This window comes from Gobio gobio (assembly GCF_949357685.1).
Source record: "Gobio gobio genome assembly, chromosome: 14".
Taxonomy (NCBI): domain Eukaryota; kingdom Metazoa; phylum Chordata; class Actinopteri; order Cypriniformes; family Gobionidae; genus Gobio; species Gobio gobio.
The window spans coordinates 2,258,653-2,402,831 of NC_137107.1; the positions used below are offsets into that span (position 1 = coordinate 2,258,653).

The 144,179-nt window shown below is 40.7% G+C and overlaps 4 protein-coding genes across 7 annotated transcripts in view; 1 reads left to right on the forward strand and 3 right to left on the reverse strand.

Annotated features, from left to right (window-relative positions):
- Window positions 1–4,333: 4,333 nt before the first annotated feature.
- On the forward strand, window positions 4,334–24,251 carry faxdc2 (fatty acid hydroxylase domain containing 2). The gene is made up of 10 exons (XM_079834223.1): window positions 4,334–4,434; window positions 5,975–6,072; window positions 6,146–6,249; window positions 6,461–6,582; window positions 11,477–11,682; window positions 15,561–15,666; window positions 15,778–15,944; window positions 21,450–22,174; window positions 22,740–23,303; window positions 24,113–24,251. Exons 1-8 carry the CDS (start codon window positions 4,426–4,428, stop codon window positions 21,607–21,609), a joined length of 972 nt encoding a protein of 323 aa, XP_079690349.1. The 5' UTR covers window positions 4,334–4,425; the 3' UTR covers window positions 21,610–22,174; window positions 22,740–23,303; window positions 24,113–24,251.
- Window positions 24,252–31,349: 7,098 nt separating this feature from the next.
- larp1 (La ribonucleoprotein 1, translational regulator) lies at window positions 31,350–75,947 on the reverse strand. 3 transcript variants are annotated; one of them, XM_079834201.1, is made up of 19 exons: window positions 75,421–75,947; window positions 62,976–63,037; window positions 60,748–60,813; window positions 59,027–59,174; window positions 58,819–58,953; window positions 54,693–54,845; window positions 52,984–53,143; window positions 51,981–52,125; window positions 49,862–50,036; window positions 49,629–49,786; window positions 48,186–48,593; window positions 45,756–45,879; window positions 42,629–42,834; window positions 41,323–41,429; window positions 39,386–39,543; window positions 39,166–39,310; window positions 37,421–37,530; window positions 37,213–37,340; window positions 31,350–32,955 (listed from the first exon to the last, which is right to left on the reverse strand). In XM_079834201.1, the coding sequence occupies exons 1-19, from the start codon at window positions 75,686–75,688 to the stop codon at window positions 32,767–32,769; spliced, it is 3,045 nt and encodes a 1,014-aa protein (XP_079690327.1). In that variant the 5' UTR covers window positions 75,689–75,947; the 3' UTR covers window positions 31,350–32,766. The 3 variants fall into 3 exon arrangements, with proteins under 3 accessions (XP_079690327.1, XP_079690328.1, XP_079690326.1); XM_079834202.1 differs by having other exon boundaries at window positions 48,186–48,554; window positions 75,421–75,945; XM_079834200.1 differs by having other exon boundaries at window positions 31,351–32,955; window positions 48,186–48,554; window positions 49,629–50,036; window positions 75,421–75,927.
- A 31,352-nt stretch (window positions 75,948–107,299) lies between these two features.
- sap30l (sap30-like) lies at window positions 107,300–124,259 on the reverse strand. The gene is made up of 4 exons (XM_079834233.1): window positions 122,756–124,259; window positions 119,089–119,211; window positions 114,611–114,709; window positions 107,300–108,124 (listed from the first exon to the last, which is right to left on the reverse strand). The coding sequence occupies exons 1-4, from the start codon at window positions 122,939–122,941 to the stop codon at window positions 107,996–107,998; spliced, it is 537 nt and encodes a 178-aa protein (XP_079690359.1). The 5' UTR covers window positions 122,942–124,259; the 3' UTR covers window positions 107,300–107,995.
- galnt10 (UDP-N-acetyl-alpha-D-galactosamine:polypeptide N-acetylgalactosaminyltransferase 10 (GalNAc-T10)) overlaps window positions 123,587–144,179 on the reverse strand; it is a 44,005-nt gene continuing 23,412 nt past the window's right edge. The window contains exons 5-12 of one of the 2 annotated variants that reach the window (XM_079834212.1): window positions 141,916–142,101; window positions 139,848–140,031; window positions 139,622–139,739; window positions 135,795–135,902; window positions 133,614–133,835; window positions 133,259–133,375; window positions 133,038–133,187; window positions 123,587–126,961 (exon numbers count right to left, since the gene is read on the reverse strand). In XM_079834212.1, coding sequence (XP_079690338.1) covers window positions 126,803–126,961; window positions 133,038–133,187; window positions 133,259–133,375; window positions 133,614–133,835; window positions 135,795–135,902; window positions 139,622–139,739; window positions 139,848–140,031; window positions 141,916–142,101 — 1,244 coding nt within the window. In that variant the 3' untranslated portion in view covers window positions 123,587–126,802. The remainder of the gene's footprint in view (window positions 126,962–133,037; window positions 133,188–133,258; window positions 133,376–133,613; window positions 133,836–135,794; window positions 135,903–139,621; window positions 139,740–139,847; window positions 140,032–141,915; window positions 142,102–144,179) is intronic. The other variant, XM_079834213.1, reaches the window with a different exon arrangement.

Consider the following 144,179-nt stretch of genomic DNA (forward strand, 5'->3'; position numbering starts at 1 on the left):
TCCAAATGAGCCAATAGTCACCATATTACTGTATGTCATATCTCTCAGAATCATGGGGTCGTAACTCAATAATGCTACAGTAAAATCGCTGATAATGTTGCATGGTGACAGTCAAGTGCACTAGAAATAGGGCTCCAGTTAAAATGTTAACGTACCCTCAAAGGCAATTTTACTGTAGCATTATGAAGTTATGGATCTATGAATTTGACAAATGTGACGGAACAGTTACATTAGAAAATGGCCCAATTTAAAAATAAAAATAAATGTAACTCACGGGAATATTATTATCATTATATGTTATTTTGTTCATCACTAGTACCTGTTGTATTGGGGGGGGTGTTAAAGTGCTGTTGTAATGTTGTCTGGGCGCTACTCTGAGACACTTGTTCACACTGCAGTGAGCGAGATCATATGAGGCGGTAAATCTGCTGTTGTTGATTTACCACACAAAGACTAACTGTGTTGAGCTGTAGAACAATGAGGAGTTTCTGTCCATCATCCAAACAGTGTCTAATAAAACACATCAGATATTAAAGCGCCGCTAGTGTTGCCATGGTTACCGCACAATAACACGGAGGGCGATGATGTCACTGATAGACGAAGCACACACACGGTTAAAGTCGCATGAAACGGAGGTTGAGATGGTCTTTTTCTCCTTATTGTGACGTATATCCGAGTGAAACGGCTTCTGAAATTTTAAATTACGTAGGGCGGGGCTTGATTTCGTTCTTCGGGAATTGATTGGATCGTTGGAAGTTGGTCATTGCTCACAAAATGGAGGCAGATTTGAAGTTTGCACTCAGCTGTGGAGAAAAACTCGATCTATCTCTTAAAGGTCCCATGGCATGAAATTTTCATTTTATGAGGTTTTTCAACATTAATATGAGTTCCCCTAGCCTGAATATTGTCCCCAAGTGGATAGAAATGTTGATCGGTGTAAACCTGAGTTGTGGCTGTCTCTCTCTGCCTTTGAGAAAATGACAGGCCAGACGAGCCAATCCTGAAGTCTCCTGTTATGACATCAGAGCAGGAGCGGTTTCCTCCCTTTCCTCCGCCCAGAGAATCTGGCACACCCATGCAAACACTCCAGAGATCATTACTTGTGAACGAGTGAACGCTGGCAGTTTCTCAGTGTTTGGATGTACAAATGAAAACAGAAGTCTTTCTTCAGTTCCTTCTGATCTGTGATCAGTGATTTCTTATGTGCAGCTAATTATTTATTATTCCTGCACACGCAGCGGCTTCTCTCTCTCCCGACAGAACGGTGTTTTCGTGTTTTCTATCTTGTGAGTCAGTGTTTTTGTACGTCCTCGTCGCGTCTATCGGTTCTAAAATGTGCATACAGTCATGAGTTTCTGCTCAACATCTTTAGAGATAAACCTCACACACGCCGAAGCTCGGCCTTCAACATCCCCGACCCCCAGTACTGCATCTGCCCACAGCGGAGGCACCAAACGCGGGTGAGATTAAGCAGAAGGGGGGTAAGCGTGAGCATATCCGGGCTAGCCAGCCTAGCCCCACAATAAACTGGATTACACTCGATTACTGCTGTTGTGTCTTTGTTTGCGCTGTGTACTCAACGCGCGTCACTGACGCTTTTCATATGATAGGAACATAATAATGCTATTATCAACACTTACTCGTAACTCGTTCATCTCGACAGCTGTAATGGTACATTGCATGTGTAACAAAGTTGGTAATAATGATGAAGACGGACTCGGCGTGACTGGGACTCGTGTTTATTCAGAACTCTCAGATACAAACACAATAAACTCGCGCTGACTGACAGCACAGCTCTCATAACTCAGTAGTTACTATAATAAATAACGTTGTTAGCAATCGCTCAGTCTCTGGTACATTAGTGATGTCCGGTTCGCGAACGATCTTTCTTTTGAACCAGTTCTTTTTAGTGAACCGAATCAGTTCACCAAATCGGACTGAATCGTTCTAAATGGTTCGCGTCTCCAGTCAGCGCTGATCCATAATTTACTAAAGTTACTAACTTTCTGACATGAGTGACAGTCCCTCCGACTAGAAATAGACTAATAACCTGAAGTATATGCTGTAACTACAACAGTCCAGACATGCTGAGAACTGATGAGAAGTGAACTCAGGTCCATCCGTCTCTCTGGCAGCAGCTCGTGCCTCGTAGACCTCGTTAAACCACGCCCCCTCCGCTCATTTAAAATGCAGAGATGTCAGCCAATCACAACAGTGGGTGTTTTTACTGAAGTCTCACAGCAGACACGCCTCTTGAAGCAGGGCATTCAGCCACAGGGCAAACGGCAGTATAGACAAAATGCCTTTTATTTCTAAATTATGACATTTTATGATGTAAAAATCATACTAACAATATAAGTACAGCTCAGGAAACATTATAAAATAATAGAAAAATGCCATGCCATGGGACCTTTGAATAAATGTATAATCTCTCTAAATCTTTTCTACATAATTTACTGAGCATATTTCCCCACTTTTCGCTGGTTTATGCTACAGATTTCACTTATTTAAGACTTTTATGGCTTTTTCTCAGCTCTCCCTTATAAGGTGTGTGCGTTCACACACGTGCGAGCCGTCACGATAAGCTGTTCGTCCGACTATATTGAGTCATTTTTACATAAAAAAAAGCTTTTATTTCTCATATATTCCTCTCTTTTTGCCTCAAGTCCTTCCTGAAGAAGGTATTGTGTACACCTAACCACAATATTGCTACGATCAGTGACAGGTTTCTGAGAGGCGGGGCAGAAATGAGACAGGGGGCGATAACCCCGCCCTCACACCATAACCCCGCCCTCGCTCCATAGCCCCGCCCTCACGCCACAGCCCGGCCCTCGCGCCATAGCCCCGCCCTCACGCCATAACCCCGCCCTCGCGCCATAACCCCGCCCTCACACCATAACCCCGCCCTCCCGCCATAACCCCGCCCTCACACCATAACCCCGCCCTCACGCCATAACCCCGCCCTCACACCATAACCCTGCCCTCACACCATAACCCCGCCCTCACACCATAACCCCGCCCTCACACCATAACCCTGCCCTCACACCATAACCCTGCCCTCACACCATAACCCTGCCCTCACGCCATAACCCTGCCCTCACACCATAACCCCGCCCTCACACCATAACCCCGCCCTCACGCCATAGCCCCGCCCTCACGCCATAACCCCGCCCTCACACCATAACCCCGCCCTCACGCCATAACCCCGCCCTCACACCATAACCCTGCCCTCACACCATAACCCCGCCCTCACGCCATAACCCCGCCCTCACACCATAACCCTGCCCTCACACCATAACCCCGCCCTCACGCCATAACCCCGCCCTCACACCATAACCCTGCCCTCACACCATAACCCCGCCCTCACGCCATAACCCTGCCCTCACACCATAACCCCGCCCTCACACCATAACCCTGCCCTCACACCATAACCCTGCCCTCACACCATAACCCCGCCCTCACACCATAACCCCGCCCTCACGCCATAACCCCGCCCTCACACCATAACCCCGCCCTCACACCATAACCCCGCCCTCACGCCATAACCCCGCCCTCACGCCATAACCCCGCCCTCACACCATAACCCTGCCCTCACACCATAACCCCGCCCTCACGCCATAACCCTGCCCTCACACCATAACCCCGCCCTCACACCATAACCCCGCCCTCACGCCATAACCCCGCCCTCACACCATAACCCCGCCCTCACACCATAACCCCGCCCTCACGCCATAACCCCGCCCTCACGCCATAGCCCCGCCCTCACACCATAACCCCGCCCTCACGCCACAGCACATGACCAGGAGAGAAGAGAAGTCGTTTCGATGGGGGAGGAAAAGTTAACGTATTTGATTAAAGATTATAAGGGTAAATAAATTTTTCATTTAAAAAAATTAATGAAGTGCACAGATAAATCAGTTATAGTAAACACTACAATATTAAATATAAAAATATGAATTGTAAAATTTGATTTCATGCCACCTTTAAAATCACTGATTTCTCTGGATTTAAACATTCTGGGAAACATTTGGGATAATGTACACGAGTCAACACAATATATAACTCTGATCTAGTGGTTTTTGGATATTTTAATACAAAAATCTTACATATTGCACCTTTACGGCACCAATAAATGTATTATATTGCTCACAAATAAACATCTCAATTGTCTATGACAAGCTAATTAGGTATTGTTTTTATATTCAAATACATTTTTATATATTATTATTATAAGTATTTCCTGCAAGAAAGGAGCGACAGTATTTCCTTCTCAATCATTTTGCATGGATTGTCAGCTGATCATCGCTTGACCAATCACAGACCAGCTGATGACGCAGACGAGGCTGTAAACAAGTACAGTATAAACAGACACGCGCTCGGAGCGCCTGTGTGAACACACTCACACACACACACACACACACCGCCATGGACAGAGTGAGTCTCTCTCTTTCTTCTTCTTCTTCTTCTTCTTCAGTGTTTATGTTTGTTCAGTCTCTCTGGACCCTTACTGTAGTGTGTGTGTGTGTGTGTGTGTTCTTACATCATCGCTAGTGATGTAACAAAACACACATCGCGCAAATCATAACCTGTAACTGCACTTCGAAAAGAAATATATAATAAAAGCTGAATTATTTCTGCACCATTAACTGTTAATTCTGTCAGAAACAGTGACCCTGGAGCACAAAACCAGTCATAAGGGTCGATTTTCACAAATCTGAAAGCTGAATAATAATCTTTCATTGATGTTTGATTTGTTAGGGCAATATTTAGCCGAACTGTTTGTAAATCTGGAATCTGAGGGTGTAAAAAAATCTAAATATTGAGAAAATCTCCTTGTCCAGATGAAGTCTTTAGCAAAGCATATCACTACTAATAATACATTTATGATATTTTACAGAATATCTTCATGGAACATGATCTTAATATCCTAATGATTTATGGCATAAAAGAAAATGTCCACATGAAAAAATACTATAGTGTTTTTGAACCATACTATAGTAAAGATACTACAGTAAATTGTAGTATATTATAGTAAAATTACTCTAGTAAATACTATAGTGTTTTTGAACCATACTATAGTAAAGATACTGCAGTAAATTGTAGAATATTATAGTAAAATTACTGTAGTAAATACTATAGTGTTTTTGAACCATACTATAGTAAAGATACTACAGTAAATTGTAGAATATTATAGTAAAATTACTGTAGTAAATACTATAGTGTTTTTGAACCATACTATAGTAAAGATACTACAGTAAATTGTAGAATATTATAGTAAAATTACTCTAGTAAATACTATAGTGTTTTTGAACCATACTATAGTAAAGATACTGCAGTAAATTGTAGTATATTATAGTAAAATTACTGTAGTAAATACTATAGTGTTTTTGAACCATACTATAGTAAAGATACTACAGTAAATTGTAGTATATTATAGTAAAATTACTGTAGTTAATACTATAGTGTTTTTGAACCATACTATAGTAAAGATACTACAGTAAATTGTAGTATATTATAGTAAAATTACTGTAGTAAATACTATAGTGTTTTTGAACCATACTATAGTAAAGATACTACAGTAAATTAACAAAGTGTAGTAAATACTATAATATTCTACAATTTACTGTAGTATCTTTACTATAGTATGGTTCAAAAAAACTATAGCATTTACTACAGTAATTTTACTATAATATTCTACAATTTACTGTAGTATCTTTACTATAGTATGGTTCAAAAAAACTATAGCATTTACTACAGTAATTTTACTATAATATACTATAGTATTTTTGATGTGTTGTTGGCTATTGCCTCAGGTATACTCGTGAGATCAGGACTCCAGGGCCACAGATTGTGTTATTTCTTAGTTTTGATGACTTTATTATGTGGAAAATAGAGAATGTGTATGTCTGGTCAACACAGGCTCACATTAGTTGTATGTAATCAATATGATGTGGCATCTCATCTCTAAAATCAGGAAAACACTGGAGGACTTTGGGACTCGGTGAAGAAAGCAGCTTTTGTCATTGGATCTGGGCTTTTCTTCCTGATCGGGTTTAGAAACTCTGTGACATGGTGAGCAGTTTTGCCTTCTTCTACCGTGTGTTTGCCCTGTCCTTCCATCGTTCATGATCTGCTTGTGTTCCAGGCATTTGCAGAGGTTTTGGGGAGCGTCTGGAGATTTCTGGCAGACTCAGTGGACCAAACTTCACTTCGCCTTGGGTGGAAATGAGGCGGCCTTGTTTTTTATCGGTCAGAGAAGTCGTAAACCTTGTTTTTAACCTTTATGCGGCGTCCCCTCTGGATATTGATTATGAAATGTTCATGCCTCTGTTGTTCTAGACAGAAGCATATCGATCTGTGTTAGTCTCAGTCTGGACCTGATTCATTAAATTACCCACGAGTTGAAGTGTTTTCTGCCCTAATAGGAATAGTGAGTGATGTTCTCTGTGGTGTTGAACAGGGACCATGCTGGTGCCAACGCTGTCCTTCTGGTTGTTTAATGCCCTGCTGATGGTGGTGGACTCCACTGGAAAGCCAAGCTTCATCACACGCTACAGGATTCAGCCTGACAAAAACAACCCGGTACCCATTCATTCATTAAATAAGGGATTTAACCCCTGAACTGCCCCCCCCCCCCCCCCCCCCCCTTTGAGAATACACATGAAAATGCACTATCCAAACTCAAAGGGCTGTAATTCAAGAATGCGTAGACCTAAGTTTGGTCTTGATTTACAGAAGACACTCGACAGATTAACGCTGAAGTGAAAGCATTTCAAAATATGAAAGTGTGAAAAAGTTATGGACGTTTAAACTTACTGTAAATAAAAAATACTGTACTAAATATTTTTTATTTTATATAAAATAAATATCTTAATCTAAAATTACTATAAAATCAAAGCCATATGTCTAATCAAGTTGTGTTCCAAATTTGAAGTTGATATCACAAAAATTAAAGTCCCCATGAGATGTTGTTTAGGGCGCTGTACCAAAAACAGCCACCGGGTGTCATTCACATTCCATTGATTGTTTTTTTTAATGCAGTTTCCTGTAAATTTCTGTCCAAATGTCACTTCCATCACAAAACAGTCACCAAATATGGACCCTTGAGACTCAGACCTTTCCGACGATATGTGTTTTGTCAAGATTAGAAAATATTTTGATTATAAAGTCGTTAAAATAAATGTTGTAATACGAAACATGACGCCGCCCACTAGGGAGAGGAGCCCGCTAGAAGAATTTAGAGTACCGGTTCCATGGTAACACAACGTCTGATTTCAAAACGGTTATCACAGGATGAATTTTGAGTTCATAAGCTTTCAAATGATACATAATTTATGATAATTACTCAAATATATGATACGAAAAAAAGGCGATTAAAAAAAGAGCGGCAGTGGGACGGTGACAGTTAAGGAATAAATTGTAAATAAGAACGGTAACAGAAGTTCTAGGTCTAATTATAGCCTATATAGTTGTGAAGTAATCCATTTAAACTCTTTGCAAATAATATTTTTGAAAATATGCACATTCACTCTTGTTTGTTCAGTATGTCTAAAATGTCAAAAATGTCAAAAATTTTCTTGTCTCGTCACATTTAAATGCCGCCTCATCTGTCATCAAGTTATACATGATTGCATATTTTCAATTCTAAATGGTGAAATTACACTAAAAAGTTTGCGTCACTGTGGGCCATTAAACATATCCATGGTAAAACAGTTATCAAATATGAAATGTTTTGCTACGTATATCTTACCACGCTAAAACTAAAAGCGTCACACTCATCTTCATTGAACATTAACATGGGGTTTGGGGGGGTATTGTAAAAATCCTCCAAAAAACGTACCCGTGTTGAGTAATCAGTAAAATGAAAGAAAATGAAAATGAAAGTATACATAGTGTATGTTAATTTTTTTATGTTATCACTATCAGCCCTATAAGAAAATTTGGCCGATAAATAATGTATTATTTCCTTCAGATGCACTCGTCACTGTGATGGTGTTGAATTGCTCTTAAATATTATATAAAAATGTGGATTTATCGGCCGATATATCGGTTATCGGCTTTCAAATGCAAATAATTATCGTTATCGGCCAAAATGTTCATATCGGTGCATCTCTAGTATGTTTACAGTGTTGTTCAATAAAACCATAAGGTTAATTACTTTTGAGACTGTATAGATCCAATTATTAATAACTACAAATATCCGATTGCTCGAGTAATCATCACATTAATTAGCAGTTACTCCCAGTATAACGGAGACCCAGATCTTGCTGAGGCTGGGAAATATATTTCATATTCACACAATTATTTAGCTGCCAAATGAAAGATAAAGCAACATTAATGAATATTGCACTGATACTATTTGACCAGTGCGTTTCTTAAGATCCTTACTCATAAGTAATAATGCAGTTTCAATAGCATCTCTGATTTAAACGTGAAAAGGCGACGATTTAAAAATAAAAATGATGTTAGAGTTGGTGTTTCAGTGAAAACTCTTTAGTGATTAGTTTCCAGCATCGCACAAAGATTTGTAGGGTTTATTAGTAAATATCTGCAAATATCAGTGTGTATTGATATATGAGTGTAAATGTTCTTTGGGTGTAAAACACGGCTCAGTCTGTACTGTAGCTCAGTCCTGTTTTTAATGAACACACTGGCCTGTACAGTGATAACTCTCTCTGATAACCGGCAGCACTGATTATCATTTCAGCACGCATGGCATGAATTTAGATGAACAGCATATGTTATCAGACAGTCATAAACTCTTCCATGTTTAGATTATGCAGTGTGTCTGGCTGTTAAAGCAGAGAGACGCTCAATAATGGCCATAAAGTTCAGAGTTCACTGACAGTGTCAGTCATTATATGAAGCAACATGTTTTTAAAAGTCTGATAATATTAATCTGTAAAAGGTTTTCCATTCAGATTATGTTTACCCTAGAGTTACCTTTACCTTAGACACTCTACTAACTAGAAGTGATGTCAGCTAACTCTCTGAATTTACGATTTATAAAAATACTTTTAACCACTATTTTTAAGATTGGCCCTCGAGACACTTGCCAACAATAATATCTTAGTCTAAACCTAAAGTAATATTGACCAGCTATATAGCATTTTAAAGCTTTCAGACTCTAATTTTCATATTTGGTGACTGATTTTCAAAAGAGATGACAGATTAATAGCGATAGATTCGTCATTAGTGATGCGAGGCCAAACTATAACGCGCGCTCTGACTCTTTCCATATCATTTTTTATATGCATTTTAGAGATTGAATTCAAATCAATTATTAACATTACTGCCCAAACTACTTCTGAGTAGGATGTCTACTTCATAGATATTTTGAAAAGTATGAAATATAACGTTCAGATCACTCAAACCATATGGAAATGGAAGAGTCTACATGTCATCTAGTGGAAAACGTTGGTACTGCGCACAAAAACATCTTTTTTTGAGATATCAACCTAAAATTTGGCACAGAATTTGTTCAGATATTTAGCTTTGATTTTCTTGAAGTTTTAGAATTGAACATGTTTTGTAAAATGTATATTTTATATAAAATATTTAAAAAAAATTATGTTTTACATGTTCATAAACTATAACTTATTTTAAACTTTACTTTTACGATTGGAAAACACTGCTTGATGAAGTTGTTGATCTCAGCACTTCAGGACTAGAGTTGAAGTGTTGTGTATTTTGTGTCTGTAGAGTTGCTTTTGATTATCTGTCCTATACGGGGCAAACTGACCCACAAACAGCAAGAGTGTATAATATTTTGATATGCACATTTCACAACGCATCAGCATGTTGAAACTTTGCATGCATGTTAATGACCCTAAATGAGAAAAAGTTACACAATTTCAAGAAAAACAATGTAGGTTAGATAGTATTTCAGATAGATTGAAAAAAGAAATTATAGCTCATTTTTACCATTTGTGGCATACAAAAAAAAATGGGGAAAAGCAAATTTTTTTTAGCTTCATAGGTTAGTAAAAAATTAAAATAACAAAATATAACCCAGAAACTGTATTATTTTGGGTCTCTACAATTGCCTTAGAACATTCAAATATGCGGGTCAGATTGACCCGTGAACATCACGAACGTAACAGTAAATGTGTGTGTATATGTCAAAACTAGGGCTGGGCAAATTAACGCGTTAACGCGGGCGATTCATTTTTTCAGCTTAATGCAATAAAAATATTTAACGCAAATAACGCAGCGTCCGTTTTTATATCCATTTTTGCTTAGCGTTACATGATCATCACGCTCTTATTCATGTAAATGCTTCCAAGCGCAACAAGACACAAGAGAACACGCTGTATGCCAATGTCCTGTGTGTGTGTGTGTGTGTGTGTGTGTGTGAGTGTGTGTGTGTGTGTGTGTGTGTGTGTGTGTGAGTGTCATTGTCCTGTCTGTGTGGCTGCGTCTCATGTCAGCTAATCAAGGGACACACACACACACACACACACACACACACACACACACACACACACACACACACACACACACACACACACACACACACACACACACACACACACACACACACACACACACACACACACACACACACACACACACACACTCACACACACACACACACACACACACTCGACGCACAGACTTGCGTCAGTCTCCTGCCCACATCGAGTTCTCTTTTGCTCTTGAACAAACAATAACAATAACACAGAGAATTTAGAGTATTCTCATATTAGGGTCTTAAATGAGTTCAATAACGTCTTAAATTAACTTAAAGAGTTGTGAGATAATGAGATGTGCGGACGCTCTTAAAGTGACAGTAGCACTGATGATGATGTCATTAATGTTCATTAATGAACAACGGGAACAGAGGAAAGTGATGATTCATCTATATTTCAGTTATTATTTATGCAGTTAAGAAAGGTGTTTGATAACTATTACATTTCTGTATATGTCTGACAGGGAAGACCATGGGTAAATATAACATATTATAATGGGTTTATGTAAAGATTGATTTTAAGTTTACTTAAATTAAAAGTAGTTTTTTTAAAGCCTAATAAATGTTGAGATTGTCATCTTTCAGTTATACTGTAATGTAGTCATTAATGTTTCATAGAGACATCAGTGATTCTGGCCTTCATTGATAAAAACATGACAATACAACACATATTTAACATATGCTGTCTTTAAATTGTTTCTACATTAATTTGTAGTTTAACTGAAATTATTACAATATCAAAATATTAAAAAAAAAAATATTAAAAACGTGCAATTAATCGCGATTAATTACAGAAAAAATGTGATTTAGTAAATTTTTTTTAATCGATGCCCAGCACTAGTCAAAACACATCAGTGTGTTGAAACGTTGTATGCATGTTCATGACCCTAAATGAGAAAAACTCACAACATTTTAAGAAAAAAAACACCGGTTTACTGATATTTCTGACAACTTAAAAATCTACATGGGTTAAGTTGCCCCTTAAGATGAGTGTTTGTCGGGCAGGTGGATGCGGGCCGGCTGCGGCACGCGGTGAAGACGGTGCTGTTTAACCAGGTGTGTCTCTCGGGGCCCGTGGTGGTTCTGACCTTCATGCTGATGCAGTGGCGCGGGGACCCGTGCGGCCCCGAGCTGCCCAGCTTCCACTGGGTTCTGCTGGAGCTGGCGGTCTGCGGCCTGATGGAGGAGATCCTCTTCTACTACACACACAGGTCAGCGGCTCACTGCCTTCACACCTGCTGACAATAGACATGCCTTAACCAATCAGGAGCTTGCTCTAGTAGTGACAAACATAGATATCCACAGGGCTCGACATTAAGCCTTTGAACACGCAAGTAAATCTGTCATTCACGTGTCCAAGAAAAAAATTAGCTTGTCCGGATTTTATTATTTTTGTAAATATAATCTATTCTGAAGCAATATTCTCACCAGTGTTCAGTCAGCTTTGACATATTTAAATATGCATATTTGTGATATTTTTACCTTATTAAAAAGGGCATTTTTCCATAATCGTATTAAATATAGGGTATGCTTCAGCTTTCCTTTTATATTTTCAAATTTGATCAATTAATTAAATTAGAATAAGACACTATAGGCTGTTACCAATCAAATTAAATTATTTAGACTGAAAAATTACAACTGCATTAAATAAATGTTATGAGATTATTTTAAATATTTTTGAATATACAAATAAGAAATGTTGGAAAGATGAAACTAAACCACCATTAGGGGGCGCTGTGACCGTCTGAATGAGTGATTCATTGAGTCGATTCAGTTAAACAGATGATTCATTCAAGAATGAGGCGTTGTTTACGAACAGGTCAGTGAATCTTTGATTCAACCGATTCATTCAAACGCTGAATCATTCACTAACACACACACACTGATGCTGTGAGATGTGTTACGGTTCTGCTGTGATCTTTGTTTGGAACTATTTTTCGCTGCTGATATAGAACAAAAACCGTCAATAATGCATCTAAAATGTAAGCGACTTAATGTTAAATTGTTTATGGAGCTGGCGTATGAAATCAGTCATTTTCAGTCGTGATGTATTCAGGAAAACACACTCTTGTTAGTGTAATGTTGTTTAACTGTATCATATGTTATAAATATAAAAACTACACAATTTTAACCGTGTAACGATATGTTAACTAACGTTAGTTTCTCTTTATGAGCGGCACTCATTTGTTTTGGATTTTCTCCTCGAGGCTGCGAGAGCCTTAACAGCTCAAGCTTGTTAACGTCAGTTCTTTTTATATTATTCACTATCGTATCGATCTCCACTTACACTGATGCAGAATCATTATTGCACTGGTGATTCCCTAGTTATTTTTTGTTTTTTGTTTTAACCAGGACACTTGTCCGCTGGGCAAGTAAAATTACTTTTCACTTGCCCCTTCAAAATATCCACTTGTCCCGGACAAGCGTTAATGTCGAGCCCTGATCCATAATAAAGGCTAGATGTCTCGTCCGCTGCTGGCCAATGGAGGTCGACGTCTGTTCCTGGCGGCCATCTTGTCACAGTCAGCTCGCTCACTCATTGTGTTTTAATGGTGCGTGTACTTTTTAAATAACCATAACTTGCTACATTTTCAAACTGTTTGTTTTTTTATAAGCGTCAGAGATGTAGTTATGACACTGCATACTTATGAATAATTATTCATAATTTGTTCAAGCATCCAGAATTATAGCCACGTTAATAACGTTTGTAAGAAACCAAACCATTTGTAAATCCGTCCAGATTTGAGCGAGATAAGAGTATTTGTGTTCAGATCACTCGCCTTACATCAGGAGCCGCCAGAAAGCTGGCCTGTGACAAGATGGCCGCCAGAAAGCTGGCCTGTGACAAGATGGCCGCCAGAAAGCTGGCCTGTGACAAGATGGCCGCCAGAAAGTTGGCCTGTGACAAGATGGCCACCAGTGATGACGTTAGAGACTCCGCCGTAACACATTTAGCCTTTATTATGGTGATTATTTATCTATGGTGACAACAATGAGGACACAATCATATGTGGATACCCGGAGCTGTCGACACATCTTCATACTTTATAGAAACAGGAATAAAAGGATCTTGCTTGGAATAAAGTGAGTGAGGAGGTGGGTCAGTCTGGAGAGCTGCTCTTTACTCAGTTTGAGCTCTACATAGAGTGAGTTCAGGGGGATTGGGACACATTTAGCCATTGAGACGACTTGGAGAAAGTGTCCCAATCCCCCTGAATACACACTATTGAGACTACAAGCTAGCTAAAGCCGGCACATTGAGCTTATTCGCCGTATTTTAAAACAATCCATGTCAGCCATTTCACAACGAGACGAGCCGCTGGCAGAAGCCCCGCCCATGAGGAGAACTCACGTCTGTTGTGAAGCGAATGAAGCGAGGAAACTCAACATGTTCACGCGTCGCGCAAGTCCTGTGAACGCACAGTCAGACGAGAGGACCGCGAGGTCATTCAATGATAACTGTGATTACATCAACATGCAATATCGTTGAAGAAAAAAGACTCTTGAAAATCTTGTACATATTGGAGACAAAAATTGAGCTTTCACGCTTTGCCAGATTGCAATCATTTAAATCTCCCAATAACAGCTTTTCTGTTAAACGAACACGTTTTCTACCTGCTATTTTCCTTGATGTTTGCTGTCTGGCAACCATGCTTATGCGTTCTCTACACTGCAGAAGTGCGGAGTAAGCTGGAGCTTCTGCTTCACTGAAAGTGTGATTCAGTCGCTCGTGTTCCTTCACGAGCCGCTTCTGCTGTTTTCTCTGAGTAAATCTGCCATCAGACTCTCAGTGATGTAATAAATCCAAACATCAATCTCAACTATTTGCGATTTGCTGATGCTGAATATCTGCACTTATACCATGTTCTGTCTGAACACTCGATTCTGATTGGCTGGAAGGTGAATCACTGTTCTATATTAATGCTCTGTTTTCATTGAAGTGCACACACATATACGTACAGATATACGTGGAGATCACGCTGAGCACACACACACACACACACACACACACACACACACACACACACACTAAATGAATAGAGTTTGTACAGCGCTTCATGCGGTGCTGATGGTTTCAGAACACCAGTGTTGGGGAAAGTTACTTTGAAAAGTAATGCATTACAATATTGCGTTACTCCCTTAAAAAGTAACTAATTGAGTTACTTAGTTACTTTTTAAGAAAAGTAATGCGTTACGTTACTTTTTCTCACCTGGGTTGGGCTTGTTTTTGTTTTTGTTTATAACAAAAAGTTATATTTTTGTGCTACGGTAAAGACCTCTTCATACCCAAATGTAAATAATGCGCCCCAGGCTGAGGTAAAGATGCAGATTCCCTCATGAACACTAGAGGGCGCAGCTCTGGATAATGGAGAATAGATGCAGGAGAAAAAAGTTTTACCAATAAAAACAAAAAATCTAGTAATTTTCATCATCAAAGGTCAGCAGCAAGACATTGGTCAATTAAATATAAAGGTAGATTATGCATAAAAATAGTTGTTTTATTTAACATTTCATTATTGGAGGTTTGCATATACTCTGATTTAGCATTTGACTGATTTTATTCATTTTGAGGAGGACAGAATCTTTACTGTGCAAGTGAGATAAATAAATGCTCACATTTAGTCTAGAACTACAATAACCCTCATGTTCACACACACACACACACACACACACACACACACACACACACACACACACACACACACACACACACACACCTCTGCACTAACTCAACATGAGGGCAGGAGAGCTGTCAGTCAAATTAATGTGAAAAAGTAACTCAGATATTTTGTTGTAAATTTGAAAAGTAATGCGTTACTTTACTAGTTACTTGGAAAAAGTGATATTACATAACTCAAGTTAGTTGTAATGCGTTCCCCAACACTGCAGAGCAGGATAACAGAATCAATGACGCAAACTTCATCAGATATCAGACGCATTCAGCTGTAAAGCATCTGTAGTGTCAGTGTTGATTCAGTGTAAAGTTCATTAATAATGAACCCGGTTCAGCTTTATCTGTTGGCCAACTGTTCTCGTGCTCATCAGAGTTTCAGTGATATAGTTGCCTGTCCCTCATCTGCTCCTCCAGGCTGGTTCACCATCCCTCGCTCTACAAGAGCATCCACAAGATCCATCACGAGTGGACGGCTCCAGTGGGAGTGGTGGCGCTCTACGCTCATCCGGTGGAGCACGTGGTAAGACCCGCTCCGATGTGAAGCCGTATGTGTGTGTTGAACGCTTCATGTGTGTGTGTGTGTGTGTGTGTGTTGAACGCTTCATGTGTGTGTGTGTGTGTGTGTGTGCAGCTGTCCAACATGCTGCCGGCTCTGGCGGGGCCGGTTCTGCTCGGCTCACATGTGGCCACCACCAGCCTCTGGTTCACCATCGCTCTACTGGTGACCAGCATCTCCCACTGCGGATACCACCTGCCCCTGCTGCCCTCGCCAGAGTTCCACGACTTCCACCATCTCAAGTAGGTCCACTTCGCCAATCAGGGCCTTACATTATAGGCCAACCCCAAATAATACAAAACAGTCCCTTTTACAGTGGTGTCAAATAGGGCTGGGTAAAAAAAAATATCGATTTCTCGATTTTAATCGATTCTCACTTTTACAAAACAATATCGATTCTTAAAGCGTTAGTTCACCCAAAGATGTAAATAGTGTCATTAATGGCTGAGCCTCATGTGGTTGGACACCCGTCAGACCTCCGTTCATCTTCAGACACAAATGAAGATATTTTAGTGTAAATCTGATGCTCTGAAAGGCCTCCATTGGCTCAACTTTACACTCTCAAGACCCTTAAAAGACACTAAAGACTAAAGTTACAAAGTCCATCTCACTACAGCGGCTCTACAATAACTTTATGAAGACGAGAATAGTTTCTGTGCGCAAAAAAACCCTAAATAACGACTTATATAGTGATGACGATTTCAAAACACAGCATCATGAAGCTTGAGAGCATTATGAATCAGTGAGTCGATTCAGCGGTTCAGAGCGTTATGAATCAGTGAGTCGAATCAGCGGTTCAGAGCGTTATGAATCAGTGAGTCGATTCAGCGGTTCAGAGCGTTATGAATCAGTGAGTCGATTCAGCGGTTCAGAGCGTTATGAATCAGTGAGTCGATTCAGCGGTTCAGAGCGTTATGAATCAGTGAGTCGATTCTGCGGTTCAGAGCGTTATGAATCAGTGAGTCGATTCAGCGGTTCAGAGCGTTATGAATCAGTGAGTCGATTCAGCGGTTCAGAGCGTTATGAATCAGTGAGTCGATTCAGCGGTTCAGAGCGTTATGAATCAGTGAGTCGATTCAGCGGTTCAGAGCGTTATGAATCAGTGAGTCGATTCTGCGGTTCAGAGCGTTATGAATCAGTGAGTCGATTCAGCGGTTCAGAGCGTTATGAATCAGTGAGTCGATTCAGCGGTTCAGAGCGTTATGAATCAGTGAGTCGATTCAGAGCGTAATGAATCAGTGAGTCGATTCAGCGGTTCGAATCGCCAAATTTCAGCAGTTTGGCTGTTTGACACACGATCTGAATCATGAATCGACTCACTGACTCATAACGCTCTGAAGCTTCATGAGGCCGTGTTTTGAAACTCTAGAGCGGAGCATTTTGCTAATTATATGCACCATTACAGAGGATATTCATATTCAATGTTCTTCAATATTTAATAAATCTGGCAAGTTTTTATGACAGCCACCCTTTAAATGTTTATATTTAACAAAAATGTAAAATAATCATAATTCCATTCCAATTATTTTTTTTTATGTAATTGTAAAGTTAATATTTTAACTTTATTATTATATGAAAAAAACAATTTAATGTCATTTAAGTGTTTGTATACAAATCAGTTAATTTGTACCTTCAATATTAGTCGGCTAATGTAGTATCAACTGACTCCCATAGTTTACAACATTAGTTCAGAAATGAGTTTTCCTTGAGAAAATGTTCCATGTATTATACCTGATACATATCCAAAATAATCCATATTAAATCGAAAAGAATCACAAATCGAATCGAAAGCTTGTGAATCGAAATTGAATTGTGAAATTTCTGTCAATACCCAGCCCTAGTGTCAAATGTTGACTTTTGTCACTATTATTTTGTTTATACACTATATAGTCAGTAGTGTTGAGCCGCTCCTCCACATCTCTGAGTTCAGGTGTTCAACACTTCATGACCACAGGTGTGTAACTCCAGCTCTAGTGCAGACGCTTCTACACACACTAGAGAGAGAATGGGCCGCTCTCAGGAGTGTGTGTGTGTGTGTGTGTGTGTTCGCTTCTACACACACTAGAGAGAGAATGGGCCGCTCTCAGGAGTGTGTGTGTGTGTGTTCGCTTCTACACACACTAGAGAGAGAATGGGCCGCTCTCAGGAGTGTGTGTGTGTGTGTGTGTGTGTGTGTGTTCGCTTCTACACACACTAGAGAGAGAATGGGCCGCTCTCAGGAGTGTGTGTGTTCGCTTCTACACACATTAGTGAGAGAATGGGCCGCTCTCAGGAGTGTGTGTGTGTGTGTGTGTTCGCTTCTACACACATTAGTGAGAGAATGGGCCGCTCTCAGGAGTGTGTGTGTGTGTGTGTGTGTGCTTCTACACACATTAGTGAGAGAATGGGCCGCTCTCAGGAACTCTTAATGCTTCACCAAGACATTTTGGACAATTTCATGCTCCCAACTTTATGGGATCAGTTTGGGGACGGCCCCTTCCTGTCCCAGCATGCACCAGTGCTCAAAGCGTCTCCATAAAGACATGGATGAGGAGTTTGGTGGAGGAACTGGAGTCCTGACCTCAACCCGATAGAACAGCTTTGGGATGAATTAGAGCGGAGACTGAGAGCCAGGCCTTCTCGTCTAACATCACAAATGAAGAATCCCCATAAACACACTCCTAAACCTGGAGGAAAGAAGAGCTGGAGAGCTGAAGCTGGTAGAGCGACTCCATATTAAACCCTATGGAGTGAGAATGGGACGGCATTAAAGCCTATGTGTGTGTGTGAAGGGGCGGCACAACACTTTTGGCGATATAGTGTATTTACAAGTTAAATTCCAGAAGTGAAATGTTAGTTTTTGTACCTCACTTTTTTTTCTAAATACTGTATATTTGTTCACAGAAACGACCTAATGTCCACCTCTAAGGGTTAAAAGTAATGCACCAATCATGATTTTTCATGGCCAAATCCAAGCAAATTGAGATATTCCAGTTTTACGATTTTAACATTTTTTCTTTAAGCAAATTTATTTAATTATATATTTGTCTTTGTTTAATCAAATTGAATGGTTCTTTAAACAAAAAAAAGTAGCCATTTGAAATTAGAGGGCATTTTAATCACGATCCGAACAAAGATGCCACACACACACACACACACACACACACACACACACACTAACATGAGCAGGTGCTTTTGTGTATAATTTCAAGACCTAAAATCATCAGACGGACTGAATGCAAAGGCGGCGCTGTACAGACGTCTACACACTTCATAATATTCCCACACAAGTTACATTTCAGAAAATCACTGCAATGCAGTTTGGTTACACAAGGCTAAAACATGAGGGAAGAACTGGCTGTGATTTATGGCATCTGGTGCTTATAGTGCAGTGAGACGAGGCTTGCGGCTGTGAGGTAGAGTTGATCTGTGCTGTTGCTAATCAATGAGCCTCACCTGTGCTCCACATTCAGCTCGTCACCTTTGACCTCGAGATAATGGCAAACTCTGTTCCACTGAGAGCTCTCCGTGTGAGGACACGTACAGGAAAACTGGCAATCATGTAACCGAGTCAAAACTAATGTCCAGGCCATTTTCAGTGAGTTCCACTGATGTGCAAATACCATCTCCTCCGTTTACAGTTGCTATGTGCCACCAGTTTAGTAGTAAATGATCGCCTCTTCATTTTGTATGTGCTTTCTTTCATCAGTCAGGAAGAGTGAGTCTACACTAAAACGGCCACCATTTTGTAGTCCATTACCACAGAGCACGACTTGCTTGGGTGATCGCATATATCCTGAATATAGATTATGACAATGTAAACATGCAATTTCTATTGGAAAAAGCTTTTTTTAGGAGGAAAATCAAAGGCAGCACTTTGAACAGGATGATGGTGGCATCCCGAACTTATCACGAAGAGATCAACTATACAGTACAACCTTGGCTGAATCCGAAATCGCCCCCTAAACCCTCAATCACTGTTCCTTATGTTAGTCCACCCACATGAACAAATACTATAGTATATTACAGTAAAATTACTCTAGTAAATACTATAGTGTTTTTGAACCATACTATAGTAAAGATACTACAGTAAATTGTAGTATATTATAGTAAAATTACTCTAGTACATACTATAGTGTTTTTGAACCATACTATAGTAAAGATACTACAGTAAATTGTAGAGTATTATAGTAAAATTACTCTAGTAAATACTATAGTGTTTTTGAACCGTACTATAGTAAAGATACTACAGTAAATTGTAGTATATTATAGTAAAATTACTCTAGTACATACTATAGTGTTTTTGAACCATACTATAGTAAAGATACTACAGTAAATTGTAGTATATTATAGTAAAATTACTCTAGTAAATACTATAGTGTTTTTGAACCATACTATAGTAAAGATACTACAGTAAATTGTAGAATATTATAGTAAAATTACTGTAGTAAATACTATAGTGTTTTTGAACCATACTATAGTAAAGATACTACAGTAAATTGTAGAGTATTATAGTAAAATTACTGTAGTAAATACTATAGTGTTTTTGAACCATACTATAGTAAAGATACTACAGTAAATTGTAGTATATTATAGTAAAATTACTGTAGTAAATACTATAGTGTTTTTGAACCGTACTATAGTAAAGATACTACAGTAAATTGTAGTATATTATAGTAAAATTACTCTAGTACATACTATAGTGTTTTTGAACCATACTATAGTAAAGATACTACAGTAAATTGTAGAATATTATAGTAAAATTACTCTAGTACATACTATAGTGTTTTTGAACCATACTATAGTAAAGATACTACAGTAAATTGTAGAGTATTATAGTAAAATTACTCTAGTAAATACTATAGTGTTTTTGAACCGTACTATAGTAAAGATACTACAGTAAATTGTAGTATATTATAGTAAAATTACTCTAGTACATACTATAGTGTTTTTGAACCATACTATAGTAAAGATACTACAGTAAATTGTAGTATATTATAGTAAAATTACTCTAGTAAATACTATAGTGTTTTTGAACCATACTATAGTAAAGATACTACAGTAAATTGTAGAATATTATAGTAAAATTACTCTAGTAAATACTATAGTGTTTTTGAACCATACTATAGTAAAGATACTACAGTAAATTGTAGTATATTATAGTAAAATTACTCTAGTAAATACTATAGTGTTTTTGAACCATACTATAGTAAAGATACTACAGTAAATTGTAGAATATTATAGTAAAATTACTCTAGTAAATACTATAGTGTTTTTGAACCGTACTATAGTAAAGATACTACAGTAAATTGTAGAATATTATAGTAAAATTACTGTAGTAAATACTATAGTGTTTTTAAACCATACTATAGTAAAGATACTACAGTAAATTGTAGAATATTATAGTAAAATTACTCTAGTAAATACTATAGTGTTTTTCAACCGTACTATAGTAAAGATACTACAGTAAATTGTAGTATATTATAGTATGTACTACACTTTGTTAATTTACTGTAGTATCTTTACTATAGTACGTTTCAAAAACACTAGAGTAATTTTACATTACATTTACTATAATATACTGGAGTATTTTTTCATGTGGGCACTAATATAGTTCACTTGAAGGAGTGAATCGGGACAGCCGTTGAGTGAACATCAGCTGTACTAGATAATGTCCACTATGGTTTCTGACACCACTAACGCCCGATGTGAGAGTAATGGGGTGATTTCTGATTGATTGCTTGACCTCTGACTCTGTTGGCCTGCAGGTTTAACCAGTGCTATGGTGTACTGGGAGTGCTGGACCGGCTTCATGGGACAGATGAGAAGTTCCGCAGCTCTAAAGCGTACGAGCGGCACACCGTCCTGCTGAGCCTGACCCCGCTGAGCCAGAGCATCCCTGAAAACCACAAGAAAGCGCAAGATTAACACTGTGAACTCTGCATCACTTACACAAGAGTCCCTGCCAACATCAGCAGGTGTAATCGATCTGGAGTATGGACACACACTCCTGCGTTCAGCTTCAGGTCATTCAACCTAAAGCTCTCGACTGATATAAGCAGATCATTTACTGCATTACTGAAGCTGCTCTCTCTCTCTGTGCTGGTCTGGGACTCCGCCACAGTCTTGTTTATGGCTCTTAATCTGTGTGAGAACAGCACTTATACAGCTGATCAATTATTTAATACTTCTGATCAATGTTTTAACACTAGTGATGGTGTCTTGAAATGAGCGGTTCGTGACTGATTAAAACTGACCTGACGCACTGGGTGTGTTTGCATTATTGATAATCAGAGTAAAATAACAACAGAACCAGAGTGTGTATGAAGGAATGCATAAGGCCCACACAATTTAACCAGTCATTATTTCTCAAATGTACGTACTTGTGATTCAGCCCACATGAAAAAATACTGTAGTATATTATAGTAAAATTACTGTAGTAAATACTATAGTGTTTTTGAACCGTACTATAGTAAAGATACTACAGTAAATTGTAGTATATTATAGTAAAATTACTGTAGTAAATACTATAGTGTTTTTGAACCATACTATTGTAAAGATACTACAGTAAATTGTAGAATATTATAGTAAAATTACTGTAGTAAATACTATAGTGTTTTTGAACTATACTATAGTAAAGATACTACAGTACATTAACAAAGTGTAGTAAATACTATAATATTCTACAATTTACTGTAGTATCTTTACTATAGTATGGTTCAAAAACACTATAGTATTTACTACAGTAATTTTACTATAATATTCTACAATTTACTGAAGTATCTTTACTATAGTATGGTTCAAAAACACTATAGTATTTACTACAGTAATTTTACTATAATATTCTACAATTTACTGAAGTATCTTTACTATAGTATGGTTCAAAAACACTATAGTATTTACTACAGTAATTTTACTATAATATTCTACAATTTACTGTAGTATCTTTACTATAGTACGGTTCAAAAACACTATAGTATTTACTACAGTAATTTTACTATAATATTCTACAATTTACTGCAGTATCTTTACTATAGTATGGTTCAAAAACACTATAGTATTTACTAGAGTAATTTTACTATAATATACTACAATTTACTGTAGTATCTTTACTATAGTATAGTTCAAAAACACTATAGTATTTACTACAGTAATTTTACTATAATATTCTACAATTTACTGTAGTATCTTTACTATAGTATAGTTCAAAAACACTATAGTATTTACTACAGTAATTTTACTATAATATACTACAATTTACTGTAGTATCTTTACTATAGTATGGTTCAAAAACACTATAGTATTTATACAGTAATTTTACTATAATATTCTACAATTTACTGTAGTATCTTTACTATAGTATAGTTCAAAAACACTATAGTATTTATACAGTAATTTTACTATAATATTCTACAATTTACTGAAGTATCTTTACTATAGTATGGTTCAAAAACACTATAGTATTTACTACAGTAATTTTACTATAATACTCTACAATTTACTGTAGTATCTTTACTATAGTATGGTTCAAAAACACTATAGTATTTACTAGAGTAATTTTACTATAATATTCTACAATTTACTGTAGTATCTTTACTATAGTATGGTTCAAAAACACTATAGTATTTATACAGTAATTTTACTATAATATTCTACAATTTACTGTAGTATCTTTACTATAGTATTGTTCAAAAACACTTTAGTATTTACTACAGTAATTTTACTATAATATTCTACAATTTACTGTAGTATCTTTACTATAGTACGGTTCAAAAACACTATAGTATTTACTACAGTAATTTTACTATAATATACTACAATTTACTGTAGTATCTTTACTATAGTATAGTTCAAAAACACTATAGTATTTACTACAGTAATTTTACTATAATATACTACAATTTACTGTAGTATCTTTTCTATAGTACGGTTCAAAAACACTATAGTATTTACTAGAGTAATTTTACTATAATATACTACAATTTACTGTAGTATCTTTACTATAGTATGGTTCAAAAACACTATAGTATTTATACAGTAATTTTACTATAATATTCTACAATTTACTGTAGTATCTTTACTATAGTATAGTTCAAAAACACTATAGTATTTACTACAGTAATTTTACTATAATATTCTACAATTTACTGTAGTATCTTTACTATAGTACGGTTCAAAAACACTATAGTATTTACTAGAGTAATTTTACTATAATATTCTACAATTTACTGTAGTATATTTACTATAGTATGGTTCAAAAACACTATAGTATTTACTAGAGTAATTGTACTATAATATTCTACAATTTACTGTAGTATCTTTACTATAGTACGGTTCAAAAACACTATAGTATTTACTAGAGTAATTGTACTATAATATTCTACAATTTACTGTAGTATCTTTACTATAGTACGGTTCAAAAACACTATAGTATTTACTAGAGTAATTTTACTATAATCTACTACAGTATTTTTTCATGTGGGAGAGAATGAATTCATGAACAAAATCCTGCATACGCCTCTTCCAGATGTGAAATGGAGCTATAAATCTATAAAGTGATTGTAAATTGTGCAGTTGAATGGAGTTTACCAGGTTTACCAGACTAAAATGCATGTTTGAGCTGTTTTAACCGAAAGCGTATCTTAAAATATGTCCGTGTCAAGATGCACACCAGCCATATTTTTTCTAAGGCACATTTATGTGTATTGTTCAAATTCACGAGCCTTTCGTCGTGTTCGGGATTAAATCCACTAAGTTTAACTACTGTAAATAAAAGTATCAGAGAAAAATTCTCTCACATCTTATAATGTGTTAATCAACCTCAGTCCTGATCAAAAAATCCAGGATTTTTACTCTTTAATTGCCAAGTTCATAAATGATGTCACTGATTTGGGGAAAAACACACAAAATGACTTATTTTCAATATAAAAAGTGGTTGTGGAGTGGATTTTTTTGTACCTTTTATCACAGTCTGGAGTATGTGAAGGATTAGGAACAACACTAGCTTTGATGCGTTGTTAGTTTAGGTGCAGCATCAGATTTGAATGTTTTCTCACTCATTTATATGCGGTTATACTCCATATAAAGCCAGAAACTAAGTTTTGCACAGGCTCTAAAGGGTTAATGGTGCCACCTGGTGATCAACTGTAAAAATTACACATTTTAGCTCTTCCAAACAGGGTAAAAACCATCAACAATCAGAAATGCATGGGTATATGGTGTCATGGCTTTGCAAACAAGAACTGATGTTATAATGGTGCAAAAACAGCCACGGACAGTAAGTGAGCGAGAAAACATTCAAATCTGATCAAAAACTAACAATGCATCAAAGACAGTGTTGTTTCTAATCTTTCACATGTCCAAGACTGAGATAATAAGTACAAAAACTCCAGTCCACAACACTTTTTATATTGAAAATAAGTCATTTTGTGTTTTTTCCCCAAATCAGTGACATCATTTATGAACTTGGCATTTAAAAGGGTAAAAATCCTGGATTTTTTAAAAAACATTTAGTATTTTTAATCAGGACTGAGGTTGATTAACAGATTTATGCGAAAGAAAGAAAGAAAAAAAGAAAAAAAAAAAGTATCTGATCATTTTTGCAGCGGTTTAATTTAGTGGATGTTTTCTAGTGAATTTGCCCAGAGTGTATCGTTGAGTTTGTGAACATTTTCAAAGCATTTCCCCAAATGTGTGTCAAAAAATAAGATTCGTCACCAAAAATCATTCCATTTGCTGAAACACAGAGAAAGTTGTGGCCGAATTAAGACTCAAAAACACCCCATAGTGGACGAAAACATCCCAACAGCACACAAGGGCTAATGTCCTAACTGAACTAAAGCCTAATCCTGAGCCCTGTCCGTGAAACCAGACCTCACTGTACTTAATATATTTCTTATTTCCAAAATAAATCATTTAGACTTATTTAGGTGTATTTCGGGCATGTTCTTGTTTGTGGCTGTCAGACCGGCTGTCAACCTCAGTTCCTGGAGAGCCAGACTGTGTTCAAAATCGCCCCCTATACCCTCAATCCCTACATTACTCCACTAACACAGTCCACTTGAGTGAGAGAATGAACACTAGCGAGTGAATTCAGACAAGAATAATCATCTGAAACTTAGCTAACTGTAGTACCAGTAGTAGTGAAAAGATTTATCTTGAAGTCTATTATGGAAAGTAGCATGTATAAACCATTTTAATCAACTGACAATAATTTACACCGGTATGATATTACGCTGTAGCCACATTGGACCACATCAGGAGAATCCAATGGGAGCTTTGGGATGAAGTCAGGGGTTCATGAAATCGTGGGAGGAATGGCTGGAAGGCAAACTAAACAGCCGAAGCATCCGCAGATGTATATAGCTGATACCTGACACTTGTAGACACTGAAAGTGTTACTTGAGGTCCATTTACTGAACCCATTCACTCATGTTCCTAATCTTCAGACCAAGTCTGCAAAACTACAAGCACATTACATGTTTGAAAACAGTTTGCTATTGTAAAACAAACTTTTTGCAAAACTCTAAACAGTTCTCTAGATTAGACATCACTCAAAACTAACAGCCCTTGCGTTTCATTTAGAAAATACAGCCAATTAAATGCCACTCATTAACTGATTACCTGTCCTACACCAATGTGTGAAAACACATACACTGGGGCAAACAAGTATTTAGCCAGCCATCAATTGTGCAAGTTCTCCCACTTAAAAAGATGAGAGAGGCCTGTCATTTTCATCATAGGTAGACAGAATGAGAGAGAAAAAAAATCCAGAAAATCACATCATCTGATTTTTAAAGAATTTATTTGCAAATTATGGTGGAAAATAAGTATCTGGTCACCTACAAAAAAGCAAGATTTGTGTCTCTCTCAGACCTGTAACTTCTTCTTTAAGAGGCTCCTCTGTCCTCCACTGGTTACCTGTATTAATGGCCCCAGTTTGAACTGGTTATCAGTATAAAAGACACCTGTCCACAACCTCAAACAGTTAGACTCCAAACTCCACTATGGCCAAGACCAAAGAGCTGTCAAAGGACACCAGAAACTGCACCAGACTGGGAAGACTGAATCTGCAATAGGTCATCAGCTCGGTGTGAAGAGATCAACTGTGGGGCAATTAAAGACATACAAGAGCACTGATAATCTCCCTCGATCTGGGGCTCCACGCAAGATCTCACCCCGTGGGGTCAAAATGAGCACAAGAACGTGAGCAGAAATCCCAGAACCCCACTGGGGGACCTAGTGAATGACCTGCAGAGAACTGGGACCACAGTAACAAAGGCCACCATCAGTAACTCGAATCCTGTCCCCCTGCTTAAGCCAGGATATGTCCGGCCCGTCTGAAGTTTGCTAGAGAGCATCTGGATGATCCAGAAGAGGATTGGGAGAATGTCATATGGTCAGATGAAACCAAAATATAACTTTTTGGTAAAAACTCAACTTGTCGTGTTTGGAGGAAAAAGAATGCAGAGTTGCATCTAGTCTAGATTAATCTGTCGATTATTTTTTTGATTAATTGGGTTAAAAAAAAAAAAGCATTAATTTCCAATCCTTTATTCAAAAACAGAACTGACAGTGCAAATTCACAGTGCAAAAAAATCTTCAGAAAGTGCACAGGTTGCTACAATAAATCTATAAATCTTTAATAAAGAAAAATACTAATCAGAAAGTTAGAATTTGTTCTCTACACTACACTCAGACGCACACACTTACAAACTAAATTTAATAGGTTTAGTTAAATTGTAATGCATTAAGAATTTCTCTAAAATGTCCAAACCCATTATATCCTCCTGGAGAAAACATCTACTGTATTAACCTATTAATATGAATGATATTAAAGTTTAAACATGCAATCCAGACACAGATTTAACTGCAGTGACATATAAACTAATATTATGTAACAATTAAATAAAACTCCTCCCCCTAAAGAAGAACACTGTCTTATTTTCAATGAATGATATGCATTCTTTATAACAACTTTCATACAACATTCCTTATAGATTAAATACGTATTAAATAATTAATGTATAATAAATATAATGAATCCTTATTAAAACTAAAGAGGGGATTTTCTTTTGTTGTTTGATTAATATTAAGAGCACAAATGTTAGCAGGTTAATGGACTGCTGTCACTTTAAGACTGAATGCTGACTGAAAATGACAATAGATATTAGTCATAGTTTGTGTCATGCAAAGATGGTTTTGATTTTTGTCTGTGAAAAATGTTGTTGATTAAAATATATACATATTTGTCAACGAAATTAACATAGCAACAGATTGAAAAATGAATGGGCCAAAAAAGGCAAGTGAATAAAAACATGTCTTTAGTCTTTAAACTATACCACCTCTGCTTTGCTACTGTTATTAGCAAGCTAATGCTAACTCGTCACGCTGGTCAAGCTGGATAACGAGTAAACACCAGAAGAGCGACTGGAGCGACGGCACACTCCTCACTTCCAAGCGGAACAAAAGTGGGATTTTGTAGTGAATCAAAATCTAAATGAATCAAAAGTGCCCCTCTCAGACAAATATCAATGATAATATCGCGGTCAATAAAGCTAAATAAATGTGATTATTATAACATGACAATGTTTACAATAGTATAACGAACGGCTCAAAAGTCGGACAATTTCTGTTGAGGCGTTGCCATGACGCGTTGCTATGGGTTGACAGCTGATTTTCCACTGTTCGGAAGCGGCTCTCGAGCCAAATATGGTCCTTTCAGAGAGTGTGTGGACTTACGGGAAAAAATAAACCAATTTTTTTTTTTAATCCATAATCAGAGCTAATGTGTTGATTTAATTACAAATCTATATATGATATATTTTAAAGTATTACACAATTCACCAATGCCCGTTTGTCATGTATATACACCAACCAATCGTGATCTGGCAAAGCAAGGTCAAATTCCATTGGGCGATGTGAAGCGGTAATTTTCTGTTCTTATTCATAAATCTTTTGAAAATTACATGGACAGACGAACTAACGTTTGTGGAACAATTTCCTGCGGTTTGGCTCATTTTATAAATTGCATCACTGACAAAATGGATTTTAACTGACAACAAACAAAACCACAGCAGCAGCAAACGTGGCATTAATGGTAAGTAGAGTTAAATTCACTTGTATTTATGTATATTGATACACCGTTTACTATTTCATGAAACTATCAAAGTTAACAAAACCCAAGTGCCAGCGGCTCCTACAGGCCTGTTATGTGAAGTGTAGACTGGAGAAATGGTGACGTGAAAGGACTTTATTATACTATATTTGAATATTATGCAGCATTATGAAAGAAGTCTCTTATGTTCATCAAGCCTGCATTTATTTGATAAAAAACAGCAATATTGCGAAATATATTAAAATAATAGTTTTCTATTTTAAAATGATTTAAAATATAATTTATTCCTGTGATCACAGCTGGATTTTCAGCATCATTACTCCACTCTTCAGTGTCACATGATCATTCAGAAATCATTCTAATATGAGGATTTAATGTCAATGATGGAAACTGTGATACTCTTTCAAGATTCTTTGATAAATAAAAAGTTAAAAAGAATATAATGTAATAATATTTCACAATATTAGGCTACTGTTTTTTTCTGTATTTTTGATTAAATAAATGCATGCTTGATGAGCATATATATATATATATATATATCGTTTTTTTTTTTTTTGCCCCTTTACATTTGAGCCCCTGCCCCTGAAGAGCTCTCAGCACGGCCCTGCAGAGATGTTTTGGTTTCAGGTGCTGAAGCATCACTGTGGTGCTGCCGTGCCATGTCGCGTCGCTTTTGCTGCAATTAACACACTTTTTCGATTTATTAAATGGCGCTTTTCGACTGGTCTGGCTTAATCTGCTTTTCCGCTGCGTGGTATGACGGGTACAGCACGGCTCGGTTTGAAGCATTATGAATCAGTGGTTCAGAGCGTTATGAATCAGTGAGTCGAATCAGTGGTTCAGAGCGTTATGAATCAGTGAGTCGATTCAGCAGTTTGGATCGCCAAATTTCAGCAGTTTGACACGCGATCCGAATCATGATTCGACTCACTGATTCATAACGCTCTGAACCGCTGAATCGACTCACTGATTCATAACGCTCTGAACCGCTGAATCGACTCACTGATTCATAACGCTCTGAACTGCTGAATCGACTCACTGATTCATAACGCTATGAACTGCTGAATCGATTCACTGATTCATAACGCTCTGAACCGCTGAATCGACTCACTGATTCATAACGCTCTGAACCGCTGAATCGACTCACTGATTCATAACGCTCTGAACCGCTGAATCGACTCACTGATTCATAACGCTCTGAACTGCTGAATCGACTCACTGATTCATAACGCTCTGAACCGCTGAATCGACTCACTGATTCATAACGCTCTGAACTGCTGAATCGACTCACTGATTCATAACGCTCTGAACTGCTGAATCGACTCACTGATTCATAACGCTCTGAACTGCTGAATCGATTCACTGATTCATAACGCTCTGAACCGCTGAATCGACTCACTGATTCATAACGCTCTGAACCGCTGAATCGACTCACTGATTCATAACGCTCTGAACCGCTGAATCGACTCACTGATTCATAACGCTCTGAACTGCTGAATCGACTCACTGATTCATAACGCTCTGAACCGCTGAATCGACTCACTGATTCATAACGCTCTGAACCGCTGAATCGATTCACTGATTCATAACGCTCTGAACCACTGAATCGATTCACTGATTCATAACGCTCTGAACCGCTGAATCGACTCACTGATTCATAACGCTCTGAAGCTTCATGAGGCCGTGTTTTGAAATCGTCATCACTATACAAGTCGTTATTTAGGGTTTTTTGTGCACAAAAACTATTCTCGTCTTCATAAAGTTATTGTAGAGCCGCTGTAGTGAGATGGACTTTGTAACTTTAGTCTTTAGTGTCTTTTAAGGGTCTTGAGAGTGTAAAGTTGAGCCAATGGAGGCCTTTCAGAGCATCAGATTTACACTAAAATATCTTCATTTGTGTCTGAAGATGAACGGAGGTCTGACGGGTGTCCAACCACATGAGGCTCAGTCATTAATCACACAATTTACAGTTTTGGGTGAACTAACCCTTTAAGAAAAGGAAGATGTGTTCTGAGTTTTGCCGACCGGATATGGCTTAAGTTTAATCTCTCCACTAGCTCTGCTTCAGCTCGGCTGCTCTGGTTGGTTGTAGCTCTGAAAGACAAGCGTTTGTCCCGCCCCTCAGATTGAGCCCTGCCAATGGTGTTCCCAGAACCAACATCTTGATGTACGTCAGGCTAAGGCTAACACAAACCTGGAATTGCGAATTAAGGCACATTTCTGACTTAGTTTCCATTATATCTTGCACATTTGTCTTGGCCGTAATTTTATAACTCGCTACTCTGACCTTTTTATCCCTCAGAAATAAACTTGAATTTGTGAGGGGGAGAAAAACAGAATAGATATATACCTGCAATTCTTGTGACTTTATTGGTGTGTAAAGGAAGTGTGATTGTAGTGGTGTTTGGAGAGCGTCCACTGGTCCTGGAGCTGTTTCCCAGTGTTCCCACTGAAGGAAGTCCCTCGTGTGTGTGACCTGTGGAGAAGAATCCACGCTCACTGCACTCAGAAACACACGCTAACGGCTCATAGAAAAGCTCAACAGCTGATTTAAGGTTTTTGGGCATTTTAAACTTTTTTTGTTTGTTTATTAAAAGCAAAATTACAAATCACACTAATAGCAAATCACATCTGCCTGTAATTCAGATGAAGTGTTATGATACAAGATTTGGTTCAAGTATTTTACAGTTTCCATTGTTCTTCTGTCAATAAGCCGAATATACACGAGTCGTGGTGATAAAGTATTAACAGTTTTAATGGATCACGTACAGTTAATCATATGGCTTTATGAATGATTTCGCCTGTAATCCGAGCACGTCATGAACTCGCACACTGGGCCGTTTAGTTGAATAAAAGCTTTAATTATAATCAAGCTACTCTGGATGAAGGGGAAAACTGCTAAATGTTAATTACGAAATCAAATTTAAATCCAAATATTACCAGCGAGAGCAAGACATTTTAGCAAACAAATGGGTATGTGGCAGCCAAATTGGAAGTGAAATCCCATAAATTAGATATTGCTTATGATCCAAATGCGTCTCTCATAATCAAAAGGTTTGCCTTTCTTCACATGATTCCAGTTGAAACCCTGAGGTCAGTTTCCCTTTAGGTCAGACCGACATTCCGTGTGGATGAAGAAAAGCAAGGGGTGATACTAAAACATACCCATAACAACTGAAAACGCATTAGGGCGAGCATAAAAAAGGTCAACACGTAAGGCAAATATATCTCTATAAACAATAAATGACACGTACAGCCAGGCGGTGTAATGTCTCTTAATTTCTTGAATTCATATGTACACTAGGATTAACACTCTGGGGATGACTCCCGATCCGCAGGAGCGATGGGCGGCACAGGTCTCAGATCAGAGCGGAGGAATGATTCGTCCATGTGACCGCTGAAGGTAGAGAGTCGTCTTCTGTAACAGAAAGCAAGCGAGAGGATTTGGCAGCGGGACATTAGTGTCACAGTGATGGCCAAGCTAACGGTGCGACCCTCCCCAAAGTTATTTGCTATAGAGTTTAGCATCCACCCCGGAAACACAGGAAATCATCATCATCATCATCATCATCATCTCGCTCAAACAACTGCAGATCTACGGTATTCGCATCATCTCATCCAGTACCTAGTCTAGTCAAGAGCAATCTTATCATCGTTCAACACAATCGTTACGCTCTACAAGGAAAGAAAAAAAAAAAAGGTGGAATCACGCGTCGCTCAACCTGGCGAGTCCACGGAGGATATAAAGCAGAAAGATTCAACTAAAGCCTTGTGTACCCCAATGATACAACAGGAATAAAACCTCAAAGTCTTGAATAAAACAAAGAATGGAAGATTCTCGTGCCCTCTGCTGTCCTGATGCACAGATGTTGTGAACGAGGGGAAGATGGAAGAGCCGTGATTGGACGATCGTGAGCCAGTGGTTGGCCAGCTGTTGTTGTCATGCGTGTGTGGGCGCTCTGAGCCGCTCATTTCGGGGGCTTGCCGTCCGCCGCTCGCTGGCCGGGGTTTTTGGCATCATCTCTGGTGGGCGGAGCTCCGGCGGGGAGGGCGGGGCCTGGAGCGGCCTGGGTTCGGCTGGACTGCTGGGAGGGATGGCGACGACGGCCATCGCCGCTGGAAGAGTGTCTCTTACGCCCACCTTCCTCCATGGGCGGCTGAGGGGCAGAAATAACATGATTTAGCACTTCACCTTCATTTATGGGTCACACTCAGGACCATCAGGTCAAAAATGACCCGGAGGGCGGGATTAAGATAAAAAAGATTTGAGCAAAATCAATTAAATATATTTTTGTTCAATAATATTTTGTCTTTTCTTTTTTGTTGTTTTGAGATCATTTTATGATTTAAAATGAATATTTATCAAGCGGCTCCTCCCGCAGTTTCTCTTGAAGCCAATACGGAAGTGCCTCAAACTGCAGTTCATCGACTGGCCGCTAGGGACAGGATCCAGAAGGGAGCAGAATCTCATTGAGCCCCATGTTAAAATGGCCAACATTAGAGCAGAATAAAACATGTTTACAGCCTGGTACAAATTGTGCTTTTGGTCTATACGGCTCATTTTGCCCTTCATGACGACTGTGAGGGGGGTGAATTTTTTTACAACTCATTCGTTTACATTATATAAAGCCTTAAAATTCTGCATAATTAAGGGTGTGGCCATTTTGAGTGACAGGTGGATAGCCATTTATCTGCTGTCTGTTAGTCATCGTGTCACTTAAGCTCCGCCCACGTCCCGCCCTTTTGCCCATTTTCCAAGATGGCTCGTCCCTACTTTGCGCTTCAGAACAGCTCATCAGAATCCTATGGGTGACGTCACGGACACTACGTCCATATTTTTTTACAGTCTATGATATTTATGCAATAATTATGACCCATTTTTTCCCATTGAATATAATACAAAATGTATATATATATATAAAATTGTTTTTTTATTTTTATTAAAGTCAAGTCAACTTTATTTATATAGCGCTTTTAACAATGTAGATTGTTTCAAAGCAGCTTTACAGTGTTAAACAGGAAAATAATGCAGCATAATTTTATTCAGCTGTATAGCCATTCTGGAAAAAACGCTGATGTCATCAATAAAGCTGGATTTCATTTTAGAGTCAAGCCTAGGCCTCATGAAAGCAATTTTTAAATGAGATGGTGCCATCCGGTGGACACACGGAGCATTTTTACCACACAATAGCACATTTTTACCACTATAGTGGATCTTGCGTTTTATAAACAAAAATTAAAAATCGTAGCTTCATTGGAATGGTCTGAAACTTTCAAGAGTGCAAAACAGACCAAAAAAAAAAACACACACACAAACTTATACACACAAAAACACACACACACACAAATGAACACGTGCCATTCCAAAAGCTAATTGTGTTTTTGTGTGTATAAGTGTGTGTGTGTGTGTGTGTGTGTGTGTGTGTTTTTTTTTGGTCTGTTTTGCACTCTTGATGTTTTAGAGATCTTCACTGTTGAGTTTTTTTTTCTGCATTCTGGCTGATTTGCAGATTGTATGCACAAAAAAACTCTGTATTTTCATATTTTTGCCAATTTCCCATTAATTTCCTATGGGGATCATTTTGTGAATATTTGTTTTTTTACGACCACTTAGACTTTTCAAATCCTGTCCCCAATTTTTTGGGGTGTTCATATACCAAGTACCAATAAAGTCACCGATGAATCTACGATTTTTTTATTTTTTATTATAAAACGCATTTTTGACCCGAAGTACGAGGGTTAATAAAGAGAAAGAAAGTAGCTTAGCAGGGCTTGTTTTTGTTCACGTCTCTCAGGCCGTTCTCAGCTGGTGTTCAGAAGCGCTTCGGTGGATCAGATCAGAAGTGGACGACACTAAATACAGCTGAAACGGGTCTGAGCTCGTCCTCTTCCAGAGCTGGTCAAACACATGAGCGAATTGCTTTCCTAGTGTAGACGCTAGGGGTGTAACGATACTAAACTCAATATTTTAAGCCAAAATAAAAGAGGAGACGATTTATTACCAAGTGAAAGTGATATATTTACACAGTTCTTGTGTAAACAGTAATTAGATGCAGTTTATATATATCTTGGCAGACACACACTATTTTCACCTCAGTGTTGCTGTACATTAACAGGATGCAATAATAACAGTGTAAATTATTATATTTATTAATATTATTAAATTGATGCAGCCATTACAATAAATGCCCTCCCTACACAGACCCTACCAAATCAATGCTTTAATTATTATTAAACATTTCGTTAGGCACTTTATTTCCACTTTTAGAATATTGTATTCATTTTTATTGAAAGTAAAAGCCTTTGTGATGTGATATGTGATGGGAAAAAGGAGAAGAGCGAGCTCCGCAAAAGGCGGATTCAAACCCGAGTCGATCACATCAAAAACCCAGATCTTTAAGCCTAATGGTGCGCTCACACCAGACGGGAATGAAGCATTGCATTGATTTAACATGTAAATCACTCACTCAAAGACGCAAATAGACATTCTGCGGCGCGATTCATGCGAATGAGGTGAGTTGAAAAATATGAACTTTGGTGGATATTCGCGTTAACCAATCAGGAGCTTGTTCTACTAGTGACAACAATGAGGACACAATCATATGTGGATACCCGGAGCTGTCGACACATCTTCATACTTTATAGAAACAGGAATAAAAGGATCTTGCCTGGAATAAAGTGAGTGAGGAGGTGGGTCAGTCTGGAGAGCTGCTCTTTACTCAGTTTGAGCTCTACATAGAGTGAGTTCAGGGGGATTGGGACACATTTAGCCATTGAGATGACTTGGAGAAAGTGTCCCAATCCCCCTGAATACACACTATTGAGACTACAAGCTAGCTAAAGCCGGCACATTGAGCTTATTCGCCGTATTTTAAAACAATCATGTCAGCCATTTCACAACGAGACGAGCCGCTGGCAGAAGCCCCGCCCATGAGGCGAACTCACGTCTGTTGTGAAGCGAATGAAGCGAGGAAACTCAACATTTTTGTAAATCTTGTTTGGCCCCAGGCACTGTTAGGCGGAGCTAGTGGCACACTATTTGCACAGTGTAAATAGACACTAGCTATGTTTCCAGCCACCAATTTATGCGCATTTTGGGATATCACACAAAAAAATGCTGAATGGAAACGCCAAGATGCGTATAAATTCTATAAATGCGCATAAAAAACGTATGCAATCGTTTGAGTCGGATACATTTTCTATCCGATACGAAAACATACGCATAAATTACGATGGAAACGCATTACCGAATAAATTCCTTGACGCGCATAAAGAAAATCATGTGACTTTCGCGCTGTAGCAGCATAACTGCACTAACCAGCGACAAATCTAGTTTGCACAGCATCTGAAATGTGTTTTGGTCTTTCAGAAGTCAAAGATGATCGGTATATTTCCCTCTTACACGACTGCGTTCCCAAACCGCACATCTGCCTCTGAAAGCATGACAACACGTTTATTGAGACGCAAATCATTTATTATATATGAAAATGATTATATCTGGAGGCTTCTCCTATGTTTTAGTGGTAGTTTATCAGGAAGTGACTATGATTATGTTCTCTTCGACTCACTGCATGGAAACGGTGCTTTATTCGCAAATGTTTTATGCGATATTGCATTTTTGCGCATAAATTATATTCGCAACTTGGGATGGAAACATAGTTATATTACTATCAGGACACACAGATAATCCCCATTGCATTATATACAGTCGTGTATGCCATGGTCTGTCTGAATACTCGATTCTGATTGGCTGGAAGGTGTGCAATAAAATCGTTTAATGCACTTGTAGTCGTGGATTATCCCTTACTTAATGTAGTAATGTCACTAAAACTCCTTAAAAGGTTCATTGTTTTCCTCATGCTCACACACACTCTCCTGCTATTAATGCACCATAGAATAAACCATCTGAAACCTTTGAATTATCACACTACTAAAACTACATGTGATCTGGCGATTGAAATGTTTGCTTCCACCTTGAGGAGTGTGTGTGTGCTTCAGACGATCAATGCAATCAGTCACAGATCTAATCGCAGGAGAGTGTGTCAACATGACCGTTCCCAAACTGTAAATGTTTAATTCTGCATTTACTCATGTGTTTCCGCACCTCATGTTCAAGCATCTGAACGTCTGTGTTTACCACAGTAAACCTGTTCATCATATAAAGCCATGTCTCTTCAGAACACTTGGGTTTGGATTAGACACTCGATTAGTTATTTTTATGATGCCTTTATGACATTTATTGGATCGTTTAAGTTTGAGAGGAATGGACTTTAAAATTGAGGGACAGAAATCTCTTGAAAAATATCTTCACATAGGTTTGAAGCGACATGATGACAATGATGCAATGTGCATTATGACATAAACCATGTAGATCTCATGCTTGAAAAGGACACCTGAAAGAGGAAAGCACTCACATCCACTCTGAAGTCTTCCAGACGCTTGAACTTGCTTAAATGCACCTGCAGCTTGGGGTCGATCTCCATGTTCTTTGTTTTCGAGTATTTAAGAAAAGCCCAGAACTTCTCGAGTCCATACAGCTGGCCTGTCAGGGCGCATCAAGGGGAATTAAACAAGAGCTCCACACAGATTTCAGAAATGCATCTGCTGTTAGCAAAGACAGACCTGCTTCATAGTCTTTAACGGTCTCCTCTTGAAAATCTTTAAATATGTCCGGCCTGAACTTCCTCTCAAGTCCATAGCTGTAGAACCTGAAGAGACACTCCAGACCATACCTGAGAAACACAACACAGTCAATTCAGAACATCCATGACCACGTGTGAAAACAAAAGACCACATTAAGAATGATTAATCACGCCCTCTTTGTGTCATTAACTGCGATGAATCACAGCCTCTTTGTGCAATTAATTGCGATTATTCATACCCACCTTTATGCAATTAATTGCGGTTAAATTACACCCCACTCTGTTTAATTATTTGTGGTTAAATGACACCCCCTTCTGTGCAATTAATTGCAATTATCACGCCCACCTGTGCAATTAATTGCGATTAATCACACCCCCCTGTGCAATTAATTGCAATTATCACGCCCACCTGTGCAATTAATTGCAATTATCACGCCCACCTGTGCAATTAATTGCAATTATCACGCCCACCTGTGCAATTAATTGCGATTAATCACACCCCCCTGTGCAATTAATTGCAATTATCACGCCCACCTGTGCAATTAATTGCAATTATCACGCCCACCTGTGCAATTAATTGCAATTATCACGCCCACCTGTGCAATTAATTGCGATTAAATTACACCCCCTTCTTTGCGATTAATCATACCACCTCTGTGCAATTAATTGCGATTAATCACGCCCACCTGTGCAATTGATTGAGATTAATCACGCCCACTTGTGCAATTGATTGCGATTAATCACGCCCGCCTGTGCAATTGATTGGGATTAATCACGCCCGCCTGTGCAATTGATTGCAATTAATCACGCCCACCTGTGCAATTAATTGCGATTAATCACACCCCCCTGTGCAATTAATTGCAATTATCACGCCCACCTGTGCAATTGATTGCGATTAATCACGCCCACTTGTGCAATTGATTGGGATTAATCACGCCCACCTGTGCAATTGATTGCGATTAATCACGCCCACTTGTGCAATTGATTGCGATTAATCACGCCCGCCTGTGCAATTGATTGCGATTAATCATACCACCTCTGTGCAATTAATTGCGATTAGTCACACCCACCTTTGTGCAATTAATTGCGGTTAAATTACCCCCCTCTTCTGTGCAATTAATTTAATTTATTAATCTGCTTAATTAGGTTTAAATAGCACCCTCTTTGTGTGGTTAATTGTGATTCATCACCTTGCAATTAAAATCGCACCCTCTTTTGGTGTAAAGGTAAATTTAGGGGTCCATATAGTTCATACATTTATGCACACACACACAAAAAAAACCTTAAAGAACAAAACCTTTCCAAATTCACTGTTTATAGTATGTGTAGAGTGCAACAGCAAATAGCTTGTTTACATTTTAGACGAGTCAAGTTGCGATACCAAACAGGAGCTCCTAAAAACATCCGCCCTGACCTGACAGCACACACCTACTACAGTATGTCCATTCAGAATTACTAAACATGACAAAATCAAAACATCCGGAATATGTGTGGAAATGACGTGAATGCACTGAAGTGTGTGCATTGAGAACGCACATAACCTAGTTTGTTTGCGCATCAACACAGACTCGCGCGTGCTTACTGTACGACTCCTGTACGTCAATATCCTTGATTACAATTACTTGACTAGAGAGATGCTGGGCTGCTTTACCCAGCTGAGAAGAGCAGTTTGTGCATCATCTGGCCACACAGATAATAACTCCTGTTCAAAGAATCTTTTCATACCTGTATCCTTCCTTCCCATCCTCCACCACCAGCTGTCGGAATTCCTCGTACATCTTTCTGTTGAAGTGATCCCGCAGGAAGAAGGACCAGAAGCGAAACAACGTGTTCATTTCCTGAGACTGGCCGATGCCCAGCCGCTTCCGCTCTGCAGGGAGAGAGAGGCAGGTGATTAGGAGGGGTCAGAGGTCACAGGACGGCCTGCGGCTGCTGGGGAACCCACCGTTGAGGCAGCGTCGCCGGTACTTGTGGTAGACGTGTTGCGTGAAGCCGTTCTCCTTCAGTAACTCGTGCGAGGGATGCTGGAACTTGGGAAGAGACTGAGGTGTGCAGCCGAAGTTCCCCATCGCTGTGGTGCCTTCAGACGGACTGGCGGTCGAGCTAAGAGAAGAAGACAGAAGTGATCATCCTCCACTCGAAAGGTGAAGACGCACACATAGGGGTCAGCTTACATGCAGGAACACACTTCCGTTCAACGGCTCGGTCCTGCGCATCACAAATACTGCAAATATTGCTAAATATTATTACCATTTCTATGTGAATATAGTTAAGTGTGATAAAAGCTGAATTCTTCAGTGTCCAATTACACCCCCTTCTGTGCAATTAATTGCGATTAATCACGGCCACCTTTGTGCAATCAATTGCGGTTAATCACACCCCCTTCTGTGCAATTAATTGCGATTAATCACAGCCTCTTTGTGCAATTAATCACAGTCTCTGTGCAATTAATTGCGATTAATCACGGCCACCTTTGTGCAATCAATTGCGGTTAATCACACCCCCTTCTGTGCAATTAATTGCGATTAATCACAGCCTCTTTGTGCAATTAATCACAGTCTCTGTGCAATTAATTGCGATTAATCAGCCTCTTTGTGCAATTAATTGCGATTAATCACGCCCACCTTTGTGCTATCAATTGTGGTTAATCACAGCCTCTTTGTGCAATTAATTGCGCTTAATCACAGCCTCTTTGTGCAATTACTTGCGATTAATCTACCCACCTTTGTACTATCAATTGTGGTTAATCACACCCCCTTCTGTGCAATTAATCACAGCCTCTTTGTGCAATTAGTTGCGATTAATCACAGTCTCTGTGCAATTAAATCACAGCCATGCCATTGTGATTAATCACAGCCTCTGTGCAATTAGTTGCGATTAATCAGTCTCTTCGTGCAATTAAATCACACCTGTGTCATTAATTGCAATTAATCACGGCCTCTGTAATTGATTGCGATTAATCACGGCCACCGTTGTGCAATTAATTGCGATTAATCGCGTCCACCTTTGTGCGGTTAATTGCGATTAAACACGGCCACCTTTTTTGATTAATTGCGATTAATCACAGTCTCTGCGTGCAATTAAATCAAAGCTGTGCCATTATTTGTGATTAATCACAGCCTCTGTGCAATTAATTACAGTCTCTTTGGGCAATTAAATCACACCCGTGCCATTAATTGCAATTAATCACGGCCACCTTTGTGCAATTGCTTGCGATTAATCACGCCCCCTTCTGTGCAATTAATCACAGCCTCTTTGGGCAATTAAATCACCCTGTGCCATTAATTGCAATTAATACGGCCTCTGTGCAATTAATTGCGATTATTCACGACCACCTTTGTGCAATTAATTGCGGTTAAATCGTACCCCCTCTGTGCCATTAACTGTGATTAATCACGGCCTCTGTGCAAATAGTTGCGATTAATCACGCCCACTTTTGTGCAGTAAATAAAAGCTGAAGTCTTCAGTGTCACATGACCCTTCACTAATCATTCTCATATGATTTATGATTATCAAAACAGTCGTGCAATACATTTTTTCAGAATACTTTAATGAATAGAACGTTCATTTATTTGAAATATAATCTTTTGTAACATTATAAATGAAATTATAAAATGGGATAAGGGATGTAACGATCAAGCTTTTTTTATTTTTTACCTCGATCCAATCCCAGTCATTGAATATTGAGTATCTGCCGATATCGAGTCCCGATCCGATACGTGTATTTTCCTAGCGCTTGACGCACACTTCAAGTACAATAAAGTTATAAAAAAATCAATATAATGCCTAGAGGGATGTGCAGAGTTTCTCAGGGGGTCAAATGTAAAGCAGGGGCATCTAGTGATTTAAACTACTGTATTCAGCTGGGCTCCGGACGCTCACCTGACCGAGGCGGTGCGGGAGCGGTGCTCTCTGGAGTCCATCACCCAGCCCACATGACACTCCATGGGCGGATTGGAGCTGTGCCGCGTCTTCCTCTTGCGAGGGGTCTGAAAGAGGACACAAGTGTGATTGAGACTGAAGTCCAGAGGCCATCTGCAGTGCTGGACCTGGGGCCGGTTCCATGATGGTAGTTTAACAAACTCAGGGTTACAGGATTAGTTTACAGTTGACAAAACCAAACCAATCTATTCAGGCTTTGTTGGTCCCATGAAGCTTTCTCTGTCAACTCAGGCTTTGATCCTGAGTTTAGCTGTGACATCAGTAGAATATTACATGATTGAAAATATTAAATTTACACAGGAAGAAGAAAAGAGCTGTCTATGAAAGTGGACAACTTTAAGAAAAATCTTACTTAGTCAGTGCAAGTTGTGAAGTTAGTTTAGTTGATATATAGAGAGAATTGAACATTTAAACTCATAGTCATTTGTATAGCTTAATTTATTGATTTTAAAGCTTGACCTTTATATAGGCTATTTATATAAATTAACTATGTGCCGATTAATGATTGATTAACTAAAATGATACATGTGTAATTGATTACAGGTATGATAATTACTTAAATTATATCTAAGTCATTCAAAATTATTATTATAATAAATAAGCATTGTTAAAAGCCAGACACTTTAGTCTTTAAAAACCATTTGCTATAGTGACCTTTTGGAGTAGAAACAGGGGGAGTGGCTTTATTGCATCAGAGGCGTGTCACTTTGCTCACAGCTGATTGGTCTAATTTCAGTTTGAGATCTCTTATCCAGAACATAACCTGCCCTGAAGCAGGTTAGCCGGAGCATAAGTTACTATGGAGATGAACACAGCTAAAAGCCAAACCACTTTAATGGCACCTAAAACCCAGGATTAGCACAAACTAAGCTTAAAGGGTTAGTTCACCTAAAAATGTAAATTGTGTCGTAATTTAGGGTTTTTTGCGCACAGAAACTATTCTCATCTTCATAAAGTTATTGTAGAGCCGCTGTAGTGAGATGGACTCTGTAACTTTAGTCTTTAGTGTCTTTTAAGGGTCTTGAGAGTGTAAAGTTGAGCCAATGGAGGCCTTTCAGAGCATCAGATTTACACTAAAATATCTTCATTTGTGTCTGAAGATGAACGGAGGTCTGACGGGTGTCCAACCACATGAGGCTCAGTCATTAATGACACAATTTACAGTTTTGGGTGAACTAACGCTTTAATCATATCTGGCTAGCAGCTAAACCGGCTTCACGGTATCGGCCCCAGAGCTCATACTGACTTTGGCATCGAGGGGCCGGCCCTCCTTCACCACGGGGTAGAAGCGGGGCGTCTGCGCGGGGTCCTTCAGCCGCGGGGTGCGCGGCGTGCGGGGCGTGCGGGCACTGCGGTAGCTGGGCGAGTCAGGCACTGTCGTTGGAAGAGAACGAGCGATGGCCGACGGCTCAGGGGCGCCGAACAGTTTGTTGGCCAAGGCTTCAGTGGGAACTGTGGGAGAGAAAACACTCATGTCATGCAGGAAGCCTTTGATTACTGGATTTATCAATTCTCTATCGTATTGAGGTCACCATCAGCTTAACTTTATGTGTTAGGAACACCAAGACTAACATGTTTATGGGTCAATGGCATGGCATGTATTTGTGTCCGAATTCATTATTTTACTAAAAGAATAAAATACATGTCATATAAAATTGATCTATAATATTTCCTTTATAAGATAATCTTTGAATTTTTTTTTAATCAATTGACTTTGAGTTTCAAAGACCTAAAATGTCAGCAAATTTACATTTAAAAGTATCAATTCCCACTGCAATTGCAAAATTAAGTAAGAAATATAAATGTAAACCAGTATATAATGTATAAAAATAATAAAAATAAGCATAAGTCCTTATGGAAAATTGTGTTCTGAACACATAGAAAAGTGTAAAAAGGCAATACATAGAAAAGAGAAAGGGAATATACTATGTGATATACAATACACATGAATAATTGTAAAATGCATATGTATATTATTTTAAATTAATATATAGTCGCACCACCTGACACATTTTCTGGGTGGTAAAATCAGAAAACTTGTTTAATAATGAATTAATGCGGTCTTAAAAGCTGTAAAACCAATATGAATCAACACCATACCTTTTTAGGACATAATGCATTTTAAAACTCTTTTGCTTAAAATTATTATTTTTCTTATTTGTCATTGACCCTTATATATTATATAATGTTTAAGTGTGTTTGTGTGTGTGTCATGTGCAAATAAATCAGTCATTAAATGGTCAGAATAAAATAAATAAATAAAAAAGTTGCTTATTTGTGTTAACTTATTCGGAAGCAATTTTCAATCAGTTCTATCATATTTAAATCTGCGTGTGATATTTTACTTTTCTAAAGGGCATTTTTATCTTATTAAATGTATGCTTCATCCATCATCTTAAATTTGATCAATAATTTCAATTAGAATAAGACACTATAGGGCTGTTAGCAGTCAAATTAAACCATTTACACCGGAAAATTACAACTGCATTGAATAATCAGGGTTCTCACTCTTTTCCAGCATCATTTTCAATTTTCAGGACTTTTTCAATTTTACTACAGCAAGAATAAAAAGACAGTTTATTGCCATGACTTGACTATAAAATCGGCTTTTAACCTCTTAAACTCAGGGGCCGGATCATGCATATACTTTCAATGTTAAATGTATGTGGCGCTCATATGTGGGTCATTTTGAAAGCTTAGAGTCTCTTCTTTCTGGAGATGTGCATCACTTTGGCTTTTGTTTTACACAAAGTAACTTTTTTTTAATCACTAAATTACTCTGGGACCATTTATGCCTGGATTTGTCCGACCCAAATGTAAAAGCTTCCCATACACACAAACAGTGTCTCTAAACACACAATACTGGTGTCATTTTACAGGAAACCCTCTGAGGTTTCATAAACCACTGCTAAAAGTGATAAACATGCGAGTATATGTTGTCTGAGCTGTAATAACCCCAATCAAAAGCGCTCCTTGATTGTTTGGTTATAAATGCATTGTTGAAAGTGTATATCTCAGGCCCTGTGTGTCATTTTCCAGGACTTTCAATTTTACTTCAGCGAGAATAAAAGACAAGCATCAGTAATATATTGTGCTCTAAGTCTTTAACAGGCAGTTTATTGCCATGACTTAACTATAAAATCCGCTTTTAACCTCAAGCGCTTCTTGATTATTTTGGTTATGAATTCAGTTTTGAAAGGCCCTGTGTTCTAGCACCCTGCAGACAGTTTGGGCTGTTTCCAGGATATCTCCGCAAACACTGGAAAGGAGAATGGGATATTGCATTTATACCACTGTATATGGGGAGACTTGGAGATTTGGGTAGGCGGAAATTACCAAAAAAAAGTTATATTCCTCCCTTCAGATCCATTTGAATAAATCTTGCGCACATGATACAGACTAAACTCTTTTTTCGAGGGAACAGGGTTTCCTGTAAAATGACACCAGTATTGTGTAGTTAGACAGGGTTCCCGCTCTTTTTCAGCAGCCATTTTCCAGTACTTTTTCAATTTTACTACGGCGGGAATAAAAGACAAGGATCATGCCAAATATTGCTTTCTAAATCATGCCAAATATTGCTTTCTAAGTCTTTAAAAGCCGTCCAGTTTATTGCCATTACTTAACAATCCAGCATTTTTCAACATGAGCTCTTCATCACACATTATGACTATGGAAGCTTGTTTACGCCACACAATAGAAAGAAAAGGTCATTGTGACTTTATCTCGCAATTGCGAGTTTATATATTTGTGATATAAACACGAAAATTGTCGCAATTCTTTTTTCCTCAGAATTGGACTTTATAACTTGCAATTGCAGTTTAGATCTCACAATTCTGAGAAAAGAAGTCAGAAGTGCAGGATATAAACTCACAACTGCGCAAAACAGTCAATTGTGAAGAAAAGGTCAGAATTGCGAGTTTATATCACACAATTCTGACTATATCTTGCAATTCTGACTTTATAACACACAAATGTGACTTTATATCGAAATGATGTGATTAGTTAGCAGCTCACGAGTTAACATTCACTGCATACATTTGAGCAGTTATAGCATTAGCTATTAAACGTCATTATTCAAAAATACTACTCACACGCATCAAACTCAGCATTCCTGAACATGTGCTTTCTGCAGCTAGCGCTAATTGTTTGGGCCAGTGATAAACTCTTTATACTCGGCTAAAGTAATAACTATTTTTTAAAGAATTTTCCCAGATTTTCCAGGACATTTTACATTTTCTCTTATTTTCCATGTGTTTTCCAGGACGAGTGGGAGCCCTGCTAGAGAACCCAATCCTAGTAACTGGGGTATTGTTTTTCCCAGTAACCCACTCTCTGGCTAAGTGTGTGTCCTGTGGTGTGGAGGTCAAACTCACTCTGCTGGGGTCGGGGTGGGCCTGGAGGAACCTCCTGGTTGGGGTCAACGGGCGGCTCAGGGGTCAGGCAGTCGAACTGCTCTCTGCTGATCAGGTGCACTTTCTTGAAGTTCTCCACCTCTTGCTGTTGTGACAACAAGACAACATTTACAACATTTACAACATTTACAAGCACATGCCATCAAAACAATCCCTCCCTCAAGCAGGACAGCACAAATCACCAATGCTACGACTGACCTGCGAGCCGTGAAGATCCATGAGCCCCGGCGCTGCCGCTCAAACAGCACTCAAGCTAACGCTAGCTGGCTTTAACTGGACGCCGCACAAAGAGCGCCACACAAAAGACCACAACAAACACTCCTGCCATGTCCAGAAACACACACTCTCACCGCCCATGAGAAGAAAAGCAGAGCGGGAGAATGGACACACACCCAGAATCTGGCAGAATTAAACTCATGACAGCCAACACAATGAACACACACACACACACACACACACACACATCAGTCCAGCGACTCAAAACCGCTCAAAACTCATCAATGGACACATTTCTGCCACGTCACATGACTAAGATATTTCAGAAACACTGAAGGAATGCTCTCAATGCATTTTTAATTATAGATTTGGCAGCGTTTCAACCAATTCACTCTTCTAACAACGTCCCCGTGAAACAAAACTGACTGTGTTTATCATTATAGTGTTAATAATCATGAATCAGAGATGACGAGGGCGGGGCCATCTGTCACTCACACGAGATCCACCAATAGCAAACCACCACCATCCAATCAGTCCCCCACAGACACACTCAAGCCCCGCCTACATTTGTTCTTGTTTGAGAGGCGATTCACTCGATATACGGCACAATTGATCGGTAAGCCCCTCCCCTTGAACGCAGATGAGCCAATGGCAGTTGAGTATCAGTTGCGCTGTGACCGGAACTCGGACATCTTTAGAGAAACACTGGAAAATCCGGTTTGATGGTGTTTATGCTACAAAAATGCTCAAATGTCTTCCCTGAGGTCCTGTAACACTGACTCCAGGGATCCTGAGAGGATTTTCTGTTTGTCAAACTCTCGTTAAGTTACGATTAAAGTCCCTGCTAACATACAAACCGAAATAACGAACTGTTCTCACGTCATGTGACGGTGTAGGTCAAAAACACATTTCAGTGCCTCTCCAGATTAAACTGGTTATATGCAAATTATTTTAATTTGAGATATGTTTACGGTCTACATTATCTGTCCTACTAAGGAGGACTCCTATTGTGATGGGTATTATAGTCCCAAAGGAAGAGCTCGCACGCAGTTTATCGGAGTTGTTTACCAGTTATTAAAGGGATAGTTCAGCCAGAAATGAAGATTAGCCCATGATTTCCTCTCCCTCAGCTCATCTGAGGTGTGTGTGACATTCTTCTCTGAGACGAATAAAATCTGATTATATTACAGCAGTCCAGGCTAATCCAAGCATTAGAATAGCAGTAATAGTTGCTCTGTTTTTGAAGTCCATAAAAAGTGCATCTGTGCGTCATATAACTGCTCCAGCGGCTCTGGGGTGTTAATAAAGACCTTCTGAAGCCAATCAATGCGTTTGTGAAAGAAAAATATCCATATTTAAAACTTTATCAAGTAAACTTTCGACCGATCGTCTTCCCTGTTCAGTTTATGGAGACAATCCAACGCTCTCCATTGACTTTGCATTGCGTGAGGCGCATCCTTGTCATTTCGGACTTATAACAAAAAACAGAACAATGTCTAAAAGCTGATATGTGACAAAGTGTACAGCAAACAAGCTAAACAACACAGAAATAAGTTTTTATAAGCTGTCGACCCAAAAAAACTAAAAAAAATAAAATAAAAAAAAAGAGTTTAAGGAGACAAAAGTGGATAAAGGCAGTAAAACGTGACGCTTCAGCTGAAGAATGGGTAAGTTTTGGGGATCCTGACACTCAGTGTGTGTGTGTGTGTGTGTGTGTGTGTGTGTGTGTGTGTGTGTGTGTGTGTGTGTGTGTGTGTGTGTGCAGTAAATATGTTGTCACTGTTAAGTCAAATATCCAAATGTCAGTTTTATATATGATATTTCCTGTCTCTGATGACGTTCTCCTCTAGTGTGTGTAGTTCTCAGTGTAATATAACGTGTCTCAATGGCCTGAATCCACTTTTTTGTCCTTAAACGCTCGTTTTTTGGGTCAATAGCTTATAAAAACGTCTGGGTTTTTGGTTGTGGGTTTTGTTTAGCTTGTTTGCTGTACACTTTGTCACATATCAGCTTTTAGACATTGCTCTGTTTTTTTGATAAGTCTGAAATGACAATGATGCGCCTCACGCAATGCAGAGTCAATGGAGAGCGCTGGATTGGTTCCCCCCGGTGGGCGTGGCCTAAACACGCTCTGTCTCTATAGAGGAGAAAGCCCAGCTATCGTGAGCCGCTCACCTTGATCATGGCGTACTCCGGCTCGTAGGTGTCGTCCCACAGGTCCTGCTCGTAGTAATAGAGCCCGTCGTTGATGACCTTGACCAGTTCGCTGGTGAGTTTGGAGCGGGAGGTGTGGTTCCCAGTGCGGTCTCCTCCAGGGTGCTTGCGCAGGTATGGCGGCGTCTGGGTGACGATGAGGATCTTGTTGACGTCTCGATCGTCGATCTCACAGTCCGAGTCTTCATCCGACCAGTCGGTGAAGGTGTTGCGGCGGCCGTCGATCTGCTCCATCTCCTCATCGAACATGAAGTCCAGCTCCTCCGGCTCCTCCGGCTCCTCTCCGGACCCAGGGGCGGTTTGAGCGGGCGTCCGCACCGCCTCCGCTTTCTGCAAAAGAGCCCGCAGGTCACCAGAGGGGTCATTATGCTACACACATAAGAAGAAGAACAGTTAACACTCAGCAGGACATCAACATACTAAAGTATAAAGTCTAGCGTCGATAGTAGGGATGCCACAATTCTCAATATAATATTAGGGCCCTATGATTTCCACGATCACGGAATCGGCATATTAAAGGGTTAGTTCACCCAAAACTGTAAATTGTGTGATTAATGACTGAGCCTCATGTGGTTGGACACCCGTCAGACCTCCGTTCATCTTCAGACACAAATGAAGATATTTTAGTGTAAATCTGATGCTCTGAAAGGCCTCCATTGGCTCAACTTTACACTCTCAAGACCCTTAAAAGACACTAAAGACTAAAGTTACAAAGTCCATCTCACTACAGCGGCTCTACAATAACTTTATGAAGACGAGAATAGTTTTTGTGCGCAAAAAAAACCCTAAATAACGACTTATATAGTGATGACATTATTTACTCACTCTAATATTGTTCCAAACCTGTGTTCATTTCTCGATGACAGAATTTTCATTTTTGAGTGAACTATCCCTTTAATGTTAATACAACAACAAAAGACAAAGAGAAAATCACTCACTGCTCTTGACTGAAGAACTAATACAGCAGCTTTAATAAGAATAATGTATATTTTATAGTGAAGTCTGTGTAGTGTTTTATTTTTACATTTATTCATTAAATCTCATACTTAAATGCTGCTGTACAGCTCTGAGCTGCCAGTGTAAATCTTTATATATATTTATTTTATATTATACAAATACACTAGGAATGTGTACAAGGGTTTTTTAAAGTAAAGTTTTAAGTTTAAGTAAGGCTTTTCAATTCTTTTAAGTAAAATAAAGAAAGAGTATTGCAATTAAACTAGTCTTTTTTTCTCTTTAACCTAAGAATAGAATAGCAAAAAACTGATGTGACAAGCCATCAGAACCGAACCGAACCGAACCGAAAACCGTGGTTAAAAACCGAGGTGTGTATTGAACCGTGGACTAACTGTATTGTTGCATCCCTAGTGATGGACTAGAAGCAGAAGGCGATGGTCTTCTCACCTTGGGTCGAGCTGGTGAAGGCCTAGGCCTCTTCTTGACCTCGATCCATGACTCTGAGTCCAGATCCGGCAGGCTGGCCGACAGCCCCTTGGGCATCAGCTTCAGGTTGCTCACCTCGTCTGACTTGTGGTGCACAGGTGTGGACGACCTCTGAGAGCCTGTGGAGGTCAAACACTCAGTCAGAAGGGCCCTCTGCACCCGCTCAGGGCTCTTTACCTGGAGTCCGCGCTCACCTGTGTGTTTGTCCACTATGTTCCTGGGGATGAACTCTGGGCAGTTGATGAACTGAGAGAAATCCGTCTGCGACTGGTCGGGCAAAGCCAGGCCGGGCAGGGGCCATTTATCCGGCTCTTCCTTGCAGCGGATCTTCATATCAATGATATCCACCACTTTACTGTCCTTCAGGGCCTGAGAGAAGAGCAGACATGAGTTAGCACTAGTGTTAGACCGATATATCGGCCGGTATTTTTACGTGTATCGGCCGATATAAGGCTGCTGCGTTCGCCGATATTTGTGATTTTTACGTGTATCGGCCGATATAAGGCTGCTGCGTTCGCCGATATTTGTGATTTTTACGTGTATCGGCCGATATAAGGCTGCTGCGTTCGCCGATATTTGTGATTTTTACGTGTGTCGGCCGATATAAGGCTGCTGCGTTTGCCAATATTTTTTCCCAGCATTATTTCCAGACAGGCGTCCACAGGGCAGCTCTCACCGTCTTCAAACTCTCTCGCTCTCCCTCGCGCATATTAATCAAAATCAGTTGAGAATTGACACGATGGTAAAGGTGGAAAGACTGAAGTTTCACGTGGAGCATTGGGAGATTTTCTCCTGAATTACCGCTGGTGTTGCTCTACAAGAGATTCAGTGAAGTGCACCTACACTCTAAACAATGCTGGGTTAAAAATAACCCAAGTTGGGTTGAAAATGGACTAACCCATCAATTGGGTTGTTTTAAGCAAACATTTAACCCAACCACTGGGTCAAAACTACCCAATTGCTGGGTTAGTCCATATTCAACCCAACTTGGGTTATTTTTAACCCAGCATTTTTTAGAGTGTAGCCATTAAATGACTAGGTTGTGAATAGTTGTAAATGAAGTATAGTGCAGTCAGTGTGCACTTTATTATGCTGCTCGCTTGTTGATACTGTGCGCAATAGTGTCATTATTTTATTTATTCTTAAATGTTTATTTTCAGAATTTATTTTCACCACTGAACTCTTTTTTCTTGTTCTACCTCACCTGTTTTTACGATTTGTTAAATATAGTTTTTTTTTTAGTTCAATAAATGTTCCTTCTTTAAATTGTAAGTTTTAAATTATCATCATCAGTGTTGGGGGTAACGCATTACAAGCAACTTGTAATTTTGTAACTTGTAAATAGTTATGTAATATCACTTTTTCCAAGTAACTAGTAAAGTAACGCATTACTTTTCAAAATTACAATAAAATATCTGAGTTACTTTTTCACATTAATTTGACTGACAGCTCATGTTGAGTTAGTGCAGAGGTGTGTGTGTGTGTGTGTGTGTGTGTGTGTGTGTGTGTGTGTGTGTGTGTGTGTGTGTGTGTGTGTGTGTGTGTGTGTGTGTGTGTGTGTGTGTGTGTGAACATGAGGGTTATTGTAGTTCTAGACTAAATGTGAGCATTTATTTATCTCACTTGCACAGTAAAGATTCTGTCCTCCTCAAAATGAATAAAATCAGTCAAATGCTAAATCAGATAATATAAGCAAACCTCCAATAATTAAATGTTAAATAAAACAACTATTTTTATGCATAATCTACCTTTATATTTAATTGACCAATGTCTTGCTGCTGACCTTTGATGATGAAAATTACTAGATTTATTGTTTTTATTGGTGTAACTTTTTTCTCCTGCATCTATTCTCCATTATCCAGAGCTGCGCCCTCTAGTGTTCATGAGGGAATCTGCATCTTTACCTCAGCCTGGGGCGCATTATTTACATTTGGGTATGAAGAGGTCTTTACCATTACACAAAAATATAACTTTATTGTTATAAACAAAAACAAAAACAAGCCCAGGTGAGAAAAAGTAGCGCAAAAGTAACGTAACGCATTACTTTTCTTAAAAAGTAACTCAATTAGTTACTTTTTAAGGGAGTAACGCAATATTGTAAAGCATTACTTTTCAAAGTAACTTTCCCCAACACTGATCATCATGTAATTTTTATGTTGTAAATTGAGGGAGCAAAAGCAGTATCGGCTCCAAATATCAGCTCAAGAAAATCGGCAGCTCGTATCGCTCATCGGCTAAAGCTGAGGAAAAAAAAAAAACGGTATTGGCACTAAAAAAACTCGATATGTGCCGACCCCTAGCAGAGGAACGGACCTCGAGGATGAGGCTGACGTCTGTGGTGAGGGCCTGAACGCGGTGGAAGCTGGCGATCAGAGCCACCGGCAGGAAGCCCTCCTGATCCATCTTCCTGCGCAGGAAGAAGTCCCGCTCCAGATTATCAATGCTGAAGTAGTACTCACTGCGGGAACACAACACATCAACACCACAGATGTTTAAAGTACTAGACACACAGACTTGAGGAAAAGTACAAGTTCCTTATCAAAAAAGTGACTTGAGTAGAAGTTGCTCTTTAAGCACCACACTTAAGTAGAAGTACTAAAGTATTCAACATTTTTTGTACTTAAGTATTGCAAGTAGTTTATTTTAAAATGTACTACTCAAGTACTGAAAGTAAAAGTACAAGTGTTATGTAGTTATTAAAGAAAGTAGTCAAAAGTTTGAACATCATATTGTTTTTATTATTTCAAATGATTAACCTAAAGGACAATCACAATGTTGGTAGGTAATTTTTCTACATATTGTCATATAAATAACCTGAAAATACTGTAGTTCATTAAGATTAAATCTTACTATAACCACTCTTACTAAAAAAAATATGGTAAGCACACTTATATTCTCATTTCAAGAGGAGTTCTGAGTAAATCATTTGTTTGTAACACTTTACAATATGGTTTGAGTTGTTAACATTACATTAGTTAATGTATTAGACTAATAACTAACATGACCTAACCATGATCAATACATTTGTTACTGTATTTATTAATCTTAGTTAATAAAAATACAGCTGTTCATTGTTTGTATATGTTACTTCACAGTTCGTGTTGTTTTAGAGACAGTGAATCGCTCTCTCAAAAGATATCGGAGTAAAAGTATTAAACTCATCGAAAATATGTACTGAAGTAAAAGTGGAAAAAATAATAAAATTAAAGACCTGTTTAAAATGATTTAGAACCTAAAACAGAATACTTCAGCAAATGTAAGAGTTTTTAAGGCCTAAAATGTAGATGTTAAAGTCATAACTCCAGGTGTTACTCACATCTGCCTCTTGATGTAGTCCTTGAGCAGGTCATGGTCCACAGTGTAGAGGTCATTACTGCTCATGTTGTCGTAATAGTAGGTCACCGTGCTGTTGAACTTCTGACCGCAGGCTCCATCCTTCCCTTCGAAGCCTTTATAACCGTAGTAATCATAATGACCTGATGACACAAGCAAAACATCACACTCCTCTCCCAAAGAGACCATCCATTCTGAACTGAAACCAGCTGTCAGTCACACTTCCTGCTGAACCGGTGTAACTATGCAGCTCATTAGCATAATTCCCGCCTCTGGTTGTGATTGGCTGAGCAGCGTCTCTTAGCCCCGCCCTCACTCACTGTAGTCGTTTGGTTGGTGTTGCTCATGTGGAGAAGACGCTGTTTTCTGCTGAGATGGAGACGGTCAAACCCACACCATCAGGGGCCGGTTGCAGAAACTGCTTACACTAGTCTTAAAAGTTAGTCGTCTATTTTTTCCTTCAAGACTGTTCCTAACTTTTTAAAGTCAGTTACATAAAAAGTTAGATTGGTCTAATTTGAATCAGAAAAGTAAGACGGATTACCTCTTGACTAATTGCTAGTGTTTCAAATTAGTTCTTAAGACACAGTCTAAACATAATGGCTAAGTTTATGCAACTGGCCCCAGTACTGTTCGCATCACTAATGAGCGCTTGCTTTCGGACCAATCACAGCAGAGCAGCTCTCAGAGAGGCGGGGCTTAGAGAGACTGAAGCGTTTCAGACACTGAGAGAAGAGCGCTTTTAAAGGGTTAGTTCACCCAAAAATGTAAATTGTGTCATTAATGACTGAGCCTCATGTGGTTGGACACCCGTCAGACCTCCGTTCATCTTCAGACACAAATGAAGATATTTTAGTGTAAATCTGATGCTCTGAAAGGCCTCCATTGGCTCAACTTTACACTCTCAAGACCCTTAAAAGACACTAAAGACTAAAGTTACAAAGTCCATCTCACTACAGCGGCTCTACAATAACTTTATGAAGACGAGAATAGTTTCTGTGCGCAAAAAACCCCTAAATAACGACTTATATAGTGATGACGATTTCAAAACACGGCATCTGAAGCTTCGAAGCGTTATGAATCAGTGAGTCGATTCAGCGGTTCAGAGCGTAATGAATCAGTGAGTTGATTCATGATTCGGATCGCGTGTCAAACCGCTGAATCAACTCACTGATTCATAACGCTCTGAAGCTTCATGAGGCCGTGTTTTGAAATCGTCATCTCTATATAAGTCGTTAGTTAGGGTTTTTTTGTCTTCATAAAGTTATTGTAGAGCCGCTTTAGTGAGATGGACTTTGTAACTTTAGCCTTTAGTGTCTTTTAAGGGTCTTGAGAGTGTAAAGTTGAGCCAATGGAGGCCTTTCAGAGCATCAGATTTACACTAAAATATCTTCATTTGTGTCTGAAGATGAACGGAGGTCTGACGGTTTACAGTTTTGGGTGAACTAACGCTTTAAAGTGTGTGTGAACTTTGATGCATGTTGGAGGAGACTTTGCATAATAGGGGCACTTTTTCAAATTGCATCAATTTTTAATGGGTTTTATCTCTCTATATATAAATGGTGTAATATCATATATATTGGCCCCACTGGCCCCATACTGGTCCCAATGGCAGGCTGACTCCCTGAAGCACTGCTGTTTGTGTGATCAGTGTGTGTGTGTGTGAGATCGCTGTCAGCCTAAGGCCTGTACCTCCTCTGCCTCCTCTTCCTCGGCCCCGGCCCCGTCCCCGTCCTCGGCCCCGGCCCCTGACAGCCGCTCTGTAGGGCGCGCCCTCGCTCTTCACACTCGACACCTCATCATGGTCATCTCTCAGCTCCTGCTCGAACTTCCCACTGTGCCAATCTGCACACACACACACACACACACACACGTGTCAAGAGTGCAAGTAGTTTGATAATGTTGTGATCTTCCCCGTGTCCTATTCTTTGAAGACTGATTCTCAATGATCAGGGTTCTTGCAGGTTTCAGCAAGTCACATTTAAGACCTTTTTAAAGGTCCTGTTCTTCGTGATCCCATTGTTCAAACTTTAGTTAGTGTGTAATGTTGCTGTTAGAGCATAAATAATACCTGTAAAATTATAAAGCTCAAAGTTCAATGCCAAGCGAGATATTTTATTTGACAGAAGTTCCCTTTCAGAGCCTACAGTGAACGGCTGGTTTGTTCTACATCCTGTATATCCTGCTTTAATGACGTCAGTAGAGCAGTTTGATGACTAAACTCCGCCCACAAGCGTACGCGAAAAAGGGGGCGTGGTCTTGTTGCTCCCGCGTGGGGAAGAGGAAGTGATGCGTTTGTATAGTGTGTCGCCATGTCGTCGAGACGCTGTTATTTTCATCCCGGAGTCAAGTCACCTTTGTTTGGCTTTCCCAGGGCCGCTGTAATTAGAGATCATTGAGCGCATGCATCCCCGTTATGGTGAGAGGCGCGACCTTTCCGGTAACGTGTGCTAAGCTGCTGTCGAATCACAACACGGGAACCGCTGGCCCAATCAGAACTCGTTACGTGTTTCTGAAGGAGGGACTTCATAGAACAGGGAAATCTTTCAAGCCGTTTTGAGGGCAGTGAAAACAGCGGTACACAGATCAGTAAATTGTGTGAAAAATACTGTGTTTTTTTACACGCGAAACATGAACACATGTTATATTGCACACTGTAAACACAATCAAAGCTTCAAAAAAACACGAAGAACGGGACCTTTAAGACATTAAGACCATATAGATTGATATTTAAGACCTATACGACGCACAGGGGCGCAACTACCCAGTGCCAGAGGGGTCTGCAGCAACAACTTTGGCGCCTGTTTTTTACCTGTTAATATGCAGACAGCCTATGACTAAAAATCATTAGAAGGTCTAAAGATTAAAAAATCTGTGCTTTTTATCTGTGATATCAATTTCTTAAAGTCTATGTATTTAATATGAAATATGAGTCTCAAATGCATCCACTGTAGGGGAAAAAATACATTGGAGAAAAACATAAGGATTGTCATATAAATTTATTTAGAGAGAAGTATTATTTTTCATATTTGTTACCCAAACTTTCATTCATACTGAAGCCAGAGGGCGCCCTCGAGCAGAAACTCCACATTAGCCTCAGAGAAGTCATCGTTAGCCCTAATGTGAAGCTAGCGATGAAGGATAAACTGAAGATAGAAACGCTTTGACTGATGAAACGACTGCATCAAGATCTGGTGTATTTGAGTTCTTCAAGCCTTCACTATCTTCATAATAATAAGATGTGCAGTGCTGATTGAGTTTATCACTGTAGAGAATAATAGAAAACAATGCTTGTCTGCCTCATTCTGTCCAACAAAATACAACATTATTAAACGTAGACGTATTTAGCGCGCAGGTATTTGCCTTTATCATGGGATTTGTAGTTTTATCAGCGCGTACAACACCAATATCCCCCAGAAAGAACTACAACACACGCCTAATAAAAGTCTCGAGCTCCATTTTGTCGTCTACGATTCGATACTTTTTTGCTACTGTGTAACGTTAATAACTTTCTGTGGCCAGCGTTTCTGGAAATGAACGAGGATAAAACCTTTTTTTTTTTTAGAGCTAACTAAATGAAATTTAAGACCTCGGATGAAAATCTGGCCGTTTTTAAGACGTTTTAATGCCTTAAATTATTTTTTTTTAATTTTAGACATTTTAAGACCCCGTTGGGAACCCTGAATAATAGATGCAGTTCATTTCATGTTGATCAAACACACAAACACGATTGATTTGCAAATATATATCAGTGTTTCCCTCAGATTAGAAACCAATTTGTGGTGGGTATCGTTCTCGATCTTGATTCAATATCATTTCATAAGTGTATAGCCTACTGTACATATAGAGCAAAATAAGTTTGACTTTTTAGCACTATTTTAATCTTTTCTTGGGTTAAATTATATTTGCTCACATTCATTAATATTCACTTGTGCGCTTATAAAGTATCATTAAAAATATTAGGATATAAGTTAACTATTTTAAAATGTCACATTTAAAGAAATCTAGGGTTTGATCATGTCTAAATATTTATTAAAATGCAAAAGCTAAAAATAAGTCAGCAGTTATGATCTGCAATTCTTTGAGCAACCAGACTAGACACATGTATATTTATTAAAGAGCCATGCAAGCACCTGGTGGATAACAAATGAACATTATTATTTTTCCAGCCACAGAATGTCTCTAATTTGCCGCTTTGCATTGGAATTCTCCATTTTAACCTTAATTACTACACTAATTGTAATAAATAATAAAAAATATTTTAACCTTTAATCGTCCCTCAAGTAGGGTTTACGTTTGAGGCCCTTGTGCTCAGATAGACCCCAAACCTTTTACAGAGCGATTGCATAAGGAAATATAATTTTTTTACATGGAAAACTATATATCATTTTTATTTACTTCTCAACTGTACATTTATGCTGTGTTTTTGTGGGTATTTGGTAGTTTTTTTACCTATTTACTGCACCAATACTTAACTATGTCCTAAATTGACTCATTAAAAATTATTTTTTTATGAAAAAAATCACTTGAATGATGATCTTAAATAAATATAAATAGTTTTTGGACATTGCTCAGTGTGTTAGGGATAGAATACCGCCATCTGTAGGTTTGTGGAAAAACTTTAGGAATTATAGTTAAAGAGAGAGAGAGAGAGAGAGAGAGAGTGAGAGTGAGAGTGAGAGTGAGAGTGAGAGTGAGAGTGAGAGAGAGAGAGAGAGAGAGAGAGAGAGAGAGAGAGAGAGAGAGAGAGCGAGAGCGAGAGCGAGAGCGAGAGCGAGAGCGAGAGAGAGACAGAGAGAGAGAGAGAGAGAGAGAGAGAGAGAGAGCGAGAGCGAGAGCGAGAGCGAGAGCGAGAGCGAGAGCGAGAGAGAGACAGAGAGAGAGAGAGAGAGAGAGAGAGAGAGAGAGAGAGAGAGAGCGAGAGCGAGAGCGAGAGCGAGAGAGAGAGAGAGAGAGAGAGAGTGCAATGAGCACATTATCCACTAGAGGTCCAGAGGGAAGTTATGCAGAAGTTAAGCTTTCATCTTTCTTTTATTTGCCCTTTTCCCCCTCTTTCTCATGATTGTTCATGTTGCATTTGTGCTCTAGTATTTGTCCTTCATTTATGTATGGAATTTTTTCAGATTTATGCCAGTTTTGTTGATTTTATTTGCCAGTTTCTATAAAAATGCTCTCTGTTGCAGTCACACACGTGTGTGTGTGTGTGTGTGTGTGTGTGTGTGTGTGTGTGTGTGTGTGTGTGTGTGTGTGTGTGTGTGTGTGTGTGTGTGTGTGTGTGTGCGAGACAGAAAGTTCGTTCTACTTTGTGTTTATGCTCTAGGACCAGATCTTGATATAAATGTGGACATTTTCAGATTTATACTGGATTTAGTTGATTTTTTTGGACAAAAAAAGTGAAAAAAATATTTTTTACACTTTCCCATTCATTTTCAATGTGGGGTCAATCTGACCATGAGGGACTTAAACAGTAAAACAATTTTACACACCTTTAGAACAACCAAATCAAGCCCAGATTGTTTGTGCATGTTTAGATAGATTATTTAGGAAAAGTCACAGAGTCTCATGGCCCTGAGATGAAGGGAACACTTTTAAAAATGGTTGCAGCTGGACCCCAAGGGATGATTAAGGGTTAAGTGGACCATAATTATTGCACAAATAGGCCTTTTTAGTACCAAAAGATATCCTCGAAATATTCAATAAATATTATTAAACTAAAATACAGAACATTTATTTAATTGAAAAATAGTTAAGGTGTATAGTCACATTAATGCACACATATAAAGGTTAAAAAGGAGATAATGAGTGTGTTTATGAATACCTCTGAGGTCATTCCTGTTGCCGGGCGGGATCCGGTGAGCATCAAACTGCCGTGTGTTATTCCGGGAGGCCGAGCGCTCGCGCGGACCTTCAGACTTCACCTCGATCATAAGAGGAACCCACTTGTGCTTATTTCCTACAACACATCATCATTAGTGCCTTCACACACACACTAAAAGAGCGCAGGAGAGGAATGAAGGGTTACACACCTCTCTTTTTGTTCCCGTTTTTCTGTGACTCCTCATCAGTGTTTTTCTCTTCTCCGGAGTCGTCTGATTTGGCTTTGAGGTTCTCTTTGCTCTCTTCATTTTCCCTCTTTCCCTTCGACTCGCGTTTGACCACGGGCTTCTTCACAACCTGACAGAAAAACACAAATCATGAACAGTGCGCGCGTTTCACTCACATCTGTGCCTAACAATAGATGTGCAGTGTGTTCAGATGATTAAAGGGTTAGTTCAGCCAAAAATGTAAATTGTGTCATTAATGACTGAGCCTCATGTGGTTGGACACCCGTCAGACCTCCGTTCATCTTCAGACACAAATGAAGATATTTTAGTGTAAATCTGATGCTCTGAAAGGCCTCCATTGGCTCAACTTTACACTCTCAAGACCCTTAAAAGACACTAAAGACTAAAGTTACAAAGTCCATCTCACTACAGCGGCTCTACAATAACTTTATGAAGACGAGAATAGTTTCTGTGTGCAAAAAAACCCTAAATAACGACTTATATAGTGATGACGATTTCAAAACACGGCATCATGAAGCTTCGAAGCGTTATGAATCAGTGAGTCGATTCAGCGGTTCAGAGCGTTATGAATCAGTGAGTCGATTCAGCAGTTCAGAGCGTTATGAATCAGTGAGTCGATTCAGCGGTTCAGAGTGTTATGAATCAGTGAGTCGATTCAGCGGTTCAGAGCGTTATGAATCAGTGAGTCGATTCAGCAGTTCAGAGCGTTATGGATCAGTGAGTCGATTCAGCAGTTCAGAGCGTTATGAATCAGTGAGTCGATTCAGTGGTTCAGAGCGTTATGAATCAGTGAGTCGAATGATGATTCGGATTGCGTGTCAAACTGCTGAATCGACTCACTGATTCATAACGCTCTGAACCGCTGAATCGACTCACTGATTCATAACGCTTCAAAGCTTCATGATGCCGTGTTTTGAAATCGTCATCACTATATAAGTCGTTATTTAGGGTGTTTTTGCGCACAGAAACTATTCTCGTCTTCATAAAGTTATTGTAGAGCCGCTGTAGTGAGATGGACTTTGTAACTTTAGTCTTTAGTGTCTTTTAAGGGTCTTGAGAGTGTAAAGTTGAGCCAATGGAGGCCTTTCAGAGCATCAGATTTACACTAAAATATCTTCATTTGTGTCTGAAGATGAACGGAGGTCTGACGGGTGTCCAACCACATGAGGCTCAGTCATTAATCACACAATTTACAGTTTTGGGTGAACTAACCCTTTAAATGGTGTAACAAGCGCTTGAGGTCTCAGAGCCTGAAGGTGGCGCTGTTGTGCGTTCCACATTTATGCCAGTTGTGAGTGTTTTCTGTACGGTGTTTATACTGTAATGTGTTGTGTCTGAATCTGAATGAGCTCCTGCACACACATTTCAAAATAAAAGTCCTGTGTGTTTCAGGCTCGTTTATTATACAAGTTATTATTATTTGGCTACACAAACTGTGAACTCTCGTATCTTCTGTCAGGTTGGGAAAAAAGTCTTTATAAAGACAATTTTAAAGACTACAGATGAACTGAAAATCTAACCCTACCCCCCTAAAGGACATTTTGCACATGTCGTAAAACAAGCGCAAACAGGCAAGCATGACCGGCGTGGATAGAGGTGTGTAAATGTGTGCATGTCCGAGTGATCTGGCACAGATGAGAAACACATTCACTTAGACTGGACATGGTTTACCGCTCTCTTACCTGAACTTCCTTCGTCGCAATCTCTCCAGGCGTCGGCCAGTTGTTAGCATCTCCAAAATCCCCCACCTTCAAAAACATGTGCGTGTTAAACCCGTTTGACCACAACAGCAGACTCGCCATCACACTCAGAGCCCAGAAGACCAGTAATCAATAGGGGTGCACGAATACAATCTTTAACAGTTAACAGCTTGTGTTTCTGACAGCCAATCAGAATCCCGAGACGGACGCCAGAACTGCAGTGTTTATAATAAGCGAGTGATATCGTGTGGAGGCTGATATAGTTATCGTGAACGGACCTTAAGGGATTTTCTTCAGTGAATGTTAGTGTTAAGGCCTGTACACACCGGGACGAATATCGCGCGCGCTTATCGCCAGCGTTTTTCGTGCCGTTTTTCGGCGCGTCTTGAGTGTTCACACCCAAGCGATTTCCACTGGCGCTGCGCCGAGTGAACGTGCACATTCAGTCGATGCGCTCCCGGTACACAAGATGGCGCTGCGGCACTTTAAGCCTCTGACACTCGCTTGTCACACAGAAGAAGAAGAGAGACAGTATTTACGTGCTTGCCAAAACCATAGACATATTATGTATATGGACAAAACCATTCACACACTTTTTGCTAACTGGCAAGCAGCATTAGCAGTTCATCTTCTTCTTTGTCTACTTACTACTTCTTCGTCGTATCAGTGTGTGCTCGGCAAGAGCGTTTTGTGCTTGAGCGCCACCAAGTCGTGTTTTACTGTCACTTCAGCAGCTCCAGGCACGTGAACAAAAGCGCGGATCTCATTGGTCGGACAGTTTTTTACGCGCCGCGTCAAAATAAAAAAACGAACCCGAGGCGTTTTTTTTAAAAATGACGCTTTTACGCCTGGCGTTTTGCGCGTCGGTGTGAACACTCACATTGGCGCCCATTGTTTAGTCCCGAGGCGTTAAACGTCGGCAATAAACGCGTGCGAAAATCGTCCCGGTGTGAACAGACCTTTAGGCCGATATAAGGCTGCTGCGTTCGCCGATATTTGTGATTTTTACGTGTATCAGCTGATATAAGGCTGCTGTGTTCGCCGATATTTGTGATTTTTACGTGTATCGGCCGATATAAGGCTGCTGCGTTCGCCGATATTTGTGATTTTTACGTGTATCGGCCGATATAAGGCTGCTGCGTTCACCAATATTTGTGATTTTTACGTGTGTCGGCCGATATAAGGTTGCTGCGTTCGCCGATATTTGTGATTTTTACGTGTGTCGGCTGATATAAGGCTGCTGCGTTCGCCGATATTTGTGATTTTTACGTGTATCGGCCGATATAAGGCTGCTGCGTTCGCCGATATTTGTGATTTTTACGTGTATCGGCCGATATAAGGCTGCTGCGTTCGCCGATATTTTTTCCCTGCATTATTTCCAGACAGGCGTCCACAGGGCAGCTCTCACCGTCTTCAAACTCTCTCGCTCTCCCTCGCGCATATTAATCAAAATCAGTTGAGAATTGACACGATGGTAAAGGTGGAAAGACTGAAGTTTCACGTGGAGCATTGGGAGATTTTCTCCTGAATTACCGCTGGTGTTGCTCTACAAGAGATTCAGTGAAGAGCACCTACACTCTAAAAAATGCTGGGTTAAAAATAACCCAAGTTGGGGTGAAAATGGACTAACTCATCAATTGGGTTGTTTTAAGCAAACATTTAACCCAACCGCTGGGTCAAAACAACCTAATTGCTGGGTTAGTCCATATTCAACCCAACTTGGGTTATTTTTAACCCAGCATTTTTTAGAGTGTAGCCATTAAATGACTAGGTTGTGAATAGTTGTTAAATGAAGTATAGTGCAGTCAGTGTGCACTTTATTATGCTGCTCGCTTGTTGATACTGTGTGCAATAGTGTCATTATTTTATTTATGCTTAAATATTTATTTTCACCACTGAACTCTTTTGTTCTTGTTCTACCTCTCCTGTTTTTACTATTTGTTAAATATAGTTTTTTTTAGTTCATTAAATGTTCCCTTTTTAAATTGTAAATTTTAAATTGTTATCATCATGATCATTGTGTCATTTTTATGATGTAAATTGAGGGAGCAAAAGCAGCATCGGCTCCAAATATCGGCTCCAAATATCGGCAGCTCGTATCGTCATCGGCTAAAGCTGAGGAAAAAAATCGGTATCGGCACTAAAAAACCCATATGGGTCGACCCCTAGTGAATGTCCAGCTCCAGGTAAACTAGTGTAGAGCCACTCACCTTTCCTCCGCGTCTCGTTCGTGTGTTTCCCGCCTTCACAACCTTTGTGGGCCCAGAATGCTCTAGAGAAGCAACAAAAAGAGCACCACAATTAACACATTGGGTCAAAATTATCCATTTTTCTTCAATGCCAAACACCATCAGGATATTAAAGGTCCCATTCCGCATGATCCCATTGTTCAAACTTTAGTTAGTGTGTAATGTTGCTGTTAGAGCATAAATAATACCTGTAAAATTATAAAGCTCAAAGTTCAATGCCAAGCGAGATATTTTATTTAACAGAAGTTCCCTTTCAGAGCCTACAGCGAACGGCTGGCTTGGACTACATCCTGGTACTTCCTTCTTTAATTACGTCAGTAGAGCAGTAGAACAGACTAACCTCCGCCCACAAAGAAACGCGAAAAAGGGGGCGCGGTCTTGTTGCTGTCCCACGTGGAGAAGCGGACGTGTCGCGTGGAGAAAAGGAACTGTTGCGTTGAGTGTGTTTATCGCCATGTCGTCGAGACGCTGTTATTTTCATCCAGGAGTCAAATCACCTTTGTTTGGCTTTCCCAGGGACGCTGTAGAGATTATTGAACGCATACATCTCTCCGTTAAGAGGCGTGACCTTTCCAACGTGCGCTAAGCTGCTGTCGAATCATAACACAGGAACTGCTGGCACGTGCGCTAAGCTGCGGTCGAATTACAACACGGTAAGCGCTGGCACAATCAGAACTCGTTACGTATTTCTGAAGGAGGGACTTCATAGAAAGAGGAAATCACCAGCCGTTTTTAGGACAGTGGAAACAGCGGTATACAGATAAGTACATTGTGTGAAAAATACTGTGTTTTTTTACACGCGAAACATGAACACATGTTATATTGCACACTGTAAACACAATCAAAGCTTCAAAAAAACACGAAGAACGGGACCTTTAAAGGATTAGTTCACTTTCAAATAAACTTTCTCTCTTATAGTTTACTCAGCCCCTTGTCATCAAGATGTCCATGTCTTTCTGTCTTCAGTCGAAAAGAAATGAAGATTTTTGATGAAAAGATTTCAGGATATTTCTCCAAATAATGGAAGTCAATAGACCCCAAACGGTTCACGGTCCAGATGAGCGGTTCAGTACAGCTTCAAAAGGGCTTTAAACCACATCAGACGATCAATAAGGGTCTTATCTAGCCAAACCATTGGCCATTTAAAAACAAAAAATAAAGTTTAAGTTTTATAAGCACAAATGCTCGCCTTGCTCTGTTCAGTGATGTGCACTTTTGTTTTTAAATGGCCAATGGTTTGGCTAGATAAGAGCCTTATTGATCATCTGATGTGGTTTAAAGCCCTTTTGAAGCTGTACTGAACCGCTCATCTGGACCGTGAACCGTTTGGGGTCTATTGACTTCCATTATTTGGAGAAATATCCTGAAATCTTTTCATCAAAAATCTTCATTTCTTTTCGACTGAAGACAGAAAGACATGGACATCTTGATGACAAGGGGCTGAGTAAACTATAAGAGAGAAAGTTGATTTGAAAGTGAACTAATCCTTTAAGATCATGCTCCATGAAGAGATTCTGTAAATATATCATACATGTATTATTAGTAGTGATATGCATTGGTTAAGACTTCATTTGGACAACTTTAAAAGGAGATTCTCAATATTTAGATTTTTTTGCACCCTCAGATTCTTCTTCTTCACGGCGTGTGATGTCATCACGTCAGAAAGGTCACATGACGCAGGTGGAAGTGCCGCCCCAGTGTTAAAACGAACGTGCAAAGACTAAAAACAACGATGACGGACGATTTTAAAGTTGGAGGTATTATTATATCGGCACTTCCACCTGCGTCATGTGACCTTTCTGACATGATGACATCACACGCCGCGAAGAAGAAGAACAGCACTGAAGTCGAGCGTCTGAGGTTAAAGTGTATAAGTGTGTGTGGTAAATGTGGCGATGGTTTGTATAGTCATCCAGAAACAAACACGGGTACAATATAAGTTTGGGTCATGTGTTGAGTGAACTCGGACAGCATTACTGCTAACATGATCTGTCTCTGTTCCAGCTGTAAGAACACACACACACACACACACATCACCCAGAGTCCGGCCTCTCATAATGCACACGTCACATAATAACACTAAAGGTCTTTAGCACCAGTGCTTTGGCAGAGTTGATCTTAAATCTAAATCATAAAACGGATAGTTGCGGTCCTTGATTCTGATTGGTTGAGCCACGTTAGAAGCCACAGTAAGCTCATTACATCAGTGTTACTGCTCCACTGCGTGTGTGTGTGTGTGTGTATTGCTGCGCTTCTGTGTGTTATTAATAATGAAAGTCACTATTATTCATGCACCAGAATGTGTGTGAGAGTAAGTGAGGTGAGTGTGTGTAAGTGAGTGCGCGTGTGTGTGTGTGTGTGTGTGTGTGTGTGTGTGTGTGTGAAAGAGTGAGTGAGTGTGTGAGGTGTGTGAGTGTGTGAGAAGTGTGTAAGTGAGTGAGTGCGTGTGTGTGTGTGTGTGTGTGTGTGTGTGTGTGTGTGTGTGTGTGTGAAAGAGTGAGTGAGTGTGTGAGGTGTGTGTGTGTGTCTGACGAGTGTGAGAGTGAGTGTGTATGAGAGGAGTGTGTGAGAAGTGTGTAAGTGAGTGAGTGCGCGCGTGTGAGTGTGTGAGGTGAGTGTATGTGAGTGAGTGAGTGAGTGTGTGTATGTGTGAGTTAGGGCTGTGCAATTAATCGAATTTCGATTTCGATTTTGCCTCCCAACGATCACCAAAATAGTACAATCGAGAAAAAACGATTATTTTGCCTTGCGTTCTGAATGAAACGCGCACGCGCACATCCGCCCCTCCCGAACCCACAAATCTCTCTCAGGTCGTCTTAGCTCAGTCTAGTGACTCGTGTGCATATCATCCGCTGGAATTTAAAAACTCGGCGCGAGTAAAGATGGCAGAAGGAGGGCAGTTACAGCAGCGTTTGGTGAGCAAAAAAGGCAAAACCAACTCCGTTGTCTGGGAACAGTTTGGCTTTGAGGAATCAGACGACGAGCAGAAACATGCTAAGATTTGCTACATGGTAGTGGCTGTAACGCAAGCGAACATCACGAATTAGTTTAACCACTTGAAAATTAAACAGAGTGACCTATGACAATCTAATAAAGAAACAAAAACTGACGAGAGCAGGGGTGCCGTGTAAACGTCCTTTTTTTCCTTCATATTTTTCAAATAATTCTCTCTTTGTAAACTTTGTTCAATGCATGCGAGATTGCGAGTGCTGCCATATGTTCGAATATGACCAGTCGTTTTCACCGTCATCACCCGGGTTTAGTGCTTTAGGGTTTAGGTTTAGAATGAGAAGCCGCACGCGCTGTGAGGAAATGTGTCTCTGTGTCATCCGAGAGCGCGCACACGTCTCTCAGCGCGCAAATATTGAGTTCTCTTTCAAGTCTTGCTCTTAAACGGACAAACTCACACAAAACGTATGTCAACATGTCCATCTTGATGAGTATCTTAGCAGACATAGTCTGTATATGCCTTAAGTGAACTTTATACACTCGATAAAGAAGACGCGAGGTCTTAAAGGGGCAGTAGCCTTTACTGCTGTCTGTTTAATGTCAAACAACAAAAGACAAGGGCATCACTCACCGCTCTTGATTGAATAGCTTTTGTAAGTTTAATAGGATTAATCTTTAATTTATGCACTCAAATATGCAATGTTATTTTACATTTGATACATTTCTGTACCTGAAAACTAATGTTTGACGTACATGAAAAGCATAGCCGAACCATATTGTTGATCTTATTTATTTGTGGTTATCATTTTTACGTGAATACTTTTATACTTTGATTCGAATATATGTTATATTATTTATTTTAATAGTTCAAAAAGTACAACAAATGTTACAATTTCAATTGAATTGTTGAAAAGTGTATTTTTAATAAATACAACACATTCCCAAAGTCATGTGAAATAATTGTGTTACATAATCGTGATTTCAATATTGACTAAAATAATCGTGATTATGATTTTTTCCATAATCGAGCAGCCCTAGTGTGAGTGTGTGAAAGTGAGTGTGTATGTGTGAGCGTGTGTATGTGTGAGACGAGTGTGAGAGAGAGTGTGTGAGAAGTGTGTAAGTGAGTGAGTGCACACGTGTGAGAGTGTGTGAGGTGTGTGTGTGTATGTATGTGTGAGTGTGTGAAAGTGAATGTGTATGTGTGAGCGTGTGTATGTGTGAGACGAGTGTGAGAGTGAGTGTGTGTGAGAAGTGTGTAAGTGAGTGAGTGCATGCGTGTGAGAGTGTGTGAGGTGTGTGTGTGTGTGTGTGTGTATGTGTGAGTGTGTATGTGACGAGTGTAATGCTGCGTTCACACCAAGCATGAATAGAGCGTCTGGCGCGAGTGATTTCAATGTTAAGTCAATGGAAAGGCGTGTTGACGCGTGTCTGGAGGTCTCGCGAGGCGAATTGAGCGTCTTGTGCATTACACGCGCGTGGTGCTTTTGTGCATTCACGTGTTTGAAGCGAATTCGCGTCTGACGCTCGAGTTGAAAAATTTTAACTTTGGTGTCAATTCGCGGCGCGTTACCCAATCAGGAGCCTGCTCGCTGCGGTCATGTGGTAAAGTGACGTGATGAGAAACCCTGCATAATTTAAAAATAGAACTATTGTGTCACAAAATGTAGTTAAGACTTTTTCAGGTGGATGTAGTTGTTTAAAGCTCAAATCCAGGGCTCCAGAGTGCGACTAAATGGTCGCATTTTGCAACTAAAATTTGAGAGTGTGCGACTGAATTTTACATCCAGTCTCACATGTGTGACCAGTAAATTTTCCTGCTGTCGGTACTGGAGAAATTAAGAAAATACACTTACTAATTATAATTGATAGACATTATGTCTGGGAAATTCTATCTTTGCCAGCCGTTTCTATTTGAGATAATATTAAACCATTTGTCCGTGATGCATTTTTGCCATTCGCAATCCAGAAGAGAGAGAAAGCGAGCGCTCTCATGTGGAGCTGCAGCGCACACACACCACAGTCAGCTTAATGAGGGAGGACTAACAGAACTACACTCCAAGAGAACTACACAAACGTTTAGTCTGCTTAAACTGTAGGGATGTGCTGTGATATTAATCTAATTTTATTTTATTTCCGATTTTGGCTTCCAAGAATTATAAAAAGATGGTATGAGGTAAAACTCTTCCAATAGCCGTGTTCGTCGAGCTCATCCTTCACAGCCGCTGTCATTTCTCCTTAAACCTAAACTTATCGTCAGATTCAGTGATTGTTGTAAACTGCAGTCTCTACTGTTGCTAAACTGCAGGATGTGTTTGATAATAAAGAGATATTAAATGCACAATAATCCGCGCAAGAGACGCTGTTTCCAACTTCAAGACGGCTTATGCGTGTGTGCTGCGAAATGGACCGACTTGCACTTAATATTTTAGGCTTCGTGTGCGTCTAAACCATCAAATAAACAACAAATAGCCGGTGTCAAAATGACCAGATTGGAGAGTAGTTATTTTAACAGTTTATATCTTAAATGGGCGTAAATAGTTTGGAGAAATAGGAGAATATGATATTATTAGTTCTACATTCGATCGGTCTTAAAGGGGCAGCGTCTAATAAACCTGCTGACGATTGAGCCATTCATTCGAATCAAACAAAAGCCAAATAGAAAATATTCACATCTCTTGAATTCATAACTTTAGCTTTTATAAGCATTAATCTATCAATTTATACAGTGAAAACTATGCAGTGTTATTTTACATTTCATTACTTTATCAGATTTCTTTGTAGGTTTGATCTTTACTGTAATATTAATGTTAGCACACCTTCCAAATGCCTGCACACTGGTCCATTTACACATAGATGTTTTATATTTTTGTTCAAACATTGCTGTTTCTTTTGCTATAGATATTTTACTTTTCAGATTATAAAGCCATGTTAATTATGTTCTTAATTATGTTTTTTTTTTTTATAAAAAAAAAATATATATAAAGTATAATAAAAAGAACCGGTAAGAATACTGTTAAAGTACCGGATCGATAAGCAGTATCGGTAAGAGTAGTAACAATATTAAAACCTTAACGATACCGATACCTATCAGTAATACAGTGGACATTAGCAGATTTGGTTAGCATGTTGATTTACGGTGTGCCCCTACATTTTTCAGTTGGGGGCCACTGTGCTCCTAGAGAAAAAAGTTAGTCTGGAGCCCTGAAATCTGTGGTTTATTTATAAAGAGAGCGCCTATTTAAAAAAAAATAATCTTGTGTTTGTGGAGTTGTGCGATCCAGGCGATCAGCGGGCGCTCAGCGCTCATTAACCCCAGCGAGAGCAGCCTTTCCTCAGCCAGTCCTTCTGCATCTGCTGCTGCTCTGATGGCCTGTAGTGGATCGTCTTGTGCTGATCTAACGGCCGATCTTTGCTCTCATGAATCTATCATTTGTTGTCTGCCAAATCGTTTTGACTGAGGGCAAAGAGAAGTTTCATAACTTTATATTTTAAGGATATTTAAAGGTCCCATGGCATGGCATTTTTCTATTATTTTATAATGTTTCCTGAGGTGTACTTATATTGTTAGTATGATTTTTACATCATAAAATGTCATAATTTAGAAATAAAAGGCATTTTTTCTATACTGCTGTTTGCCCTGTGGCTGAATGCCCTGCTTCAAGAGGCGTGTCTGCTGTGAGACTTCAGTAAAAACGCCCACTGTTGTGATTGGCTGACATCTCTGCATTTTAAATGAGCGGAGGGGGCGTGGTTTAACGAGGTCTACGAGGCACGAGCTGCTGCCAGAGAGACGGATGGACCTGAGTTCACTTCACATCAGCTCTCAGCATGTCTGAACTGTTGTAGTTACAGCATATACTTCAGGTTATTAGTTTATTTCTAGTCGGAGGGGCTGTCACTCATGTCAGAAAGTTAGTAACTTTAGTAAATTATGGATCAGCGCTGACTCGAGACGCGAACCATTTAGAACGATTCAGTCCGAAACGCGGTGTGAGATTAAGCAGAAGGGGGGTAAGCGTGAGCATATCCGGGCTAGCCAGCTTTCACCACAATAAACTGGATTACATTCGATTACTGCTGTTGTGTCTTTGTTTGCGCTGTGTACTCAACGCGCGTCACTGACGCTTTTATTTTATTTTAAAAATAATGCTATTATCAACACTTACTCATAACTCGTTCATCTCGACAGCTGTAATGATACTTTGCATGTGTTACAAAGTTGTTAATAATGATGAAGACGGACTCGGCGTGACTGGGACTCGTGTTTATTCAGAACTCTCAGATACAAACACAAACTCGCGCTGACTGACAGCGCTCTCATAACTCAGTAGTTACTATAAATAACTTTGTTAGCGATCGCTGAGCTCCGTCTCTGGTACGTTAGTGATGTCCGGTTCACGAACGATCTTTCTTTTGAACCAGTTCTTTTTAGTGAACCGAATCAGTTCACCAAATCGGACTGAATCGTTCTAAATGGTTCGCGTCTCGAGTCAGCGCTGATCCATAATTTACTAAAGTTACTAACTTTCTGACATGAGTGACAGTCCCTCCGACTAGAAATAGACTAATAACCTGAAGTATATGCTGTAACTACAACAGTTCAGACATGCTGAGAGCTGATGTGAAGTGAACTCAGGTCCATCCGTCTCTCTGGCAGCAGCTCCTGCCTCGTAGACCTTGTTAAACCACGCCCCCTCTGCTCATTTCAAATGCAAAGATGTCAGCCAATCACAACAGTGGGTGTTTTTACTGAAGTCTCACAGCAGACACGCCTCTTGAAGCAGGGCATTCAGCCACAGGGCAAACAGCAGTATAGAAAAAATGCCTTTTATTTCTAAATTATGACATTTTATGATGTAAAAGTCATACTAACAATATAAGTACACCTCAGGAAACACTATAAAATAATAGAAAAATGCCATGCCATGGGACCTTTAAATAAAGGCCTGAAGCGAATCGACGCATTTGAGTATGAAAAATATCCATATTTAAAACTTTATCAAGTAAACTTTCGGCCTCCGCCTTCTGTGTTCAGTTTCTGGAGAAAGTGTGTAAAGTTCTCCTGCGGATGGAAAGACTAACGCGCAGGTCATGACGTCACACACACATCTGGAGTTTCACTTTCAGCATTCAACACTTTTACACAGAAGGCGGAGGCCGAAAGTTTACTTGATAAAGTTTTAAATATGGAGATTTTTTCTTACACAAACGTGTCGATTCCAATCACTATGTTTTTCTTAAATATATACATGCTTGTGTGTGTATTTATATACAAATAATAATTAACAGAGTACACACACATATATTATGTCAACACAAACTTTTATTTGGGATGCGATTAATCTTTTGACAGCCCTAGATTATATACCAAAACAATTATCTGTAAATAGTGTAAAAAATTAGGAACAAAAACAAAGATCAAGGGATCAAAATAAGATGAGCAAACAATACAAACTGTTTCTTTGAATTTATTGTCAGTATTGCGCTCGCAGATCACGTGTGTGTGTGTGTGTGTGTGTGTGTGTGTATGAGCCTTTTCACCAACAGTCAAGCATATTTACAGCATTGTCAGTGAATTAAGCAATAATCGTTCATTAATCATAATCACGCTAAAGTGATATTCTCGCAGATATCCTGTGGGTCATGAGGCCAAACCCTCATGTTCATGTCCACTTAAGGCACAACCGACGGTTTACGAAGATACTCCACAAGACGGGCATTTTGGCGTAATGTGTGTGAATATTCGCACGCTCTGAGATGCATGGACATGCTTGGGCGCTAGACCAGTTCACACTGAATATCAGGTTATGATATGAATTTTGATAATACGGTATGTGTCGTTTGACCAACGTTGCGTCCCTGTTCGCGGGGTCCGTTTCACTGTTGCACTGTAGTGAGGACGCAGCGGAGATCCCACCACAGCCTATGGGAAGTCCCGAATCACCCCCTAAAGCCTCGGTCACTATCCCCTACGTTATCCACTAATATAGTTCACTTGATGAGTGGATGAAAACGAGTGAGTGAAGTCGGACAGCTGTTGTGTGTACTTCACCTGTACACTCGTTATAGCGGTGCATTGTGGGATTGAATGAGTGCACTCAATAACGTCCACTATGATTTCGGACACCACTACAAAGCGCTGTCCCTTCAGATAATGCCCTATATGAGCTTATAGGGGGAGATTTCAGATTCAGCCCCCCCTAAAAAAATGTGTGATTACTCTTTATAACATATGAAACTGGCGGGAGCTTCGGCTTCGTCCCGCCTTTAATCAGTGTGTTCTTCAATCCGTCAGAAGCAGAGGTGTGTGTGTGTGTGTGTGTGTGTGTGTGTGTGTTGATCTGAGCTCTCATTGGTCTGTCACCGCTCGTCAATGTCAACATATTTGAGAAAACCAATCAGATCAGAGTAGGCGGGCTTTATGTTCACAGAAGCTGATGAGGCTGAGCGCGACTTTTAGCAGCGACTCGACATCAAGTGAGAGATATGAAGCTAAACTAAACATTTCATAATTGACAGCTGCGGCTTAAACTCGAACGACAAAAACATTCAGCCAATTGAATAAACTTTTGCGCCGTTTTGATTTGAAATAGGCCTATGTAATGCCATTGATAATATAATTAACACACAAGAAATATTAACAAAGCCGTTTTCTTCAGATTAGGCGTAAGATTAGTAATGAATGTGTGCATATCGTGAATTAATTTAATACATTTAGTTACCTAGCTTTCGAAAATTATCAATAAAACATGAAATATCAGTTAAACATATGTTTACCGTCTTCACTGACAAAAAAGGAAAAACTTTATCAGTCATGTCTGCCCACTGATTTGGTTTTCAGGCTATTGTTATCTAATTTTTGGGCGTTCAGAACATCTTAAAATGCCCATGTGTAGATCATAGAAATCTAAATGTTCTCGAGGGGCCATGCCCACGAAACTAAATAATAAACAGCCAATATCCTAATAATATGCATACTAATAAGCTACTATTTAATAGTGAGAATTGGACCCTAAACTAAAGTCTAACCAATTTTTTTTCATCCCCCCTAAAATGAAAATCCTAGAATCGCCCCTGCTCCAACTATAAACCGGCAGTGTGTGTGTGTGTGTGCGCACATATTTCATCACGTCTTCTTCAAATTAAACGTAACGTTATGCAAAGGACACGGAGCCGTACATCTGATCATGATCGCGATGACACAATCTGACACACAGAAGACGATGTTCAGACTGTAGTGCTCTTAAAGATACTTAAGATATCATTAGACCTTTTAAACGCGTTTCTCGCTCGTTTTGTCAGTTTGTTGTTATATCGGGTTAGATTTTTTAAATGCTTACGGTGCCCTCAACTCATTTTTTCTCTCTCCGTGGTCATATTAATATCCATGTGTCTGTAATGAGTGTGTGTTATTGGTTGTTGTCTCTGCACAGAATTATTTTGTGGGGCTTTGTAAACCTGTATTAACTCTAGTGTGGAGTTTTTCTACAATATTCACTCGTTACAGTGAAACAAGGCATTCTGGTCAATCTCCTGCAGTATTTACTCTTAATCAGTAGAAAATGTGGTTAACACTGGGAAAAAAATACCATCATATACAGCAAAACCGATATAATTTTGAAAAATACCGTCATATAAATTTGTGGTCAAACCGCATTCATATCAGCCGATAAAATCAGCAGAACGATAAATCGCTCGGCCGGAGTCTGAGAGAAGAAGGTCACACACAGCTGGGAATTATGGGGTGGTTTTGTGGATGAACAATCCCTTTAATTCTTACACATTATGTAATAATTAACACATTACAACACTAATATAATGCTATTAAAGATAATTCAGCTCCATACGTGACCCTGGAGGGCATTGTGGGTATTGGGGCAATAGCCAACACATCGTACGGATCAAAATTACACCATTTTCTTTTAAGCCAGAAATCATTAGGATATAAAAATCATGTTCCATGAAGATATTCTGTACATTTTCATATCATAAATGTATTATTAGTAGTGATATGCATTGCTAAGGACTTCACCTGGACAACTTTAAAGCAGATTTTCTCAATATTTAGATGTTTTTGCACCCTCAGATTCCAGATTTTCAAACAGCTCGGCTAAATATTGTCCTGACAAACCACACATTAAGGAAAATATGATTTATTCAGCTCTCAGGTGATACATCTGACCATTAAACATTGACCCTTACGCCTGGTTTTGTGCTCCAGGGACACAATAACACACACACTGCATGCAAATATACAAAATCCCCCAAACACTCATCCAACATGGCGGAGGATCGATCATCTCCAAGCCAATAATAGCCAGCTGTCATGACGTCACGACACACATTATCACGGAAAGCGCATGAAAGCAGCGCAGCCGCACGTGATCGCATGGCACACACACACACACACACACACACACACACCACGTTGCCTTAACACAGTGGAACTCTGGGATTGATAGCCTTCATTACAACACTTTCCGCTGCTGAGATAAAGCAGCGCGCGCACGCTCGCGAAAACTACCCGTGTGTCAATCAAACCGATGCACATTAAGCAGATGCTAATGCTAACGGCTAGCTGCGGCACCAGCACGCGCATGTGCTTTAAACAGCGCGAGGGGGACAAACTGTCACGAGCGCCGTTCATAAAAACCCCACTTTGAGCAGATGTGCGATTAAACACGCGTTTAACCGAATCCGAGCGGGTTCGCGACTAACACGTGGATCTCACACGTGTCGCCCCACAACAAAACGGCGCATAATCGCGTGATTGCAGTGCAAAACCGCGAACTAGTGCGTTTAATCTCGTCTGGTGGCGTGTAAAACGATTAACAACCGGGGTTTTATTTGTTAGAGTGAACCCGCGTTAGCCCCGGCCTGTCAGACGAGCTCCAGCACCACAGGCCGCTAATGCTAATGCTAACCCGATAGCCATTTGTTCACAAAAGCGATGAAGGTGAAGAACAACAAGACACCCGTCGCCTCATCCGCGACTGTATTTCGCCTGATATGTCTCGTTTTAGCCTCGTGTGTGTGTGTTGGACGCACGAGCCCTGAAACAGAGCTAGCGAGGCCTAGCGGTGCTCACAATCCGCTGTCATGTGTGTGTGTGTGTGTGTGAGAAACCAGATAAACACCATCTGACATCCCAGCGAACACACACACACACGATCGCCTTGCGAACATTCCCATCAAACGGCCGTTATTTTTTAAATGCTCTGAGGGAACATTCCATGTATGGCAGTTTAAATGTTCAGAAACCGTTGCAGCATTTAAAAAAAACCGTTAAAGTGCCGTCCAAATGAAACGTTTTTAACGGTCACGTGAGGTTGTATAAACATGCTAACGTTTCGAGAACGTTATTAAACACTAGATAACTTAAGGAACGTTGTGGTAACGTTACACGCTCGTTTGTTGTGTTAAATCTGAAGCACACACACACACTGGTACAGACCGTGCAGGGTTTGTCCGTTGACGCCGCTCATCTTCTTCGTCCACGGGTTCACCTTGGGCGGCGGTGCCTCAGTAAACTCCTTCTTAACGGCGTCCTCTTCGCTCTCCTGGCTTAAGTTCTCCTTCGCCTGACTGTTGCTCTCGTCTTTCGCCCGTTTAAGGCTCTGCTCCTTCACCACGAACCCTCCTTCCTTCCCGTCCTGGCACTCGTGCTCCTCCGGCTTGAGCAGCGGGTTGTTCGGCAGGAGAGTCTCCACCTCAGTGGCCATTTCTCTTCCAACAAACACCCCTCAAATCCGCCGCAATGTGCTGCCAAAAAAACGCTCGGTTGACTTCCAGCGGGAGCCTCTCGACACTCTCCACTCCACCCCTAGACCAAAAAGGCTTCAGTCTAAGACGCAGAGTGGCTTATTGCAATTAAAACATGTAAAAGAACGCTTGGAACCTTTAAAACGACGGACTAGCCTTCCCTACTTACGGCAATGTGAAAGAACCACGCGTTGTACGTGAGCGCGCACGTACGCTCGCGTAGCGGGGCGTGGCGACGCCAGGGCCGCGACACCACGTGACTGTCTTGCTTATAAAAGGAGCGCAGTACAATTAAATGTGACTTTTTTTAAGATTATATCAAAGTCGTGAGGAAAAAAAGAGCACGTTCCTCTTACGTTTCATATTTTTAGCTTCTTCAGAAAATATTTTACACAATAAGGGACACTTTGATGTGATGTGTATCTATCTTGGCGATCACGTTCTGCAATAAATGCTGATAATACTCCTCATTTTGAAAACTGCGATTTTATTTTACTTAAAGTACCCATAAATGTGTGTAGTATCTGACAAATTCGGACATACTAATCTTTTTACATACATATTATGTGTAAAGTATGGAAGTAGCCTTGTTCTCTGATGACGTGGGCGGGGCCACCTGTCACTCACATGAGATCCACCAATAGCAAACCACAACCATCCAATCAAGCCCCGCCCTACATTTGTTCTTGTTCCTGAAGCGCTTCACTCGATATACGGCGCACTAGAGAAGAAAACACCAGCGAAACCTCCCTTTCATGCAAGCATTGAGGGTTTTGTCGCCACTTATTCCCCTTTTTACCAGATGTAATATAAGTCTCCGCTATCCCGGAATGTTTCTGTGAAGCTTCGGCTCAAAATACCCCACAGATCATGTATTATAGCATGTTGTAAATGCCCATTTTTGAGTGGAAGGAAAAACATGCTGTTTTCGTGCATTTATCTTTAAATGCAAATGAGCTGCTGCTCCGCCCCCTATCCAGAAGAGGGCGGAGTCTGTACAGCTCATGCCTCAGATACTCTGCTAAAAACTAAAACATCTGTTTGGTATTGATGATCATCTCCATCTGTCAGCAGTCATGGGCGGGGTCTATGATAATAGGGCGGAGTCTGTCAGCCGTCATGGGCGGGGTCTATGATAATAGGGCGGAGTCTGTCAGCAGTCATGGGTGGGGTCTATGATAATAGGGCGGAGTCTGTCAGCCGTCATGGGCGGGGTCTATGATAATAGGGTGGAGTCTGTCAGCAGTCATGGGCGGGGTCTATGATAATAGGGTGGAGTCTGTCAGCCGTTATGGGTGGGGTCTATCATAATAGGGCGGAGTCTGTCAGCAGTCATGGGCGGGGTCTATGATAATAGGGCGGAGTCTGTCAGCCGTCATGGGCGGGGTCTATGATAATAGGGTGGAGTCTGTCAGCCGTCATGGGCGGGGTCTATGATAATAGGGTGGAGTCTGTCAGCCGTCATGGGCGGGGTCTATGATAATAGGGTGGAGTCTGTCAGCCGTCATGGGCGGGGTCTATGATAATAGGGTGGAGTCTGTCAGCCGTCATGGGCGGGGTCTATGATAATAGGGCGGAGTCTGTCAGCCGTCATAGCTTGGGTTTATGCTAATATGGTGGAGTATGTCAGCAGCCGTGGGCGGGGCCTATATCATATGTAATGCCACAGGGAGTGTCTATGCTAATTGGCAGAAGTACATCAGCAGCTGTGGGCGGGGCCTATAGCATATGTAATACCCCAGGACGGGTCTATGCTAATGGGGCAGAGTCCGTTGGCAGCCGTGGGCGGGGCTTAAGCATATGTAATGCCACAGGGAATGTCTATGCTAATAGGCAGGAGTACGTCAGCAGCCGTGGGCGGGGCTTAAACATATGTAATGCCACAGGGAGGGTCTATGCTAATAGGCAGGAGTACGTCAGCAGCCGTGGGCGGGGCTTAAGCATATGTAATGCCATAGGGAGGGTCTATGCTAATAGGCAGGAGTACGTTAGCAGCCGTGGGCGGGGCTTAAGCATATGTAATGCCACAGGGCGGGTCTATGCTAATAGGGCAAAGTCCATTGGCAGCTGTGGGCGGGGCCTAAGCATATGTAATACCTCAAGGCGGGTCTATGCTAATAGCCCAAAGTACATCAGCAGCCGTGGGCGGGGCTTAAGCATATGTAATGCCACAGGGCGGGTCTATGCTAATAGGGCAAAGTCCATTGGCAGCTGTGGGCGGGGCCTAAGCATATGTAATACCTCAAGGCGGGTCTATGCTAATAGGGCAGAGTCCGTTGGCAGCCGTGGGCGGGGCCTAAGCATATGTAATACCCCAGGGCGGGTCTATGCTAATAGCCCAAAGTACATCAGCAGCCGTGGGCGGGGCTTAAGCATATGTAATGTCACAGGGCGGGTCTATGCTAATAGGGCAGAGTCTGTTGGCAGCTGTGGGCGGGGCCTGAGTGTGACGCCACAGAGTATGCTAATAGACTGAAGTCTGTCAACGCCTTGTTCTGAGACACTGCTTATGATTGTGTGGATTTTTATCATTATACAATGATTGTATACACACATTCATGTTCAAACACCATGTACAAGTGAATTTTGCACAATAGGTGCTCTTTAAGGAATATATTCATGTGAACGCAGGAGAGTAGTAACGCTAGCTCATGCTAAGACCTTTATTTGAAACATACATTCAGCAAATAAATAGAATATATACAAAATGTACAAATATACAGCCTGTTAGACATTTAAGTGACTTAGCAAATGATACACAGGCTCAGAAGTATAAAACGTCTTATATTGGGTAGGGTTGCTTCCCGTCCCGTAAAATACGGAATCGTCCCGTATTTACAAGCAAAATGACGTGTTCCGTATCAAACCAATACGGGACGCGATTTGTCCCGTATTTTACACAGGTCCACACATAGTTCAATAAACACATACGGATTGTGCAGTGTGGAGAATACTGATAGCAAATATAAAGAAATCAATTTCACAATAAGTAGTACAGGAGCTCATTTGTGCGTGATTGCGGGCTTTGTTGCCATAGCGGCGGAGTCTCGAGAACATGCGCTGTGCCTGAAAACTTGCGCGTTTTTTTAAAAAACATGTCGAGCTCGCGTCGCGTCCACCGTTTGAACGCAAGAGGATCTCCAGACAGGGCCGCCGCTAGCAATTTTGGGCCCTATGAAAGAATTTGATGTCGGGCCTCTACCACACCAACCTAGCTATCCAAAATCTTTGTCTGCAATTTAATAATTCTGACCAATTAAAGGTCCCGTTCTTCGTGTTTTTTTGAAGCTTTGATTGTGTTTACAGTGTGCAATATAACATGTGTTCATGTTTCGCGTGTAAAAAAACACAGTATTTTTCACACAATTTACTGATCTGTATACCGCTGTTTCCACTGTCCTAAAAACGGCTGGTGATTTCCTCGTGCTATGAAGTCCCTCCTTCAGAAATACGTACCGAGTTCTGATTGTGCCAGCGGTTCCTGTGCTGTGATTCGACCACAGCTTAGCGCACGTGAAAGCGGTTCCTGTGCTGTGATTCGACAGCAGCTTAGCTCACGTTGGAAAGGTCACGCCTCTTAACGGAGAGATGTATGCGTTCAATAATCTCTACAGCGTCCCTGGGAAAGCCAAACAAAGGTGATTTGACTCCTGGATGAAAATAACAGCGTCTCGACGACATGGCCATAAACACACTCAACGCAACAGTTCCTTTTCTCCACGCGACCGTCCGCTTCTCCACGTGGGACAGCAACAAGACCGCGCCCCCTTTTTCGCGTTTCTTTGTGGGCGGAGGTTAGTCTGTTCCAGAGCCTGTTCTACTGCTCTACTGACGTAATTAAAGAAGGAAGTACCAGGATGTAGTCCAAGCCAGCCGTTCGCTGTAGGCTTTGAAAGGGAACTTCTGTTAAATAAAATATCTCGCTTGGCAATGAACTTTGAGCTTTATAATTTTACATGTATTATTTATGCTCTAACAGCAACATTACACACTAACTAAAGTTTGAACAATGGAATCGTGAAGAAGGGGACCTTTAAGCTCCGCTCGCACAACCCAGAATGCCCCAATTGGCTGATGAAACAATGATTAAAATTAAGATACAATTTATACAAAACAAAACTTAATGAAGTGGTCACAATCATGTCTGATCAACTCCATTCATCTTATGATGTGTCCTATCTCATGCTGTTCACTTTTCATAATCGACATAGATTGACAACATAGACATAAAAAAACAACATTATAATATTTAAACATAAATATAAAAATAAATACCTTAATGGCTGCAACAATTATAGCACAGAGAATTGTCATGTCGGAGTGAGATTTGAGTGAACGTAGTTTTACCAGTGAGTATAGTTTTTTTTAATGGATAATATATTAATATAATATTCCAATACATTATCAGAGCTTGGCAGACAGAATTATTATTTTTTAGACAGGTTAATTAATAGATTATAGCCTAATAAATGTTATTATTAATTTATAATTTAAGCTAGGCTATATCATACATAATAAATAATCCTGTCATATAAAGTTTATGACATTTAAAAAATATTTAGATAAAAATGGGACAAGTTGACGTGTCTGGAATGGGTGTCCCTTATTCTGCCACACTGAAGGTGGCAACCCTATGAGTTCTGATGGAGATCCTCTGATGGCAGCGAGAGCAGCTGCTCATCTGTGATGCCCATTCTCTGAAAGCACTGGCTTTCGGGACACGTGAGCTGGGCCGTATTGTTCTGCGTCTCTCCTGCCTCTTTAGTAGTGTAATCAGCGGTGAAACGGCCCCTGGCTCCCGGCATAAAAACTCAACTCAGCAGCTGGTCAGCAAATCACAGCCCACAGCTTTAAAACATGCTCAATAAGCAGTGCATGCTGGGGCATTTCAGACCAAGGGCACTTCAAGTCCACAAACAGGACCAGCTCTGACTTCACTGCTCACAACTAAAGTGTGTTAGGGTTAAAAACATTGGAACAAACAAACGCTAAACTAAAGTTTCTCAGATTTAACGCTGCATGATGTATAAATAATGTGTTTGTACTGACATTTTGAGAACATTATTAAAGAGCAGATAACATTGAATGAGTGTTATATTAACATTACAGACAGAACATTTGTTTTTTAAGAGCTTGACAGAATTTTCCCTGTTAGTTGGTTAAGTCATATCATAATATTTTCTCGTCATTTTTGTTTTAACTACATATATTTTCTGCTGAATCTAAGACTAATTAAATTGTCTAAATATGAGTTCCACAAGACTAAGAAGAAAACATTCAAATGTCCAGTTCTCTTGTTGTGATTACAGCGTTGTTTAAAATGTTACGAACCTAACCTTATTTTTACTCGCAATATAACATTTTTTGAACATTCTTTTGTGGTAAAACTATAGTAAGTGTTGTGTTACTGAGGTAAAACTATTGTAAGTGTTGTGTTACTGTGGTAAAACTATAGTAAGTGTTGTGTTACTGTGGTAAAACTATGGTAAGTGTTGTGTTACTGAGGTAAAACTATGGTAAGTGTTGTGTTACTGTGGTAAAACTATAGTAAGTGTTGTGTTACTGTGGTAAAACTATTGTAAGTGTTGTGTTACTGTGGTAAAACTATTGTAAGTGTTGTGTTACTGTGGTAAAACTATAGTAAGTGTTGTGTTACTGTGGTAAAACTATGGTAAGTGTTGTGTTACTGAGGTAAAACTATTGTAAGTGTTGTGTTACTGTGGTAAAACTATAGTAAGTGTTGTGTTACTGTGGTAAAACTATGGTAAGTGTTGTGTTACTGAGGTAAAACTATTGTAAGTGTTGTGTTACTGTGGTAAAACTATTGTAAGTGTTGTGTTACTGTGGTAAAACTATAGTAAGTGTTGTGTTACTGAGGTAAAACTATTGTAAGTGTTGTGTTTCTGTGGTAAAACTATAGTAAGTGTTGTGTTACTGTGGTAAAACTATGGTAAGTGTTGTGTTACTGAGGTAAAACTATAGTAAGTGTTGTGTTACTGTGGTAAAACTATTGTAAGTGTTGTGTTACTGAGGTAAAACTATTGTAAGTGTTGTGTTACTGTGGTAAAACTATTGTAAGTGTTGTGTTACTGTGGTAAAACTATGGTAAGTGTTGTGTTACTGTGGTAAAACGATACTCGGTTACTTAACGTAACCTCGGTTCTCTCTAGAAGAGGGAACGAGTATTGCGTAAGTTCCTTACGCTACGGGAAAGTATTCTTTCTTCGAGATTTCTGAAAAACCCAAAATTATCCTTAATTTTGTAACATTGTCAACGCAGTGCGGCAGCCTGGCAGACCATAGCAGGCTATTCCAGCGTGCTATTGGCTGCTCTGCTGGCAACTGCAGCAGCCTATCGGTGAGCCCGCGTGACGTGGCGACCAATGAGGGCGCTTCGCGCCCACCTGGCTTCATTTGCCTACAGGTGGGGCGTGGCCACGTGTATATAAGCAGGGCTCACGGGCTGCATATTCGGTTTTCGTAGTTCTGAAGCGTAAAAGCCAGCGGGGCGCACGGCAAGGAACGCAATACTCGTTCCCTCTTCTAGAGAGAACCGAGGTTACGTTAAGTAACCGAGTATCGTTCTCTTACGAGAGGTTCTCTCGTATTGCGTAAGTTCCTTACGCTACGGGAACATATTGTCAACGCCGTGCGCGCCTCGCATACAGCATATGTATCCCAGGGAACCGGGGACCATAACACTGCTCGGGCAGGGTGGCCGGTAAAGAAAAAACGGGCCACCACATATACAGACACTTCATTCGAACTGACGGGTGGTTTACGACGGGTGGTTACAACACCTTGTCCCATGAATGAGGGAACGGCACCTGCCGGTCTCCTTCAAATTCACCACACCTTGTCTCATGAATGAGGGAGCGGCAACGCCGGTCGCCTTCAAATTCACAATATCTTGTTATATGAGTGAGGTAACGGCACCGCCGGTCACCTTCAAACTCACAACAGCTCGTCTCGTAAATGAGGGAACGGCACCGCCGGTCTCCTTCAAATTCACATGAGCCTAGTACCGAACTTACTACCAGTATGTGAGCTATGTCTGCGCAGAATCACTGGGCAGAACCAACGGCCCTATTGAACTGATAACACTTTCGCCTGTAAGGCAGGAACTTCCAGATTGTAAAATCTCACGAACGTAGACGGGGAGGCCCAGCCTGCCGCCATACAGATATCGTGGATGGAAATCCCTCTGGCCCAAGCCCACGAAGAGGCCATGCCTCTGGTGGAGTGTGCTCTGACACCTAGCGGGCACTGCAGGTGTTTGGAAGCGTATGCAGTTGCAATCGCGTCCACTATCCACCTGGACAGGGTCTGTTTCGAGGAGGCGAGACCTTTAGTGCGCCCACCAAACGAAACAAATAGCTGCTCAGAACGCCTGAAGGCGGCGGAGCGTGTGACATAAACCCTCAATGCCCTGACAGGGCAGAGGATATTGCCACCGTCCCCCTCATCGGATGCTGGCAGAGCCGAGAGGGAGATAATCTGCGCCCTGAAGGGAGTGCCGATCGCTTTGGGGACATAACCATGCCTCGGTCTGAGAATGACCTTAGAGTCATTAGGACCGAACTCCATACACGTCGGGCTCACTGAGAGCGCGTGTAGATCCCCCACGCGTTTCACTGAAACCAGAGCTATCAGAAACGTGGTTTTCAGCGAAAGGAACCTTGGTTCCACAGTCTCGAGCGGTTCAAAGGGATGAGCCTTCAGGGCCTCTAGGACCAAGGCCAGATCCCATATAGGAACCGACGGGGGCCGCGGGGGATTCATCCGTCTGGCTCCTCTGAGGAAACGGACGATGAGCTCGTTCCTTCCTAGCGTGCTACCTAGCGTCGTCTGAGCGAACGCTGCTATAGCCGCCACATACACTTTGAGCGTGGAAGGGGACCTGCCCAATTCCAAAAGCTCTTGGAGGAAGGAGAGCACCCGCTGGACCCCACATTGCTGTGGGTCCAATCCCTTGGAAACACACCACTCAGTGAACACCGACCACTTAGAACTATATAACCGCCTCGTCGAGGGGGCTCTAGAGTGTGAAATCGTGTTCATAACCCCTTCGGGCAGGTCAACGGGTATCCGTTGGTCACCCATACATGCAGAGACCATCGCTCTGGATGGGGATGCCAAACTGAGCCTCCTGCTTGAGAGAGAAGGTCTGCTCTCAGCGGAACTGGCCAGGGGGGTGAGTGCGACAGCTTCACCAGCTCTGGGTACCAAATCTGGTTCTCCCAGCGCGGTGCTATAAGGAGCACCGGACGGCGCGTTTCCCTGATTTTCGCTATGACCTGGGGCAATAGGGAGATCGGCGGGAAAGCATACAGCGGGAGGCTGGGGCAAGTTTGGGACAGCGCATCCTCGCTTTTGGACAGAAACGTCGGGCAGCGGGCGTTCTCTTTTGTTGCAAAGAGGTCGAGCTCCGCTCTGCCGAACAGGCGCCATACCAGCTGGACTGTCTGGGGGTGCAGGGACCATTCTCCTGGGAGAATGAGGCCCCTGGACAGCTTGTCCGGGCCCACATTGAGGTGGCCCGGCACGTGTGCAGCTCTCAACGAGCGCAGCGAGCTGTGTGCCCACACGAGCAGGCGTTCTGTCAGTTTGCCCAGACCTCTGGACCTGACACCGCCCTGCCGGTTCACGTAGGACACCACTGTGGTGTTGTCCGACCGGACTAACACATGGTGTCCTCGTATAAGCGGGAGAAACTGCTTGAGCGCGTTCTCTACCGCTATCATCTCCAAACAGTTTATGTGTAGGAGTTTTTCCTCGCTCGACCAAAGGCCCGAGGCTGATCTGCCCTCGAAAACGGCGCCCCAACCCGTGGTGGAGGCGTCCGTCGAGATGACCTTGCGGTGTGAGATGGCTCCCATCGTCACTCCCCTCTGGTACCAGTCGGCTACTAACCAGGGCTCTAGGGCTGACACGCAGCCCTGAGTCACTCTGATCCTGAAGCCACCGGACGCCCAGGCCCTGTGAGGCACTCGGGCGTTTAACCAGCATTGCAGCGGGCGCATGCGCATTAAGCCCAGCTGGAGCACAGCTGCAGCTGAGGCCATACGTCCCAGCATCCTCTGAAACAGCTTGAGAGGTGCGATTTTGCCTGGCCGGAAGTACTCAGCCATGCGCCGAACTTGGCGCGCGCGATGGGGTGACAGGCGGGCTGACATTGCCACAGTGTCCAGATTCAAACCCAGAAATGAGGTTGATTGCGTGGGCACTAATGAGCTCTTGGTCCAATTGACCGTGAGCCCTAGGCTGTCCAGATGGCTGAGCAGCATTGCCCTGTGGGCGAGGAGCTCGGCCTCCGACTGCGCCAGGATGAGCCAATCGTCCAGATAGTTCAATACTCGCATCCCTCGATTTCTCAGAGGAGCGAGGGCCGCGTCCATGCACTTCGTAAATGTACGGGGTGCTAGTGACAGGCCGAACGGAAGGACGGTGTATTGATAAGCCTGGCCGTCGAAGGCGAATCGTAAGAATGGCCTGTGACGCGGCGTTATCTTGATTTGAAAATATGCATCTTTCAAATCTAGGGAGATTAGCCAGTCTCTCGGGCGAATATGCGCGAGGATCTGCTTGGTCGTGAGCATCTTGAACGATCTTTTCATAAGAGCTTTGTTCAGACGCCTCAGATCCAGAATCGGTCTGAGCGACCCATCCCTTTTTGGCACGAGAAAATACCGGCTGTAAAAGCCTGACTCGCTCATAGAGTGGGGAACCGGTTCTATAGCCCCTTTGCACAGCAGCGTGGCTATTTCTGCTCGAAGTAGATGTGCTACTTCCTCGCTCACTCTCGTCTCTGTACGCGCACAGAAGCGCGGAGGGCGGCGAGCGAACTGCAGAGTGTAGCCGTGCTTCACTGTTTTCAGCACCCATTCTGATACACCTGGAATGGCTTCCCACGCTCTCGCGTGCGCCACACGGGATAGAACGGCCTCCGGGCTCGAAACGCCGCGCTTCGCGGGTTTGACGGCCCGTATAGGAGGGGCGGGCGCAGTGCGCGCGCTCTCTGTGCTGTGGGCCAGCCGATCGCTCGCGATGGCTGGCCGCCCTACACACTGCATCTCTGCCGCTTCGAGCGGGGAGTGGCTTGTGTGCGGCCCTACACTCATCGCTCCGGCCACCCTGGGCGGAAAATAAATGGTGTGTGGCGTGGCGCGTGGCGCCTGAGGCATAATGTTCGCGAAAATGTGTGAGCGCGTTTGAGCGGGCACAACTCTTACGCGTGGAACATGACCGGTTAAGAGTGGCTGTGTGACAGCGCGTGTGGTGGTTAGTCGTGGACGCAAACAACCCTGACCTAACTCTAGCACTCGAGCGGCCGGTGGCCGCTTTATGTGAGTGGGGGACACAGGGTTTATAGTGCTTGTGTGCAGGGGTGAACACAGAAAAGTGGGCACATTTACTGCATTTGAAACACATACGGCGCGAGCCGTGCGACCAGAAATAATGCAACTTTTGTGATTTCTCTGGTTCGCCGTAAAAACGGCGGTTATTGACAGGCGAGAAGGCATTTTTGCCGGCTCGTTGGCTGCGTGAAATCCATCTGCAGCAGCCACAGTGGTGGGGGCTGACAGGAAAAAGAGTTTTGACGGTGGTCCGGCCGCGGCAGGACTTAACCGTCGTTTCTCGCCTCTTGCTAGGAGGACTTTGGAGGCTCGGGCTTCAGCGTGATCCTAGGCCGGGGGCCCCGAGGTGGAGGCGGCTTACCACGGCTGGAAGAGCGCGATCTGGGGCGGCCGCTCGGTCTTCTCTGAGACGAAGGGGGCCGCGCTGGGCGCTGCGCGGAGCTCGTTGCTGGCTGGTCACGAGGACGGCGAGCAGCGGAGCTATTGCTAGCGCCGGGGCGTCGAGGCAGGAAAAGGTTCATGGCCTGCGTCGTTTTCTGCACTTCGGAGAAACGGTCGACGATCCCCTTGACCGCTGGTCCGAAAAGCCCAGACGGAGAGAGCGGGGCGTTTAGGAAGGCCGCGCGCTCTGTTTCTCGCATGTCCGCGAGCGTGAGCCAGAGGTGGCGCTCAGCTACCGTGAGGGAGGCCATAGAGCGTCCGAGGGCCTGTGCTGCGGTCTTGGTGGCGCGAAGGGAGAGATCCGTCGCGCTTCGCAAATCCGTGATTAACTCAGCGTCACAGCATTTCTCGTCCATGTCGCGGAGGAGATTAGCTTGGAGGATTTGCAGCACGGCCATAGAGTGCAGAGCGGACGCAGCTTGACCGGAGGCAGCGAAAGCGCGGCCGATCAGCGATGACGTCACTCTGCAGGCCTTAGACGGGAGGGCAGCCTTTGAGCGCCAACCAGAAGGCGGGCAAAGGTGCGCTGCGACCGCCTCTTCCACCGGAGGGATAGCGTTGTAGCCTTTCTCGGCCGCGCCGTCAACTTGTGAGAGCGTCGAAGAAGCCTGAGACGAGACCCTCGCGGAGAATGGCGCATTCCAGGACTTTGCGAGCTCCTCGTGAAGCTCCGGCAAAAAGGGTGCAGTCCTGGAGGTGGGCGCACGGCGGCGACTGTTTAGGAAGCATCCGTCAAGTCGGTTCGGCGCTGCCACCTTGGGCGGGGCCCATTCGAGGCCTAGCTGCTCGACAGCCCGGGTGAGAAGGCGCAAGAGTTCGGCGTCCTCACCCGCTCGAGAGCGTCCGGAGCCCCGGACTGAAGAGGACGCGGAAGACCAGTCCTCGCTGTCGGAAGCCATGATGGAGCAGCTGTCGGCGCGTTCCGCGGCCGCATCCGCCTCATCCCCGGAGGCGGCAACAGAAATGGCGGCCTGGGGTGGGGGCGGGGAAGGCGAGAGTGAAGCGGGCGGGAAAGGTTCCGGCGAGCTTCTCTCTGCGAGCTCCGGAGTCCGCTGCGAGCGGCGCTTCTTCTTGCGCGGCGTGGCAGGGACTGGAGGGATATCATCTTCGAACAGGACGAGTCGAGCCCGCAGGGTCGACATCGTCAGTTCTTCGCACTCTTGGCATCCGCCAGCGTGGAGTGCGGCGGCGGCGTGATCACGGCCCAGGCAGAGAGCGCAGATCACATGGCGGTCCCCGGAGCTGAGCTGCGCGTGACACGAGCCGCAGGTGGAACGAGACATTTGTATCAACGCTCGGCTCTTTTTGTGAAAAGTGTGACGCAGCGGCGACAACACTTTGAGCGTAAAAGGATATGGGGCTGCCGGATAGCAGAGCAGGCACGGAAGGCTGAAGGTGGCGCGATGCTGCCGGCTTCCTCAGGCGCTGTCCTCTGCTTGCTTGTCTGCGCGGTCACGGCGGCGGGTTCCAGATCCAGCGATGCGAAGGGCTTCGCTGAAGAAAAGAAAATCGAATATGCAGCCCGTGAGCCCTGCTTATATACACGTGGCCACGCCCCACCTGTAGGCAAATGAAGCCAGGTGGGCGCGAAGCGCCCTCATTGGTCGCCACGTCACGCGGGCTCACCGATAGGCTGCTGCAGTTGCCAGCAGAGCAGCCAATAGCACGCTGGAATAGCCTGCTATGGTCTGCCAGGCTGCCGCACTGCGTTGACAATGTTACAAAATTAAGGATAATTTTGGGTTTTTCAGAAATCTCGAAGAAAGAATACTTTCCCGTAGCGTAAGGAACTTACGCAATACGAGAGAACCTCTCGTAAGAGAACTATGGTAAGTGTTGTGTTTCTGTGGTAAAACTATTGTAAGTGTTGTGTTACTGAGGTAAAACTATGGTAAGTGTTGTGTTACTGAGGTAAAACTATGGTAAGTGTTGTGTTACTGAGGTAAAACTATGGTAAGTGTTGTGTTACTGAGGTAAAACTATGGTAAGTGTTGTGTTACTGAGGTAAAACTATGGTAAGTGTTGTGTTACTGTGGTAAAACTATTGTAAGTGTTGTGTTACTGAGGTAAAACTATGGTAAGTGTTGTGTTACTGAGGTAAAACTATGGTAAGTGTTGTGTTACTGAGGTAAAACTATGGTAAGTGTTGTGTTACTGAGGTAAAACTATGGTAAGTGTTGTGTTACTGTGGTAAAACTATTGTAAGTGTTGTGTTACTGAGGTAAAACTATGGTAAGTGTTGTGTTACTGTGGTAAAACTATGGTAAGTGTTGTGTTACTGTGGTAAAACTATTGTAAGTGTTGTGTTACTGTGGTAAAACTATAGTAAGTGTTGTGTTACTGTGGTAAAACTATAGTAAGTGTTGTGTTACTGTGGTAAAACTATAGTAAGTGTTGTGTTACTGTGGTAAAACTATGGTAAGTGTTGTGTTACTGTGGTAAAACTATAGTAAGTGTTGTGTTACTGTGGTAAAACTATGGTAAGTGTTGTGTTACTGAGGTAAAACTATGGTAAGGGTTGTGTTTCTGTGGTAAAACTATGGTAAGTGTTGTGTTTCTGTGGTAAAGCTATGGTAAGTGTTGTGTTACTGTGGTAAAACTATGGTAAGTGTTGTGTTACTGAGGTAAAACTATGGTAAGTGTTGTGTTACTGTGGTAAAACTATTGTAAGTGTTGTGTTACTGAGGTAAAACTATGGTAAGGGTTGTGTTTCTGTGGTAAAACTATGGTAAGTGTTGTGTTTCTGTGGTAAAACTATGGTAAGTGTTGTGTTACTGTGGTAAAACTATAGTAAGTGTTGTGTTACTGTGGTAAAACTATTGTAAGTGTTGTGTTACTGTGGTAAAACTATGGTAAGTGTTGTGTTACTGTGGTAAAACTATTGTAAGTGTTGTGTTACTGTGGTAAAACTATTGTAAGTGTTGTGTTACTGTGGTAAAACTATGGTAAGGGTTGTGTTTCTGTGGTAAAACTATGGTAATTGTTGTGTTTCTGTGGTAAAACTATTGTAAGTGTTGTGTTACTGTGGTAAAACTATGGTAAGTGTTGTGTTTCTGTGGTAAAACTATGGTAAGTGTTGTGTTACTGAGGTAAAACTATGGTAAGGGTTGTGTTTCTGTGGTAAAACTATGGTAAGTGTTGTGTTACTGAGGTAAAACTATGGTAAGTGTTGTGTTTCTGTGGTAAAACTATGGTAAGTGTTGTGTTACTGAGGTAAAACTATGGTAAGGGTTGTGTTTCTGTGGTAAAACTATGGTAAGTGTTGTGTTACTGTGGTAAAACTATAGTAAGTGTTGTGTTACTGTGGTAAAACTATTGTAAGTGTTGTGTTACTGTGGTAAAACTATGGTAAGGGTTGTGTTTCTGTGGTAAAACTATGGTAATTGTTGTGTTTCTGTGGTAAAACTATGGTAAGTGTTGTGTTTCTGTGGTAAAACTATGGTAAGTGTTGTGTTACTGAGGTAAAACTATGGTAAGGGTTGTGTTTCTGTGGTAAAACTATGGTAAGTGTTCTGTTTCTGTGGTAAAACTATGGTAAGTGTTGTGTTACTGTGGTAAAACTATAGTAAGTGTTGTGTTACTGTGGTAAAACTATTGTAAGTGTTGTGTTACTGTGGTAAAACTATGGTAAGTGTTGTGTTACTGTGGTAAAACTATTGTAAGTGTTGTGTTACTGTGGTAAAACTATTGTAAGTGTTGTGTTACTGTGGTAAAACTATGGTAAGTGTTGTGTTACTGTGGTAAAACTATTGTAAGTGTTGTGTTACTGAGGTAAAACTATGGTAAGTGTTGTGTTACTGTGGTAAAACTATTGTAAGTGTTGTGTTACTGTGGTAAAACTATTGTAAGTGTTGTGTTACTGTGGTAAAACTATGGTAAGTGTTGTGTTACTGAGGTAAAACTATTGTAAGTGTTGTGTTACTGTGGTAAAACTATGGTAAGTGTTGTGTTACTGTGGTAAAACTATTGTAAGTGTTGTGTTACTGTGGTAAAACTATGGTAAGTGTTGTGTTACTGTGGTAAAACTATTGTAAGTGTTGTGTTACTGTGGTAAAACTATTGTAAGTGTTGTGTTACTGAGGTAAAACTATGGTAAGTGTTGTGTTACTGTGGTAAAACTATTGTAAGAGTTGTGTTACTGAGGTAAAACTATGGTAAGTGTTGTGTTACTGTGGTAAAACGATACTCGGTTACTTAATGTAACCTCGGTTCTCTCTAGAAGAGGGAACGAGTATTGCGTAAGTTCCTTACGCTACGGAAAGTATTCTTTCTTCGAGATTTCTGAAAAACCCAAAATTATCCTTAATTTTGTAACATTGTCAACGCAGTGCGGCAGCCTGGCAGGCCATAGCAGGCTATTCCAGCGTGCTATTGGCTGCTCTGCTGGCAACTGCAGCAGCCTATCGGTGAGCCCGGTGAGCCCGCGACCAATGAGCTGGCTTCACCTGGCTTCTTTTGCCTACAGGTGGGGCGTGGCCACGTGTATATAAGCAGGGCTCACGGGCTGCATATTCCGTTTTCGTAGTTCTGAAGCGTAAAAGCCCGCGGCGCACGGCAAGGAACGCAATACTCGTTCCCTCTTCTAGAGAGAACCGAGGTTACATTAAGTAACCGAGTATCGTTCTCTTACGAGAGGTTCTCTCGTATTGCGTAAGTTCCTTACGCTACGGGAACATATTGTCAACGCCGTGCGCGCCTCGCATACAGAGATGGCTCCAGCCCATGACCAGCGCCCAGAGATGGCTTGCCATCCAGAGGCTGTCCTGCCTATGCCACCCAGGTCATCTGTCCTGCCTATGCCACCCAGGTCATCTGTCCCGCCAACGCCACCCAGGTCATCTGTCCTGCCTACGCCACCCAGGTCATCTGTCCTGCCTACGCCACCCAGGTCATCTGTCCCGCCTACGCCACCCTGGTCATCTGTCCCGCCTACGCCACCCAGGTCATCTGTCCTGCCTACGCCACCCAGGTCATCTGTCCTGCCTATGCCACCCAGGTCATCTGTCCCGCCTACGCGACCCTGGTCATCTGTCCCGCCTACGCCACCCTGGTCATCTGTCCCGCCTACACCACCCTGGTCATCTGTCCTGCCTACGCCACCCTGGTCATCTGTCCCGCCTACGCCACCCAGGTCATCTGTCCTGCCTACACCACCCTGGTCATCTGTCCCGCCTACGCCACCCAGGTCATCTGTCCTGCCTACGCCACCCTGGTCATCTGTCCCGCCTACGCCACCCAGGTCATCTGTCCCGCCTACGCCACCCTGGTCATCTGTCCCGCCTACGCCACCCTGGTCATCTGTCCCGCCTACACCACCCTGGTCATCTGTCCTGCCTACGCCACCCTGGTCATCTGTCCCGCCTACGCCACCCTGGTCATCTGTCCTGCCTACGCCACCCAGGTCATCTGTCCCGCCTACGCCACCCTGGTCATCTGTCCTGCCTATGCCACCCAGGTCATCTGTCCCGCCTACGCCACCCAGGTCATCTGTCCTGCCTATGCCACCCAGGTCATCTGTCCCGCCTACACCACCCTGGTCATCTGTCCCGCCTACGCCACCCTGGTCATCTGTCCTGCCTACGCCACCCAGGTCATCTGTCCCGCCTACACCACCCTGGTCATCTGTCCCGCCTACGCCACCCTGGTCATCTGTCCCGCCTACGCCACCCTGGTCATCTGTCCTGCCTACGCCACCCAGGTCATCTGTCCTGCCTAAGCCGCCCTGGTCATCTGTCCCGCCTACGCCACCCTGGTCATCTGTCCTGCCTACGCCACCCTGGTCATCTGTCCCGCCTACACCACCCTGGTCATCTGTCCTGCCTACGCCACCCTGGTCATCTGTCCCGCCTACGCCACCCTGGTCATCTGTCCTGCCTACGCCACCCAGGTCATCTGTCCCGCCTACACCACCCTGGTCATCTGTCCTGCCTATGCCACCCAGGTCATCTGTCCCGCCTACGCCACCCTGGTCATCTGTCCTGCCTATGCCACCCAGGTCATCTGTCCTGCCTACGCCACCCAGGTCATCTGTCCCGCCTACGCCACCCTGGTCATCTGTCCCGCCTACGCCACCCTGGTCATCTGTCCCGCCTACACCACCCTGGTCATCTGTCCTGCCTACGCCACCCTGGTCATCTGTCCCGCCTACGCCACCCTGGTCATCTGTCCTGCCTACGCCACCCAGGTCATCTGTCCTGCCTATGCCACCCAGGTCATCTGTCCCGCCTACACCACCCTGGTCATCTGTCCCGCCTATGCCACCCAGGTCATCTGTCCCGCCTACGCCACCCTGGTCATCTGTCCCGCCTACACCACCCTGGTCATCTGTCCTGCCTACGCCACCCTGGTCATCTGTCCCGCCTACGCCACCCTGGTCATCTGTCCTGCCTATGCCACCCAGGTCATCTGTCCTGCCTATGCCACCCAGGTCATCTGTCCCGCCTATGCCACCCAGGTCATCTGTCCCGCCTACGCCACCCTGGTCATCTGTCCCGCCTACACCACCCTGGTCATCTGTCCTGCCTACGCCACCCTGGTCATCTGTCCCGCCTACGCCACCCTGGTCATCTGTCCTGCCTATGCCACCCAGGTCATCTGTCCTGCCTATGCCACCCTGGTCATCTGTCCCGCCTACACCACCCTGGTCATCTGTCCTGCCTACGCCACCCTGGTCATCTGTCCCACCTACGCCACCCTGGTCAACTGTCCCGCCTACGCCACCCAGGTCATCTGTCCTGCCTATGCCACCCAGGTCATCTGTCCTGCCTACGCCACCCTGGTCATCTGTCCCGCCTACACCACCCTGGTCATCTGTCCCGCCTACGCCACCCTGGTCATCTGTCCCGCCTACGCCACCCTGGTCATCTGTCCCGCCTACACCACCCTGGTCATCTGTCCTGCCTACGCCACCCTGGTCATCTGTCCTGCCTACGCCACCCTGGTCATCTGTCCTGCGTACGCCACCCTGGTCATCTGTCCTGCGTACGCCACCCTGGTCATCTGTCCCGCCTACACCACCCTGGTCATCTGTCCTGTCTACGCCACCCAGGTCATCTGTCCTGCGTACGCCACCCTGGTCATCTGTCCTGCGTATGCCACCCAGGTCATCTGTCCTGCCTACGCCACCCAGGTCATCTGTCCCGCCTACGCCACCCAGGTCATCTGTCCCGCCTACGCCACCCTGGTCATCTGTCCAGCCTACGCCACCCTGGTCATCTGTCCCGCCTACGCCACCCTGGCCATCTGTCCCACCTACACCACCCTGGTCATCTGTCCTGCCTACACCACCCAGGTCATCTGTCCCGCCTACGCCACCCTGGTCATCTGTCCTGCGTATGCCACCCTGGTCATCTGTCCTGCCTACACCACCCAGGTCATCTGTCCCGCCTACGCCACCCTGGTCATCTGTCCCACCTACACCACCCTGGTCATCTGTCCTGCCTACACCACCCAGGTCATCTGTCCCGCCTACGCCACCCTGGTCATCTGTCCTGCCTACACCACCCAGGTCATCTGTCCCGCCTACGCCACCCTGGTCATCTGTCCTGCCTACACCACCCTGGTCATCTGTCCCGCCTACACCACCCTGGTCATCTGTCCAGGCTGCTCCTTCCTGGACTTCTGCTCTGCCTCAGTCTCCAGGCTCCTCTTCCGCTCCATGGGCTTGGCCCTCCATCCCGTCCCCGGGTCCGCCTCCGCTCCACCTCCACCCGGGATTATTATAGGAGTGTCTGGAAGCCTCTCCTTAGGAGGGGGGGCTATGTCACAATTCACCAGTGTGAGTCCCCATGATCACCACCAGAGGGCACTCCATCCCGGACTGTCACTTCATCTAACGACTACATTACCCATAATCCTTTGCCCGGACTCATTAGCACTCATTGTTTACACCTGTGTCTCATTACCTCAGCCTATACAAACCATGTTCACTCGGTCATTCTTTGTGCAGTCTTGTGTTGTGTAAACTGCATTTCTGAGCGTCTTCCCTGGTTTCATGTCTCTTGGTCTTGGATTACTCGCCCGTCCCGTGGATCACCTGTTTTGTTTGCCTGTCTCTCCTGTTTTGTTTGCATGTTTGGACTGATTACCTGTTATGACATCTTGCCTGTTTTTGACTACGTTTGTGGATTATTCTAAAATAAAGCTGCATTTGGATCCTCTACCTTCTGTCTTAGAGTAGTCCGTTACAATGATAAAGCTTTTTTTTCATATATAAACGTTGATACAATTATCTTACAAATATTTGCTATTTCATATACTCATTACTATATACTCAATGTATTCTTTACAATGGGGTAATTTTGTTGTGATTGCTTACACACAGCACAAGGATGCTTGATTTCAAATGGGAAATTGACTTTAAAAAGAGGAGAACAAATCAACAAATGACTAACAATAGCACAAATACAGTGCATCCGGAGAGTATTCACAGCGCTTCACTTTTCCCCACATTTGTTATGTTACAGCCTTATTCCAAAATGGATTAAATTAATTATTTTCCTCAGAATTCTACAAACAATACAGCATAATGACAACGTGAAAGAAGTTTGTTGGAAATCTTTAAAAAATTAAACAAACAGTATTCACAGCCCTTGCTCAACTCTCTGTTGAAGCTCCTTTGGCTCAATCCCAGCCTCAATTGTTTCTGAGTTTGATGCTAAAGCTCGACTCACTATTTTTTGGGCAGTTTCTCCCATTCTTCAGTGCAGGACCTCTCGAGCTCCATCAGGATGGATGGGGAGCGTCGGCCATGTTCAGATCTCCAGAGATGCTCCGGCTGGGCCAATCAAGGACATTCCCAGAGTCGTCCTGTAGCCACTCCTTTGCTATCTTGGCTGAGCTTCGGGTCGCTGTCCTGCTGGAAGATGAACCTTCACCCCAGTCTGAGGTCCAGAGCGCTCTGGGGCAGGTCTTCATCAAGGATTCATCTTTCCCTGATCCTGACTAGTGTCCCAGTTCCTGCGGCTGAAACACATCCCCACATCATTATGCTGCCACCACCATGATCACTGTAGGGATGGGATTGTCCAGGGGATGAGCGGAGCCTGGGTTCATCCATTCAGGACAAAGAGTTCAATCTGTGTTTCATCAGACCAGAGAATTGTGTTCCTCATGATCTGAGATCCTTCAGGAGCCGTTTGGGAAACTCCAGACGGGCTGTCATGAGGAGGGGCTTCCGTCTGGCCACGCCCCCACTCAGGCCTGATTGGTGGAGAGCTGGCTGTTCTTCTGGAAGGTTCTTCTCTCTCCTCAGAGAAATGCTGGAGCTCTGTCAGAGTGACCATCGGGTTCTTGACCTCCTTGATTAAGGCCCTTCTCCCCGATCGCTTAGTTTGAAGAGTCCTGGTGCTCCCAAACTTCCTCATGTACGGATGATGGAGGCCACTGAGCTCATCAGGACCTTCAGCTGCAGAAATGCTTCCGTCTCCTTCCCCAGATCTGAGCCTCCATACAATCCTGTCCCTGAGTCTACAGACGATTCCTCCATGGCTTGGTTTGTGCTCATGCGCTGTTACCTGTGGGACCTTATATAGACAGGTGTGTGCCTTTCCACAACATGTCCAATCAGCTGAACTGACCACAGGTGGACTCCAGTCGAGCTGGAGAAACATCTCAGGGATGATCAGTGCAAACAGGAGCACCGGAGCTCCATGAGTGTCATGGCAAAGGCTGGGAATACTGATGGAAAACGGTTCATTATACTCCACTGAAAACATAGTTATGTATATTATATTGCATTTCTGTCAATAGATCATAAATATTACACACTGCACTTTTAACCATTCTATAAAAAGAGAAATGTTTAATCTTAACACGTACATAACCGTTAGAAAACATCAGTGAGAGCTGTGGGAACCTTCCCTGTGATCTGGGCATCACAGCCTGCAGCGCTGTAGGTAAAACTCACATATTCAAAACATATCATTTGGTTTAATGAAGGAGAATAACCACACTTCTCTGAAAACTTAGCACTCTTATAAAGTTTCTCAGGGAAATGTCAGGGGTGCAACTCTGGTCTGAAAAGTTGGGGGGGCCAAAACTGGGTGTTGGTTAATAGTCAATTTTCATTTCAGTTCAAATATGCCATTTTAATATGCAATGGATTATCAAAATGAAAACAGGTTTTCAGGAAAATTATGTAGCCTAAAGAATTTATTTCATTTGCATATCTTAAGTGAGAAAAAATATATAAATCCAGTTTTGTAGACAAGAGTGTAACTATTTTGTTTTGTGTAAAAACAACAATACAAACACTTTTTGTATACTAATAAACTGTCAGAAGATAGGATATTGTTTGTCCGATTACAAAACTACCACAGGTTGGCATTAGATAATGTGTGTGTAGGCCCTTATCTGTTCCAAAAACAATAATTCATGTAAATGAATTCATTGACTCACAGTTTTCCAAATGAGTAAAAAAAATAAAATTATTACTCACATCATCACTAATTGAAAATAAAAGACTTTTTAGCATTTTAGCAGGAAAAGGCAGCTTAATTTGCTGGCATTTTTCAAAAGGAGACACGCAAAAGTCTTTATCTATGGTGCACACTTGATATGCTTGGACATCGTACAAGAAAATATATATTTTTAAAATTAATAAAACACAAGTAGCCTACTATTTTAAACACTTTATTATAATTTATATACTTTATTATTATTATTTATATAGTAACTATATAGTTGTGCAGAAAAATTCACTTTAAAGAAGATAATTTGCCATTTCCACTCCCTAATATAGTTCTCCTCACGTTTTGTTTTTGGGTCATGTCATGTCTTTTCTGAAACTTTCCTGGCTCAAATTTGTGATTTTGTTCATATTTTTTTCTGAGGAAAGACAAACATGAATAGTGATGAAAGCCAAAGTATTAAATGTCACAGATGTATATTCACTGTTTTGTAGAGGAGGGGCAATATTTGGAGCCAAATTACAGGAGGGTAAACATGACTTTAGAAAGATGGCAGCATCATTATTGTATTCTCACACAGAGATTGGTAGATCTATTAGTGAAATCTGTTGACTTTATCAATCTGTGTGTCATTATATGCCAACGGTGAGCACTCAAACATGGGGAATAAGCACTTCTGCTGTTTTTAGTCTCAAGTTTGCTCGTCTGTAACTCCAGAAGTATTACAGATATCTGAATATCCTTCTAGATTCTGATTCTTAACAAACTTTTCTTTTGGTATCTTCATTTTAAAGGCGAAGGTTCAATTCCAGAGATATGGAGATCCTAATGCGGCTCCAGGAGTAAACTGGTCAATTTTACACATTTTCAGTGGTCAAAAAAACTAATTTGGGTCACTCATACAGCTGATACTTTTTTCTTTTAAAGAGGAATATCTGAAGAATAAATAATGTTAAAACTAGAAATGAATCTATTTTTTTTTCTGTCAACATAATTGCATAACATTCCTATCTGAGTGCCATATTATTTTCTAAAGTTTTCATTCTTGTAATTCTAAGAGTATTCAAGATATCTTAATATCCTTCTAGATTCACAGGCCTCTAGTTCCCACAATGCCATGCGTGCCAGCCTCACTAGGCCGTGAATATGCACAAACATGTCATGTCATAAATTGACTACTGATGACCTAGCCAGAAGCGCGTCAACCCCATGGACACGTCTTATGTGACTCCCCAATACTAGGAAAAATCCCCAAGCTCCTCTGCTCCTGTCACAATTCACCAGTGTGATGGTCCGTGGTTACCACCAGAGGGCACTCCACCCCAGACTGTCACTACATCAAGGACTACATCTCCCATAATCCTTTGCCCGGATTCATCAGCACTCATTGATCACATCCACCTGCACCTCATTACCTTGTTAGCTCACACTATAGTAGCCTGGGGCCTGTTTCAGAAAGGAGGTTCAACCAACTCTGAGTTTAAACCTGAACTCTGAGTTGACTTACTCTGAGATGGGAAACTCTGAGTTTTGGGTTTCAGAGCAGCTGAATTGAGTTAGTTTAATCAAACTCTGAGTAACTGACTCTGAGTTAAGCTCATGCACTCCAACTATGAAAAGCCACGATCAATGGAGCTCCGAAATTACGATTCACCATGGCAACAGCAATACACAATACAATACACAAGTTTAATTCTTAATTATTTTAATTAAGTTTAATTTTCATGCTATCCAAAAGGCAAACAAAGAATGTGGCAGCAGCTAAAAAAAAAAAAAAAAAAAAACATAATTCAATCAGGAAAAGCTTTAAGCATAAAATGTTCATGGGTGTTGGTTTAATGACTTTACAAACATTTGACATATTAAATATCATTCAGTGTCCAAGCAGCAGCTTTTCCCACATAGACCCGTCTCACAGTGATGACGTGTTTTAATGCTCATCAATATCGTAAATCCTGCAATGTTTTTTTTATTTTTTTTTAACGTATGTACATTTATAACACTAATACTTTGTATTATATTAGTTTTGCATCAAATTACAAAAATCAAGCTTCCGCTGCTGTGAGAGTGTTTCTAATACAGCGTCTATGGGAGTGATAGTTAAAATTCACATCTTTCTCTCTTTCCACTGCAGTTATCAATCTCACTTTAATCTTTCCATCTTTTTGAAAGTTGTGAAATCACTATTGTGGAGTTTTTCTTTTGCTATTTGAGCAAATGGAGACAAATATATATATTTAATGTATTCTCTCATTCACCGCTATAAGAGTTAACCCAACTATGACGACTTCAGCTTCAGAAACCCAGAAATGTGAAAAGGGTCTGTGCTCTTCCACATAATGAAATGTTCTCTGATCCCACCTGTTACATTTATTAATCAGAGTAATGACATTATGGACTTCTACTCCAGCACCACTGACAGATGAAGAGGAGATGGAGGAAGAATATTAACACCCAACAGGAAAAACAATAAAGTATTTGTAGGAAATAAAGATGACTATAAAAAATGTAAATAAATGTATTTAACAGCTGTGGTGGTGGTTAAGCCATATATCTCGTACTAACATCTGGCAGCATCTTCCATTCCATACAGTTATCAGTTTTCAGAAAGTGTGATGATGGGAATATGAGTGTCATCAATGAGTCCAACCACTGGAAATCCTAAAGGAAATTCGAATTATTAGGATACTTCTAGAGGATTATCAAGTGAAGGTCAGGATCCTGTAGAAAAGGACATGCCATTTTTGTCACTTTGACAGTGTCCTCATGATGAAAATATGAGCAATGAATGTTCCTGCAAAGAATGCTTTTCTTACTTTGTATTTTTGTCAAGTGGCAGATAATTTAATTTGTTTTAAGTAAACTTTGCTTACTTTAGATTTAGATTAAATGTATAATTTTTTTTATATTTATACTTGAAATACGACCAAAATACTCAGTAAGAAAAGCATTTGTGGCGTTTGAATGAATTTATAAAGTATTTAAACACAGCTGGTGCTTTAAAAAGTGGGAGGAGAACGAAAGAAACTCTGGGTTTACCAAAGAAAACCTGCTTCTGACCAGGTTAGGTTCATAGAGTAAGTTACCCTGGTAACTGACTCTGAGTATAAGTTACCTCTCTTTCAGAAACGGGCTTGGCTTACCCCGCTTTCTCGGGTTTGACATACCTCCCATTCTGAAACAGAAAACCCAGAGTTTCCCTTATTTCAGGGTTAACCTACTCAGAGTTTTCACTTAACCTCCTTTCTGAAACGGGCCCCTGGTCATGTCTATCATTCTTTGTGAAGTCTTGTGTTGTGTAAACTGCATTTCTGAGCGTTTTCCATGGTTTCATGTCTCTTGGTCTTGGATTACTCGCCCGTTCCGTGGATCACCCGTTTGCCTGATTGGACTGATTACTAGTGATGGCGAAGTGAAGCTTTCTGAACCAGTGAAGCTTTCAGCACAATTGTATCAGAAAAAGGTTCATTACTCGAAGCTTTTCAAATCAGAGCTCGACGAGGAAAACACTGTGTCGCATATATATATATATATATATATATATATATATATATATATATATATATAAGGGCTCCAGAACAAAAGCCAAATATATTATCAACCTTATTGGGCGAACTCAAATGAAAGTGTCCCCATGTACCATGACAAAGTCTCAATAAACTAGCGCAATACAACAGTTCTAACAACCCGTGTCGCGCATTTTGAAACCTTTTTGAATCAGAGTATGAAGCAGTCACGTGGGTGTGTGTGAAACGAAGCTTCGGACGTCATTGGTCACGTGGTTTTGATACGAATCAAGCATCGATACAAAGCTTCACTGAAAATTGTTTCATTTTTTTGACACACTCTTCGGAGCTTTGGTGTCACTGTTAACATCACTACTGATTACCTGTTATGACCTCTTGCCTGTTTTTGACTACGTTTGTGGATTATCCTTTAATAAAGCTGTGTTTGGATCCTCTACCTTCTGTCTTAGAGCAGTCCGTTACAGCTCCACAGCAAGGGAAGTCCCGGCTGGTACACCTCGCAGGACACACCTCAGCCTAATGCTGCGTTCACACCAAACGCGAATAGAGCGTCAAAATCGCGTCTACCGCGTCTAGTTTCACGCGCGAACATTTTGAATGCATTGGACGCGCATAGAAATCGAGCGTTGGAAGCGAAACTGACGCGCGTTCAAGGCACTCCAGGAGAAATATGTCATAAAACACCACTCTGCCTCTTTTCATTTTCATTAAACATATATATTAAGCATTAATAGCCACACACATGTGATCCAGGCAACTCCTACATTATCTTCACTGCATGTATATTTAAATATCCTTAAAATATAAAGTTATGAAACTTCTCTTTGCCCTCAGTCAAAACGATTTGGCAGACAACAAATGATAGATTCATGAGAGCAAAGATCGGCCGTTAGATCAGCACAAGATGAGCCACTACAGGCCATCAGAGCAGCAGCAGTGGCAGAAGGACTGGCCGAGGAAAGGCTGCTCTCGCTGGGGTTATGAGCAGTGATCGCCCGGTGATCGCCTGGATCTCACAACTCCAAAAACACAAGATTATTTTTTCAAATAGGCGCTCTCTTTATAAATAAACCACAGATTTGAGCTTTAAACAACTACATTCTCACCTGAAAAAGTCTTAAAACTACATTTTGTGACACAATAGTTCTATTTTTAATTTATGCAGGGTTTCTCATCACGTCACTTTACCACGTGACCGCAGCGAGCAGGCTCCTGATTGGTTAACGCGGCGCGAATTGACACCAAAGTTCAAATTTTTCAACTCGAGCGTCAGAGTTCGCTTCAAACGCGTGAATGCACAAAAGTACCATTTGCGTGTATCGCGCAGGACGCTCAATTGCAAATGAGGCAGATTCGCGTCCTTCGCGCCGCGGAACCTCCAGAACCGCGTCAACACGCCTTTCCATTGACTTAACATTGAAATCACTCGCGCCAGACGCTCTATTCGCGTTTGGTGTGAACGCAGCCCAAGAGCAGCACTCAAAGGGGAAGACGCTCAATATCGCCTCAGCTTTGCCAGACACATCTCAGCAGTATTTGACACATCTCTTAGAAAGCAGCCTACTGAAGGGGAGCTTCTACTGCAATTTAACAACCCTAGAGAGATTAGGGGAGAATTGCTCATAACCTGGCACTTCTCCAGGACTCAATATAGTTCATGGCTAAACTCTAGAATGCTACAATGATGCTACTCATCGCTGATCATCCCTATAGAAACGCCCCACCAAAGGGAAGCTTATATATCGCTTCTTCAAATCACAACAGTCGTTGGGGAGGGAGTATTCACAAGGACTCTTGGGCAATATAATAGTTCTGTTTACCCTGCTATACCCTAAGGCAGGGGTTTTCAAACCTGTCCTGGAGGACCCCCAGCACTGCACATTTTGTGTCTCCCTAATCTAACACACCTGATTCAACTCATGAGCTCATTATTAGAGACTGCAAGACCTGAAGTGGGTGTGTCAAATATGGGAGACATACAAAATGTGCAGGGCAGGGGGTCCTCCAGGACAGGTTTGAAAACCACTGCCCTAAGGCAGGGGTGGGCAATTCCAATCCTCGAGGGCCACTGTCCAGCAGAGTTTAGCTCCAACCCTGATCAAACTAATCAAGGTATTCAGGATCACTAGAAAATCACATGAAGGTGTGTTTGATCAGGGTTGTAGCTAAACTCTGCAGGACATTGGCCCTCCAGGACCGAGTTTGAGGAACCCTGCCCTAAGGCATGGATGTCCAATCCTGATCCTGGAGGGCCACTGTCCTGCAAAGTGTAGCTCCAACCCCAATTAAACACACCTGAACCAGCTAATCAAGGTCTTATTAGGGATACTAGAAGCTTCTAGTCAGGTGTGTTGAGGCAAGTTGTAGCTAAACTCTGCAGGACAGTGGCCCTTCAGGACCGAGTTTGGACACCCCTGCCCTAAGGGTACTTGAGCAGCGTATCCAAGGGAGCAGACAAAACCACTTTAGCACTTGCCTTCGGTATTGCCACTCATCCGCGGAGCACACATCCTTACCCTTTACTCAGGGAAGAGAGGCAAACAAGAGCAGGACATAATCACACAGACTCCAAGGAAGCCACAGGAGAGCCTAGGCCTAGTGGAGAGCAGCTCATTCACTGCCTCGAGTGACTCAAAAGCTAGCATTTCTTCTTTTTCTTTTAGCACTAGACCAGGGGTAGACAAGTTCGGTCCCAGAGAGGCACTGTCTTGCAGAGTTAGCTCCTAATCAAACACACCTGAACAAGCTAACCAATGTCTTCAGGGTTACTAAAGGCCCATTTATACTTCTGCGTCGAGTGTACGCCGTAGTGTACGCCGTAGGCTACGCGCGTAGCCGACGGCGTCGTGAGCATTTATACTTCTGCGCTGTTGTCTGCGTCAATGTGCAATTACACATGCAGACGCTAGTAGGCAGTGTCCTCGGGCATGTTGGTGTAATCAAGACAACAGCTGAAGAAGAAGCAGCTTGTTGTGTAGAATCTGTACATTCATGTCGGAATATCAGCAGCAGTGAGAGAGCGGCTTTTCTTGCAGCTTCAGTTGTTGTATCTAATACAAATTAAGCATCTCTAGTTGATTAGTAAAGTTAAATAAGGCGATCTGGCGCTGGAATGTGTTTGTGAAATCATGCGGAGCTCGTGGCCGCTGTTTTCAGTATCGGTGGCTCGAGCAATCGATTGCTGTTGCGGAGACTTCATTCACGAAATATACCCTAATGTGTCCCTGTTCTTGATATACAATTACTGATTAACATCTTTGGTTTTAATGAGAAAATAAATAAACTATACTCAGCGGATCTATGTATTTATTTACTACCACAAAGAATCGCTGGACTGCAAAATATTGTGTTATAGCAGACATAAGGAACTATCATCCAATTTCTGGACACACACACACACACACTCCTATCGCAGATTTTTTATTTATTTATTGACCTGAGGGAAGGGTTCTGGCAGACCAATCACAGCGCTTGCGGTCCGCGTAGAATTGACGCGTTGTTACATTTTTGGAGAGGTGCGCGTCAGGCTACGGCGTAGGGTACGGCGTATCCAACGCGTCTATGCGTAGGGTACGCCGTACCCTCTGCGTGCACTCGACGCAGAAGTATAAATTGGCCTTTAAGGGTTAGTTCACCCAAAAATGAAAATTCTGTCATTAATTACTCACCCTCATGTCGTTGGACACCCGTAAGATCTCCGTTCATATTCGGAACACAAATGAAGATATTTTAGTGTAAAGCTGATGCTGAGAAAGGCTTCAGATAGGCCTCCATTGGCATTCAGTACATTTACACTCACAAGATCCATGAAAGGCACTTAAAACGTCGTTACAAAGTCTATCTCACCACAGTGGCTCTACAATAATCATACAATGCGACGACAATAGTTTTTGTGCGCAAAAAAAAATCTAAATAACACCTTTATCCAGCTTGTTCTTGTCTTCCGTGTGTGTCTCCACGACGCATGCGCGAGAATATGACGCAGATCCGGCGTTCGGACACATGACCCAGAAGCGATTTGTTTACGAGCAGAGGAAGACGCGCGTGTCTAAGCTGTTGGATTCTACATTGATCGTGCTTTAGGTCTCGGTGTAGTTCTCAAAATGGGGCTTAAGTGTGTATTTCATCGATTCCCGAACACCGGCGCTACGTCATATTCTCGCGCATGCGTCGTGGAGGCGCACACGGAAGACAAGAACAAGTTGGATAAAGGTGTTATTTTGATTTTTTTTTGCGCACAAACTATTGTCGTCACATTATATGATTATTGTAGAGCCACTGTGGTGAGATAGACTTTGTAACGACGTTTTAGTGCCTTTTATGGATCTTGGAAGTGTCAATGTACTGAATGCCAATGGAGGCCTATCTGAAGCCTTTCTCAGCATCAGCTTTCAACTAAAATATCTTCATTTGTGTTCCGAATATGAACGGAGGTCTTACGGGTGTCCAACGACATGAGGGTGAGTAATTAATGACAGAATTTTCATTTTTGGGTGAACTAACCCTTTAAGGCTACAGGCAGGTGAGGGGTTTTTCAGGGTTGGAGCCAAACTCTCTAGGACCGAACTTGCCTACCCCTGCACTAGACCATAGTGTGCGACAGATAACATGGAAGGACGTCCCACAAGCAAACGTCCTCCAGCAACCAGGGCTATCGTAGAGCACCCAAGGGGAGCAAACATCTGTGAGAGGTGTCAAACCCAGCAGTAGTTGGGGAGGGAGATGAACAAAGTAGTGGGAATCTATACAGCTCTACATAACTCACCCTGCATCGGCCCTAAGGGGGTCACCTTGGGCCCTCACGGACCCCCAGAGAGGCACAGATCTCCTGAAAGCTGCTGACTGAGACTCCAGCTCTGTAAACTCCTCTACGGCGGACAGACCGAAGGGGTCAGGGAGACCTCTCACAGACGCCCTCTGTGTCAACTATAGCACTCATAGGGTGGCTGATGCACGGGCCTTTGTGGCATGGATGGCTAGATCTGTAGCTTGCGCAGCATGTTTTTCCTTTGGATGGCCTCAGGAGATGGTGCCACTCAATGGGCGGGACTGGAGACACCACAACTCCTGTGTCCTAGCTCTGCCGAGTGGAAATTGGGGTTGTGCATGGCCTGTCTTACCTGAGGTCTCTCCAGCGCTGGAAAGCTTTCCTGACGCGGGTCATAAAGCTCTTGCCTGACCATAACGCCCTTCTTTACCAGTGATATTCCTGACCTTTTCTTTTGTAATGTCTCTCAGCAAATCTCTCTCTCCTCCCCCAACATTAGTGGATACGCCCCCTACTGCTGATTGGCTCACTCTCTCCTCCCCCAACATAAGTGGACACGCCCTCTACTGCTGATTGGCTCACTCTCTCCTCCCCCAACATAAGTGGACACGCCCTCTACTGCTGATTGGCTCACTCTCTCCTCCCCCAACATAAGTGGACACGAGGGCTCCACATTAACGCTTGTCCGGGACAAGTGGATTTGGTTAAAACAAAAAATAACTAGGGAATCACCAAAGTGCAATAATGATTCTGCATTCAGTGTAAGTGGAGATCGACAGTGGATAATAATATAAACTGAACTGACGTTAATAAGGTTGAGCTGTTGAGGCTCGCGCAGACTCTCGAGGAGAAAATCAGAAACAAATGAGCGCCGCTCACACACAGAAACTAACGTTAGTTAACATACACAGTTAAAATTGTGCAGTTTTTATATTTATAACATATGATACAGTTAAGCAACATCACACAAACAAGAGTGTTGTTTTCCTGAATACCATAAACAATTAATTAACATTAAGTCGCTTACATTTTAGATGCAATATTGACTGTTTTTGTTCTATATCAGCAGCGAAAATAGTTCCAAACAAAGATCACAGCAGAACCGTAACACACCTCACAGCATCAGTGTGTGTTAGTGAATGATTCGGCGTTTGAATGAATCGGTTGAATCAAAGATTCACTGACCTGTTCGTAAACAACGCCTCATTCTGGAATGAATCATCTGTTTAAATGAATCGACTCAATGAATCGCTCATTCAGACGGTCACAGCGCCCCCTAATGGTGGTTTAGTTTCATCTTTCCAACATTTCTTATTTGCATATTCAAAAATATTTAAAATAATCTCATAACATTATTTAATGCAGTTGTAATTTTTCAGTGTAAATTATTTAATTTGATTGGTAACAGCCTATAGTGTCTTATTCTAATTTAATTTATAGATCAAATTAAAAAATATAAAATGAAAGCTGAAGCTTAGCCTATATTTAATAAGATTATTGAAAAATGCCTTTTATAAAAAGGTTAAAATATCACAAATATGCATATTTAAATATGTATAAGCTGATTGAACACTGGTGAGAATATTGCTTCAGAATAGATTATATTTACAAAAAAAGAAGAAAAAAAAAAATCCGGACTTTTTACTCGGACAAGTGAATGACAGATTAACTTATCCGCAGGACAAGCGTGTGAGCGGGGTTAATGTCGAGCCCTGCCCTCTACTGCTGATTGGCTCACTCTCTCGTCCCCCATAAGTGGACACGCCCTCTACTGCTGATTGGCTCACTCTCTCGTCCCCCATAAGTGGACACGCCCTCTACTGCTGATTGGCTCACTCTCTCGTCCCCCATAAGTGGACACGCCCTCTACTGCTGATTGGCTCACTCTCTCGTCCCCCATAAGTGGACACGCCCCCTACTGCTGATTGGCTACAAGTGTGTTGTGGTGCTTGATCGATCCACTAGTTTCTCAGGAGTCGGTTCTGCACCTTTAACTCTTCAGGTGAAGCTAGAGGTTCTTCTGCGTGTGCATTATTGAGGTTTTACTGTTACTGACCCATAAACAACTCATTTCTGTTCATATCTTTATTTGAAATGTAAATCACTTATAGTCCCCAATGACTGGACTTACAACTTACCTCTGGATGTGGGACACACACACACACACACACACTCTCTCTCTCTCTCTCTCTCTTACACACACACTTTACACACCTCATCTCTTTCACACACACACAATCAAACACACACTTTCTATCTCACTCACACACACACACACACACACACACTTTCTATCTCACTCACACACACTCGATCATGTGAGATGCCACAGGTGGAATTAATTTGAAATCAATAAATGAAAGTATTAGTAGTGCCACAAGAACTGTCTTTACTCTGATTATTTCAAACAAAGAAAGGAAGAAAACTAACATTACAATCTACAAACTGCCATATAGAGCAGATTTACAGCAGTCCTATAAAAGCACAGACATGGAGAAGCAGAATCATACGGTCCAGAGCTCAATGTGCAGTGGTTCAGAGTCTGGCTCATGGTCTCACTCGGGTCCTCCTGTGTGCTTGAGCAGCAGAAGCGGTGGAGGAGGTGGAGGTGGTGGTGTTACTCTGGGGTTTGGCACAGTTACCCATGATCCTCTGGGATTGCAGTGAGTCCCAGATGTGGCCTGATGTTGGACATATGCACACAAACAGTAAGCATTCACACAGGGTTAAAGCCAGAACATCTGCAGCTCATCAATAATCCACATTATTCCACCGCTTTGCTCCCGTCTGACTTCTGGTCCAGCCGGCTTTTACTGCTCTTCACCATATAAATAAAGTATGTGAGCGTCTCCTTCTCATTGACTGGAATATTCCGGAAGTGACGGCTCACAGTCTGGAGAAGAAACAAGAAAACATCACTAAACAAAAGCACAAAAGCACTGAATGCCTTCTGATTACACTGCTGGATTCTCATTGGCTGACAGATGCGGACGTGTCTTCACTAGACACTGGCCAAGCAGATCAAATACAACACTTCACCAGAACTGCACTACGCTGCTCACTTCACTAGTTAAGTGCTCTCAGAACACTTTACTGTAGTTTAACTGTGGGTTTACTGTACTTTTACAGTAGTTTTTTCTGTAGTTTTATAGTTTTTTCTTTAGTTTTACAGTAGATTTTCTGTAGTTTCTGTAGCTTTTACAGTAGTTTTTCTGTAGTTTTACAGTAGTTTTTTCTGTAGTTTTATCTTTAGTTTTACAGTAGATTTTCTGTAGTTTATGTAGCTTTTACAGTAGTTTTTCTGTAGTTTTTTCTGTAGTTTTATCTTTAGTTTTACAGTATATTTTCTGTAGTTTCTGTAGCTTTTACAGTAGTTTTTCTGTAGTTTTACAGTAGTTTTTTCTGTAGCTTTTACAGTAGATTTTCTGTAGTTTCTGTAGCTTTTACAGTAGTTTTTCTGTAGTTTTACAGTAGTTTTTCTGTAGTTTATGTAGCTTTTACAGTAGTTTTTTCTGTAGTTTTATCTTTAGTTTTACAGTAGATTTTCTGTAGTTTATGTAGCTTTTACAGTAGTTTTTCTGTAGTTTTTTCTGTAGTTTTATCTTTAGTTTTACAGTATATTTTCTGTAGTTTCTGTAGCTTTTACAGTAGTTTTTCTGTAGTTTTACAGTAGTTTTTTCTGTAGCTTTTACAGTAGATTTTCTGTAGTTTCTGTAGCTTTTACAGTAGTTTTTCTGTAGTTTTACAGTAGTTTTTTCTGTAGTTTTACAGCAGTTTTTCTGTAGTTTTACAGTGGGTTTACAGTAGCTTTACAGTAGTTTTTTCTGTAGTTTTACAGTAGTTTTTTCTTTAGTTTTACAGTAGATTTTCTGTAGTTTCTGTAGCTTTTACAGTAGTTTTTCTGTAGTTTTACAGTAGTTTTTTCTTTAGTTTTACAGTAGATTTTCTGTAGTTTATGTAGCTTTTACAGTAGTTTTTCTGTAGTTTTACAGTAGTTTTTTCTGTAGCTTTTACAGTAGATTTTCTGTAGTTTCTGTAGCTTTTACAGTAGTTTTTCTGTAGTTTTACAGTAGTTTTTTCTGTAGCTTTTACAGTAGATTTTCTGTAGTTTCTGTAGCTTTTACAGTAGTTTTTCTGTAGTTTTACAGTAGTTTTTTCTGTAGCTTTTACAGTAGATTTTCTGTAGTTTCTGTAGCTTTTACAGTAGTTTTTCTGTAGTTTTACAGTAGTTTTTCTGTAGTTTCTGTAGCTTTTACAGTAGTTTTTCTGTAGTTTTTCTGTAGTTTTACAGTAGTTTTTTCTTTAGTTTTACAGTAGATTTTCTGTAGTTTCTGTAGCTTTTACAGTAGTTTTTCTGTAGTTTTACAGTAGTTTTTCTGTAGTTTCTGTAGCTTTTACAGTAGTTTTTCTGTAGCTTTTACAGTAGTTTTTCTGTAGTTTTACAGTAGTTTTTTCTTTAGTTTTACAGTAGATTTTCTGTAGTTTCTGTAGCTTTTACAGTAGTTTTTCTGTAGTTTTACAGTAGTTTTTTCTGTAGCTTTTACAGTAGTTTTTCTGTAGTTTCTGTAGCTTTTACAGTAGTTTTTCTGTAGTTTTACAGTAGTTTTTCTGTAGTTTCTGTAGCTTTTACAGTAGTTTTTCTGTAGTTTTACAGTAGTTTTTTCTGTAGCTTTTACAGTAGTTTTTCTGTAGTTTCTGTAGCTTTTACAGTAGTTTTTCTGTAGCTTTTACAGTAGTTTTTTCTGTAGCTTTTACAGTAGTTTTACAGTAGTTTTTCTGTAGTTTCTGTAGCTTTTACAGTAGTTTTTCTGTAGCTTTTACAGTAGTTTTTCTGTAGTTTTACAGTAGTTTTTTCTTTAGTTTTACAGTAGATTTTCTGTAGTTTCTGTAGCTTTTACAGTAGTTTTTCTGTAGTTTTACAGTAGTTTTTTCTGTAGCTTTTACAGTAGTTTTTCTGTAGTTTCTGTAGCTTTTACAGTAGTTTTTCTGTAGCTTTTACAGTAGTTTTTTCTGTAGCTTTTACAGTAGTTTTTCTGTAGTTTCTGTAGCTTTTCTGTAGCTTTTACAGTAGTTTTTCTGTAGTTTTACAGTAGTTTTTTCTGTAGCTTTTACAGTAGTTTTTCTGTAGTTTCTGTAGCTTTTACAGTAGTTTTTCTGTAGCTTTTACAGTAGTTTTTCTGTAGTTTTACAGTAGTTTTTTCTTTAGTTTTACAGTAGATTTTCTGTAGTTTCTGTAGCTTTTACAGTAGTTTTTCTGTAGTTTTACAGTAGTTTTTTCTGTAGCTTTTACAGTAGATTTTCTGTAGTTTCTGTAGCTTTTACAGTAGTTTTTCTGTAGTTTTACAGTAGTTTTTTCTGTAGTTTTAAAGTAGTTTTTTCTTTAGTTTTACAGTAGATTTTCTGTAGTTTCTGTAGCTTTTACAGTAGTTTTTCTGTAGTTTTACAGTAGTTTTTTCTTTAGTTTTACAGTAGATTTTCTGTAGTTTATGTAGCTTTTACAGTAGTTTTTCTGTAGTTTTACAGTAGTTTTTTCTGTAGCTTTTACAGTAGATTTTCTGTAGTTTCTGTAGCTTTTACAGTAGTTTTTCTGTAGTTTTACAGTAGTTTTTTCTGTAGCTTTTACAGTAGATTTTCTGTAGTTTCTGTAGCTTTTACAGTAGTTTTTCTGTAGTTTTACAGTAGTTTTTTCTGTAGCTTTTACAGTAGATTTTCTGTAGTTTCTGTAGCTTTTACAGTAGTTTTTCTGTAGTTTTACAGTAGTTTTTCTGTAGTTTCTGTAGCTTTTACAGTAGTTTTTCTGTAGTTTTACAGTAGTTTTTCTGTAGTTTTACAGTAGTTTTTTCTTTAGTTTTACAGTAGATTTTCTGTAGTTTCTGTAGCTTTTACAGTAGTTTTTCTGTAGCTTTTACAGTAGTTTTTCTGTAGTTTTACAGTAGTTTTTTCTTTAGTTTTACAGTAGATTTTCTGTAGTTTCTGTAGCTTTTACAGTAGTTTTTCTGTAGTTTTACAGTAGTTTTTTCTGTAGCTTTTACAGTAGTTTTTCTGTAGTTTCTGTAGCTTTTACAGTAGTTTTTCTGTAGTTTTACAGTAGTTTTTCTGTAGTTTCTGTAGCTTTTACAGTAGTTTTTCTGTAGTTTTACAGTAGTTTTTTCTGTAGCTTTTACAGTAGTTTTTCTGTAGTTTCTGTAGCTTTTACAGTAGTTTTTCTGTAGCTTTTACAGTAGTTTTTTCTGTAGCTTTTACAGCAGTTTTACAGTAGTTTTTCTGTAGTTTCTGTAGCTTTTACAGTAGTTTTTCTGTAGCTTTTACAGTAGTTTTTCTGTAGTTTTACAGTAGTTTTTTCTTTAGTTTTACAGATTTTCTGTAGTTTCTGTAGCTTTTACAGTAGTTTTTCTGTAGTTTTACAGTAGTTTTTTCTGTAGCTTTTACAGTAGTTTTTCTGTAGTTTCTGTAGCTTTTACAGTAGTTTTTCTGTAGTTTTACAGTAGTTTTTCTGTAGTTTCTGTAGCTTTTACAGTAGTTTTTCTGTAGTTTTACAGTAGTTTTTTCTGTAGCTTTTACAGTAGTTTTTCTGTAGTTTCTGTAGCTTTTACAGTAGTTTTTCTGTAGCTTTTACATTAGTTTTTTCTGTAGCTTTTACAGTAGTTTTTCTGTAGTTTCTGTAGCTTTTACAGTAGTTTTTCTGTAGTTTTACAGTAGTTTTTTCTGTATCTTTTACAGGAGAGTTTCTGTAGTTTCTTCTGTAGCTTTTACAGTAGTTTTTCTGTAGTTTTACAGTAGTTTTTCTGTAGTTTATGTAGCTTTTACAGTAGTTTTTCTGTAGTTTTTTCTGTAGTTTTATCTTTAGTTTTACAGTAGATTTTCTGTAGTTTATGTAGCTTTTACAGTAGTTTTTCTGTAGTTTTATCTTTAGTTTTACAGTAGATTTTCTGTAGTTTCTGTAGCTTTTACAGTAGTTTTTCTGTAGTTTTACAGTAGTTTTTTCTGTAGCTTTTACAGTAGTTTTTCTGTAGTTTCTGTAGCTTTTACAGTAGTTTTTCTGTAGCTTTTACATTAGTTTTTTCTGTAGCTTTTACAGTAGTTTTTCTGTAGTTTCTGTAGCTTTTACAGTAGTTTTTCTGTAGTTTTACAGTAGTTTTTTCTGTATCTTTTACAGGAGAGTTTCTGTAGTTTCTTCTGTAGCTTTTACAGTAGTTTTTCTGTAGTTTTACAGTAGTTTTTCTGTAGTTTATGTAGCTTTTACAGTAGTTTTTCTGTAGTTTTATCTTTAGTTTTACAGTAGATTTTCTGTAGTTTATGTAGCTTTTACAGTAGTTTTTCTGTAGTTTTATCTTTAGTTTTACAGTAGATTTTCTGTAGTTTCTGTAGCTTTTACAGTAGTTTTTCTGTAGTTTTACAGTAGTTTTTTCTGTAGCTTTTACAGTAGATTTTCTGTAGTTTCTGTAGCTTTTACAGTAGTTTTTCTGTAGTTTTACAGTAGTTTTTTCTTTAGTTTTACAGTAGATTTTCTGTAGTTTATGTAGCTTTTACAGTAGTTTTTCTGTAGTTTTACAGTAGTTTTTTCTGTAGCTTTTACAGTAGATTTTCTGTAGTTTCTGTAGCTTTTACAGTAGTTTTTCTGTAGTTTTACAGTAGTTTTTTCTGTAGCTTTTACAGTAGATTTTCTGTAGTTTCTGTAGCTTTTACAGTAGTTTTTCTGTAGTTTTACAGTAGTTTTTTCTGTAGCTTTTACAGTAGATTTTCTGTAGTTTCTGTAGCTTTTACAGTAGTTTTTCTGTAGTTTTACAGTAGTTTTTTCTGTAGCTTTTACAGTAGATTTTCTGTAGTTTCTGTAGCTTTTACAGTAGTTTTTCTGTAGTTTTACAGTAGTTTTTTCTGTAGCTTTTACAGTAGATTTTCTGTAGTTTCTTCTGTAGCTTTTACAGTAGTTTTTCTGTAGTTTTACAGTAGTTTTTTCTTTAGTTTTACAGTAGATTTTCTGTAGTTTATGTAGCTTTTACAGTAGTTTTTCTGTAGTTTTACAGTAGTTTTTTCTGTAGCTTTTACAGTAGATTTTCTATAGTTTCTGTAGCTTTTACAGTAGTTTTTCTGTAGTTTTACAGTAGTTTTTTCTGTATCTTTTACAGGAGAGTTTCTGTAGTTTCTTCTGTAGCTTTTACAGTAGTTTTTCTGTAGTTTTACAGTAGTTTTTTCTTTAGTTTTACAGTAGATTTTCTGTACTTTCTGTAGCTTTTACAGTAGTTTTTCTGTAGTTTTACAGTAGATTTTCTGTAGTTTTACTGTAGCTTTCTGTAGTTTTACAGTAGCTTTTTCTGTAGTTTTATAGTAGTTTTTTCTGTAGTTTTACAGTAGTTTTTCCTGTAGTTTTACAGTAGTTTTTCCTGTAGTTTTACAGTAGAGTTTCTGTAGTTTCTGTAGCTTTTACAGTAGAGTTTCTGTAGTTTTTTCTGTAGCTTTTACAGTAGAGTTTCTGTAGCTTTTACAGTAGTTTTTCTGTAGTTTTACAGTAGTTTTTACTGTAGCTTTCTGTAGTTTTTACTGTAGCTTTCTGTAGTTTTACAGTAGCTTTTTCTGTAGTTTTATAGTAGTTTCTGTAGTTTTACAGTAGTTTTTTCTGTAGTTTTACAGTAGTTTTTCTGTAGTTTTACAGTAGTTTTTTCTGTAGTTTTACAGTGGGTTTCTGTAGCTTTTACAGTAGTTTTTCTGTAGTTTTACAGTAGTTTTTCTGTAGTTTTACAGTAGATTTTTCTGTAGTTTTACAGTAGTTTTTTCTGTAGTTTTACAGTAGATTTTTCTGTAGTTTTACAGTAGATTTTTCTGTAGTTTTACAGTGGGTTTCTCTAGTTTTACAGTGGGTTTACAGTAGTTTTTTCTGTAGTTTTACAGTGGGTTTAAAATAGATTTACATCAGTTTTTTGTAGTTTTACAGTGGGTTTACAGTAGTTTTTTCTGTAGTTTTACAGTGGGTTTAAAATAGCTTTACATCAGTTTTTTGTAGTTTTACAGTGGGTTTACAGTAGTTTTTCTGTAGTTTTACAGTAGATTTTTCTGTAGTTTTACAGTGGGTTTCTGTAGCTTTTACAGTAGTTTTTTCTGTAGTTTTACAGTAGATTTTTCTGTAGTTTTACAGTAGATTTTTCTGTAGTTTTACAGTGGGTTTCTGTAGTTTTACAGTGGGTTTACAGTAGTTTTTTCTGTAGTTTTACAGTGGGTTTAAAATAGCTTTACATCAGTTTTTTGTAGTTTTACAGTGGGTTTACAGTAGTTTTTCTGTAGTTTTACAGTGGGTTTTTCTGTAGTTTTACAATAGTTTTACAGTAGTTTTACAGCAGCTTTTCCAGTGGTTTTGCAGCTGTTTTCCAGTGGTTTTGCGCAGTACCTCTGCTAACTGGGCTTTGTTGAGTCCAGGTCTGGTCTGGATCTTGTAGTGCCTCTTGTACCGTCTCAGTGTGTTGACCTGCAGCTGGAACAGATCCACCTGTCCGAGAACAAACAGCATCAGTACAGTCACAGTTACAGTCACACACACACACACACACACACACACACACACACACACACACACACACACACACACACACACACACACACACACACACACACACACACACACACACACACACACACACACACAACTACAACCCAGCATTCTCTGCTGCATCAGGGGCAGCCCACACTTCCTGTGGCATTGGTTACAGAATAATGTTTCCCATAGGATCTTAAGTTAGAAGCCATGAACCAAACTAACCAGCTAACATGTGAATCACAACATTACAAACTTTGATTAGAAGCAAAAAAGTATTGGAAAATTGGACAAAAAGACAAACTCTCTAATGAATATTTTACAGTCTCTTCACCAGGACTTCACCAGGCTCCTGTAGATAATGTAAAGTTCCCAGCAATCAGGAACTTTATTATACATCTTCCCCACAGGAAACCATATTATCTAACTAGTCTCACACATTCCTATCCAATACAAATCCACAAACGAAAGAATGGCTCAGAGAAAGTCCAGAGTCTAATCCAATATCACGCAGTTTAAAGGGGTCCTATTATGCCTCTTGTTACAAGATGTAAGTCTCTGAGTGTGTATGTGAAGTTTCAACTCAAAATACCACACAGATCATTTTTATAGCATGTTAAAATTGCCACTTTTAAGAGGTGAGCAAAAACACGCCTTTTTGTGTGTGTGTCCCTTTAAATGCAAATGAGCAGCTGCTCCCGCCCCCTATCAGGAAGAGTAACAACTTTTGAGCAAAACCTGCGCTTTGTATCGTCCCTCGTTCACAAAGCTAATATGGCGGACAGTGTAGAACTCGCTCAGGGCGGGGCTATGCTAATGCAACAGAGTCCATCACCACTCATGGGCGGGGCTATGCTAATGGGAAAGAGTCCATCACCACTCGTGGGCGGGGCTATGCTAATGCGAAAGAGTCCATCACCACTCATGGGCGGGGCTATGCTAATGCGAAAGAGTCCATCACCACTCGTGGGCGGGGCTATGCTAATGCGACAGTCCATCACCACTCATGGGCGGGGCTATGCTAATGCTACAGAGTCCATCACCACTCATGGGCGGGGCTATGCTAATACGACAGAGTCCATCACCACTCGTGGGCGGGGCTTAAGCACTTGACGTCACATTGCCCAGAATCTGCAAACGTGATTGATTTATGATTTATGAGGATTAATAAAGCACTGGGTGGATTTTTATCATTATAGGGTGGTTGTGTACACACACTACCAACACACAATTATGTTCAAACACCCTTTTTTGGTAAAACCGGACAAATCTCCAATAAACATCTCATTCACATATTGTGCACTTTAGGGCTGTCACGGTTCCCAGACTTAAAAAAAATCTTTGATTGCAATTTGCCAGTGTTGAGTATCCGGAAAAATACAGGAAGTGGCGCATTCCACAGACGTTTACCATTTACCATCAGCGTCTATAGTATTGAGTTTCTCGGGTTTCCAATAATGTGCATTTGGTGAAGCATATAAAGCGTGACGTCGAGCTTTGAGCTTCATAGCGTTTGGAGTTCAGTAGCTTATAACGTTCATCTGGGAACGCAAAGTGCGCCATTTCATCAGATTTGTAAGGCAAATCATTTATAAACCTACGCCAACACCGGATTGAATACATCAATAAGACTCTAAATCTGCAACTGTTCATCGGGATTTCAAAATAAAAGTTTGCATGTGTTGATGTCCACATGACATCACAGTGGCTGTAGTATTACTGTCGTGAAGAAGTGGACAAATATTAAAGATTAAGTGGAAATTTGAATAAGTGTGACAACAACAATCATAGTTTGAGGTTATTATGTGTATTAGGGCTGGGTAAAAAAATACATATATATTGATTTCTCGATTTTAATCGGTTCTCATTTTTACGAAACAATATAAATTCTTAAATCCCAAGAATCGATTAGTCATCCTGTGTTCAGTTGATGAATTAAATAAACATTGTAGCGCATCCCATCCAATAAAAAGCGCAATAATCTGTGCGGTTACTTTTCTTGGATTTGAAATTACATCCATTTTATTACGAAATTAAAAACCATAAATACAGTTTTGGCGTTATGGCGTGAGATCGCTCAGCTCAAGAGAAGCGGCAGTGCGGATGAACATGATCTCCTCTTCCGCCTTAATATCAGTTACAGCGCAAAATAAACATGAGTGAGCATCTGAAAGTGTTAAAAGATACAGGACGACTTACCGAAATCTGTATCACGGCTCATTTAATCGCTCAATTAGTGTTTAACCGCAGAAATGTAACGTCACATTTACCTCAGAAAAACCATATCCAGTGTCCATTTTGCTAATTATATGCACCACATTACATAGGCTACTCATCATCATTTTTAATGTTCTTCAATATTTATTAAAAAAAAACTGCACGATTTGGGGAAAATATCTAATTGCGATTATTCTGGTTAAAATTGCGATTTAAAATGCGCTTTTATTTTTAATTTGTACAAATGAAAAGTGTGTATATAACATTGTGTTTATATATTAATATGACTAATAATAATTATTATGATGATTATTATTATTGCTAAATTATAATATTATTTGTTCATACTGGAGGCCAGAGGGCGCCCTCGAGCAGAAACTCCACATTTCCCTCAGAGAAGTCATAACGTTCAGGAAATCCTTAATGTGTGTGAAGCTAGCGCTGTGCAAGTTAGCAGAGCTGAATAAAAATAAGATTTGATTAAATAGGACGACAATAAAACGTGTTATTAAACGTTGTATTTTGTTGGACAACATATTTCTAGTGTGTGAAGATGTTTGACACGTGTTGTTTTTCAAACACACATTATAAGCGACTCAAACTTGCAGTGCTTTCAGACGGAGCAGCGTTTACTCCTGATCACTGACACACTGGGCATTTATTTATTTATTAAAAAAAATAATTTAAATTAAAAAAAATAATAATAATATTCGCAGCCTTTGCGCTTTCATAGTCGCACATAAACCAAATCGCGATTGCGGTTCGATTTCGATTATTCGTGCAGCCCTACCATATATATATATATATATACATATATATACACACAAAATAATCGATATTGAATCGAAATCGAATTGTGAAATTGGTGTCAATACCCAGCCGTAATGTGTATTATATTCAGTTTTTTAGTAGTGTTCAATAAAACCATGCGATTCATTGCTTTTGATACTTTATTTTCTCAACTTTTAGCCTCTATTTATGAAACGTATTCAACTTATATAAAGCAATTGTTTAAAAATATATGAATGTGTGAATAAAAAGGAAGGAAACTCTGTAACAGGGCACTCAGCAAATCTGGTAATTTTGTGCGCACTGGGTTTTTCAAATAAAGACAAGCTGACGTTAATTTTACATACAGCACAACAATATGAAAATGATATCACGGCATATTTTAAAATAAAGGATTTAAAGTGTTTCGATGGCGTCTTCAGTGAAGCTGATCTTCTGTTTGCATTCACTCACACTTTACTAGATCTCACGGCTGGATTCCATCTGCAAGGCGTGTGAAATTAAATGTTTATTAGATATTCAGAGATTTGTTTAAATTATATAGATGCGCATTTGCTGAATGTTGACGGTAATTGAGAACGTATTTTAGCCTGATTGTTTGCCTTTCTGTTCCAAAAAATAGAAAAAGCAAAAGCTTTACTTTTCCGCGTCCCATTTACTTTCTTTGTTTACCAGTTCTGTCAAACAAAGCATTAGATATGACTGACAGAGATCATAAACTAATGAAGTCAGTGAGCGCAGAGTGATCAGCCCGTCAGAATAAAAGTCCATGAAAAAGTCCAAAATCAGCCGTGGCGATATATCGGTCAACCACTATCAAAATAATTGTTAGTGACAGCCCTAATTTTAATCCAGCAGTAACATAAATCTAAAAAGCCCTGAAAGAAGCCCACATAATTCCCTTTATAAAGTCTTGATCCTAGAGCAGGTTTTCCTGCTTGAGTGTTGATTATTCCTCATATTCTCCATTGTTGCGGCTCCTCTCTTCCCAGTCTGTCAGTAACGCTCTGTTTACTGTCTCTATGAAGCCCCTCCATTTGAAGAGCACACTGTGCTCTGATTGGTCGGCTGGAGCGGTGTGTTGTGATTGGTGTTTGGGAAATGCCCCGCCCCTTACCATAATAGTTTCAACACACGACTAACTAACTCAACCAGACCCCACATCATTATGCTGCCCATTAATTATTATAATGAGGAATATTGTGCAGTGTGTTCCTGAAGAAACTCAAGACTACAATGTAGTTCAGAAACACAGAGAGAAGAACTGGACACACACTGAAGACAGATGAACATGGTCCTGTTTAAAAGCGGATGTGGCGCTTCATTACCTCGGGGACTTCGACATCATGGTCAGGTGACTCTCCGCCGTCGTCGCTCGTCTTCCTCTTGCGCTTGTTGCGCACGCTCTGGATGAAGTTCTTGTGGAAGTCACAGATGTACAGATGCCGAACCTACATGGAAAAACAGAGTTTCTTAACACACACTAGACTCAAGAGCGCATTACCAATGAAAAGACGTGTGTGTGTGTGTGTGTGTGTGTGTGTGTGACTGGTTACTTTATTCATGGACTGAAGACGCATTTCAGAAAACAAACAGCAGGACAAAAACATCATGAAATGTAATTAAACTAGGCTTTAGATTAAAACAGTCCCTCATCTTGAGCTCCATCTCCTGAATCACACCTCAAACTGACTTCACATCAGAGTCTGTGTCTTTAAATACTAAACACTCATATTTAAATTAATCATTAGATGTGACGCACTTATTGTGTACACACACTGCCGATCTCTGGGTGAATATATAGTGTCATTTATTCCTGAGATCAGAGCTGAATTTATATATTTATTTATTTATTTATTTTGTTTCTTGGAAACATGACAGATTTGACCAAACCTTGAGCTGACAGTCGAGTAGCTTTTGATAGGACACACATTTAATACAACAATATCTGTGAAAACTTTCATCAACCAAAAAGTTTTAATGGGTGAAATTTAAATATTATTAGTGAGTTAGAACTCTATTCTTATTTAAATTTAATATGTGCTTTATTTAGATCAGCACAGGTCAAACCACACTGCTAAAAATACTTTTCTTACTTGGTCTTTCAGTCTTTTTTCCAGTCCAAATATCTAATACTTCTTACATCAAGATGCTTTTACTAAGGAAAATAACAAACTTCATTTTGATTTTTGAAAACAAGCTAAATGATCTGCCAATGGGGTAAGAAAAATGATATTGTTTCTGTTTGGGACAAAAACAAGATTGCAAACAGAAACAAGATTATTTCTCTCACCCCATTGGCAGATCATTTAGCCTGTTTCAAGCAAAAACTCACTTCATTTTCATTTTATTTTCCAGAAAACAAGAACAAATATCTAATATAATTTAGCTTTTCTAGTAAATGCACCTTGATTTAAGAATTAGCAGATATTTAGACTAGAAACAAGACTAAAATACTAAATAAGAGCATGTTTTGCCACAGGGCAAAAAGTAAAAAACATTATTTCTATTATGGATGCACTGATGTATCGATTTTTGATCAATGTGCAACCATGGGCATATCGGCTATAGCATGAGGGAGGCCGATGTTTATTAATGAACTGTGTGAAGGCCCCGAGCGGTGAAACATGATTATACTGTCATATTCCTGCTGCGCTGCGTCTTAATGTTCATCAAACAACAAAAGACCAACAAACTAAATAATAAATCGCTCACTACTCTTGACTAAACTTTCATAAGGATTCATTTCCTTACAACGCAGACAGAATCCAGTCATAAAAAAAGGGATTTACTGCATTTATAACACGGAATTGGTTTTGATGAATAAATAAAACGTTGGTCGGTCACTTAAATCTAATTGCGATACAGGGCTCCAGACTGTGACCAAATGGTCGCATTTTGCGACTAAAATTTGAGAATTTTACATCCAGTCTCACATGTGTGACCAGTAAATTTTCCTGCTGTCAGTACTGGAGAAGTTAATAAAATACACTTACTATTTATAATTGACAGACGTTATATCTGGCGAATTCTATCTTTGCCAGCCGTTTCTATATGAGATAATATTAAACCATTTGTCCGTGATGCATTTTTGCAGCGAGCTCTCTAGGGTTGGGGACCAAACTCGGTACTTTTAAGGGCACCGTCCGAATTATGTCGGTACTAGCGAGTAACATTCACATTAAATCAATCTGTGCCAAATTTCGGTACCTGAGAACGCATCTGGCGATACAGACGAGTGTCTGTGAATATTAAACCGCAAAAAGACTATTTAAATACTGGTCCTGCGTGTCTCTGAAATGACCGGATTGGAGAGTAGTTATTTTAACAGTTTATATTTTAAATGGGCGTAAATAGTTTGGAGAAATAGGAGAATATGATATTATTAGTTCTACATTCGATCGGTCTTAAAGGGGCAGCGTCTAATAAACCTGCTGACGATTGAGACATTCATTCGAATCAAACAAAAGGCAAATATTAATTAATAACTTTAGCTTTTATAAGCATTAATCTATCAATTTATACAGTGAAAACTATGCAGTGTTATTAGATTTCTTTGTAGGTTTGATCTTTCTAAGTAATATTAATGTTAGCAGACCTTCGTGAAATTAAAGCAATGTTTATTTTATTTGTGTCTTTGTTTTATTGTGTATTTATTTAACATTTGTTTGCACTGTTCTTATGTTGTATCTTATGCATATATATATATATATATATATAAAAAATGCCGGCACACTGGTCCATTTACACACAGATGTTTTATATTTTTGTTCAAACATTGCCGTTTCTTTTGCTATAGATATTGTACTTTTCAGATTATAAAGCCATGTTAATTATGTCCTTAATTATGTTTTTTTTTCCCATTAAAAAAAAAATATATAATACAAATAACTGATAAGAATACCATTAAAGTACCGGGTATCTGTAAGTGTAGTAATACCGTTAAAACAATACCCATCGCTATTAGTAATACAGTGGACATTAGTAGATTTGGTTAGCATTTTGATTTACGGTGTCGCCCCTACATTTTCTAATTGTGCGCTGTATCAAATCATTAATTTAAGTGTTAGTAGTTAAAGACGTGTGATATAAAGTGTGACTGATTTCTGTAATCACGTCTATAATTACACCTTTAACCCTTCCAGTGCTGCTCGGCTAGTTTCACTTCATCCGCACGATACAAAACTTGCTAAAGTTGCTGTGCGAACACACGACAAAATCATGGACATGATCGGAAAACGTTCAACGGTCCTGAAAATATAATCACAGTTGTGATGTTCGCACCATTGGAAACTAATGGAAGTGAATCTCCTCTAGTGGAGGCGTTTGGTACTGCACACACACACACACACACACACACACACACACACACACACACACACACACACACACACACACACACACACACACACACACTTACTGAAAGCTCATTTATTGAGATATCAACCTCACATTTGTTTATGTTTAGATTTATGGCTTTGATTTCCACACAGTTCGAGAGTAAAACATATATTTAATATAAAATGATCATAATTCACATTTTTCAAACCTTAAAAATGTCATTCATTTTAACATTCTTGGAGACATTCGCGATAATCTACACAAGTCAACGCTGATCTAGTGGCTTTTTGGATATTTTAAAATCTAAAATCTTACATATTGTGCCTTTAAATTTGACTGACGTGAACAGCACGAGAGGGTTAAACCTTCAAACCTGTCCTCGACTAACCTTAACAAACATAACAGTTATTATTTTTAACGTAAGTACATAATAGTTAAGAGACGCTTAATATAAAGTGGGACTACTTTATTGAAGTGTGAATCCGCGGATGAGACCCGAGCACAGCTGATAATCAGCGGAGTGGAGTTTAGGCCCTGTGTGTGTGTGTGTGTGTGTGTGTGTGTGTGTGTGTGTGTGTGTGTGTGTGTGTGTGTGTGTGTGTGTGTGTGTGTGTGTGTGTGTGTGTGTGTGTGTGTGTGTGTGTGTGTTCTCACGCTCTTGTCGATGTCCAGCTTGAGCTTCCTCTGGGAGATGCTCTTCTGGATGCGTTTGCTGAAGGAGGCGTTTCCCGCCGAGCGGCCGCATCGCTCCCCGTCCTCGATTAGACAGCAGCTCTGCCCGAAGAACGGCGGCGCGGGCGGCCCGTCGTGGCTGTCCTCCTCCGTGCTGAACCCGTTCATACCGGGCACCGACGGGCTGAGGCGGCGAGCAGGCGACGCAATGTCAACAGCCGAACTCCGGAGCCCAACGCGCCGCGGATCAACGCACGGAGAATCTGAGGAACACTTCAGATTCGGTCCCGCGACCTCACTAGAGCACCCGGACTCGGTCCCGCGCGCAGAACCGAACGTGTCCGCGCGGAAACTGCAGATCTGACGCGCTGCGAACGAACTACCGAGCAACAGTCGAGCTCATTTCAACAATGTACGCCGTACAATGAAACATGTCCTGAGAGAAACCGGAAGTCGCAGCTTTGAACTCCCATTGGTTGGTTTCCGACAAAGGCGGGCCCCCGAGCGCGTGTCTTTGATTTCGATTGGCTAGCGCGCCTGTCACTCAAACCGAACTTCCTGATCTCGCTGCCATTTGATGTCATGAAGAATCGGCTCACTTGTGTGCACTTCAAATCTCTCACACACACGTTCTCTCGTTCACTGCACTAACTCTTATCAAGTCTTATGAAATAAACGACAGAGAGAGAGTTGTGTTTACAGTAGTTAACGAGACGTGTCGTAAAAAGTATAATTATAGGCTTCTTTCGACTGATTGTGCTATCGATAAACGGGTTAGCAACTTTTAAAGGGGAGGAAAGTCCATCTGTTATTGACATCGCTGGAGAAAAACACCCCAAAAGTGCTTTATTCAGGGCACAAGTGCAAGTTATTTGCAATGACAGTGTTAAAATGAGAGATAACAAGGTTAATATAATAATTAATATACAGTACTGGTCAAAAGATTGGATATATTACTATTTTTAATGGGCTAATGCTCATAAAGCCAGTATTTATTTGATTAAAAAATACAGAAATATTATTAGAGTTTAAAATAATGGTTCTCTATTTGAATACACTTTACAATGTAATTTATTCCTGTGATCAAAGCTGAATTTATCATCATTACTCCACTCTTCAGTGTCACATGATAAATAAAAACAGCATTTACTTAAATTAGACATCTTTTGTAACAATATATTTTTTGGAAAGAATTTAATACTTTTATACAAGCAAGGATGTGTTAAACTCATGGTAAAGACTTGCATTGTTACATTTCTATTTTGAATAAATGCTGTTTTTGTGCTTTATTCATGAAAAAAGTGTCACAGGTTATAAAACAATATGAATCTGTTTCCAACATTGATAAAAAAAAATCATCATATTGGAATGATTTCTGATGGATCATGTTACACTGAAGACTAAAAAAGAAATAAATTATATTTTAAAGTGTGATATTTCAGTTTTTCCTGTATAGTATCAAATAAATGCAGACGTTATGAGCATAAAGACTTCTTTCAAGAGCATTAAAAATAGTAATGTGTCCAATCTTGTGTCATTCTAAGGCCTAAACTACTCCAAATAACACTTTTACAAGAGTGCACCAAAGGAGAAACAGATCATGAAACATTAATGATACAAATGAAAATACTACATGCCATCAGAACCGTTTTAATGCATCCGTATTGACCAGCATGTATAAAAATACCAGCATTCCCAAGATTTCCCATCAACCCCAGCGATTCGGTGCAAAAGTACAGCTTTCTGACCCAGAAACGATCATATCAGAGCAATAATTCATCTCTTTACAATCTACAGGACTTACAAAAGGGTTAATACTCGAAAATAGGCTCTGGACAAAGAAACATTTAAAAGTGCTTGAGAGATAATCTGCAAAAATATTCAATGGTAAAAACGTGTTCGGAACGTATAAAACGACAGGCTTCACACGAGGATCAAGGCACATGGACTGGATTCAAGTTTAGCGTCTGTCCTGTCGGGAAACATCATAAAGTCGGGTCATTCCACACAGGATCTGCGGAGCAATTGCATTGTTGTCATTACTGTACAAAATCATGGAAACAGGACAGACGATCTTAGATTTTCCCAAACAAAACACATTAAATTTGCATCATTATAGTAAACAGCCTTCAAGTTTTGGTAATAAAACATTACGTCCAATAAAAAAAAAACACTGTGTATATACAACAGAGAGAAGATGGATTATCAAGCACACTAATGACCCGTTAGAACGGCCAAATAATGAGCGTTCATTGTTTACAGGGGACAGTCAGATGTGCATTTCCTGAAGGAGTGTTTGCAAGGCAGCGCAATCGTGTTCACGCTGTGATTGAAGAGCTGCGTCAAGATCAACAGACTAAACAGATGCGAGAATCAGGCCAGTCACAACTCGGTAGGGATGCACCGATAACCGATATATCGGCCAATAAAATCTAAATCTCCATATCAAATATTCTGAGCTTGAGGCAAACAAATACAGCGTAAAACTGCTTTTATTTTAAAACCTTAACTGGAAATTGTAACCGATATGTAAATTTTAACCGTTACGATACCGATAATTCTTTATATATGGAAGCCAAAACAGATATAAATCGGCCAATAAAATCTAAATCTCCATATCAAATTTTCTGAGCTTGAGGCAAACAAATACGGCGTAAAACTGCTTTTATAAAACCTTAACTGGACATTATAACCAATGTCAATTTTAACCAATATGATAAATCTTTATAATTGTAAGCCGATAACCGATATAATCGGCCGATAAATCAAAATATCCAGATCAAATATTCTGAACCTGACTACAAAAACAAAAGACAAACAAATACAGCGAAAAAACTACTTTTGTATTCAAACCTTAACTGGAAATTGTAACCGATATGTCAATTTTAACCGATACAATACCGATAACTCTGTATGGAGGTCAATAACGGATATACTGATTAAATCTAAATCTCCAGAACATATTTTCTGAGTCGGAGGCAAACAAATACAGCATAAAACCGCTTTTATAAAACCTTAATGGGAAATTGTAACCGATATGTAAATTTTAACTGATATCGATAACTTTATATTTGGAAGCCAATAATCGATATATCGTCCGATAAATCTAGTTCTCCATATAACATTTTCTGAGCCTGAGGCAAACAAATACAGCGTAAAACTGCTTTTATAAAACCTTAACTGGAAATTATAACCGGTGTGTAAATTTTAACCGATACAATACCGATAACTCTGTATGAAAAAGCAGAGAAATCCTCACAGGACTCTTGAGTAGCATCCGGAAAACAGAAGAAAAATTTATTTTAAAAACTTAACTGGACATTATAACCGATGTCAATTTTAACCGATACGATAAATCTTTATAATTGGAAGCCGATAACCGATATATCTGCCGATAAATCTAAATATCCAGATCAAATATTCTGAAAAACAAAAGACAAACAAATACAGCGGAAAGCTACTTTTGTATTCAAACCTTAACTGGAAATTGTAACCGATATGTCAATTTTAACCGATACAATACCGATAACTCTGTATGAAAAAACGAGAAATCCTCACAGGACTCTTGAGTAGCATCCAGAAAACAGAAGAAAAAGTAATGATAATGCCACATCAAATCCCTCATGCCCAGATGGGAGGAAATCCATCATTTAATGGCATAAAAATGAACATTTATGGGTCAATCCCGATCAAACGGTGCATCCCTACAACCCTCCAAATACAGTGACATCATTCCAACCTTTCCTTAAAAACAGATTGCACATCTAATCCCGCAATATCTCAGGAACATCGCTCATGTGAAGCCTTGCAAACGTCCCGCTCCGCCCTGCTCTCTCTGAGGGTGGTGTTTCAGCAGCAGGGGTGGAGGTGAGCGCTAACATGAAGAAGCAGATGGAGGACGACGCTCGCTTCTCTAGAGCTCAGTTTCAGACACACATCATCAGTTCAGTAAAGGCACCTCTTCACGTGAGCTTCCACCGTCCAGGATTACGAAGCTTCGGCCAGCGGAGGATCCTCCATCTCCCGGCGTTATGATTGGTTGAAGGAGTCCAACACGGTGGAGTTAGTGTTCTCGAACAGCCACTGCTGACCAGGGGAGGTGGAGTCACAGGAGTTCATGAAGATCTTCTTCTGTGCGGCGTTAGAGTCCACACAGCTGTTGCTGATGGGGTGATAGATGCTCTTATCCTGTCCACACACACACACACACACACACACACACACACACGCATTATCGTTTGCTCATAGCCGCTTCATCCTTATGTTGCGTTTACACCGGACGCGAATAAATCGTGCTATTCACGTGTAGTTGGACGCTTGAACATGTTGAGTTTACTCGCTTCATTAGTGCGTGACACAACAGACGTGAGTTCGCCTCATGGGAGGGGCTTCTGCCAGCGGCTCGTCGTGTTGAGAAATGGCTGACATGGGCTGTGTTTACACATCTTTTTTGTAAAAAATTCTACTGTTAATGTGTGACAAAACGTAGTTTTAAGACTTTTCAGGCGATAATGTAGTTGTTTAAAGCTCAAATCTGTGGTTTCTAAAGAGAGCTCCTCTCTGAACATGTGATCTGGTGTGTGTGGAGCTGAACATGTGATCTGGTGTGTGTGGAGCTGAACATGTGATCTGGTGTGTGTGGAGCTGAACATGTGATCTGGTGTGTGTGTGTGGAGTTGAACATGTGATCTGGTGTGTGTGGAGCTGAACATGTGATCTGGTGTGTGTGTGGAGTTGAACATGTGATCTGGTGTGTGTGTGGAGTTGAACATGTGATCTGGTGTGTGTGGAGTTGAACATGTGATCTGGTGTGTGTGGAGCTGAACATGTGATCTGGTGTGTGTGTGGAGTTGAACATGTGATCTGGTGTGTGTGGAGCTGAACATGTGATCTGGTGTGTGTGGAGCTGAACATGTGATCTGGTGTGTGTGTGGAGTTGAACATGTGATCTGGTGTGTGTGGAGCTGAACATGTGATCTGGTGTGTGTGGAGCTGAACATGTGATCTGGTGTGTGTGGAGCTGAACATGTGATCTGGTGTGTGTGGAGCTGAACATGTGATCTGGTGTGTGTGTGGAGTTGAACATGTGATCTGGTGTGTGTGTGGAGTTGAACATGTGATCTGGTGTGTGTGGAGTTGAACATGTGATCTGGTGTGTGTGGAGCTGAACATGTGATCTGGTGTGTGTGGAGTTGAACATGTGATCTGGTGTGTGTGGAGTTGAACATGTGATCTGGTGTGTGTGGAGCTGAACATGTGATCTGGTGTGTGTGGAGTTGAACATGTGATCTGGTGTGTGTGGAGTTGAACATGTGATCTGGTGTGTGTGGAGTTGATCATGTGATCTGGTGTGTGTGGAGTTGAACATGTGATCTGGTGTGTGTGGAGTTGAACATGTGATCTGGTGTGTGTGGAGTTGATCATGTGATCTGGTGTGTGTGGAGCTGAACATGTGATCTGGTGTGTGTGGAGTTGATCATGTGATCTGGTGTGTGTGGAGTTGAACATGTGATCTGGTGTGTGTGGAGTTGAACATGTGATCTGGTGTGTGTGGAGTTGAACATGTGATCTGGTGTGTGTGGAGTTGAACATGTGATCTGGCGTGTGTGGAGTTGAACATGTGATCTGGCGTGTGTGGAGTTGAACATGTGATCTGGCGTGTGTGGAGTTGAACATGTGATCTGGCGTGTGTGGAGCTGAACATGTGATCTGGCGTGTGTGGAGTTGATCATGTGATCTGGCGTGTGTGGAGTTGAACATGTGATCTGGCGTGTGTGGAGTTGAACATGTGATCTGGCGTGTGTGGAGTTGAACATGTGATCTGGCGTGTGTGGAGTTGAACATGTGATCTGGTGTGTGTGGAGTTGAACATGTGATCTGGTGTGTGTGGAGTTGAACATGTGATCTGGTGTGTGTGGAGCTGAACATGTGATCTGGTGTGTGTGGAGCTGAACATGTGATCTGGTGTGTGTGGAGCTGAACATGTGATCTGGTGTGTGTGGAGCTGAACATGTGATCTGGTGTGTGTGGAGCTGAACATGTGATCTGGTGTGTGTGGAGCTGAACATGTGATCTGGTGTGTGTGGAGCTGAACATGTGATCTGGTGTGTGTGGAGCTGAACATGTGATCTGGTGTGTGTGGAGTTGAACATGTGATCTGGTGTGTGTGGAGTTGAACATGTGATCTGGTGTGTGTGGAGCTGAACATGTGATCTGGTGTGTGTGGAGCTGAACATGTGATCTGGTGTGTGTGGAGTTGAACATGTGATCTGGTGTGTGTGGAGTTGAACATGTGATCTGGTGTGTGTGGAGCTGAACATGTGATCTGGTGTGTGTGGAGCTGAACATGTGATCTGGTGTGTGTGGAGTTGAACATGTGATCTGGTGTGTGTGGAGTTGAACATGTGATCTGGTGTGTGTGGAGCTGAACATGTGATCTGGCGTGTGTGGAGCTGAACATGTGATCTGGCGTGTGTGGAGCTGGACATGTGATCTGGTGTGTGTGGAGTTGATCATGTGATCTGGCGTGTGTGGAGCTGATCATGTGATCTGGTGTGTGTGGAGCTGAACATGTGATCTGGTGTGTGTGGAGCTGAACATGTGATCTGGTGTGTGTGGAGTTGAACATGTGATCTGGTGTGTGTGGAGTTGAACATGTGATCTGGTGTGTGTGGAGTTGAACATGTGATCTGGTGTGTGTGGAGCTGAACATGTGATCTGGTGTGTGTGGAGCTGAACATGTGATCTGGTGTGTGTGGAGTTGAACATGTGATCTGGTGTGTGTGGAGTTGAACATGTGATCTGGTGTGTGTGGAGCTGAACATGTGATCTGGTGTGTGTGGAGCTGAACATGTGATCTGGTGTGTGTGGAGTTGAACATGTGATCTGGTGTGTGTGGAGCTGAACATGTGATCTGGTGTGTGTGTGTGGAGTTGAACATGTGATCTGGTGTGTGTGGAGCTGAACATGTGATCTGGTGTGTGTGTGTGTGTGTAGTTGAACATGTGATCTGGTGTGTGTGTAGTTGATCATGTGATCTGGTGTGTGTGGAGTTGATCATGTGATCTGGTGTGTGTGGAGCTGAACATGTGATCTGGTGTGTGTGGAGTTGATCATGTGATCTGGTGTGTGTGGAGTTGAACATGTGATCTGGTGTGTGTGGAGTTGAACATGTGATCTGGTGTGTGTGGAGCTGAACATGTGATCTGGTGTGTGTGGAGCTGAACATGTGATCTGGTGTGTGTGGAGTTGAACATGTGATCTGGTGTGTGTGGAGTTGAACATGTGATCTGGTGTGTGTGGAGCTGAACATGTGATCTGGTGTGTGTGGAGCTGAACATGTGATCTGGTGTGTGTGGAGCTGAACATGTGATCTGGTGTGTGTGGAGTTGAACATGTGATCTGGTGTGTGTGGAGTTAAACATGTGATCTGGTGTGTGTGGAGCTGAACATGTGATCTGGTGTGTGTGGAGCTGAACATGTGATCTGGCGTGTGTGGAGCTGGACATGTGATCTGGTGTGTGTGGAGTTGATCATGTGATCTGGCGTGTGTGGAGCTGATCATGTGATCTGGTGTGTGTGGAGCTGAACATGTGATCTGGTGTGTGTGGAGCTGAACATGTGATCTGGTGTGTGTGGAGTTGAACATGTGATCTGGTGTGTGTGGAGTTGAACATGTGATCTGGTGTGTGTGGAGTTGAACATGTGATCTGGTGTGTGTGGAGCTGAACATGTGATCTGGTGTGTGTGGAGCTGAACATGTGATCTGGTGTGTGTGGAGTTGAACATGTGATCTGGTGTGTGTGGAGTTGAACATGTGATCTGGTGTGTGTGGAGCTGAACATGTGATCTGGTGTGTGTGGAGCTGAACATGTGATCTGGTGTGTGTGGAGTTGAACATGTGATCTGGTGTGTGTGGAGTTGAACATGTGATCTGGTGTGTGTGGAGCTGAACATGTGATCTGGTGTGTGTGTAGTTGAACATGTGATCTGGTGTGTGTGGAGCTGGACATGTGATCTGGTGTGTGTGGAGCTGGACATGTGATCTGGTGTGTGTGTGTGTAGTTGAACATGTGATCTGGTGTGTGTGTAGTTGAACATGTGATCTGGTGTGTGTGGAGCTGGACATGTGATCTGGTGTGTGTGTGTGGAGTTGAACATGTGATCTGGTGTGTGTGGAGTTGAACATGTGATCTGGTGTGTGTGGAGCTGAACATGAGATCTGGTGTGTGTGGAGCTGGACATGTGATCTGGTGTGTGTGGAGTTGAACATGTGATCTGGTGTGTGTGGAGTTGAACATGTGATCTGGTGTGTGTGGAGTTGAACATGTGATCTGGCGTGTGTGGAGTTGAACATGTGATCTGGCGTGTGTGGAGTTGAACATGTGATCTGGCGTGTGTGGAGTTGAACATGTGATCTGGCGTGTGTGGAGCTGAACATGTGATCTGGCGTGTGTGGAGTTGATCATGTGATCTGGCGTGTGTGGAGTTAAACATGTGATCTGGTGTGTGTGGAGTTGAACATGTGATCTGGTGTGTGTGGAGTTGAACATGTGATCTGGTGTGTGTGGAGTTGAACATGTGATCTGGTGTGTGTGGAGTTGAACATGTGATCTGGTGTGTGTGGAGCTGAACATGTGATCTGGTGTGTGTGGAGTTGAACATGTGATCTGGTGTGTGTGGAGCTGAACATGTGATCTGGTGTGTGTGGAGCTGAACATGTGATCTGGTGTGTGTGGAGCTGAACATGTGATCTGGTGTGTGTGGAGCTGAACATGTGATCTGGTGTGTGTGGAGTTGAACATGTGATCTGGTGTGTGTGGAGCTGAACATGTGATCTGGTGTGTGTGGAGTTGAACATGTGATCTGGTGTGTGTGGAGTTAAACATGTGATCTGGTGTGTGTGGAGCTGAACATGTGATCTGGTGTGTGTGGAGCTGAACATGTGATCTGGTGTGTGTGGAGCTGGACATGTGATCTGGTGTGTGTGGAGTTGATCATGTGATCTGGCGTGTGTGGAGCTGATCATGTGATCTGGTGTGTGTGGAGCTGAACATGTGATCTGGTGTGTGTGGAGCTGAACATGTGATCTGGTGTGTGTGGAGTTGAACATGTGATCTGGTGTGTGTGGAGTTGAACATGTGATCTGGTGTGTGTGGAGTTGAACATGTGATCTGGTGTGTGTGGAGCTGAACATGTGATCTGGTGTGTGTGGAGCTGAACATGTGATCTGGTGTGTGTGGAGTTGAACATGTGATCTGGTGTGTGTGGAGTTGAACATGTGATCTGGTGTGTGTGGAGCTGAACATGTGATCTGGTGTGTGTGGAGCTGAACATGTGATCTGGTGTGTGTGGAGTTGAACATGTGATCTGGTGTGTGTGGAGTTGAACATGTGATCTGGTGTGTGTGGAGCTGAACATGTGATCTGGTGTGTGTGTGTGGAGTTGAACATGTGATCTGGTGTGTGTGGAGCTGAACATGTGATCTGGTGTGTGTGTGTGTAGTTGAACATGTGATCTGGTGTGTGTGTAGTTGAACATGTGATCTGGTGTGTGTGGAGCTGGACATGTGATCTGGTGTGTGTGTGTGGAGTTGAACATGTGATCTGGTGTGTGTGGAGTTGAACATGTGATCTGGTGTGTGTGGAGCTGAACATGAGATCTGGTGTGTGTGGAGTTGATTTTTAACAAAAAGAGAGGTTGTGTTTCATGTCATTTAATGTTCTCACAGTGATAATCATATTGTCTGAACCAGATATTAATATATGATTCATATAAACCAGATCACATGTTCAGCTCCACACACACCAACATTGAACATTTTTTCGGGATTTTTGGGAGGAGATTGGAGCTTTAGCTTTAATTTCTACATTTCCATAACTGTTTATTTCACACCAACACAATGAATTATTCTGCATCTGCAAGAGTGTGGGCGGGCTTTTGATAATCGCGCCTCTACTTCCTGTTCTCTACTGCGCAGACTCGGCCCAGAGATGTCAGCGCCGTGAGCAGGCATACGAAAGCTTCAACTATGGTCAGCGGAAGTCAATGAAGTCGCGTCGTCCATATTTTTTTACTGTCTATGGTTTCAACACACGACTAACTAACTCAACCAGACCCCACATCGTTATGCTGCCCATTAATTATTATAATGAGGAATAGTGACGTGTGTTCCTGAAGAAACTACAATGGAGTTCAGAAACACTGAGAGAGAAGAACTGGAGCTTTTTCATGCTCAAACATCCAGATCTGGAAGAGGAACTACCTTCCTGTAGGCCCAGAGCTGGTTGCCCTTCATCCCATGGCAGTCGTAGAGCGTGACGGGGCTGTTGTGCGACACCGCGTCGAAGCAGACCTTCTTAGTGTGCAGCGGGTCTCCAACCCGGATATCTTCTCTCCAGCCGAACGTGAAGACCTGCGAAACACCCAGACTCGTGTTATCCACAGATCAGACCCTCAGCAGCTCAGCTCATCTCTGACCCTCACCTGGCCGTGGCTCCAGCTGGGCTCGCCCCGCTCCTTCAGGCATTTCTCCAGGCGGATCGGGGAGCCCGAGGAAAAGTGCTTGCTCTCCATGCAGAGGCCGGTGCCGACGCTACGCAGCTGGAAGACACACACACACACACACACACACACACACACACACACACACACACACACTTGTTGGGTTTTCATGTTTTATGGGGACTTTCCATAGGCGTAAAAGGTTTTTATACCGTACATACCGTATATTCTATCCCCTTACACTGCCCCTAAACCTACCCATCACACACACACACACACACACACACACACACACACACACACACACACACACACACACACACGAGCGTGGTTGTACCTCTCCCCAGGCGGCGGCGGGCGGCTCCACCGGCGGGTAGTGTTTGGGCAGATCCCATGCCACCTCCGTCATGAACCACCTGAAGCTCCTGCAGTTCAGCCGGTTCCTCAGCTCCTTCTGTGCCGCCACATCTCCGGCTGAGAGATGGCGATACTCCGGCCTCCTCTGGTAGATGAACTCCGCATACTCATCCATCCACACCTCGGCCACACGCTTCAGGTTCTGTGAGAGATTCATCATCATCATCATCATCATCATCATCATCATCACAGAGTTATAGCCACTTGGCACTCTTTCATTGCCTTATCAAAATCTCACAGGAACCTCAGTTTTTGTGATTAAGCCTCTGGGGTTCTTCATTTATGGGTCACACTCAGGACCTCCGGGGGTGGGATTAAGATAAAAAAAGATTTGAGTAAAATCAATTAAATATATTTTTGTTCAATAATATTCTTTCTTTTCTTTTTTGGTGTTTTGAGATCATTTTATGATTTAAAATGAATATTTATGCAATAATCATGACCCATTTTTTCCCATTGAATATAATACAAAGTGTGTGTGTGTGTGTGTGTGTGTGTGTGTGTGTGTGTGTGTGTGTGTGTGTGTGTACAGAGAGTGCAGAATTATTAGGCACGTTGATTTTCTGATCATATTTTTTTTCCAGGCACATTTGACCAATTCCAAACCACAGTAATCCTAATAACTACTATTGATTTAGTATTTAATAATGTATAAGTGATATATAATTGTTCATGAAGGCTGGAAATGAAAATCACCTTATATTCAGGTGTGCAGAATTATTAGGCATGTTTTCTTTTACAGATAAATTGAGCCAAAAAAGAGATTTAACTCAGACTGAAAAGTCAAAAAGTATTAAATGCCCATGAGAAGGATGCAATACTAATGCAATACTAGACATTGCAGTTAAGGCGAGACCATTGGACAGTGAAATGCTGTTGGGTCAGCAGGATCTGACAAAAACATGTGGTGAAGAAAAGACACCTGTTAACTGCAAAAGAATGAAGAATTAAGGTGAAGAATTAAGGGTGAAACCATCAGGAACCCTTTAGTCTCCAGCGCCACCATTTTCCAGAGCTGAACCTACCTGGAGTCTCCAGAAGTGAAGGTGTCAGGATCTCAGAGACTTCAGTTAGGTAAAGAATCCTAAAAAATGACCCCCACTAGATAAGAATCACAAGCTGAAGTGTTGTAAAATACATGAAGATGGTTTTTTATAGGCTTTATGGACAGATAGGTTGAGAGTGACTCTTGAAGGACCAGCACCACATCCTCTAGTACCACTGTTTGAAGAATTCATCTTCCAGAATCTGGCAGTACGTTTTGGGAGTTCATTTTAGTCCATCTCTGCAAAACGGACTTCAGGATGGACTAATATGAACTCCCAAAACGTACTGCCAGGGGTCAGGATTTGAAAAGTCTAAGTGGTCATAAAAAAAATAGTCACACTCAGGACCTTCTGGTCATAAATGACCCCCATAGGAAATGAATGGGAAATTGGCAAAAATATGAAAATACAGAGTTTTTTTGTGCGTACAATCTACAAATCAGCCAGAATGCAGAAAAAAAAGGACGAAATAGTGAAGATCTCTAAAACATCAAGAGTGCAAAACAGACAGAAAAACACACACACACACACACACACACTTATATACACAAAAACACACGCACACACAAATGAACACGTGCCATTCCAAAAGCTAATTGTGTTTTTGTGTGTATAAGTGTGTGTGTGTGTGTGTGTGTTTTTATTTAGTTGTTTTGCACTCTTGATGTTTTAGAGATCTTCACTGTTGAGTCTTTTTTTCTGCATTCTGGCTGATTTGTAGATTGTATGCACAAAAAAAACTCTGTATTTTCATATTTTTGCCAATTTCCCATTCATTTCCTATGGGGATCATTTTGACCCGAAGAACCCCAGAGGGTTAAGTTCGGACTGGGCATTTTCATGTGACATCAGAACATTATATGTGATCTGTGCTGGCAAAATGAGTCGCAATGACCTCAAAATCCCCGTTCCACTGGTTTTGCCTGTAGCTGGACATTATCCCGTGCGCATTCACACTGATTTAGCAGCGCAGGTCATGTGATGCGCATTCACACTGATTTAGCAGTGATTTAACACTGATTGTGATGTGATCAGCCAGTGATGACGTGGCTCACCTTGGCCAGACTCACTCCTCCTGGCACTTTATAAGGCACGTACTTCCTGTATATGTGGCCCACCCGTGAGCAGGGGATGTCCTCCATACGCCCGCCACACATCCACACCTACACGAAATAATACAACAATAATACAATAAAACAATATAACATAATATCATTGAACAATATAACTTACTATAATTGAATATAATATACTTCATATAATTTAATATAATATATCTTAATTGAATACAATATATAATATAACTTAATATAATATAATATTTAATATAATATAACTTAATATAATAATATAACTTATATTAATATAATATAGAATATGTAATATAATATAATACTATAACTTAATTTAATATAATATATAATATAACTTAATTTAATATGATATAATAAATAATATAACTTAAATTATATTATATTAAATTAATTTAATATAATATATAATTAATATAATATAATTCATATAATTAAACATTTAATATAATATAACTTAATTTTATATAAAATATCATAGCATAATATAGTAATATAACATAACATAATATAACAATATAATATAACTTAATTTAACATAATATATAATACACCTTAATTTAATATAATATAATATAACTTAATTTAATATAATATAATTAATATAATATATAACTTAATTTAACTTAATTTAATATAATATGATATAATATATAATATAATATATAATATAACTTAATATAATATAATATTTAATACAATATAACTTATAATAATATAACTTATATTAATATAATATGTAATAATATATAATATAACTTAATTTAATATAATATAATAAATAATATAACTTAAATTATATTATATTAAATTAATTTAATATAATATGTAATTAATATAATATAATTAATATAATTAAAAATTTAATATAATATAACTTAATTTTATATAAAATATAATATAATATATCATAGCATAATATAATATAATAATATAATAACTTAATTTAACATAATATATAATACACCTTAATTTAATATAATATAATTAATATAATATAATATAATATAATATAATATAATATAATATAATATAATATAATATAATATAATATAATATAATATAATATAATATAATATAATACAATATAATATAATTAATATAATATAATTAATATAATTAATATAATATATAACTTAATTTAATATAATATAATATAATAAATAATATAACTTGATTTAATATAATATAATTAATATAATATAACTTAACTTCATTTAATATAATATGATATAATATAATATATAATATAACTTTATTTTTATAAACTTAAGTTATATTATATATTATATTATAATGTAACATAACATAATATATAATATAATATATAATTAATATAATATAATATATATAACATAATATAATATATAATATATAACAACATTATAATATAATATAATTAATATAATATAATATAATATAATATAATATAATATAATATAATATAATATATAATATAATATAATATAATATAATATAATATAATATAATATAATATATAGTATGTATAATATAACTTAATTTAATATAATATAACATATATAACAATTTATAACAATTATTGTGGTTCTCTCAAATAATTATGATTAGATTGAATCGTCTCGACAAGCCTCATTATTTCCACAATCATTAAAGGGAAGTTGTGCTAGTCTTTTCTCCTCTATTGTGCCGTATATCGAGTGAATCGCTTCTCAAACAAGAACAAATGTAGGCGGGGCTTGAGTGTGTCTGTGGGGGATTGATTGGATGGTGGTGGTTTGCTATTGGTGGATCTCATGTGAGTGACAGATGGCCCCGCCCTCGTCATCAGAGAAGTCTGATTAATGATTATTAACACTATCATGATGTGCAGCGATAAATCAGAATAAACACTGCAATATTCCACACGATTCTGATGTTAACAGCTGATCAACCTTCTCAATATGCCAATGATGTTGATTGTGGACAGCTGGGGAAATACTGTGGGTTTTCTTCAAGCCACCAGGTGTCGCTATATCTGAGTTTATTGAGAATGTAGTGACACCACTAAAGGAAATGTGTTGAGTTAATGTGTATAATAGAGCCCGACCGATATATCGGCGGGCCGATATTATCGGCCGATATTAGGCTTTTTCCAAACTATCGGTATCGGCATTTATGATGGCCGATAAATGAATATTTTTTTAAAAATAAAAAAACCGGACGAAACACCTCTCAAACACATTGAGTGTTGGCGTTTCATAGTTTGTCCACCAGAGGGCGCTCTACAACGTGCCGGCTGGCAACACCACCAGCTGATCCAGCAGAGTCATGCTGAGCTTCAGCGCTCTGAGCGCTGCATTCACAACACAGATCATCCGCGAAATGCATGTAAGTTGGCAGCGAGACATACATTGCTTGAATTGAATAACAGTTAAAAGAACATCCCCATCAGTTCTCTTAACTCAAATAACATGACACAATTTGTAACTGCCAAGTCCAGTTTTGCTGTTACATGTAAGCCAAGAGAGCTGGTAATTACGCTAGGTTACAGTTGACTGACTTATTTTACCTCGGAATGTGACTGAATAAAATGTATTTCTTTAATAGTCTGACAGTTTGACATCATGAGACGTATCATCTCTCCCCTGCCCGTTATTTTGAAAAAGTATACATATTTCTAAATTATAACTTATCATAGACGCTAACCACAAAGCTAGCTAATGCCATGGCTATCAGTGGGAGACCGCTAACATTAATGCGCCTTGGAAATCACAACAAACTTGTTCTGCCTAAATAAAGTAATGATTACTGTATTTATAACTAGTATATTTGTAGTTCCAGTCTCTGCATTGTAAATCGTAAGTTAGGCTCGTGAAGAGTGAACGAAAGTGCGTGACTTCGTTCAGACGCCGCATTAACGAGTCAAATAATGGATTACACGAGTCATCATCAGTAACGTTAGTAGATTTTAGAAGGCAGGCAGAAAATGATGATTGAAAATGGTTTGTGGTAGCTTGATGGATAGAATTAAAAGTGCATGTAAAGGGATAAGCAAGTTGACATTGTAATTATAAGGTGGCTCATATTTATACTGTATATAGTTTATGTTTTGCTGTTGTTGTTATTTATCAGAACTTCTAGAACTTAACTGAATATTTTTTTTTCCAGTCTTGCTAAAAGTTATATTTATAAAGCTTACCACATCTATTAATACTGGTAACTTTGATTTTTTGTTTTTGTTAGCCTATTGTGTTTTCGTCCAAACGACTTTAAGTTTCATATCTTAAGTTTGTATTTTTATACATTTTATTTATCAGAACTTTAATATATTTTATGTTCCTCTGTTCTGTTGTAACAATAAAACAAACAAATTATTTTTAAACTGCATTATCATATTATTTTAGAGAGGCTGAGGGATCATGAATAACTACAAATAACTGATGTATAAGGGAAATCTGTTTGTGTTTTTTTACGCGTTTCTGTTATTTTATTTTTTTATTTTTTATATATATCGGCTGATATATCGGAATATCGGATTTTTAAGTGACCAAATATTTGTATCGGTATCGGCCTTAAAAATCCTTTATCGGTCGGGCTCTAGTGTATAATGTTGATAAGGGGAAGCTGAGGTGGACGAATCAAAGCGCTCGACCCTTAGATAGTCTCAGTAAAGCTGGAGCACACAGTCTTAAAGTCAAAGGTCAAATCCTCATGCAATATTGCAGTGTTATTCCTAATGATTTACATGTGCACATCCCTCATGATGGGAAGCCTATTGAAAACACTGGCCAATCAGAGGCCTTTAACTGTCTGAAGAAACTTCACATTACCTTGAATGAAATCTCATACTGCTCTCCTCCCCAGATCTCCAGACCCGTGTCATATCCTCCCAGCTCCCAGAACCACTTCCTGTCCACTGCGAACAGACCGCCTGCCATCACAGGAGACCTGACAGAGAAGACACCAATCAGGCATAACATTATGACCACCTTCCTAATATTATGTTGGTCCCCCTTTTGCTGACCCCACTAGACTTTAAGACTTTTAGGGACTCACTCGAAAGGGTTGCTGGGGTCAGAGCTCTCCAGCTGAGGGGGAATAGGGATGCGTTTGTAGTACATCTCCCAGTCGAACGCCCCTCGCATCGCATCGCCCGCCTGCGTCTCGTAGCCGAAGTTATCGTGGTCGATCACGTCGATCATCGGGCACACGATTGTTTTGCGGTTCTGAGCGATGCGATCTGAAGGAGGAAAGACAAGTAGGGTTGGGTATCGTTTGGGTTTTTTTCGATTCCGGTGCCAAACCGATACTTTTAAAACGGTTCCGGTGCCTAAACGGTTCCTGAACAGATACTTTTTTTTTTTAAAAGGCCACAAAACGAGGTGGATGACATTAAATAGCTTTTTTTATTTATTTATTTTTTATTTAAATTGAACCATTTATTAAAAGTTTAATGTATACTTAAATGTATGAATATAAATAAATACAAAACACAATTTACTTATTTACAAATTATTATTGACTTATTTACAAATTCACAGTAAAACCTAAGCCACCTAACCCAACTACAACAAGCCTAATATAACTCTAAATAACAGCTACAGTAATAACAGCAGAGTCTGTATTCTTGCTCTTCTACAAACCAGCTTCAAACTTCAGCTTTATTTTGAAATATGAATTTCTCTGGCTAAATATTTTAGAATGCATCGCCTTAATGTTTCCATGGCGACGAGTCATGTTTCTCACATGACACACAGCAGCCGCAATAGCGCTGACAGCTCAGCTGTATCGGGTTTATTTCGTTTTTTCTTTTTATTCAAAATATTCACAAACTTCTTAACTGTGTCACGAACTATCTGATGTTCAAATGTGTGAGTGAATGTGTGTTAGTTGATCTATAAAGCGCAATGGGCGGCACCATGTTAGTTTGCGCCTCAGAATCGGATCTGTCGGATTTATAACACTTAAGTTCATTCTCGTCTCACGAAACACATGAAAGTAAGTGACCAGTGAACTGGAAGAAGAATAGAGTAAACTATATAGTTATTGTATAATGTGCATGTATCTGATGTGAATAAAACACGTAACGTTAGTCAAATTATAACCGTCTGAAAGGATTTTCATTGCCGCTTTCATAGACACCAGTGTGTGTTTTTTGCTAGTAGCCTACTTATGAGCATTTAAATGTCTGAAACCTGAAATAAACATGATGTGGTTGAAAACACTGAATAGTTGTCATGAGATGTGGTTGAAAACACTGAATAGTTGTCATGAGATGTGGTTGAAAACACTGAATAGTTGTCATGAGATGTGGTTGAAAACACTGAATAGTTGTCATGAGATGTGGTTGAAAACACTGAATATTTGTCATGAGATGTGGTTGAAAACACTGAATAGCTGTCATGAGATGTGGTTGAAAACACTGAATAGTTGTCATGAGTTGTGGTTGAAAACACTGAATAGTTGTCATGAGATGTGGTTGAAAACACTGAATAGTTGTCATGAGATGTGGTTGAAAACACTGAATAGTTGTCATGAGATGTGGTTGAAAACACTGAATAGTTGTCATGAGATGTGGTTGAAAACACTGAATAGTTGTCATGAGATGTGGTTGAAAACACTGAATAGTTGTCATGAGATGTGGTTGAAAACACTGAATAGTTGTCATGAGTTGTGGTTGAAAACACTGAATAGTTGTCATGAGATGTGGTTGAAAACACTGAATAGCTGTCATGAGATGTGGTTGAAAACACTGAATAGTTGTCATGAGTTGTGGTTGAAAACACTGAATAGTTGTCATGAGATGTGGTTGAAAACACTGAATAGTTGTCATGAGATGTGGTTGAAAACACTGAATAGTTGTCATGAGTTGTGGTTGAAAACACTGAATAGTTGTCATGAGTTGTGATGTGACCAGCGCTGAGCGTCTGTCTCTGGCTCAGCCAAAGCACGCGAAAGCACGTTTGAATTTTGGCACCGAAATGAGGAACCGAAATCTGCGTTCTGATTCGGTCCAGTACATACCGGTTATATTGGCACCGGGTTTCGGTTCCCAACCCTAAAGACAAGCGATGACCCCCTGCGATCTAACCAGCGTTCAGTGGTCAGCAGGCGTTGGGCTTACCCAGTAGCGGAGGAAGCCAGTTGACGTTGGCCTCGCAGTGGGAGTCCAGAAACGTGATGACATCACCCGTGGCGGCGGCGGCGCCCAGCAGTCTCGTCCGGATCAGACCCTCACGCTTCTTGGTCCGCAGGATCCGCACCTTGGGCAGCCGCACCATGTACTCCTCCAGAGGGGCCTTCAGGTGCTCTATGGGGAACAGAGGACCGATGAGACCCAACTACACTACAGTCTCCCTCTTACACACGCATTTCAGCTATTTCAGAACACACGCCACAGGAAATCAATGTAGCTCAGTGCTTTCATTTAGTGATGCACCGATCATGATTTTACATGGCCGATTCCGATACTGATTTTTTTTTTTTTTACACAATAAAAGAATGAAAGTATACATGAACAAGATGTTTATTTGGTATTTAACAGGCTAAATTGGCTACGGGCTTCAGAGTCTGGGCTTGAGTGACAGGAACCAGAATGCATCAAGCCAAAACACTTGATGAAATGAAACATATTCATGTCTGATTAAAACAAGCAAAACCTCAAATCTGAGCTATAGGGAGGGGATTACAGCAATCCAGAGCTTATGCAAACATGTGACGCGGTGCAGGACAAACCAGGATCATCTGGCTCTAAAACACCAGCTTAAAGCCGGCCATGCAACTAAACTGGCCGGCTGAGCTCCAGGAGATGTGGAGGGCGTGACGGGATTCATCATTTATAGTGTTTCTCTGTCACCGCGCGTTCCTTCGTCTAGGGATGCAAAATATTATCGGCACAACATCGGCCGATAAACTCTTAAAATATAAAAATCGGCAGATATGAAAAAATTATACCGACATGATGACGTGTTGATATGAGCAATAACTCACGTGTGTAAGGACTGCTATAGCGATAAGATCATGTGCTGATTCTAGAAGTGAAAACCAGCAAATGCATTGCATGTATGGTGATTTATATTGACAGTTTTTAAATGCTGCCTTGAATTTGTGAATCAACGCAGGATTGCCAGGTTTTCACAACAAAACAAGCCCAAACGTATGGAGTGAATTTTGTGCCATAGTTAAACAAACAAATCCAGCATTTTGCAAACAAACACGATCTGCTTTGCAAAGGAAAACTCGACTCGCAAACAAACAGAAAGCGATTTGCAAAAACAAAGGTCAGTTTGAGCGAAAACGCAGAGGAGTAACAAATATATGTACTGTGTTTTGCAAATAATAAATGAGTGAGTAAATGACATTAGTGCTGGGCGGTATGACCAAAAATGTATATCACGGTATTTTTCTAAATTATATCGGTTTCACGGTATATGACGGTATTTTTTCCCCCATGCATGACCGGGTGTTAATCACATTTTCTACTGATTGAGAGAGGAAATACTGCAGGAGATTCACTAGAATGCCCTGTTTTACTGTCATGACGAGTGAATATTGTAGAAAAACTCCACACTAGAGTTAATACAGGTTAACAAAGCCTCACAAAATGATGCTGTGGAGAGACAGCAACCAATAACACACAGACCTGCAACACACTCAGAGACATACTTACAGACACCTGAATATTAAAAGTTGAGTTGAGGGCACCTTAAGCATTTTAAAAATCTAACCCTATATAACAACAAACTGCCAAAACGAGGAGAAATGCGGATATTTGCAATACATTAGAGCACTCTCTGAACGAATGACACACATCAGTTTAACACAGAAAGAATAAAGCACTTACTTTTTTGCCCATTCTTCTTTGAATTGTCAGTTTATTTATTAATTTACATCATTGTCTTTTGTGTAGCAGAATAATCCATAGTGTCAGCGCGTTCGTGATCAGACATACGGTTATATCAGTGTAATCAGTGCATACATTTCATTTTAATAAGACGTGATGAAATATGCGTGCATACACGCTTCTAGTTCATGTCTAGAGCACTAGAGTTTATGAAATATGTCCATAAAAAATGTAAATGCGCTCGCTCTGGTCTATATCAGTGCTATATGATCCACGTGGTGAGCGTTGTTAAACCCATAGCGGCGCTCCGCGCAGAAACCGCTCTCTCTCGCGCGCCGCGTGTAGTTTGAATTCTCCACTATAATCAAGGGCTGAATCCGACATCGCCCCCCATAACCTCAAATATAGCATTATTTGGAGGGGACAGCACTTTTTAGTGGTGTCCGAAACCCTAGTGGACGTTATTGAGTGCACTCATTCTGTCCCATCGCACCGCAATAACGAGTGTACTCACGCACGTTTTCATTCACTCCTTCAAATAAAGT

Coding starts and splice junctions, on each gene's coding strand:
- faxdc2 (XM_079834223.1), top strand. Junction 6,583..11,476: donor AGCCTGACAAAAACAACCCG/GTACCCATTCAT, acceptor TTTGTCGGGCAG/GTGGATGCGGGCCGGCTGCG. Junction 15,945..21,449: donor CACGACTTCCACCATCTCAA/GTAGGTCCACTT, acceptor GTTGGCCTGCAG/GTTTAACCAGTGCTATGGTG.
- larp1 (XM_079834200.1), bottom strand. CDS start 75,688: ATGGCCACTGAGGTGGAGACTCTCCTGCCGAACAACCCGCTGCTCAAG. Junction 58,954..59,026: donor AAACGGGAACAAAAAGAGAG/GTGTGTAACCCT, acceptor GATGTGTTGTAG/GAAATAAGCACAAGTGGGTT. Junction 50,037..51,980: donor ACGTCAGCCTCATCCTCGAG/GTCCGTTCCTCT, acceptor CTCTTCTCTCAG/GCCCTGAAGGACAGTAAAGT.
- sap30l (XM_079834233.1), bottom strand. CDS start 122,941: ATGAACGGGTTCAGCACGGAGGAGGACAGCCACGACGGGCCGCCCGCG. Junction 119,212..122,755: donor AGCTGGACATCGACAAGAGC/GTGAGAACACAC, acceptor TTTTCCATGTAG/GTTCGGCATCTGTACATCTG. Junction 114,710..119,088: donor ATGATGTCGAAGTCCCCGAG/GTAATGAAGCGC, acceptor GTTCTCGGACAG/GTGGATCTGTTCCAGCTGCA.